A 144,179-nucleotide genomic window follows, 5' to 3' on the forward strand; every position below is an offset into this window, starting at 1 on the left:
CAGAAGAATCCGAAGCAAACCTAAAAAACACACGGCAAACAAACCTCTGCATCACTGATACACGAGACTGACACAGAATGACAGCAGTCAGAATGAAATAAATAGCCTTCATTTAATCAGGTTTCCAGTTTCCAAGACAGAAAAATTATATTTCACCTCATTTTCTTTTGTTTTAGGTTCAACATAAGCTATATAGAATGCTTCATGTGATCCTTTTACTGCTTGGGAACATGTGTGAACCTTTTAGTCACTGGAAAAGTCCACATAGTTACTCCACTAATTAGTCCTGAGAGGTACTATTGTACAGGCTATACATGCAAGAGTAGAAGTCGATTTGTCCAGAGTCTATTCAGTCTTATTTAGTGTTTCACAAAGGACTGTTTGACTTTGCTCCTTCCAATATTAGACATCGAGAGCAAAGGACACCTTATGCATATCTTTGAGTCACCAGGGGCTCATAATGCTGCATTTAGGCACTTTTTGTCTTTCAGCAGTCATCGTTATCAGCTGTTGAAAAGAGCTTCCAGCGTTGTCCTCTGACTGATTCTTGGTCTGAAAGCTATCATATATTTTCAAAACTAAAGGAACAATGATTTTAAAATGCAAATCTGACCGTGCCCAAGCTTTCTATCAGTCATCTAACATCTACCAGCTCTCCCTCTCTCTCCTCTTTCCCTGCATTTCTTATTCTCCATTAAACACAGCAGCAGTCCTAAAATCAGCATGAAACTTGATCTGTGGGGAGACTATTTGTAACTAATGTTCATAACAACCACAGGCACAATAATATGCTTAACCCAGCATCGCTACACAAAAAACACCTCTCATTAGCATCATAACAGGCAGGTTTAATAGACAGGGACTCCTGAGATGATGCTTCATCGTGCACTCTTCATTACCTTTTATTACTATTGTGGTTCCTTTTAAATGCAGCCACCTCATGCTCCACATTCAGCACCAGCAGAGAGGCTGAGGCCATAAAAAGAACACCAAATGTGTCATAATATCTGGCAATGGCGACGTAAGGAGACTCTCAATGGCGCTGGGCTCAAGCCTCCAGCAGATGTGGAGAACAGAGAAGCATTAAAGGGGTAGTAGTTATCTTGAACCAACATGTTTTTCCGATAACCTTGTCCTGGTTTTATTTACCTGACTCCCGTGGCCACACTTGGTATAGCGTTTATTCTACAGCAGAGGGTTACAGTGAAGCGAAGAGATGGCAAGAGGCATCTTAGGGGGGTGGGGGCGAGCAAAGGGTGGAGAAGCAGATGACATGATGAGAGGTGACACAAGGTGAGAAGAGGAGGAAAAAAAGAAGAGATGAGAGACGAGAAGTATCGAGGGAGGACAAGGTGAGTGTATTCCTGACGGTTCAGATGGAGCATTCATGACTCTAGCCTGATGAGCCCTCCTGAGAGGAGCTGACAGATGGATACCTGGGTGGAGTTTCAGAGGAGAGAGATAGCGAAGAGAGACATGGAGTAGAGATGAAATTACCAAAATGAAGATACGCAACTCAGACATCATTTCTCCAGGACTCGTCCAAATAGGCTGAGATGTTCTTTGAGGTTTCGTGTTCAGTTATGAAATATGTTTTTCAGTGATGCCTCACAGGATTTTTAGGACCTACGTCGCTTTATTTTTATTCTGTAACGTGGGAAAAGGTGAAAATCATCGCAGCCCTAAGTAGAGAATTTCAAGGTTATACTCAGCAACAAAAAGGTCAATAACTGGACTCCTATACATGACTGTGCTGCACCAGTGGATGATACTGCATATCCCACTGTGGCACTTAGGGTTAGGTCAGCATCCCACCCTTTTTTCTACATTGTTCTTTTTATATCCAAATGGCAGTATGGTGGTGCATATGCTGGTTAGCACTGTTGGTTGCCATTCTTTCAGTAAAAAGGTCCTGGGTATGAACCTCAGTCCTGTGACTCTTGGACCATCATGCCACTTTGAAGGTGAGGATGACTGTTCCAACACCAAAACACACCGCTGATGATGCACCGATCAGACAATAACGGTGATTTTGCTGAGAATCACTTTTTTCTGTTGGACAAAGTTTTAATGTGTAGCTGATACCTGATTTCCAATTTTTCAGTCTGCCCTTACACGAACCGCCTCTACACGATCCTGCAACCAGAAAAAAACTCATTAAATTTGTCTTTATGCACCACTGAAATAGTCCCACAAATGCAAATCATTCTTATTTGAATTATCTTTTCTAGTATCTACAATGAGCAGCTGTTTTAAGAGATTACATCAATATCTTTTTAAGGATTTCTTCATAGGGAGCCTTCAGGGCTGCAGACTGGATCAGGAGTCAAGCTGAGAGATGGGCTACCAAATGAAAGCTTAAAATTGGGAGAGAATTTGTGAAGCCTAGTTGCAGAATTAAACTGAGACAATAACCCAGGCAGACTGTGAGCAGGGCTTGTTTGTGGGAAAGAGTTTCCTTTGTTTATAATAAAACTGTATTCCAAAAAGGGCTTCAGGAGATATTACTTTACATTAGGGGGCCACATTGCATCCAGCAACCTGCTTTTAAGAGAACAGATAAAACCTTAACATCTTTTGCAGAGGAGATCGATGAGAGGGGTCCTGTGATTGTGTTCATGGTGAAAGGTTCTCCCACTTCAAAGCTGTAGATTTTTCTTACTTTGTGCACAGCAATTTAAATTCAGCGCCTGCAGTGAGTGAAAACCTGTGACGAGTAAAGAAAGGAGAGGTGGGGATTGTGGACCAATAGGGAACAGACTAATGACTGGATGAGGGGAGGTTGGGGGCAGACCTGACCTGTTCAGTTAGTGTGATGTTAACCTGCCCAACTCCCCCCGGATCCATCCCACTTCCCCAGTCACCCCCACTATAAATAAACCAGGGAAGGAGAAGAGATACGCTCCCCTTTCCCTCCCCCCCCGCCCACCCCTTCCTGTCTCCACCCGGCCAGGAGAAAGCGAGCTGGTGATGTCAGCATTGGCTCAGAGGTGATTAATCAGCTAAATTAGCACTTGCTTGGGTTCAACGGTGTATTCGGGTGAGATGTTCGGGACGGAAGAAAACAACACAGTCCGGAGTTAATACAGTCTGAACACAGCAAACAATTACAGCCAGGACTGCTCCATGGACAAATCTAAGAGGCCATTAAGGATTAGTACAAAGGAGAGAAGCTAAAAATAGTGTGCAGGATGATAAAAAGGGAAAAGAAAAGGTTTAAAATGAATATATTTCTCTGAAAATTAATAAACGAGCTACATCAAATTCAGGGCAAAGTGGGTGCTGAATGTTTCTAATGGGCCTGGACAGACATTCAAGTGTTTCTTCATATTCACACTCCTTAATTCACCTCAGTTTTCAGAAACGAGATAAGTGGCCTAAGGTGGAGATGAAGAGCTGGACTAGGGCTACTTTATTTAATGAAGCCCACAGTAGTGCTGGTGCGTAACATGATCCTCAATTCCATTTCATTAAGAGACAAAAGCTTCAGTGGGCTCACAAGCTGCTGTAGTCCTTGTGTCAGTCCCAAGTCCTGAAAAATGGGAGGGTTGTGTAAGGATGGGCATCCAGTGTAAAATCTATGCTAAGTCAAACATGTGGACCCAAGGGCAACCCCCAAGTTGATTTCATCCAAGAGTAAATCCTGTAATAGCAAAAAGCAAAGATGTATTTTCCACAGCAACATCCAGCACAGGTGCAATTAGCCCACTACCTGTTATGTAGCTACACAATCTGTATCTGACACCAAATCAGCTTTGTCGTCATTACTTATGTATACAGTATACATGCTAGTTCTGCTGCTGTGTACATAAATGACATGAAGTACAAACAACAGACCAACATAATGGTGCAGGACATTGTATGTGTTATCATTCCCACACAGTGTGCAAGCAGGAGCTGTGCACAAACTATCAAAACTGCAGTTCCCTTAATGGGTACCATTAGTACCAGCACTTTATGTTGTAAGAAAATGTTCATGCCAGCTTCAGAGCTTGTATTTTTAGTCGTCTATAGGTCAATTATGGATCCTTAATTGTTTTTATGCATTTTATGCAGCCTCCCCAAAAGTATCTTTAAATATGAGACTCAGGCAACCCAGAAAATGTGACTTTCAGTGATGTAGTAAAGACAGGGCTCTAGAGTGCGACCAATTTGGTCGCAAATGCGACCAAATTTTTCAGTGGTGCGACTAAAAATAAATATTTGGTCACACAGGTGCGACCAACTGTTCCGGTAACAAAAAAAAAATCTCTGTAACTCTCCGTGTGGTCAACAACAGACAGACATTATGCACCTATCGTGGACTAAACCAATCAGAGATAGTCAGGGGCGGGACCTCTCTGATTGGCCGTGGTCCAGTTGAAAGTGCAGGTGGAAGAGAGAGGTGAGTAGCTTGAATAAAGCGATATCAATTCATTAACGGATTCCACACAAAGACCTAAACACGGAGCGGACCCAACACATCAGAATCAGCTTCGTCTTTCTCGGCTTTCTCACCCGACGGCCTGAACACGGACACGCTGTCGGAGCTTAGCGATTCTTCGGGTCCGCGCTGTGTTTACGTCTTTTTGCGCTGATTCTGAGCTGCAGGTTTTGCCTCTCTCCAACCAAAATTCACCGAGCCTGCAGCAAAAGAAGCAGCAAACTGCGCTTCACATTTGATCAATGTCGTCATGAATTCCCTCTGACTTTTGCTGTTTTGCTTCCACCACGATAAAAATCACACTTCCTGCACAGCTCTCTCTCTCTCTGTACTTGAGGAACAGTTTCCCGTCTCAAATCTGTTTTCTGCATTATTCATTCGCTTATTACCCACCAGTCTAGCGTTGTTTACAGCGCTTTTTCTTTTTTCACTTAAATGACCTCGGACAAGAAAGCCTAATTTCTGCTGTTCAATACTGAAGAAATTTAAATTTCTTAAAATTATGCAAAATTGCAGAATATTTTTAAGGTTATCTGCTATAAAAAGCCAGACCAGGAAAATCTCCTTCATGTTTTCCTGTGTTTTATTCTCAGATACTTTCACACAAAGGCATCTGCTGTGATTTTCACAATTCTGATGAAGTCTCATGTGTATCAGTACTGATAAATGATCAGAATTATAATATTTCTGACTGTCTGAGGCTAAATTGAATCAAATCAGGACTTTGAGAACCGGAATTGAATGGATTATAGAAATCAGTGATGATACTCAGCCCTAGTGAGCAGCCTAGGCCTGAGAGAAGTGGATGTACTGTAGCTGTGGGTAATAAGAAAAGATGAAAAGAACTATTGATAACTTTTTTGTTAAGTTAAGGCCTGATCTGTCTGAAATTCATAGCCAGTGCTCTGACACGGTGCCATCAATATTTGAATGCTGAAAAAGCACAGTGTATCCAGGAAACACATTATATGCTGCGATAAATGCAGTGCCCAAGTGTCCCCTCTCCCCATGGCCTTTCAGCAGCAGACAGCAGCAAACAGGTCGTCAGAGGAGGCCAAGATGATGATTAAGTTTTTAACATTTTCTACAATATTGACAAAGCACTTTAAGCACAAGTTTGTTAGTTAATAATTTAGAAATTAATATTGTCTGTATGGACTTCCCCCCCCAAAGAAAGTGCACATGTAAAACTGCGGTGTTAAGCGATGCGGTTGAAAAATTTGAGTGCGCCTAACTTTTGTGCCGGTACGCCTAAATTTTTAAAGTTAGGCGTACCGGTGCGCCCATGTCAAAAAGTTAGTCTAGAGCCCTGAAAGACTTTATATTAAATAAAACCATAAGCTTCACTTAGATCCAAACAGAAACCAGAGCAAAAGTATTGTAATGCATGTGGTTCAACCTGTAGTCTGTAAGCCAAACGTCTCCTTCAAACTGTTAGCTCTACGAGTGTTTCCAAAGCTGCCGTGAGGATGCATTGTTGCATGCAGTGTTGCATTGTTCATGACAGAGAGATCAAAGAAAGAGTCACAATTCGATTTTTTCATCTGTTCTTAGTAAATGCCAGCTGGATGTCTAAATGGACATAAATGACATGTTTTGTTTTTTTTTGGGGGGGGGGGGGGTAAAAAACCTCTAAAAATTAATGAATTGGATGCAGTGGGTCATCATGCAGAGCTACTTTCCCATTTCACCTTGTACCTAATTCCACTTTCACCAGGAAAAGCACAATGCTGGTACAGCCAAGATAAAAGGTACGCGAGCAGGACTGGGCCATTGTTACTGCCAGCTGCAACCTTGAGGTCCGTTTTTAGAAAGCCAACCCCAGGCCCTCTACTTTATAAAATTGCAGCTCATCTTAAGAGAAAAGCACAGTCATCTGGCTAAAAGCGGTGCGGGTGAAACTAAATGGAAGTTTAATTTCACTTTATTGCTGGTTTCCCTCTTTTTTCTTTTTATGCAGTGACTCAAATTCTCATTTGGAGGCCAAAAAGGTGATATCTGACTTTTTATTCTGAGTTTTTACTTGTGATACAAACAAATGAATTTGTTGAAGGTCTATTGTTAAGGTTCAGTGATTGTACCTGTTGAGCTCTGCACTTCAGAAGTGCACTAACACTCAAGATTTAATTAAATCTGTAAAAGTAGGAGGGGTGGATTTACTTTTGACATTTCACCAAAAGTTTGAAGCGTTGTGAAAGAGATCAAGAGACACCAAGGACTTCCCAGTGAAGCATTTTACGTGATCTGTCAGCATACTCCAACTTTTATATGAAGACATTAAGTTTAAAAAGATTAAAAGAAAGTTAGCGTCACTAAAAAAAAATCTCCGAGGCTAAACTATTTGATTCTCTCATCTCTCTGAGGGCCTTTCAGTCCACTGAGCATCACACTTTTTCCTCGCCAGCAGCGATCAGCAGATGTTTCTCAGAGGCGATAGTCAAGGCTCCGGCTGTTCTACGAGGCTGGTAATAACCGCTTAACAGTGGAGGGAGCTTCACAGTGATGCACACTACTGCTTTCCCCTTTTCCCATTAAAAAGAGTGTCTGTTGAGATTTCAGCTATGATGAAACATTGATCTTCACACACAAGGCTACAGCCAACAGTGGGGGAAATAATTATTTGAATCCCTGCTGAATTTATAAGTTTGCTCATTTACAAAGAACTAATTTTTATGACAGTTTTATTTTAATAAAGAGAAGCAGAAAACCATTGAAGAAAATCCAGAAAGAAACATATTACATTGATTTGCATGTCAATGATTGTAGTAAATATTTGATCCCCAAGTCTTTACAGAAAGTCTTCAAGTCCTTTAGAGTTCTTGGATGCAGCTTGGCAACTCAAAGCTTCAGGGACTGACGTCTGGAGACTAGCTAGGCCACTCCATGACCTTAATATGCTTCTTCTTTAGCAACTCCTTTGTTGTCTTGGAAGCATGTTTTGCATCATTGTCATGCCTGAAGACTGACCCACAACCCATCTTCAGTTATCTGGCTAAGGGAAGGAGGTTCTCGTCCAAGACTTTATGGTACAGGGCTCCATCCATTGTCCCCTCAAGGTTGTGAAATCATCCTGTCGAGACTGTGATCCCAACTGCCTTCATATCTGTAAGAAGCACCTCTAGCGTAGTTCTAGGCTGATCCACTACCTTTCTCGTAATCATCCTCACCCAATGAGGCAAAATCTTGCAGGGAACTCCAGACCAAGGGCGACTGATGGTCATATATTTCTTCCATTTCTGAATAATCACACCAACCTTTGTCATCTTCTCAACAAGCTTGTTGCTGATGGTCTTGTAGCCCATTTCAGCCTTGTGCACCTCTACAATTTTGTCCTGATGTCCTGTCACAGCTCGTTGGCTTTGCCCATGGTGGTGGAGAGGCTGGAATCCATTAAATTGATTTTTTGAACTGGTGTGCTTTATACACATAGCTATTTGAGATCAGATGTAATGACTGACTGATTGATTGATACTGTTGGAGCTATAAATGTAAAGCTCTATATAAGTTTGCGAGAAAAAGAAAAAAAAACACATCTTCCTTCATGTACTGACTCAGTAGGCATTTTTTCCCCATGATTTTCAAATTTTAATCACTAGTTTTAGGTTTGCTTGAATAAAACGTATGTTTAGATTTCACATTATGGTCCCAACATAGTGAAAAATTATAATAAAATAGGGTTTTTCTTTCTGTGGTGTCCTCTGCTAGTTTAATTTCCTGCCTTTTTCTTCAAAAACAGGATTAGGGTAGGGTTAGCGTACCACCATTCCTTGGACCTTAGTGCTAATAGTGGTTGCCAAGCAACTTACTGCCACGTTCTGGTAATGTACCCTAAATGTAACCTACAGCATTGTGTCCTACCAGGCGTCAGTTAAAACATGGGAAAAAAGTGTATATTTGAAGGGAAAAACTGTACTTGTAAATTGCATTGAATTTTTCACAACACTAGCTTTGCCTGGACTTACTGTTAGAAGCTAAAATCAGTATGGCAATCCAAATACATCTCCACCCAGCTGAAGTTATGACACTTTCACACATAACAATTTTCCTGTACAGTGCAGAAGGTTTGAATTTGTATCAACGAATTAAGAACCAGCAGAACTAGCTTGCCAATAACTGTCACCGTATCATGCTGAGTATCACGAGAGCATATCAAGTAAACAAAGAGGTGCTTTTGAAAAGAGTTGAAAGGAGTCAAACAGAGTCTGAACTTTTGGCCACTGGCTTCGAAAACCCCCAGACAACATAATCCATCAGCATGCACTGTACAGTACAACCCAAGGGCATAACAGAAATACAGTAAACCGCACATTACCTACATAAGGACAATGAAGGAGCTGATAAAGACAAAGGTTCAAGAACTGTATGTCCTGGCAGAGGACAGGGAGGAGTGTCAACATGCTGTAGTCAGAAAACGAAGATCACAGGATCACGTCTACCACTTTATTTTGAAATTTTTCTACTTTGATTATCAGCTATAAAGCCAAAATGCAAGAAAAGACCACATCTTACAAGTAACATCTTTACGTTATGAGTATTTACCTTTTTACCATGTGACTTAATCAAAAGCAAACTGTATGGTTCACTGGTGACCTTGTGGATGTTAAGAGGTTAAGAGCAGTGGAACGTGCTTTAGGAAGGACAAGCAGGCATGTTAAGTCCTACAGGTGTCTGGAGAGGGTGCAGCTGCTGGATAGACCACCACACGCACACACATATATATACACACACACACACAACAGGATGGGATCAGCAGCTAAAGGCCTTTCAGCAAGCTCCTCCATCTCCTCTTTCACAAGCAGAGCTTTCCTGCAGCCGAGTCACGCTCTCCTGACTCCGTCCCCACCACAAAACCCCCTCACCTTCCTGCACCCCCGTCTTATTGGTCTGCAATGGAGCATGGTGGCAGATGAGGTCCTTTGACACACAGACAGAAATACAAGAACAGGCGAATAAGAAAAAAAAAAAAAAAAAAAAAAAACACCACTGAGTGCATTCCTTTTTCTCTGACTCTGTACTGACTCTATCTTGTGGCGCCGTTCACGCGATTTGAGCGCGTGCACTCGGGCACGCCCGTCGCACTGGTGTCTGACCCGATATTTCTTTCCTCTCTCCAGGCTGCACAATATAGTGTCAGTGCTCTCTGTAATGCGATCCCAGCTCCTCTCTTTGTGGTGCTAATGTATTTGGAGCCCCCCACCCTTGGGGCAGCAATTATTTTTTATCAGCCTGTGAAAGTTAGTTAAGTGCTACAGAGTGAGGGTGAGCGGGCAGCACAGGGAGGGCAGCAGGGGGGAGGTTGCATTGACTAAATCATGGCCTCAGAGCCCCTCGGTGCACGAGCTGACAACTACACAAAACATCAAGGAAGCAGGCGCCATTATTGCTCAAATATTTTCCCATAGTTAGAGAGCGACTCGAGGGAGAATTGGACAAATTAAGTCATAACGGAAAAAGGGACAGGCAGGGAGGAGGGACAGGAAGGAGAAGATCGGGTAATTGGGAGAGACGTGATGATAAGATAACAGCCACACTAGCTTCTTTATTTAATTAGCTCTCGTCTGAACTGACGCACCTAGCCGCCCCCCTGCTGTGAGAGTCGTCTGCTGCGGTTGCTGCGAGCACATATGGCTGCGTGTCACTAAACGCTTCATCACTCGTCCCCATTCGCATATTTTAACGAGCTAATTGGTCTAATGTATGCACTTGTAAGCACATTAAGCTAATTAATGTACACTGGACGGTTGAGCTGACATGATATGGTGACCTTTGCTTCTTCCTGCCGTATTTAGTTTTCTTTCTCATACTGTTATTTTAACCATGCAAATTAAAAAGTCAAATACATATTAGAAACACAAACTGTGACATTTCATAACTCAGCAGATGTCTGTTGGGAATTTATTTTTATTTATAACCGTAATACTTCCGAAAGAGAATGTGGCTAGCAGACCAGATGTGCATGATTTGGTACAGCGAAACCATTCATTCAGCTTTGTTAGGGAACCAGATTTTCCTCATGCAGAAACAATTCACAAGATTTATCAACAAAATTTATTTTGGAAATACATCCTAAGTTTACCTTTCACAGTTTTCTTTGCACCGGTTTCAACATCTACAAACTCCATGAGATGAGGAAGCAGAGTTCATGCAGAAGCTGACGTTTACTAGACAATGAAAAACAGAAGAAGCAGGTCACGTCACGCAGGACTCTAATCCTTCCAGACTTCACCACATTCACGGGTTCAATACCAGAAACCATCCTTCATTAGTTTGACTTACTTTGACTCATAAGCAGTGCACCAGCAGCTCTGTGTGGTTCTGTTTTCACACTTAGCTAAATAGCACATATTGCACTCATTCCTTACCATGGTCACAATCTTAGTTTACTAATATATTCAAAGATTAGCAAACATTTGCTGATTAGCAGCAAGTAGAATTCTAAGGCAGTGCAGAAGTGTTAAAAGCAGAAGAAATAAATACGTTAACACCAAATACAAAAACAAGTTTCGGTCTATATAGGGTCATTCTATTTCCAATTACAAATCATCATTCATGTTACTGGTAAGAAAGGGCAATGAAAATTTTAGGCTTTTATCTCTAATGGTTTTTCAGATATTCGTATTCAAATGATTCAGATTAAATGTGCAAAAGAAACAAAAACCCAAAAATGTTTAAAAAATTTGCTAATTTGAGATGAATGACCTTACATCTTTTTTCTTCCAGATATTTTATTTCATAAAGACTTCTCTGACAAACAGGTGGATGGGAACATAGGCAGCTTCACCATATTATAATTAACTAATCAATAATATGGCTGCTGTGTCTTTAAATGTACCGAAAGACTATCCAAGAAGTCTATGCTCTAGTTTTGGAGAGTGAAATTCTAAGATTTTATTTGAATGTTCTGCGTTTAAACTTGCTGACCAAGCTTTCTTGTATTTTTTTTTCACCCCTTCATCAAGCACTGTCACTTTTGACTCCAAAATATAAAACTTCAAAATGCTAACTTCAAACCGATGCGTGACACCATGATGGCTTTTACATACCATGACTGCCGTTAAGATACAGCCTTTTATTAGTTTATTATTAGTACTAAAAATACAAAATACTTAGAGAGGAATTAATAAAATGAATATGAAGGGGAGCTGACCTCTGAATGACCTCATCATGGTATTTTGGAAAATTTCTAAACTAGCTTATTTTGCACTTTGCACTAGAGAAGCTGCAAAGGAGTATTAGTATGGAGGACCAGAAGAGCCACACACATCAAAATAAAGAATTTTGAGCTTCAACAATGAGCTGTGAATAAAATATGCATTAGTAAATGTATTTATTTAATTTATTTAAGAATGCATTTTTTAATTCTGTTATTTATTGAAACATTACTAAAGTAATTTATTATTTAAACTAAAATAAAAACACTTCTAATAAATCAACATTCCTAAAAATTTATAAATACTTTAAATTGAAGACTGAAGAATTAAACTCTCAGTGAAACCTCATTTGAAAACATTTTCAAATTCAAAATTAAAAAATGGATTTTCATAATCTTTTTTTAAAATACAACTTAAAAGTAAAATAAATTACTTTAGTGATGTATAAATATATAAAAGAACTAAAAATTAATAATTAATAATTCACTAATGTATATTTTATTGTACAATTCATTATTGAAGTAATAAATTCTTTATTTTGATGCGCGTGGCTCTTTTGGCCCTCCGTATTTCATAGCCACATTGAGAAAAAAAATTATTATTGATCATTTTTTAGAAAAAGGTTGAAATACTATTTCAAGAAAAGTTGAAATATGGACATTATGGTAGTTGTGGCGCTAATACGTCATAGTAGAGAATCTTAAAAAGCTTAGTCAACAAAGTCTGTAGATATGTCCATATTTAATGTTGTGTTGCAGGCAGCTTATGTGTCTAAATGTGTGTATGCAGCATTGTGGGAAATGTATGTTTTGGTAAAAAGCAGCAAATGTATCCTTTGAACAGAAGTTTGATTAACAATATAAAAGCGGCTGACACAGGGACATGTGAGGTAAATGGAATAGCAATGCAGGTACCATCAAAGCCATGGACCAACTGACCCACGCTGTAACTGTTAAAAGCTGTAAAATGTTTTAAATCCCAAGTAAAAGGCTCCCGAAGTTCATTAAGCTCCATTCAAACAAATATGTCTTCTTTTACGATAATATTGTGACTGTTTAGCTGGCCACCTGCATTAGTATAATTATGGGGGAAAGTATCTGACAGCGAACATCTGAAATGAAATGTGACCTGCACCCAAATGCACACCTGTAGAGTGAAGACCCACCGAGTGTGTGTGTGTGTGTGTGTGTGTGTGTGTGTGTGTGTGTGTGTGTGTGTGTGTGTGTGTGTGTGTGAGAGAGAAAGGGGCAGGTGATAAGAATGCCACTGGAGATGGTGAGAGGGTTGTAACCGAGAGGCACTAAAAGCTCTGAGCTCCTTTGTGTACGAGTGCGTAAAAGTGTGTTTCAGTGTGTGTGTGTGTGTGTGTGTGTGCTCCATTATCGCGCTGTCAGGCTGCACAGGCCTGGCGTCACAGGTCTCGAGGATCACACAAAGACAGTACTGTGAGGACAGGTGAAGCCAACACAAACAGCATTGTGCCTTCCAAGACAAACCGCTGCACTCGCACTGTGAATGAGGAAGGTGAAGAATTACAGAAATTCATCCTTGTTGCTCCTCCATAACATCGTTTTCACAGAAGACACTTGTCGCAGCACAGGTGTTCCTAATACCATGAACAGCGCCTCTGTTTCCTTCTGTATGACAATGAGACAACACGCACAATAACCAGTATGCTCAAGCTGATGCTGCCAAAAATGAATATTGCATTAAATACTTGTAGGATGTCAAAATGCCATCCGTTAAATGGTTCAGATCCATTAAAGCATGCTGATTGCACAATCATGTTTCCAATAAAGTTGGGATGATGTGGAAAGGTCACCAAAAATTTTCAAATAATTTAGAGTCTATTTTTTCTTAATTGAAAACAGTAAAAAGACAGCATATTAACTGTTCAAACTTTGACTGTTTGTCTTTTTTAATTTCTGATCTGTGACCTCAGTGAACACTTTCCTGATGATTTTATGGTCTCAATTACCAATTTAAAGTCTCGTCTAATAAAATGTGATGTTCATTTCGTAAATAACAGTCCTTTATGGTTAAAGTAGAGGATTATTAGGGTAGGGTTTCGACATGAGCTGGCTTTTAACTGAAAAATTGCTTCTTTTTTGAGCTTGCAGTGTCTTTTGATTTTTCAATCAGATCTGTCTCTCGCTCGTGCTCTAAGTAAGAACCTTGAAAACCAGTAAGTGCCATTGTGAAGACTATGTTATAATGTTATAATTAGTACCCAACATTTGCAGTCTATTTTTCCTCTTGTGCTGTCTTCAAAAAAAAATCTAACATGTTGTCTTTGTACTATGTCCATTTGTAATTTATTCAGTGAAAATACAGAACTTACCATCAAAGACCTTATAACTACTGGAGGACTGCTGTTCTCTGGACTTCCTGATTCAAGAGAAGGTCCAGCATGGCCCAAAATATTTGTGATACAGTGGAAACAGTTCAGGAAATCACTACGCCTCTAACATCTCACTAATGCTTGGAAATGGGTGTCCTATTATAAATCCTGACCAATCAGCATGCATTAGCAGAATTTTGCCATTTTATGGGTAAAGTCCGCTTGACTGTAAGAAAAACTTGTGAAGCCTAAAGTGTGCAAAAAATGTTGCACTTTTTTTAGGCCTATGCTCTGCAGCCAGATTCTGTACAGTGAGATCTAAGGCCACCTGTTCAGCTTTATTAAATGTTGCTGGGTTAACATAACAGGTAGCAAATTAGCTACATATCTTGCAAACTGCAATCATTTAGCTTGCTAGCTCCTTAATTCAAAAGTCAACCGTCCCACAGCCCAGGTATCTCATAAGCTCCAGGTTCACTTAATACCAAGATTCTGTTTAATTTGATGTGATGCGCTGTGTCTTTTCCCCCCAAGTACACTGAAATACCACAAATCCAATACAATTCATTTTTTTGAATTTCTAGTCTTTTCTGATTTCGGTCTTCAAACAGGTGGTTGAAAACCCTCCTGTGGCCTCGGTACATTTCACTCACAATATGAATGATCTCTGTTCATCCTCATCTTTGTCCTGTTCTCCCTTTCTTCCTCCAGATCCCTGCCTTCTACCCCGATTCTCACCGACATGCATATCTCTTTCCATCTCTCTCACATTTTTGACCCTCTTACTCTCTGCCTTTGTGCCATCATCCTTCCTTTCTAATCCTGCTAGAGCCGAATCCCCCTTTATCCCTTCGCCAGTCTATCTGCCAAGTCTAACTGTCTATCATTCCTTGGCTCATTGTCTCGTTTCTCTCATCCACCCTGTCCATTCCCCTGTAAATCCCTCTTCTCCTCCTCCTCTGTACTGTACCTCTCCACCTTTCTTTGTGTACCTGACTGTGAGCCTGCTGAAACCAGGGGGCCACGGTGGCTTAACTTTAATTGATGCATCGGATAGAGGAGAGGAAGAGGGATGGCTCTGGGCTGACAAGGTTAATTCTGTTTTTCCAAGCTCCTCGTCACCTGGCGGCAATTAAACTCATGACATCCCTCCTGAGGGGAAGAGACACTAACAGTAAGCGAAAAAGAGGAGGGACTGATTCCACGAAACTTGTTCAAAGACAATGAGAGACAAAAGTAAAGCATGGAAATAAACGGGAAAAAAAAACTTTACATAAACCAGTGTGGCATGGATGCTGTGCTGTAATGAAAATATTGGAATTCAAGAGGATTATGGTTATATTGATATTGACAGTTTCTTCAAGGGATGCCTGCATCAAAAGCTCCCCTGGCATATTGTAATTGGAGATGAAGCTTGACAATGGAGAGATATGAATTAATGAACTTCACCAAGAAAGACGTGAAGGTTTAACGCTAATGGAAAAGTACAGAACAACAGATAATCCGGTATGAAATTCCATTTATTCTACAATAAGCTCTGAGATATTTTTTGAGAAAATAAGCCAGAAGAAGACGCCTCCTGCAAACATTTGTGAGAAAATATTGTGTGGTCACGAGCTCTGTATGGTTATTATCATCCACAAAACATAAATTGATTTGATTCATTTTAATCTCAGGATGAATTATACCACCCTGAAATATCTTAAAATTTCACCCAGGCAGCAGTCATTTGTCTTGATCTATTGTCTGGATCTATTCTGCTTTTTCTTATTCCTTGTCATGTATTTCCTGTTCCACTGATGTAGGTTCAAATTAAACATGTGCAGAGTTTCATATGATGAGGTTAGTGTACATACAAATAAGCCTCATGAGGCTCTTGCTGTCCCAGATGCTCTGTTTTTTCTACTCTTGGATCTTTATGAGGTCATGTAGAGGAGGGGATCGCCTAATATGGTGATCTCAGGCTCAGAAGCTCCACCCACCCATTGTCAAAGTCTCTAACAACAGGAAGCCAATCAGAAGACGCTGAGGCCTAAAAGGGGAAAGGGATAAAATAGATCCTTTCAGGCAGAGGATGAAGTGAAGGTTGCACCAAGGACCAGAATCGGTCCTTTCTTTCTTTTCTTTTCTTTTCTTTTTTTTTAGTAGTAGTAGTAGTTTCATTTTAAGGGAGAGACAAGAATATCAACTAAAAAAAAGACACAAAAAACCCACATTACTAAAAATGTATAAATGTAATTACATATCATCGAGTGAAATAAGTATTTGATCTCCTAGGACCCTGCCAGAATTTAGGCTCCCACAGTTTGCAATCACTCAAACAATCATGTACAAATACTTCTGATCTTCAGTTGTTATGTGTATAAAGGACACATGTCTACAGAATCAGTGTCTTACATTTGCCACTCTTCAGCACCATGGGCAAGACCAACAAGCTTTTAAAGGAAATCAGGGACAAAAACAGACCTCCAGAAGTCTGGAATAGGCTACAAGACCATCAGCAAGAACTTTGATGAGAAAATGACAGCTGTTGGTGGAAAAGATGTAGTGGACAAGTATTGGATTGAAATCTGGTCAACAAGGCACATTTACAGGCCCATCTTGAGTTTGGTAGTGAAAGTCTAAATGATTCACAGAAGCCTTGGGCGAAAGTGCTATGGTCAGATGAAATCAAAACAAGCTCTTTAGCATCAACACAAGTCGCCGTGTTTTTGCAAGACAAATGCTGAGCATGACCCAAAGTTCACTATCCCCCCACGGTGAAACACGGAGGTGGAAACATTTTTCTTTGAAGCTGTTTTTCTGTTAACAGTACAGGACAACTTCAAATTAAAATTCAAATTGTATTTGTCACACACACACACAACCATACACAGTATGACATGGGGGTGAAATGCTGTGCAATGCCCGACCATTAAATGACAGAAAAAAGTTTTACAGTATTTACAATTTATAGGTTACTACAAAATCTACAAATTAACTTCGAAATTTACAGTAAAAAAATGTGCAAATAGCAGAAAGAGATTATAAAGATTATAAATTATAGGAAATGTGTGGTGGTGCATGTGGTGATGTGATATGTGTGAGAGTCCAGTCTTATGAAGACTGGACTCTCGCAATGAAGGCCTAATGGACGGGGCCATCCAGTGTAAAATCTTGGACGAGAACTCTTCTTCCCTCAGCCAGAAAACTGAATATGGGTCGTGGATGAGTCTTCCAGCATGACCTTCCAGCATTCCACTGTACAAGGAATTATTTGCCTGGGTTAGAGTCAGATTACAGTTCAAGATTTTTTGAGTACCACGTCTCTCACTTATAAAGTAAAAGAAACTATTTATGGTTATTTTTGTGATTTTTTTTAAGGCCTGAACATGAGACTGAAGCCTAAGAAAGCAAATATTTTCCGTTGTGTCATTAAAGAGCAACGTCTGATTCATGAGATGATGATTTTGGCTAAGGCCTAACAACTCAGATCCAACCTATCCGCAGCTAGCATTTATCACTCCTTGGCATTTCACTCCATTTCCAGACACAACAAACGATGGCACAGAATTGTGTTGTCCTGTGCCTGAAAACAAAACAGAGCACCACCCATGAACAGCAAGCAGGAGGAGGCGGAGGAGGGAAGGGGGTGTTAGACGAATGTGAGAGAGGCAGGAAGAGAGAGAGAGGGGCTGAGATGTGGTAATGTCAGCGGAGATAAGGAATGATTAAAGAGTGAGCAGTAGAAGCAGACATGCTGAGTTGGTCCAGCTAACTATTCACTCATCAGTCTCCTAATGGTCCACAGGGGGACGCGAGGGAGGACGGACGGGAGGGGGGCATTGTTTCAACACGGGTTCCCAGATGTTACAATATGGCCTGTCTCATGTTTGGCTTTTTTTTTTCTTTTGAAAAGAGAAACCTTAAAAAGTCTTATCACTGCAGCCATCTGGTAGGATGTGTACCCGACCAACATTTCTGCCAGATTAGTTTTGTTTTTTTTTAATTTTCTCTGCTACAAAAAAATATTTCACAGTCCAGAGCTGAAAATCACTTTAGTCAGGTCATATTGATGGTAACTGAGGCAAAGGTAACTGCAAAAAAAAAATAAAATTATGCGCATAGGCAGGTTAAAATGTGATCTATGATAATATATGATAAAATATGATAATATGAGTTTTGGTCTTGCTGGACTTTTCTACTTCATCTTTCACCTGATTTAACTCCCACTGAAATTGTCCAGTCAGAGTTAGAAAACGGGTTGGTTTAGTTAGAAGAATAGTAAGATCAACTATTTACATGGGCTTTCTTTTTCTTCTTCTTCTTCTTTTAAAAAGCCAAAACATGCAGTTCCTCTGATGTCCACTTGAGGCTCCATCAATGAGTCAGTCCCTGTAGAGTTCCATGTTAAAATGTTACAGCTTTAAAATTTTACAGCAGAATTAAATATATTTAAATACAAAAAAAAAAAAAAAAAAAAAAACGGGACTCTATAGCTATAGATTTCCCACATATTTATATGGATGTTACTGAGCATTAATCATGAGGTGTTTGTCTCTGTGTGGACGTTTCATACAGTCTATGGCGACAGCTTGCTGACTGCATTGGATTTATTAGCTGATACCTTCATAGTAATTAAGTGTACTTGTAGAACATTTATTAAAATATCTTTAAAAAATAGCACACAATAAAAGTCATACAAAATGGAATTTAAGGAGAAAAGCCTAAAATAAATTATAAAACACTTTGCAACTCAATTATACAGACCCTGCAAGACTCAAGTGCTAAATAAAATTAAAAAAGCAAACTTCATACTTAATAGTCAATTTGAAATGTAGAGAAATAAAATAGAAGTAGGCGAGGAAAATATAATGAAAAGTAGTAGATGTGTCTACAATAATAATCTTTAACAAAGATTTAAGATACCAATAATTATTATCTAAATATGGTCACTCCTGGCTCTATTAAAGCCACAAATGCAAATCCGTCCAAGAGTCACACATATGCTCCCATCTTCAAATGAGCGCTCATGTCCTCACCTGCACTCACTTCAAGTCATTGGTTTAAATGCGTTAAATTGTTGATGTGCAGGCCGGGAATGGATTTCAGACCAAGAGTTCAATCCAAAGGTGAAACTGATCGGAAGTCCCTCAGTAACAGCTGGCTTGTACCTATTCAATCATCATCAATTTGCCACATGTGGTAATTCAGTTGTGGTGAGCAGGAACAACAGTGAGAGCTTTTCCACGGTTGCAGCTGCGTTCGAGGGATTTTGTTTGCTTCTCTTGTGTTTTCTCTTTTCTTTGCTCCTGCTCCACAGTCTGACCTCATTCATCTCGTGTTCCCACCCTACTCCCACAACATCTGGTTTCCTCTCGTCTCCCCTTCCTTGATCCTACTTACGGCTGCATTTCTCAGATTAATGAATTAACACTAATATGGAGGATTCTGTATTTGTTTCTGATCAATCTAACAGGTGGGCCACACAGATTTCCATCATTCCGTCTGTGTTTTGGAGGAGCTTTGAATTGTGGTTGGTCAAGGCTGACTTAGATATGAAAACAAGTTGGATGTTTGTGTTCATCAAATTAAACGTAAGACTTTTTACACACATTTTTCATACCACACAAATGTTTGCATAATATAATATTCCAGCATATATATGATTAAAAGTTTGCCATGATGGGCATGAAGGTCATGGGAATTCAGAGCTTTTAATGATTTTGTTCTTTTTCCAAGGTGGAAAAATTACGCTCCTGAAATGGCCTTCCCAAAGCTCCGACCTCAACCCTATTTAAAATTTGTGGCCTATGCTTAAAAGCCAGGTCCGTGCAAGTAAACCAACTAATTTAAATGAACTCTCCTAATTCTGCCAAATAAGTCGTCAATATCCAGCTAGAATTACACCAGAAGCTTGCTGATGGCTACCACACGTTTCTGGTTGAGGTGGGGACATTTGACTAAATATTAGTGGGTGTGTTTGTGCACTTTTACATCTGCACATGTAATTTTGACCCTGTGTGGATTAGAGAAAATTAAAAATAATTTCAAACTCATCACCAAATTCTTATTTTTAAGGGTGTTTTCACACCTGTGGTGTTTAGTCCTTTTAAATCGATCTGGGGTTTGTTTTCTCCCTTGCTGTGGTTCGTTTGTGCAGGTGTGAACATAGTGTTTGCAGTTGGGTGTAGACTAAAACAACAGTACTAAGACCCTCTGGAGGAGGTGGTCTTAGTGCACTTCCAAATGAACTCCAGTAAAGTCCATTTTTGGTGTGAATCTGATCCTACCCTGATCTGAACCAACTACCAGGTGTACGTTGTAGGTTTGAGCTAAAAATAATTCCATAGCCACGTAGCTTTGTATTCTGGGATGTGGAAATATATCCAGATGAACCTAAATTCTCATTGTTCTCCATTAGTCCACTACACAGCGCCTTCCTCCTTATTTACTTTTGTTGCTCCGACACCAAAGATACATCTGGCCAATAAGCGGACTGAATATATTAACAGTAACACATTTTGGTTTACTTGGAGCTCACTTGGGTTTTTTTTTCAAGACTCAATCCTAAATAACTCTAAAAGGATAAAAATCAGTCAGTAAAGGCTGGAACGAAACCTTCATTTGCTACAGGCTTAGTATGTCTGCTGTATAGTGCTTAGAGTATAAACACCATGCACTCATGTGGTGTTGAACACTGTATCAGAAGGAAATGGCCAGATGGTCCAAAGTAAAACACAAAAAGCTGCAAATGCCACATTTAGAAATGCAACTCTAATCACAATCCACCAACCATCCTGTGTGTTTTCCTTTGCACTTTTTCCAGTCTGTCCTTTTTTATGTAATTCGTTAGAAGCAGTTAGCATACCTGTTGTAGTTGTAATTACGATCTGTTCCCAACATAGAAGACAAAGAGTCCTCACTAATACTGGATTCATAATAAGAACCTTGGCCTGTAGTTAGGGGTAGGGTGGACATGAGCACATGGCCCTCACCTTCTGAATTCCCCCTAGATGACCATGATTAAAACATAATTATCACTTTTCTCCTCGGCCTTTTCAGCCATTTTGGTTTTAGGTCCATCAATCACGAGAGCTATTGTTCTGTTCCCACCTGACTTCTACAGATAGAGCACTGGGAAGGGAAACCAGCTCGAGAGCATTCCCTAATAGAGACGTTGAGTGAGTTTTCTCTATTGTTGCCAGCTTGTCGGATTAAATGAAGCTAAACGATTGGGACTTGTGCATATTGCTCTCTAATTGTGGCGCATTGTTAAAGCTTTAATTGCCCAATCAGAATCAGCCACCATGTGATTTCAAAGATGAATAACGAAACCAAACAACCGTACAGTTGAGTGTGTTTGTCCTTAAATTATCCTTTTATGGCCGGCCTTAATGATCAGCACCTCTGGCTGTACAGAGGAGACGACATTCAGGTCAGTATTTATGTTGTCCTGCTGCTTTAGAGCTGAAAGATAGAGAAAAAGACAGAGAGTTGACATGCTAGATCTTTCTGATGACAAATCATTAATCTCTTTGCATCCACGCGGGCCACTGGAAACCCACGTAGGGTCTATCTAGGGTTTTACAGAATTCTTGTGCATTTCCACACCCAAATATAAAAGCTTACCAGAAAAATTGTGACACCAAAATGAAGGTTTACGATTTTATTTGAAAGATAACATCTTCTAGTTTCTGAAAGGCCAACCATTTGCCATGTGGTTAAATCATAACTCTACTGTAGCTGTAAACCTAGGTGGTTCACCATCGGCCATGTGGATGTTAAGACAATAAAAAGTTAGAAAGGCCTCCAATAAAATCCTTCTTGAAGTGCTGACAAACATTGTCAGTAGAAAGCCATAATTGACAGCTCATATAATTCTATCCACACTTCTATTAAAGTACCATAAGCCTTTCATTGAGTGTATCTAGATGAGGTGAACATCTGGGAGGAAGAGCAGGAGGATCTATCTAATGATGCAGGGATCAACACTGTTAAGGCAAACCACTTCCAAAGTTTTCCCCTGTTTCCAGCTTCTTCTCATACCTGAAAAATGTGTTTCCCATTAGAGAGAAAGGAATGTAATTTCATGACTTCGAGACATGCTGGACCTCCAGACAAGGAGCAGCAAAGACAGAAAGAGTAAAGAAAGAGCGTGTGGAGTGGTGCGATGCGTCCGTTCCAGGAAAATGTCCAGCTCTAAGTTAAGGTTCGCCGGGAGGCGTGTGTGTGGTTTGAAACCCTGGCACTGATTTGTTTCTAAATCCCAGCTGAAGGTAATTGAACATGATAAATGTCCTCGAATTGCACCCATGAGTGTGTGCAGCATCAGTTGTTGTGTGCTTGCAGTGTGTATAGGTGGGAGTGTTACTCTGAGCGAGTCTACTAGGAGGCAAAAAACCACCAGAGGAATTTTCCTTTTCTCATGTTTTGGTGATGTAGTGTCACAACACGCAGCTACCTCATTTGTTTCCTGCACAGAGCGCCTTTGGCAGATGGAAAGCAATGATTGTTGTTAGCACTGGCTGTTTTCTGGTTGACTGAGTGCTGGCTGGTCTTTGCAGTTTGTCCTGTACAAGTCTTCCTCTGTTGGCTAATTTGGAGGAGAAGAGGTTTCTTGCTCGGTAATAAATCACTGATCAAAATTCAAATTCATGTGTACTCACTCTCACTGCTTAAATACAGATACAGAAACAACTTATTATTTAAGCCGAAGAAATAAAAAGCAGATCTTGCAGTTTGCCCCTGGAAGTGTTTTTACACTTTAATATGCAGAAATGTTTCATGGTCAAGTGTGGCGGAGTCAAGGAGAGAAATGTTAGGGGAAGGAAAAGTGGCACTTAATGAAGAGTCAACAACAAGCCCTTGAATTACTATAACAGGTTAAAAACAAAATTATGAGGAATGCAATTTTCTTTTTTGTTTTGTTAGTTTGCTGATTACCTAGATTTAACATTTAGTCTGAAAATATCAGATAATTTTCAGAACAAATAACTTCCTAGAGCCAAGGGTAACACAATTAAACTTGCTTTAAAAATCAGCCTCAAGCCAGAGTGTTAATGAAAACTTCAGTTTTTTAGTGACTGTTAATTCAGTGCATGTCATTTTAATATGCATCGAGATGTGATCCCAAGTGAATCCAGGTCAAAAATGCAGCTACCAACTACTGCATTGTGAATAAGTACACAGTGTTTTGGCCACCACCATGTTGGATTTCTGGAGCAAGAGAAAATCATACTTAAGGGACGCCCACATTGGCCCAATGACAAGCAATGACGAGGGGTGTTGGTGCAAAGTGGGTGAGTACTGAGTTAAACCTCTCACCTGCGTTGAGCGATAGAAGTGCCTAACCAATGAGGATCCTGATGACTTATTAGGAAGAAGACAAAGGACATCACATAAAGTAGGAACTTACAGACAGAGGATACAGCTAACTAATGTTAGAGCATTACCTAGGCAACCAGAGCCTGGTATGATCAAAGGTGACATCCAAACAGGAAACAGGAAGCTCCATTAGATGACAGGGTGGAGTGTTGAGTTCTCTGCAAAAAGAGTAGGTGGTCTGTTGTGACATTATTCATCAGATAATTATAAGAACATTTCCCAAAAGCACCAATAGAACAATTTTCTCCCTGAAGCCCTTCTGACTGGCTGCCCCTCATAAGGAGATTTGAAAAGGGTGGAGCTTCAGCCAGAGCTGTGTGTGTCTGAGATGACCATATTAGGGATAGCCATGATCTCTGAGCTTTCAGCTCACAAGGATAATTATTTAAACCTTTGACCATGTTTAATATGAAGATCTACAACTGAATCGGGAGATATGTCAGGAAATATGGAAAGGTCCCCACCCTCCAGGTCCAACTAATGGTTTAAGACAGCCAAGGTTTCATTCAGATTAATGTAACTTGCACAGATTAGTCGCCTCATCCACCCGGGCACCTGGAATCAATACAATCAATGCAAAATACAGCAGATACATCCCGGCAGTTAAACTCAGTGAAACTCATCACAAATCTAATCATGAAGTGAAAAGTGCGCTGTGAGTGGTTGCCATGGCAACCGCCGAGTATCATACATGGATATATGGAGTCACTGACTGTGAGAGACAGACAGACACAGATAATCCTGTTTGTCTCCTGACACAGTCTGATAATTCTTTTAGTCTGGGGCACCAGGCTGAACACACACACACACACGCACACACACACACTCCCTTTGTTTCCTTATGCTAACCTCAAGATAAACCTACAATAATAAGCCTTCTTATAAATACCATTTAAAATGTGCTTAGGTCTCATGCTCCTTTTACCTCTCCCATTTTTCTTTGAGATTATATCTATCTATCGATATATATATATATATATATATATATATATATATATATATATATATATATATATATATATATATATATATATATAACACGTTCTCATGATAATTGCTGGTTTCACATAAACCTTTGCTGTAATACTCCAATCAAAGCATTATTAGACTTGGAGAGTTAGCAGATCTATATGTCCACATTAGGCTGTTGGAGGATGGGATTGGTCAGAAGTTTGGCAGTCAGGAAATCACAGCTGGTGTGGCAGAACTGAAAATGTTACTGTTTTAATTGAAAGTGACCAGAATGGACATAACTAGAAAAATTAGAGCATTAGAGGGACAGTTCAAATTGATCAGTCTGAAGACAAAGCTAGAGAGGTAAGTCATAGGTGGTTTGTACATGTGCAGAGGAGGATAGTGGACATATTGGACAAAGGATGGTGAAGATGGAGCTGCCAGACAGGAGGAAAAGAGGAAGACCTCGAGGGAGGTTCATGGATCTAATGAAGGAGGACATGGGGGTTGGTATGACAGAGGGCAATGGTAGGGACAAGGTGAGATGGAGGCAGATGATCCACTATAGTGTATGAGAGCAACAGAAAGAGGAAGAAGACGACCCTCATAAAATGACATGTACCCAATGGTTATGATGTACATACATGATGAAAGAGAACACAGACCCTGTTTGAGCCTTTTGGAGCCTTTTAATGCAGCTATGTGACACCAACACCAAAGGGCTCATAAGGTAAATGCCCATAGCTTTCATACATGCACTTGGCACCCTTAGAATAAGATTGAGATGTTATACCAACTACCTGTTCTTTTTCATTGCTTTCTACATTTTACAGCTCTAATTAAAAAACACCACCCGCCAACAATGAGAATATTTGGAGGTTAGCCACTAATTCATTTATGATTTTTATGTGACTGGCAATTTAGTAGCAGCATTTTATATAATATAATCAAATAATGCAGGAGATCCGTGTTTGATGTGTTGGAGCTGGACGTCTGTCTGTAAACTGTCCCGCAGGAACATTAAAGTTTTACTCTAATCCATTTGCATTTAATAGCATCTATATTGTAAAGTGTGCCAAAAGTTAAAGTTGCATGTTTGCATTTTGATATTAGTCCTTAATTTTAAACACCTCGCTATAAACTTTGAGGAATTGATGAGATATTTAATATTTCTGTTTGTCCCCTATTTTCATGACGCTTAAAACCCTTAACATCCTTGTTCCTTTAAATAGTGAGGAGGAGAAGAGATGTAATAATTTTACTTAAATCTAACCTGCTTCTAATCTGTTCTATTTAAGGGACTTGCTCATAGTCAGGTTAGTAACCACACTGTGACTGTACCCACAGATTTATGTCCCTTTTCCATAATAACCCACTCTGTTCTCACAGGGGTCAACAAGGAGAGTCACACATTATCCCACTTGCACATTAAGATGCATCAGTGTCATAAATCAGCTTAAATACCAACTGTCTGGAAATTTGACTTCACTTAATTAATCCTGACACCTACAAGCCAGAAGCAGAAAGCGAGATTAACCCGCGAGTACAGAGAAACAAAGAGAGGAACCACAGCTAAAAACACCAACCACAAATTCAAAGCAGCATCAGTGTGATGCTGAGAAAAACAGAGGAAGTGTTTCTCAAACATAAACTGTAGTTGGATGGCTCATCGCTATATTAACCATCTTATTTAAGAAAGTATTTTCAGCAAAGAAAAATGCCCTATATCTTTGAAAGTTCAGTCTTTGCTAACCCAGGTCTAATCTCAAAGTTGATTTTTCAACTCCAGCTCTACTGCATTGAACTGCAGTGTTGCTCAATAGAGAATCTACGTTCCCCCAATGCTGCTAGTACTCAAAAAAGATCATTCTGTTGGAAACACTGAGGCTTACTTTGAGAAAATGGAGTGGAGTGGCCCTCAAAGAGTTTCACAACAGCAGCAGCATCTTACTAACGTGGCAGGTCAAGTAAATAGTCAGTAATCTGAGTGTATACAGTCGGGCTATGAACCCTCGTCTCTGTGCTTCATGCTAATGAGAGTCCACCTCTAGACACAGAGTAATTAGAGAATTATGAAAGGCCGAGGTGACACTGACCCCATTATGGAAAGGACGATCGAACTAACGACCCATGACTGATGATGGCCTCCACGTCCGCCCGCCGAGGGGTTCGGGGCTTTTTTACGAATGCACAGACAGAGGCAGAGAAGAGTGGACAAAAAAAGAAACATCAGATCGCCACAAATGGACGCCTACAGATGACATTATCCGTGCTTTATGAATACACTGTGCGTATTTAAAAGCTTAGCATGGTGTAGCCCTGTCAGATCCAAAAGCAACGAATCATTTATGTGTTTGTTCTTGGACTGATTTAGACTGATCAGCGAAAAGCACAAAATGATATACTAAGACTAAAAATACACAGCAGGAAGCTGAAACACAAAAATGGTTTGGTGTTTCTGACACATTTCATGTTGGAACCATGGAAGGAGAAAAAAAAATTATATATATATATATATTTTTTTTTAGCTCAAGAGAAATGACAGGAAATGTCTCTCTGCAAAGCACGGCTGCACACCCACTGCAGAAGTTTCAGGCACTTAAAGCACATACAGTAAAAGATTATTTCAACATAGTGTCATTTTATGCATCTTTACCTCATAATGCCATATTATCTTAACAGAGCACTTCTCTCTCAGACTGCAGGCTTACTTGTGATTCCTAGAGTTTCTAAAAGTAGACTGTGAGGCAGAGCCTTCAGCTGTCGGGCCCCTCTTCTGTGGAACCAGTTTGGATTCAGGGGATAGACACTCTGCTTTTAGGACTGGGCTTCAAACTTTCCTTTTTGATAAAGATAAATTTTCTTAGAAGGTTCAATAATGGTAATTGTTTCATGTCCCAGTGTTATAAGGTTGAAGTATATTTGTCAGGTTAGGCTGCAGTCACAGAGGGGAAAACAGTGGTCGGAGACTGCTGCATGACCAAAATGACTGTGGCCGTGTGCAAAAAAATTTGTGATGAACCATGTCTGCAACAACTCACAGTCAGCCAAAGCAACTTAACATGGCATCAGTCTGGGTCTTTGTAATGTCTGTGTGATAATACAGCGATTAAGTGTGATAAATTACCAAAAATCACACAATTGTTGCTGACTACACATCACAGAAATTCACATTAGATTCTTAGATTCAGAGTCTTTCCAGAGCCTCACAGAAACAGAAAATCTTCCACAAATAGTAATGTAGTCGATGCAGAAATGCAATTTATATGTTTCTTTATCACGTAGACACTCAGCAACATTGTTTTTATATTGAAATATAACTGGAGATTGCTAGAAGATTGTAATCTGTTTGTGTTTATAAATTTCTGTTTCCATTTTTTCACCAGTCTATCTTAAGGTGATTACAGTCACACTACTTGTTTGGAGGCAGGTCATCTCCCACCAGGTGACCTCAGCAATTGAGATTCAGTGGTCACGCAGAGGTTGAGGGTAGGGTGGTGTGCACTCAAACTCTTGCCAACAAGCTGGGCACAGCTATTACCGGTAATCTGTCTAAGCAAAAACAAAATTATGTAATTACAGGATAACCAAAGAATTTTTTTATAGGTTTTTTTATAGTTGCTGTAATTTTTCTCTACTGTGACTGAACAAACTAATAGTTTTTTCCAAGAGGGCAATTTTTCTGATTTCAAGAAGACAGGATTCGACAGGAAACGAGGTTGCAAGAAAAGAAAGAGGAAAATAAAATGCAACAAATGTCTCAGAGCATGGTGCTGCGTGCGTCCTAACCACTTTGGAAACTGTCAAACTCTTTCTGAAATGTCCCATAATATCAATAACAAGGTTTTCCTGTGACAGTTTCGCTGGCATCCAGACGGAAAACAATATTATTTTTGTCAGTTAAGATATTAAACTTTACAGGACGACAACGGGGGAGGACAAGAAACACATTTAAAAAGAGAAAAAGTCAATTTAAGAGTGAGGAAGAGGAATTTAAGATGAAGAAACGAAGGCAGAAAACTTTCTCACAAATGTCAGAGCACAAAACAAGCAGAAACAAATGCATTCAAAAGCAGGCAGCAAAATGGAGGCGGAGACAGAAAAGGTTCCAGGTGGGAAATACTCGACAACACAGAACTCGAAGCACAAAGACTCAGGCAGGAGAACAGGCGATCTGTCAAAAGCAAGCAGAACAGTGGAGGGCTTCCAATCCAAGCAGTAGAAACCTGAGAAACGCGGCACAAAGAACAAGTGATTTCTGGGACTCCAGAGATGATTATGTGAAACACTCACACAGAATCTGGGAGCCAAAAATAGCAGACTGGATTGGAAAAATACTGAAAGTGAAGCACTTACTCCTAATAAGACAATATCCACTTCTCTAAAGTTTGCCGGATGAAGAGAAAGCTGAGCAGAGGATGGTTACCGTCAGCGTGCGTGCCCGTGGTTTCGGTCACTCTTTTGATATTTTTGTATTTCCTTTACCAGTGAACTCCTAAAACACACGATAGCACCGATCCTTTAATTAACCTGCCAACGGGGAATAAAGAGGCTATAAGCAACGTCTGCAACGTGAAGAGTACAAGAGCAACATTTGGTCCTCCTGTGGCTGGAATATTTTAGCTTACTTTGTTATTTCAGCCGGGTTGGAAATGATTTCTGTTGGTTATGGTGAAGCTGTGAGGAAACACTTTTATTTGAAAGTAAAACCAAAAGCTAGAGCAATTAAAGTGATAAATGAAAATAATTGCTAAAGTTGTGATGCTCAGGAAAATTCATGCTGTACATTCAATAATAGCCTTTTATTGTATTTACACTCTGTAATTAACTCTCTCTGTAGTATTTATGTTGTTCATTAGAGTCAGACCATCTTTCAACCACAGGTAAAGCTGTGTTTAACCTCCATCCTACTAATTATGGTTCCTGCAGACACTAAGGGTACCTCATCATACAGGTTCCCAGCACTGTCAGTTTCTGAGAAATTAAATCCCAGGTTTAATTCATAAAATTACCGTAATTGTCGGGCTATAAGCCGCTACTTTTTGCACAAGCTTTGAACCCTGCGGCTTTTAGTCAGGTGCAGCTTTTCTATGGATTTTCCATGATTTTTGTGATATCGTAAGACGATTTGTTTTGTTTGTTCCGCTGTTGTACGGCACTACGTTGCCTGGCGGAAGGATCGGGGTTCAAGAGTGGTATGTTAGTCACATGTCCGTCCGCCAGGCAACGTAGTGCCGTACGAAGTAGCGCGAAAAACAAACTTCAAAGTAGCGCTACGCATTCAGCGGGAGGCGTGGATGACGAGCGGCGATAAACTTGCGAAAAGCAAGTTATGCCCAACTCCACCGGTGGATTCTGACAGCGTGGAAAAGTGCGAAAACATCCACGATCACCAACGGATTTTGAAGGGCTGGACTGCTGCATGATGGAGAGGAGGACACCCCACGGCCCTTCTGAGGGTGTTCGACTCTGACACTGACAACGAGGATTTCTTTGGTTTTGAAAGTGACAACGAAGGAGAGAAGCTGAGAGTGGATGACGAAGCCATCCTGAGCCTGTTCGTTTCCGACATTGGAGAAGAGGACTTTGGTGGTTTTAGAGCGCAGGAAGAAGAGAAAGATGGTGAATGACTGACTTTTCTTCTTGTTAAAGCCGTGTCACTGCACCTGAGCCTAAAAGGTAGTCTGAATCTATTTTTCTGGTGTGCTATAGGTTACTGTTATGTACTACATGTGCAAATATGTACCCATAACTTGTTTTTCAAAATATTAATAAAAGGGGTGTGTCTCCAAACAGCCATCTCTTTCCTGACAATTCCCTTTGTGCATATTCTCTTACATATGATAAGTCAACATTGAAACACCTGTGGCTTTTAGTCAGGTGCGGCTAATGTATGTACAAAACAGGATTTTCCCCTGATTTTAGCTTGTGCGGCTAATATTCAGGTGCGCTTTGTAGTCCGGGAAATACGGTAAACAAGTTCATGTCCTGCTGTTGATGTTCCTTTTAAAGAACTGAGATACTCAACAAATCAGACACTAGTGTCACCCAACGTTCCCCCCACCGTCTCTCCTTGTCATCCCTGTCAGATGTTAGCTGCATTTCTTCAACATCTACCTAGATTGGAACATAAACAGGGTTACTTTTTAAAAAAAAAATGGCAGGTAATTTCAAATGCATCAACTATCAGCCAACTCACAGACTATTTCTGTGCAGTTTAGATCGCAATCTGTCTGAGAAGTAAAGGTACATATGCTGTGTTTCCCGGGGAGGAAAAATGCTGCAGTGTGTGATAACGTCACTCTCAGAGATGGAGGCAGTGTACAGGGTTCGCATTGTATCATAATTCCTGTCACAGCTTGTAGTTAAACTGTTTGGACTGCATATGCTTTTAGATTATAGTTCCAAAAGCAGCTGTTCAAGGAGTATTTCTGAGAATTCTGGGATCTGTAGTCCTAAATGTGCCATTAGATCTGTCAAATGAAACCGAACCTAAGATTTAGTGATTACACTGATAATGGGATCATTTTAATTTCTCACATTCCTCTGGTGGCTTCTTTAACATCTCACCATATCTGGCTTCATGGCTCATAAATGGCTATGTAAACTGGAATTAACATCTAAATTTCAAATAAAAAAGCCCTCCATTAAACATTCACACATATGGACACAATATTTAAAACAAAGTAAAGTCTGAGAAGTGAAGCGACTGTTCCCTAAACCTGATTTTGTTCCCATGGCAATCAGGGCATCCAGCCCTATAGAAGTCTTCTAAAAACCCAACAGCTTCAACTTAAAAAAACAGATAAAAACGTCTTTATTAGGACAGATGTGTTGGCTTCTGACTGGAAAACTAGAGTCCAACCTGGGACCCTTTTTCAGTTCATTGTTCACTTTAATTTTCACACAAAAAATAGCTGAGTTAGGTTTAGGAAAAGGTAGTGATTTAGGTTCAAATGGAGATTTTAACTAAGTTAAAGTCAAGTTAAAATGCTTTTAATTGCAAGTTACTGCAATTCACTTCTGCACACCAGTGCACATTTTACATCCACATGCACTGGAGGTCACTTAACTTCATCACTGTAGGCAATAAAACAGCTTGCACAAGCAAACTATGAAGTTTTCTGGGGGAGGTCAGTCTCCAAAGAGGCTCTGCAGTAGTGTGACATCACTAAGCTAACACTATCTCACACACAAACGCATACAACCTAGTGAAACCACAGGCCAAAGTATGACCCGCTGAGCCATAACTTCTGAAGCGACAGCGGTGAGGTGAGTTGTGAATGTGAACCACGCTCCCATGGCGAGGGCGGCATGTGGCGGAGCACAGTATGATGATGGATGTCTGACCCACATGAATGCAGCTACCCAAGCGGGTTTACTCCGTAGGTGTTTAATTAGCTGCTTGCATTGTTTTCCAGAAAGACCAAAATTGTAGCCTGGGGTGCTCGACGGCACCGCTGCCACAAATAGAGCTCCCTTATTGCACGTTTTCATCCTTTTTTCATATTTTCATGATTTTTTTCCCCTCATCAGCATTTACCGTCTCTCTCTAGACAGCTCCCTGCTCCCACCAGCCTTCCTCCTGATGAGATGTGTGGGGGTGGAGGGTTCACCTGTTGATTCCGATATCACTGACAGGTGGTGGGCTGTGTTCCCTCCCAGTTTCTCACCCTGGTTTTTCCTTTTTGCTGAAACAAGAGTTAAACACAGAAAAGCACAGATTCATCCTGGGGGCTCTCATTGCCTGGTGCAATGAGAAAACTGAGAACGCAATAGAAACTCATCAAAAATAAATGACAAATAGAAACAGCGCTTGTTCTCCAACTGTAAACACAATTATGTCGCGCCGTAACACATTTATCTTCATGGTTAGAGAGGACAAAAGGGCAAAGCAATTTTAATAAAGAACAGGACTGACTTTTGTTTACATTTAAAGGAGATGAAACTGGCTTTGATCGAGAATAATACAGAAGAATCGCTTATTATTATTTCCCTGTTGTATTAATTAGATCCTACAAAAAGGAGTGAATGTTGATTTTCTTGTGTGTGTGTTCAGGCTGTCATTCTTTGAAAAAAAAACAAAACAAGTTTGGATCAAAGTGCGATTTGCTCGAATTAGCTTGAATGCAACCCACGCTGCTTAATTTTAAACAACGCTGACGTTCGGTGGCATTAATTTTTCAACAGGCCCCTGTTTCGCTTTAGTAACACTGCATCTGTGACTTCAGATTTGTTTCCTTACAGATTTTCTTTCCTTTGCTTCCAAGTGGAACTTCTCAGCTGGTTTGGTGTCATGTGATCGTGAGCAGATTATCGCAATCACAGGACCACCTCCTACTCGTGAAGAGCATGAAATTTTCACAGAAAAGTCATTGAACAAGGTGTCTAAGTGCCCGATTCAACATCTATGTTTACTTTTACTACTTACTTATATATCTTATACTGTATTCTAGAGTTGGGCACATTGCCTTTTTCAGAACTTCAGAAACGCATGCTTTGCTTTGTTTTTTTGCACTTTGAACACAGTAAAAATGGTTTTCTATCTGTATATTTAATGTATATTTTTCCAGGCTGTCTCTGTGAGTATGGTCTGGAGTATGGTCTTTCCTGGGTGACTTGTATAACTTGTGACCCTCTATTTTTACACACAGTGCCATCATCAATATTTGATTTTAGGTCCGCTAATAATAAGAGGCCTGCATTACTGTAGTAGATATTAAGACAGGTAGAGAGGTAGTTATTAGCATTAAGACCAAGTGAGACAATTGTAATTTGTACTTTCAGCAATTAAAATCATGTTTTAACAACAGATGTTCATGACTAATTGGGATTTTTTAAGGGCACAGGGGTTAGATGAGGTTTACAGTGTTTAAGTATAGTGACTTTTTTTACATTTACACACAAGTACAGATACATTTTACACTTTGCAGGTACATTTTAAATGTATGCTTCGATGGTTATTACTAATAACCTATGCTAATCTTGCAACAGTGTAAATTAAAACAAAGAAAAATACATAAAAAACCAACCTTTTTATAAATGAACATGTGCTACAAATACTGTAAATATAAAAACAGCAAAAAAGATTTAGTACCTGTAAACTGCACACAAACTGCATAAAGCATTGAAAACATGTTAGTAACTTTGCTAGAAATTAAAGTTAAAATTAATTTTTTCTTTTATGTAATTAAAATGACAGAAAACTGCTGCAAATCTTCAGTTACAGTAAAGTTGTTGTAAATGCATTTTATGGTAATTTACTTGCACATAGCTGCTGCAGAATTTACAGTACATTATATGCTTACTATTACTTATATACGGTAATCTACAGATGGGCACCTTTTTCCTCCTCACGAGATGTAATTACCATGAACACTGCTAATTCATCACTATGGCTCATCTCAAAGCTGCAGACTTCCTGTAAACTCGGGCTGGCATGAGAATCCAGCACTTAAACACTGGCCCGGTGGTTGTTGGTTCTCACTTTGGCATCCGGCTAACATGAACAGATTGACTCTTTTAAGTATGAACTGTAGTTCTTAGAATGTAATTTAAATTGGCTAATTTACCATACTCAATTTAAATTGTAATTTAATTTTTTAACTTAATTTGGGATGCAGTGGTTAGCACCGTCACCCCAGATTTAGAAGTTCCTAGTCAGCTGACATAAAAATGATTTAGTCCCTTGGAAGTCTTAATCCGAACAACAAAGTAGGCCATCTTACACCATGATATTATTTCTTAAGATAAATTAAGGCAACATGCAGAGGTAGTGTTTGAAAAATAATCTGGAGTGTGAAAACTTACACCCAAGCAGTGCAGTGTCTGCATCGTTCCAGTAAACAGCAGCGAGTATCTGTGGTCCCTCGCTTGAATCCTTTTGGCGAACACCATAAAATATCTCACATTACATGACACAAGGTTGGCTGCCGCATCTCTGAGGGTGAGAGCGGGGTGAAGGGGGCTACAGTGATCCGATGGATAAGAGGCAGTGATCCCCACTCTATCCCAGGCAGATAATGATGTGTCATGGGGGTCTGGGAGTGGAATCCAGCAGTTCAACATAAAACCACGAGCTGAATTTAAATTGCTGGACAGAACGAAGGTCATTCACGCTGGCTGCTTTCTGCCCCAGACAGAGAGGGGTCGGCTGGGACCGGAGGGGGAGAGAGGATCTTTGAAGACAGAGAAATATAATATAAAAAAGAAGAATCAGATACAGCCTCTGGGAATGGCTGTGTCTTGCTGCCGTGATGTATTTTCCAGTTAAAACAAGGGATCAGAGTCAGACATGAGATGAGTTTCAGAGCGGGCGTTCACCGTGGTGTGGTGAAATTCTTGATAAAATAGTGAGCTGTAACGTATATTGAACAATGAAAGTGGGGCTATGTGCAAACCTCCATCAATCCTTTTGCTGTCAAGCCTTAAAGACACATCCCTACCGCAAGTATCTCATGTTTCAATAGATTGTTTTTTCTGATTCTACAAGCAGACAAAGAGAATTAAGTCTCCATCGCTGTTGTTTTTGTTTTAGGCATAGCTCTGAAATTAACAGTCATCGTTTAATAATGAAAATCCCTGATCCGGATCACTCCCAAATTCCCAAACAATCGTTCTATAGCCAAAGGCTTTTCTGACCGACAAATTTAATAAAGGATCACTGTAAGTCTTTGAGATTGTTCTAGACAGATAAGCTAACTAATGAATTTCCTTTGCAAATGTAATCAAGTCCAGATACTGTAATCGAAGTCGTGTGTTTTGGGAAAAGAAATCTTTGTTGCCCCTGAACCCTGGAGACTTTGGCCCCATGTAAAAAAAGGCATGATTGAACATTATTTACACTGGTGGCATAACGGCTCGCATTTCAATCGTATGAGTTGCATGTTTTTGATCTGAAATAAAAGCAGCGCTATGCAAATGTTTTTTCCTCATTCTGCATTCCCATTTCAAGTTTCTTTAAACAACCTCCTTGATGTTACGGAATACAGAAACACAGGAGTCTCCTGGAGAATGTAACCATCATAATGGTTTATGTTACGGCCACCAGTTTCATTTTATGAGCTTCATTTCTGTGCAATCACGTTCTGTTTGTCATGTTGGCATGAATGTGGATACCTCTAAGATGCCGTTGCCACAGAGTAGAGATTCAAATCAGAGCAGCAGGATATTCAAAATATCTCATTGCTGCAGGTAAACTCGTAAAGAAGTCAGTTTTCAAACCAATGTAAATCTTAATTTAGTGGCTCAAGCTTATGACGTTGTGATCAGAGGTACTGCATCTTTAAAAAAGGAAAAGAAATGCTTCCTTCACTTTTTGTGTACCCATGTAAAAATATGACCTTTAAAAAGAGCTAGATCTCCTTTCAAACTAATGACTAAACTGGGGGAATTTCCTGTTTGTCAAAGGAGTCTGTTTGCAGAGTATGTCTTCTGTTAGCAAGGTATTATGTTACCCAACCCTTAAACTTTAATGTTTGTGGTTCAAATATCTTTGCATGGCAGCTGCTACATTCACTTTGCGTAAGATAATTTAATTGAGGTATTTTTAGGATATTACCTACAACATTTGAATCTGGATGGAAACAATTTGCTTGAGATTCAAGTGTTAATTGAGGTTTCTGCATCAAAGGACAATACACACATGCATATACAGTATCCACAGACATAACTTGAATATTGATATATATATATATATATATAATTGAATTGAATATATTGAATATGAATTCATTTCCTGAAATACTTTAATGGAATCCTGGATAATACCTGCAACTTGTCTGTGGTGTGAGAAAGAACATAACATTTGCTGACTCCAGCTCAGCCCCCCGTTCTTTTTGTCAGTGCCACCCTTTCCATGGCATACATAATAGCAGGTCTCATTACCATCTTTTAAATCTTCCCTTTTACTCTTTCGATATAATGCAATACTCAGTTTCAACAAGTCTCGACTGACTGTAGTTCCTTTGCTGAATATGAGAAGTGATAAAATGTCTTTTTGCCTGAAGTAATAAGAAATGGCAGAGTCTCGCTTCATAAGAAATTTCTTACTAGTTCACTTAAAAAATTTTAAGGTTGAAGCTCCAGCTGTCACCTGGATATCTCGTTGTATCATTTCAGTTAATAGTACAAATTGTTATGCCTTCCCTGCATACATAAATCGGCCGTCCCCACCTCACACAACTCATCCAATATCTCTAAAATTGTCCCATTGCTTTGTCACCAAGACATTAGCAGTAAGTCTTTGATGTTGTGTAAGCTGGGACAATTATATGTTCCAACATATGTCTAAGACGTCAGCTTTTGGTTCATAGTTTGTCCCTCCCCTCTTTCAGACGACTGCCAGTAGGTCTGTATCAAATGTTTCTAAGATGCTCCTACTCTTTAATAAACTGGTCACAGTCCCCATGTCTTCATACATTCCCATCCAAATCATTAACTATTGGAACCAACGGTTTGCTTATTGCTCAACTCAGTTCATCCGTGACTTCTCTGAATGTCTCTGGGAAAAGGCAAAGGAACACTGTTGCAATAAAAGTCTGGGACCAGAATCAATTCATTAGTACAGTAAAGTGGCCGGAGCTATATTTTACAAACTAAGAAAAGGTGGATTTAGTGCTAACTTGGCCTTTAAAGAGCTTTGAAGATGCAGAATAAATCTTATTGCTTCCTCCTGCAGCTTGTTAGGCCGTTCCCCACAGTCGTCATTCATCGCAGCCGTCTTCACTTGAAGCCGTACAGTTTCTGAGTGCTGACTCAGTCCGCTGAGCAGCATCGATCATCGGAAGCTCAATGAGGCGTAACTTGTTTGAAGATGGTTCTGTAATAGTGTTGCCGTCCAAGGCATGATGGGTCTCTGTACATCTGTATTTGGATTGGCACTGCATTAGCAAACCACCAAAGCCCCACAGTATCCTTCAATTCAAGATGAGAACTGATGGATATTGCAACAGTAATCTCTTTAACCCTTTAAAACCGGCCAGAGCGGACATGCTCCGTTTTGCGTAACTATTTTTAAATCCTGGTAGCACTGCAACCACATGAGCTAGCGCAATAATTTTTTTTGCATATGAAACCAGAGGAGTTGTACTTACATCTTATGCCATCAGCTTGTCCTAGGTCACAGTTTCCTTCCACATATAGTTTTGCAAAAACTGCATAAAAAGCACTTGCAGCAACAAAAACATAATATTCCAGAAACAGGCTTTGCCGATCAGCTGTTCATAACACTTCCTACGTCCATCAGCACGAACTATCGCATGTCCGCCATGACCTGCCGAAACCGGAAGTGACGTCATTTTCGTGGAAATGTAGTTTTTTCCCATCAAGGCCATCAAGGCCTGGTGTTTTTAAAAGTTATGTTTGACTTTATGACTTTCTGTGTCGTTTCTGGGATGCTTAGGACTCATATTGCACTGCTGGAAATAGTTTATTTTGATGCATATGCTGCTTTTTTGCAAATTTGCAGTATAATATTTATTTTCGTTTTTCCTGCAGTGTATAGAAATTGGTGTATTTCAAAAATAAAACTATGAAGACACTCAAAATAAATTTCCTGTGGTGGGAAACTAGTTTGTGCAACTTTTTTGTATTTACAGTTTTGAGGGATAAGCCTCTTAAATTTCTCTAACTAGAAATATATGTTAAAAAAACAAAAACGATTTTCAATTTTTTTATAGTTTATTGCACTTTTTTGCAATTTATGTAATTACTATGCACTTAATGCATGCATATTATTAAAATTTAGGCTGTAATGGTTGTATTGATGTATAGCAACTTGAAATGCTCCCAAAAATGGCTCCACAACATGTAAAAATATAATATAAGCTCTGGCGGACTTGGTTCTATGGTAGGTCTTAAAGGGTTAAAGTCAACAACCAGCCCTTATGCTTTATTCATTGTATTAGTGCGCATTACTAAACATCTCAGCATCTCCAGCTCCAGCAGCAACAGCACTCCACTCCACTCTTCCTGCCAGCTGATCCCTGCTGGCTCAATTATTTCCCGAGAACACTGCATTTGATGCATAACTTGCCAGTTTGCTAGAGGCCTTTTGTTTTTGATTGTGTTGGAAATAGCACCAGAGAGCTCCCATAATGAATGCATAAATAAGATCACAGGGACTGTTGTTTGTTTTTTATAAAGACAGCACCTCTTACAGCCCTAACCTTGGCTTTAAAGGCTTTCAGACATAAGTCTTTTCAGTCCGAAGGTGACTTCTGAATCCAGAATACAAAATGCTTGTATGCAGTGTTTATGGAGTTCAACGCTTCACTGTGGTGTCATTTTTCCATTTGTCACAATTTTATCAGCCTGAATGACCAAACCAGGCTGGAACATCTTCCCTGTTTGCAAACCCATTTGTGCCTTTTACTCAAATGGAAATCTGGCCTTCTTTGAACTTTTGCACACTCAAAGAAAAAGTGTGGGTCTCTTAAAACGTGACAGATTCATATTAAAGGTCAAAGATTTCAAACAACCAAAATGGTTCCACAAGGACACAGTGTGATTTTTGGAGATTTTCTTTCTGTATGCCATGGCCCATTTTCTTCTGATTACATATTCTTTCATTTCTTTAACAATGACAATTAATAAGATAGTGTCTCACAGTTTTTACTCTGTTTATCTTTTAAATTCCCAGTAATATAAAACTTGCCTGAGGTAAGTAATCCATCACTGCTCACTTTCCTTTATTATTTCCTTGCTACAATTAATTGTAATATGCAGCTAACTTTCTTCTTAGATATACTAACTGCTAAAAAGCTCCATAATTCTTTTCTTGAGCTCTTCTACAGCTATACTCTATGATTATCACAATAATACAATCTGTATCTGTGCCTTGCTGCACCTCATTTCCCCCTCTGTCTGAAACAAGCTGTTTTTGAACCTCCCAAACTTCTTCTGGTTGGTTGCCCCTCCTAAACTGAAGACTTTAACAGGAGATGGGTGGGACTTCTGGCCTCAAAGCCTGACCAGTTTGCCTCGAATGACCAAATAAGCACTCTATGACTTCATACAAATCCAAGACTAGAAAAAAAAAAACTTTGATAAACAGAGTTTAGGGCGGCCTGGGATTTGAATATTAGGTGAAAATTTGATCACAATTAATTTGATCATCCACCACTGGACTAGGACACAGGTGTCGAACTCCATTCCTCGAAAGAAAGAAAGAAAGAAAGAAAGAAAGCAGTTGACATCCAGCTGAGTTTTTTAGTGCCTACAGAACTTCTAGTTTGTCTTTGGAGTTCAGTGGTTTGAGCAAACCATTGATTGAAAATGAGTTTGTATGACATCTTACAATCAACACAGTAACCTGGTTAAAATGGTGCAGCTGCTTTGTGAAGTAGAGATGGAGAAGATTGATACTCAGAGTGTCAATTGAGGACAATTTGAGGGAGTCAAAAGCAGAGATTTTTAACAACACCATTAAGTCAGAGTTCAGCCTTGGAAACAAGCCTTTCTCAACACTAACTCAGATAAGGATGGTATGTCTATAAAAAATGATCTCACATCACTGTTTATTCAGTATTTTTAGTTCCTTTTCAAAACCATGTTCCAGACATTCACAAGCTATTACCAAGGTCACTTCATGATGGGAATGCTGTCAACACACTGACAGGATTTTGGTGCTGTTGAAGAGATCCCTGTTGTCTTAATAAAAAGAGAAGTGAAGAGAGAGGCACAAACATTAGAGCAGTGTGATTGACAACAAATTCAGATTTAGTTTTAGCCATAGTCTTTTGACTAAAAAAAATGGCTGTAGTCCTAATTTAGTCATCTAAATTCTCTTAGTTGTAGTCTAGTTTAGTTGACTGAATATCATGAGTATATCGTAGATTAAATCTGAAGTTCATTCAGTTGACTAAAATATAAAGTGTAAAAGTTTGTTGTGTTTTGTCGTTTTTGCCAAACGTCTTATTTTCCTTGAAATCAAATGCGACATATGCCTACATGTCTAATCCTCTCATCCATAAGCATTGATATTTTGTTGCGTTTTCATGAGAAACAACAGCAGATCAAACTGCGTGAGTCTGATTGGATCTCATCTCTCCAGAACATTTTAGTCTCATTTTTATTTGTCGATGAAAGTGTCAGTCCATTTCATCATAGTTTTTGTCCTAGTGCACTAGTTTTTGGTCAATTTCATCTTTTTTTCATCAGAATAAAAAGGTCGTTGACAAAAACTATGACAAAAATTTAGACCACCTCCAACTTGTGATCCAGCATATCGACTGCATTAGCACTTGTGCAGCAATTGTTATTGGTCAGTTTTGTCTATGAACACTGTTTTAAACCACGGTTGTAACAAAGAATCTTGGATCTCACTAACTCACTGAAAGCTCACTAACAGAAGACTGACTGTACTATAGTCTTCTGAAATACACGCAGCCACTTTATTAGGTATTGTCGTCAACAAGTCGCAGTATCTGTGACACTGTCACGTCAATTTGAGCCAAAAAAACCCTCTGAGAAATGTTTCCAGCACATTGTTAAATCAGTGACATGAAGAATTAAAGCAGTTCTGAAACTACTAGCAAGGTGTAACTAATGAATGTGAGTTCGATGTATCTACGTCTGCTTATCCATAACCGCTTTCAAAAGATTTCAAAAGATGTGGTGTTGACCTTCTGTTCAGAAAGTGTTCCACACACCAGATAAATTACTGCAGCTATTGCCAAGAAAGCAAATACCAAGTACTCAGTATATACATTAAAATAAAACTGCCTTCAGTATATCGATTGGAGAAATCATATTTTATATGGCTTCTTAATTTGTTTCCACTTTGGAGGTCTGTGTACTGGGACCATTTTTTGAAGGCAGCCATGTGTTAAACATTCACAAGATGCCCCTGGTATTACTCTAAAATATAATGGGTGGAGCAATACTGTGAGTGATTTCTCCATCAAATTTGATGGAGTTATAACTTATTGCTGCCAGACTGTTATTGATTCTAATTACGAGTTTTGATAGGTAGAAATAAAATTTGTCAGTATTTGCTGGAGTTATTTAATATCTCACTTTGGACGGCTGATAAGAATAAAGGGACTTTGTGTATTTCAAAATTTGTCCAAGTGCCTCTTATCCACAAAGCCCAAGGTTGTTCATTTTGGCCTTGTTAGTGACTAAATTCATAAGTGTTCTGTCAAAGAGAAATGGAACAAAAACAAAGGAGCCTTTCTACAAATGCCCTGCAAGTATTTTCAAGTGGAGCTTTTTCCAAAAAACAAGAGAAAAAGAGAAGAAAACAATATATGGGTGCAGAGCTAGAAAGAACTTTCTTGTAATAAAATCAAACCTTAAACAGGTTCATCTGAATCTTGTAAATTAAACTATACCATCTGTTTTGTCATTATTTTCCCCTATAAATGGATCCTACTTCCAACTGTTCACCACCGAGAGTGTTCACATTTGTATTAATGTGTGATGGATATATCCTTTTTCTTATTATAATAAATCTTAATCACATCTTTCACAGACACAGAGCAGGTCATACAGTCCATGCATGATTGTGCTCATGCACAGGCTTTCACTCTGACATTCTGCCAAGTGTTTCCTTTCTGTGTGTGTGTGCCAGAGTCAATTTGAAGCCACAACACCAAACATTTCCTCAACCTTCTTCTAATCTGATCTTCAAACTGTTGCTCCGCATTAAGCGTCTGCCCTCATCGTTGCTGCATTCCCTTCTAATCCCTCCACATTTGGCTCTCTCACTACAACAACAGGCCCAATCAGCCTCTGGTTTATCCAACGAAGGACTCATTAGCTTTGGGCTTGTTTGAGTGGGCTTCAAACCAAGAGCCCTTACACCGCTTCCAACAGTTTCCAAGCCACAAGGGAGGTGCCTGGTGTTTGCTGACTGCTCTGGTGTTCGTGCTCGTGATCTGTCAGTGGTTCCTGGGTTCTGTTTAGAGTGTGAAAATTTCTGAGGCGCATGTTGGCAAATGCCTGTGGCCTTTTAACCCTGCTCAGTTTGCATGTGAGTATTTATGTTTGTGTTTTTTTTGTTGTTTTTTTAATCTCGGCTAACCCAAAGATGGGCTGTCCAGGACTCATTATCTGAATATTTTCACTGAAAGTACGTAAGCCGCTTCCATTTATATAATTACCACTTTGAAAGCAACACACAGATCCACAAACTTTGTATTTAGCATTCCACACGTCTGGCAAAAAACAGGCACCTGACCTTTTTCAGACAGCCCTGACCCCGAAGCCTCCAACTTCACTGAGGTTCCCCAGTGTGTGTGCGGGAAGGTTCAAAGTATGTGGCTTTGTTCCACTGGGAGTGTGGTCAGATGCCAAATGTGCTAATGTAAGAAAGAAACAAGTCCACCACTCTGCACTCTCGCTTGGCCTCATGATTAAGAAAACACTGCAGGAGATAAATGTCTTATTTGTATGTCACCCTGACACCGTCCCAGCTTTCCGCCACTCGAGCTGCGGTAATGAGTCATGGGATCGAGACTATCAACCCATCAACAGAACCTGCTTTGTTTTCTGCTCTTAGTGTCAGTAGCCTTCTGACTAATTCTTCCCCAGAGCTCCTTGTTCTACCGCTTTTAGAAGACATCTGCATTCACAGAGTTAAGTACAACACCGAATTGAACCGTGCGATGAAAAAGTGGCAGCCCCATCTTCTTTAACCACCAGACCCCTGAAAGCTATCGCGCGAGCACCAAAGAAGGGTGGCTGTAATTGCCAGAGCTGGGCTAAACCATGCAATTAGCTTCGAATGACAAGACAGTCGGCAAGCTGAAATTAGCCAGTTACCAGAGCGTCCCCCAGAGAGAGAGGGTGACGTGTCTCCCAACCTTTTACAGATGAGGAAGAAAAAGCGGCTCAAAGAGACAGGAAACGGGAAAAGATAAAGAAGAGGCCTCGGCTTAAATGCTTTGCATAAAGTGTAATTAAAAAAGGCTGGCATATTCAAGAGAATAATGACATGGAATATGAGGATGAAACAATGGAGCACACGTCAAACCCTACATTTTCCCTGTACATTTACCCCACTGTGGGTCAATCTGAATTGCACTTCCTGTCTGTCCTTTGTTTCACACAGGCGGGATTCACTTTCTAACATGCTTTTATTTGAAAGCTTTCTATTCATATGTACTTGGTAACATTACCTATATTTATCACAGTCATTTGTTTTGTGTGGTATTAATGGGAGTTTGTTTGATGTGCTGTTGGCCCAGCACTGCTGAATGTACACTAATCCAAGCACAAAGACCAGATGTCCATTTATTGCTTGATTTCTTTCAGCCAACTGTCAGCCTGCGCTCTTCAGCTGGCCTGCAATTAAAATTAAGTGTGCGGTTCAGCTGCTTCCCAACTACAGTATCTGTTAACCTCCCCTTTAAAATCCAAGTGCAGAATTATTATGCATTTAAAGGGCAGAGGACACTATGCTAGCGACTTAAAAAAATTGACAAATATCAAAGGCTAGAGCAGCCAAATTGCAGTAATGGGAATAGTTCTCTCAATTTTCATGATTTTGAGGCATTTACCAAAATGTGAACAATCAAGTTTCTGTCTGATTCCCTCTGTTCAAACGGACCTTTCTATGCACCCTCATAGCACTGCTCCACTGTGAAAAGAAGAGGCAAAATCCTAGTAAAAAGCTAATTCATGCAGATACCAAACCAAAATGTAAAGATGTTTCTGTCTCATATTCCCTCTAACATTTCCTTTCATTAACTGCTCAGGATTCTTCTAGTCATTCATTCATTCATTCATTTATTTGTTCATTTCCAGGCACAACAAATACCTATATTGAACATAAAATGCACAAAACAAAAAACAAAAATTGCCTGAAAAAGGAGTGGGACGAAGAAAACTTAGTGACACAAAGGTTTTTCTACCCTTTTACACTAAAGTCACAGCTTAATCTAAAACTGGTTCCAACACTCTCTTAATTTACATGTATATGCTGTAAATGTATTGATTTTTAGGGCAATCTCTGTTCCAACAAGGTCCCAAAACTCTCCCGAACTGTTGGACTATCCAATTAAAACATGAAAATAACTTTATGTTCAGTGAGGCAGGAACAAATATTTCATCTGAGACAAATATTGATAAAAAAAAAATAATCACAGCATATTCTTCACTGTGAGTCAATGTTAAATTAGCAAAAGGCTTGCTGACCATTCATCTCATGAGACGCAAAGCTAAATGCCAAAATGATCAGCTAGTATCACATTGTTTCAAAAAGACAGCGTTTAGATTTACTGACCTCATATTTGAATTCCACAGAGTTACTTTCCTGTCTGTCCAAAACAACTATACTAAATGAAGTGACATAAAAACTGATGACAGATAAAAATGACCTTTTTTTTTCTTTTTTGGCTTGCTCAAAATCTGCATTCTGAGATGCATACCAGCCTTATGTACGCAACAGTCAGCCCAGACAAATAAACCAAGGGAGAACTGTGAAAAAATGTGTCTCTAAGATCCCATAAAAGTACAATAAACAAGATAAAAATTCTCTGAACAATTTCCAAATAGTGTGGTAGGGTACTAAGAGGGCTTTGAGATAAGATGGAACCTGATTATTCAAGGCCTTGTATATGAGGAGAAGGATTTTAAATTCACGTCTGGATTTAACAGGGAGCCAATGAAGGAAGCCAACATGGGAGAAATATGGTCTGTCTTTCTAGTTCCTGTCAGTACTCTTGCTACAACAATTGAAGGCTTTTTAGGGAGTTTTTAGGACATCCTGATAATAATGAATTCCAATAGTCCAGTTCAGAACTAATAAATGCATGAATTGCCTTGAGAAAGCTGCTGATTTGGCACCATATACGTAAATAAGATTAAATTGAATGAACTAGTTTTTCAGCATTACTCTCAGACAAGATGTTTCGAATTTTAGAGATACTGTGTTCAAGCAAGAAAGAATTCCTACATATTTGTTTAACATCCACACGACGAATATATCCTGGTCTCCCAAATTCCTCGCAGTGTTACTGGAGGCCAAGGTAGTGCCATCCAGAGTAGGTATGTGGTCAGATGTCGCTTTTAGGGCACAATGACCTCAGTTTTCTCTTTTAGGAGCAGGAAGGTCATCCAGATCTTTATGTGTTTAAGACGATTCTGCAGTCTAACTAACTGGTCTGTGTTAACTGCCAGTGGTGGGTGTCATCTGCAAAACACTGACAATGTACGTTATGCCTTCTAATGACGCTGCCTAAAGGATGACGTATAATCTATAGTAGAGGAGCCCTGTGGAACTTTGTTAATAACCTTAGTGTGTGATGAAGATTCTATATTTACATCAACAAACTGGAGTCTATTATATAGATTTGATTCAAATCAGTCCAGTGCAGTACCCTTAAGACCTAGAGGCTGTTCTTATCTCTGTAATAAAATATTATTGTTAAGAGTATTTAATGCTGTACTGAGGTCTAACAGGGCAATCAGAGGGATGAGTCCACTGTCAGAGGCCAAGAAAAGATCATGGATGGAAACTTCAAATAAACCAATCCTCTGCAGATGATCTGTTAGCTTTTTGCAACCACTTTTTCAAGAAATACAAGCATTTTATCCACAACATAATACGAATACAGTAACATAGAGAATATGTCCAGTATGCACTATTTAGGGTTCGTTAAAATTGCCTATTCCTCACTAAAACCTCCATTCTCCACTCTCAACATACTACTAGTAAGTACCAGCAAGGGTACAGGCCTTGCTGTACCAATGGCCCACAGTGAAATGACACAAAGAAGACAGATGTCTGCAAAGAGCAAAAAGAAAAAAGAAAATCTATCCATCATCTCTCTGTGGGAATATATTGTTCAGCAAGTTGGCAAATCAGGAGAACCTTCCATATCACGCCCTTTCACTCTTCACTCTCAAATTATCCCACTTTTCTCATCGAATGCACAAACCTCGTAAATCCATCTTACCTGTAACAAAGGGTGACATCATTTCAGATTGGAAAAAATAGTAATGGGGTACTCTGGCAGTGTCTCTCCACACCATTCACTCCACAGTCAAATCATTTTTTTAATACTGTGTTGATCCTGGGACACAGGGTTCGTGGGTAGGTTTAGATATTTCACACGAATTTATGTGATTTTGATGTTGTTACAGTCTGAAAAAGAGATTTGACTGTGTCTTATTGAGCACGTTTAAACCCACATCATAATTACATCCACAGAAAGCAAATGTTAAAGAAAAAAAAACTCTTTTCCACTTCTGCCATTGTCATAAAGCTCAATGTTCTATAATACCCTCTCTGTCCTATTTTATGTCTTCACTCCTCGAGGTGTCTGAGAAATGTACAATTGCCAGTCCAGTGTCTCCTCTGGCCCAGAGACTGCTTATTAGAGGCAGCCTGGAAAGGCTCGGCTTACTTGAATAAGCTAAATGAGGTGGTCATTACACGGCACATCTTTGCAGCTATTATTGCATCAGCCAAAGTGACCATTAAATGAGCTCCCAGCTCCCCCAATCTTTACACATTCTTCCAAGGAACTGAGGACGAGTTACAGTCCTCTGTGCATGTGTTCGGAACATTTTGTTCTTACCAATCTGATACTGTGCTGTTACCACAGAGCAATGGTTCTAAAACTAAGGGCCGTAGATGGTGGTAGAGAACATGGGCACTGCAGGTGGGGCGTGGATGACCATAGGAAAAATATGGAGTGACCCTGAACTGGATTATATGATTTTAAGGGAAAAAAATAGGGTTACTTTCACTGAACTTAATCTTTTAGAGTTATTTATTTTTAGTGGCTAAAATCTGCAGAACTTCTTGGCAGAAAAAGTTTAAGAGCAGCAGGGGGTGACCTGGTTAATTCAAAATGTCAGATTACATAGAAATCTATGAGACAATGCTGCTCACCTGATCTCTGACTCAGTAAACATTTTCCTGATGAGTTTTTGGTGTCTGTTGCAAGTTTCAGGTTTCATTTATTGTAATTGTTAATTAAGAAAATTATCGTCCCCTTACTGTCACAGTGGAAGATAAGTCAGGGGATGATTTTTGATGGGGCTTTGTGACTGATGCACTCAAGCTGAGGCTCGAAGACTGGATTTTACAGACCAGTAAGTGATGTAATCTTTTAAATAAAGTCTTTGGATTTTACCCCATCGTTCAGCGCACATTAAAAATGTTTCAGATTTTTTGGTGACATAACGTGATTGTATTAATATGACGATAGAAACCATTTGCAGCTATTTGGCCTTGAAACTGAGAAAAACATTTTGCCTGTTCACTTTTTTTGCTTCATGAATGGAATTTAGAATTTTTCTTCCTCACAAATGGCAGATAATGCAATGAATTAATGCTAAGACTCAAGTTTTTTGCTCTTTGAATGGAAGCTCTTTAAGTTATTATTGTTAATAATTAGCCTGTTCACCTTGTTGCTCTATTGATGTGAAGTATTGTCGGATTAGCAAACCAGAGCACAGAGTGACCTGAGGTCAGAGCATGAATGCGGCTCGTCTATGGAGGAGAGCTGGATGACTCGCTTTGAAGGTATTTGTGTCATTATACATTCAGAGGTGGAAGCTGTGGAGGTTTGTAAGCTTTAACGCCCAAATGCACTGTGGGGTAGACCTTAAGGCTTCGTTGCCAATGTTTTAATGCATAATGGATGAAAGTGAAGAGGAGAGAAAGAGGAAGAAGTTTATTGAGTTTAAGATAAAGGAGGAGACGGCCATGAGTAAGGAGAGAATAAAGGCAGGGGGTTCGGTCTGAGTTATCCAGCTGCTGCAGCTGTTCCACCTGTCGGCAGATATTTTTAGAATTTGCAGAAGCAGTGGTGATTTTTATATCGATAATTAGCGAGCCATTAGATACGAGCAATTATCCATGCTTCCCTCCATCTCTAATGATGAAGATGAGGGTGTAAATGAGTGCCTAGCATTGGAGCAATTTACTGCAGATTTCTAGCTGTCATTATATCTCATAGATGTCCGGTGATGAGACAAATGGGATTCAATTAAGTGTGTGTACGTGTGCGCTGAGTCCATTGTCTCCTTACTCATCCTCTCCAAGGACAGGATGAGTCCATGTCTGGCACCTCTCAGCAGGTGACAAGATGAATGTAATCCCCGCTGTCAGGCCTCCATGCTGGGAGCGAATCATGACTCGAGTCCCCCGCCTGAGGCCTCTGTGCCTGGGCTAAGACCACTTGAGCTCTGAATTGCTGTTGTTTTCCCGCAAACACCTGAACACCAGAGAAAAACACATTCTGCTCAGGAGTTGGGCAAGAAAAATATTACGGCAGTACCGAGGGCAGAGCAATGAAGGTGCAGCTTTGCTTAAAGGTTGTTTAAGCACATTTTCTCCAAGTAACTTTTCACTGCAGTGCCATTAATCAGAGTTTATTAAACTGTCCCAAATCCAATAAAACACATTGGTAATACAGTGTAAGATATTTGCCAAAGGGGATTCACCGGGTTATGGCTTTATGCTTATATAAAAGCAAGGTTGCTGAGCACCTTTGTCATCTTGAATTTCTGAATTTTCAAAATTATGAGAGTGCTGTTTTATGGCCATCTTAATGCATTAGAGTCATTGTAAGTGGTTGCAGACCTGCTGCTTGTCCTCGAAACAACATTTTAAATGCAATGAGTTTTCAAGTTAATTGTTGCGCCGTGGTCTCCAATCGTTTTCCAATTTGTGACTGGAGCATGAACCTTTTTACATTTAATAGGACCGTCCTGAGTCTGTGACCCAGTGAAAGATGTATTTGTACATTTTGTCTTTAAGTTGTTTAACTTTTGTCTCTGTGTTCGGTATTCCCTTTCTGTCTCCTCACTTAGTTATGTTCCCACATTTATTTCTTCCCCTGTCTCAGTCTCAAGCCCATGTGTCTTAGTCTTGGTCTCCGTTGTTATTGTACTTCCTGTTTTATTTTGAAGGTCTCTTGTCCTGTGTCCTGTGTGCGTTCAATTTTGCTTCGCCCATCTCGTTATGTCTGATCTGTTCCTCCTGTGTTCCCACCTGTTGCCCATCCTCTCGTTATGGGTGTGTAATTAAATCATCAGTCTCCCTTTGGTCATTGCTGTGTCATCCATGTTTGCTGTAGGTCCCAGTGGTCTGTGTCTCCCTTGGTCCTCATTCTTAGTTTCAGTTTTCAGTTCTTAGTGTTTGAGTTTTGTATGATTGTATTGCCACAGATTTTGTTACAGCAATAAAGCTGCCTCCTTGAGTTTATTTCCCACGTCTTTGAGTCCTACCTTGACTGCCAAACAGCACCACCATGACAAGGACACCAGCAGCAGAGCGTATGAAGTCATTCCACATGACTAGATTTCACAAATTGAGTTCCTGCCAGCTCATAATCAGCAAGTTCCTTTAAAAGCCAAAGTTCCTATTGTATTTCAGGCTAAGTGAAGTATACAGCATATGTTTGCAAAGCAAGAGGCACTTAAAGTGCAGAAGATGCCACTAAAGAGTGAATGTGACAGCTGCAGGCCAAAAGAGTATCCCTCCTTAATGCAATCTAAATAAAAGATTGGCCGGTGGTGGAATTTTAGCATTAATCTTATATATTGTATGCACCATTTCACAGGGGAAATGTATAACAAGCTTTCCTAAGTTTGCTAAAAACCCACAGCATATGGCTCTTTCAAAGTGCTCGGGCCAAAACACGATAAACACTGTTGTTTTCACACCAGCTGCAGTGATCACATGTAATTTAATGAAACAACACAGTTTTGCAGGAACAAAGCCAGCTTAGTTCAGGACAGGAGGGGTCTTTTGATTTCCCTTGCTCTGGCTGTTAGTGTTACCCACACCATTTGATGAACGGATGTATCCAAATTACTGTATAGTAGAAAGAAAAACATTATTTGAGTGTGTCATGTTCGGCCAACTTGGCTAACGGGGCACGTCAAAGTAACGCTGCTCTAAGAAACCCATTCACCCAAAACTCATTTAGTATTACTGAGCTCAATTTGCTGCTTATTTAGACTTTAGTTGGATGAATGCCACTGAAGATTTGCTATTTGTGGGTAAATGAGGCTTTTAAAACAAAACATTGATTGGTTTACACCTGCATAAATCTGACTGCAAATAAAGTAGTTTGAATTGTTAATAGACTGACCTACTCACCAGGGACTTGTTCAAGGTTAGGGGTAGGAATTAGGGTCCCATCCACTTATTTGGGACACTCAAATGGGAACACCTGATGGAAAAGGTGATGGATTTGTGGATGGTAACCTTAACCCTAAGTGGTTCACTGGTCACCTGGTGCATATTTAAAAAGTTAAGACAGATAACATCACACATCAGGCTTTATGTTATCACATTTAAATCATTGCCTGGAGGATGTGACCTTCAGCAGGGCCTGTGGGAATGTTCTGACTAAGTCTGTCCATTAGTGTGACCATGGCCGCAATTATAATCTTTCTGCAATCTGCCAGTTCAGCTGTCTGTCTCACTGACTGAGACACCTGTCTATAATCAGAGGCAGCACATCTCCTTTGGCAGGCAGAGAAACAGTCTGGTCACCATCTAATCATATAAGTGACAGATTGGTTTGGATACTGAGCTGTTCCCCCTGCAAAACTGTTGAAAACAGACACACTGTGCAGTCAAGATTTGGCCTTATTAACTCAATTTCATTGTCCTCAGGCCTAACATGAAGCTATTCATGGATTCCTTCTACATGATGGTTATTTTTTGTTTTTGTTTTTGTAACATATAAGACACCTTCTACCATTAAAGGGAGACTTTACTGGTCGTATGGTTATTTCTGTTATACATGGTCAAAGCTCCTCTTCAGGAAAATCTGTGTTACTGTTCAGGCTTCAGTTTGCTTCAAAAATTAACTGAAATGTTCTACCTCTACATCTTTATTGAACTGTTTTATCATATTAAGGTTTTGTCAGTGAAATGTTGGTGTTTTGGCTTAAACATGCACATGTTTTATAAATTGTGGTAAAATAGAACTAATGTGTAGCCTGCAGTGACAGCAGAAGTTCCCATGTCTCAAATAACATGAATCTGAATCTGCAAACAAGGAAGACGAGCTAAGACCTCAACAACAAAGCCCTAGAGACCTGTCGAGGACTTGCTGGCAACCTCCAGTTACCAGGAAAAAAAACGTGTATTCCCCAACAAATTGTAAAGCATTGTCCCGTACCCAAAACTTCCTTGTGATTGCTCTGACTTCAGGCAGACTGCTGCGGTTGCCATAATCTGCATGGCAAATACCAACTTATCAGCAAACATATCCTAACTAATCACAGTACAATTGTGGAAATTAAAATAAGTAAAAAGGAAAAACTGGAAATGGAGACAATTTCCCCTTTAAAGTAAAAGTTATGTCTTGCTGCTGAAACCAGTGCATTTCAAAAGATGTCACCATCTTTAAAATGACTTTAATTTGATTATCTGTAGATCACATATAGTGTGTATGTTAATTAAAAATAATAAATCGTCATTATAAGAATGCAAACATAAACCCAGCAAGAAAACAGATAAAAAAACGTGATGTTTTTACCTTTAACTCAAAAGCTTCTACAATTAATTGGGGTACTGGTGCAACAAGGAGGAGGAAAACATGTTTGGTGCAGTTCTATGTGTGCATATTAAGCCTGTTTTTGTTTAAAACTGAATAAATAGGAGAGCAGATCAATATTTGGAATGCACGTTTTATTTCCTGAACCTTTAGAGCTTGGCGTATTTTCTGTCATTTGATTCTATGCAGCCTCAAACAATGACACCCTCACCCAAACGGAAGCCCTAAGCCTAACCTTCTCATGTGTCATCTGAACACCTCAAAAACACACGCAAAAAGTTACAAATTCACAGACATGGGGCAAAAAAGTGGTTTGCCATTTAAATGCCATGCTATGACAGCACATTGGTCTTTGAGGATTTATACTCCTAGACCTTTTTATATCCTTAAACGCTTCAAAAGCTTCAAAAGTTAATTCTCAACCTTAGAAACAAACCCATTTTTGGATTGTTTTAGAGTTTCAACCTTTTTGACAGCCTTAGCCTTTTTTCATGTTGAAATATTGTCACATTAAGTCAAAAAACTGCTCTTTTATACTTTTCTTGCAAGACTATTATGAAATGTCACATAATGCCAGAATTCCCTCTCTCTGAAACCCAAGTCTAAAAACACATCTTGTTCTTCTTTGACATCTTATTCAGGCTATTATAGCTTTAATTTATATTTCTGCTTCGAACCAATGTGGATCCAACGCTGTAGGCTACGCAACTGTGCAAAGCCAAGATGTATCTTCTGTGTACTGAACTTGTGTTTCTATGCTCCATGAAACGCTAGCTGGTAGATGGACTGGTTCTTATATAGCGCTTTTCTACTCTGAGCACTCAAAGCACTTTATACAACTTTTTCATTCATCCATTCACATAAGCACTTTTCCAGGTTTTTAGTCTAACTAACATTCATACACAGACCAACATGGGGTTAGCATTTTGCCCAAGGATATTTGGCATGCAGACTGGAGTAGACTGGGATCGAACCAACAACCTTCCGGTTAGTAGGTGACCCACCCCCACCTGAGCTACACCCGGAAGTGAGGGTTTCCTCTTTGTCCTGACCAGGTTTCTTCCAGCTTGTTCACATGGTAGAAGGAAAAAGTAGCTGGACATGAATGAGCAGAAACGGTGGTACCAATCAAACATGTCAGAGGTTGTTTTGACAACAGCATCGGATACAACTTAGGGTTTCAAAAGGGTTTGTGATTACGACATGTCATTGGTGTACATCATTAATTATTTGTTATCAATCAGAATATTGAATTTACTGTTTTATTAACTTTTTTATTTATATTTTATTAATAATCAGAAAACAAAGACAATATTCTGACACACATAAAAAAACTATTAATTTTTTTCCAAACAAACCTTGGTAAATTATTTCCCTGAAAACATAGAATTAGGGCTGGGTTAGGGTTAGCACCTATGGTGGCTTAGACTTCAAAGCGTTATGCTTCTCGTGTAAATCTGATAAGCTGCTAAACCATCTTTGATTGAGATCTTGTTCTTTGATAAAAACTGATGTTCATCAATGCAGACAATCTCTATTACACCCTAGGTGTCTCCTACCAAAGCAGCTCTCATGAGTTCTCAGCTTTTCCAATCCATCAAAAAAATACAGGGTATATAGTATTTCATGTAGGTCAGTTTACAAGCAGGTTTCACTTTCAATATTCCTTAAATGACCATCCTTCAAAGGTGCATGCACTGCTCAGCTGGTCTTGGATCCGAGGTCCTGTGTTGCGGACTATCCTTCAACAGTGTTTTGTATGTGAGGCTGAACTGTAAGTTGAACCTTTCAAAGAGAATAAGCTCAGAGAGAGCAATGAAAATGAATAAATTATTGTCTCTCACATTTATTCACTACAGATCAGTGTGTTTCTTTTATTCTCCTTTCAGAGAGAAGAATTTGTGCAGGTTCAAATGAATAATGAATAATCAGGGGAAAGTTTATTATTGGCTGAAGAAAAAAACTGTTAAAGTGAGATACAGAAAAACCAAGTATCTATGTAAAAGCATGGCATTGATTATCACAGAGCTCATTAGCTCATGTGTCTTATTGAGTTATAATACCGGATTCCTGTCTTGTGTATAAGCACGACCTGAATTAGTCATCCTCACTGTGAGTAAATATCCGCAGTGTGCATAGAATGGTAACAAGAAACAAATGATTTTCTAATCAATAAGAAAGAAACAAATAGAAAGCAAACCTTAAGTGTGTTTCTGAGAAAGATGTGGGAAAGAAGGTCTTGGAGATAACCTGACCAGATTTTCGTTCACTGTGCAGGAGGTCCTGAGTTTGAGAATAGGGGAGTTAAACCTGAATTAATTTTTAAAAAGGACTAAAATATACAACATTGCAGGAAGGACCACTGAACAACATACAGCTCGAGGAAGGCTGTAAAGCTCTTTGTATGAGCAGGCTCATGTATATCTGCTGGTTGGGTTAGTATAACGTTTTGTGCCATAGCCCTAGGGATGGGTATCGAAAACCGGTTCTTGTTGAGAACCGGTTCCCACTGTTTCAATTCCTTGGAATCGCTTGCCACTTTTAAAAACGATTCCCTTATCGATTCCAGTCGCCCCGAATGACGTCATCACGTTGAGTAGCGTCTTTTACCCAGTAGGAAACACGGCGCCTGAGCGGCACAAACGCTCAAAAGTTTGGTTACACTTTATGAGAAAGGATGACAACAGGGCAACGTGCAATACTTGCAAAGTAGAGATTTCATCAAAGGGAGGAAACACTACGAATATGCAAAAGCATTTGCTCAAAAAACACGCGATTGCTTTCAACGAATGTCGTGTTTTTGATCCGCTCCGGACTAGTCCTCTCCCGTTAATACTGCAGGTAACTAATCAATTAGCATTGCATATTATGTTAGCGCGACTTACCTTATTACAAAACCTGCTATTACTGTGCGTTGCATTTAGATAACCATGATGAGAGAGACAGAGGCTGGCTCAGATGCTGGCAGTTCTCGCTGCAGTCTACCGGTAGCGTCTCCTTTCAGGCCAGGATAGACGAATGTCACCCAGCAGTGTCTAAGTTTGTGGTCAAAGGCTTGCACCCATTTGCCACAGCAGATGCCCCCGATTACACTTTGGTAAGTGAATGTGTTTAATTGTAGGCAGGACATTACTGGATATTCTTGTGTAATTGCTACAGAATAATTTATGTTAAACTTTGTTATTGCTACAGGAGAATATTTATTTTATTATTTTACATATACATTTTTTTTCCTGGGGACCCTGTGACACCCCATTGAAGAGCCGAAGGCTGTGGATCTCTTAAGATCTCACTGTTGGATTAGATCTGCCTAATTTTCACCAATACTTCTTAGCCAAAAGGCTTCAGTTCATCTCAGAATGGTCAAAACATACCTTCCTAGATGAACCTTGGCTAGATGTTGAACAGGCACTATGCAAGGATCTAGAGATTTCAGACCTACCATTTATTAGCTCAAACATCAAAAAACATGAATGCTTTAAAAGTATCAACATCAGCTTCTCTCTGACAGCATGGTGGGAGTATCTAAAAATAACGGAGTCTTCACTAATCCCATGCAAACGTACTCCTATCTGGAATAACCCTGACATATTACAAAACAATAATATGATTAACTTCCCAGAATGGAGTTGTAAAGGAATTAAATACTTAGAACATATATTGGAGGGAACAGAATTGATCCCATTCGACAGACTAGTTGCACAATATGGGATCAACAAGAAAAATTTTTTAGAATATCAACAAATTAAATCCATAATAAAAAAGAAATTTAACCTCAGTCAAGTTGAATTACAAATACCACCAAGTGCGGCACATTTCCTTACTCTTAAATCCCCCAAATTATTATCTAAAATATATAGAACATTCTCTAAATTAGATGAATCAATATCCCTTCCTATTGCAAAGTGGGAAGCAGATTTATCAGTCAGTTTAGACCAAAACTTCTGGTCTCAGGTATGCTTAAAAACTTTTAAATTGATTAAAAATCCCAGTCTGCAATTAATACAATACAAAATACTACATAGAGTGCACTATACAGGTCATCGGATGTTCAAGATGGGCTTTACATCTTCCAACAACTGCTCACACTGTCAAAACAATACACCAGACAATTACATTCACGCTCTTTGGTTCTGTCCACCAGTGCAGAAGTTTTGGCGCGAGATATGTGAAGACTTATCAAAGTGTCTGAAATGTAACATTCCAACTTCCCCCTTAGTGTGTTTGTTGGGCAGCTTAGATAATGTCACCTCAGAAAACAATTTAGCCCATATGGTTTTCACTGCCCTATGCATAGCCAAGAAAACTGTCCTCATGAACTGGAAAAATAAAAACAATCTTAATTCTAACCAATATAGAAATTATCTATTAGATTACATTAGTTTTGATACAGCCTCGGCCACCACATCAGATCAATTGCTCTGGGCTCCTTTGATCGGCTCCATCACCTAGTGGGGGTGGGGGGTCATAGTTTGGTCCCGCCTTCAATGTTGTGATTGGTGTGGGGGCAGGGACAGGCTTAGGGCGTCGGGGGGGTTCCCCGGAGGCATCTTCCTTAGGGGGCTCAACCCGGGGTAGCGGTCATGTCCGGTTGGGGGCCTTTTTCTGACCATTTCCTCGTGGCTGCGTGCAGCGGGGCTAGGGGAGGGTCTGTGGTGATGGACGTGGGTTACTGACCTGGTAGCCTGTCTGCCCCTGGGTGGGTCCGGGATGGGCGTGAGGGTCTGGGGGCGCTCCATCTCTGGGCCGGGGCCCTGGCTGGGCCTCGGGGCCTTGGGTCCTGGTTTGTGTGTTGCCGGGGTTGTGGGCGGGTGGGTGCATGGGAGCCCATCCCTGGCGCAGGGTGCCGCCGGTGTGTCGAGTCGCCTGTGGGGCTCTTCAACCGGTGGGGGAGATTGTTACACCTTGCAGGAGCTTTCTTCCCCTCAGGAACTCTCTGCAGGAGGGGGAGATACAGGAGAGGTGGAGGAAGATCTCAGCCTGGGCGTCTATTGTCTCATGTAGTCTGGAAGACGAGTGGATGGTGGGGTGGGTGCAGTTTTCTCTGTGGTGGGGTTGGGTGGACTGTCCCGGGCTCTGTGGGGCCGGGGGGCGCTGCTGCGCTGGGCCCCGGTCTGGATGGGCCTGGGCCCCCCTTTCCCTGGCGGGTCGCGGAGTGTGGGAGTGCCTACTGGGGTCAGCGGGGGAGCTGGCCCCAGGGAGGGGTCACCTGCCCCTCCCTTCCTTCCCTCCCCATCTCCAGCTGCCTCCCTCCTCCTGCTCCACCACAACCACCCACACATGCAGGGCCTTGGAGTAGGGGTATGTCACCAGGATGCAGAGGAGGCTACCCCCCCCCCCCCGTCCCCTTCTGGCTGCCTCTGCCTCAATTTTATCCCACAACTTAGACATTCACATTACTCACACCCTCATTACACATACATATAGGATCTTGGGAGTGGGCACGATACACGGAGTCCAAGTTACCATCAGGGTGTACGCCTCACCCCTGGCGTCGTTGCCCACCTCTCAATTTTAAATACATGTAGACATTGAGGGCTAGCAGGAGGGACTATGTGCTTACCTGCTGCTCTCTGGCAGGTAGCTCTATGCCCTCCTGGGTTTTAATTGCACCTTAGAACACACATGCATCAACACTACAATGAGCGGGTGGAGGGAGGCTTGGAGTCTTCTCTCACCCCCATTCTCTGCGGCCTACTGGAGCGGGGGGGCTAGGAGGAGTGGGCCGTCCGACTGCGGTCTGGGGCCTCCCTGCTGCTGCGGAGTCGGGGCGGTCTGCCTCTCCCCACCGCAGGGAAAAGGGTAACACCACCTGGGTCTGGGTGCAGTTCCCCCCTCCAGGGGCAAGGGTACCTAGACCCGGTTAGTAGAGTACGCTTGGGGAGTGTGATCGTGTATACAGCGTCCCTTTATGTCTGTCTCCACGTCGGTTGAGTGTGAAGTACATATGAGAGCATGAGGGTGGGAATGGATGTTTGTGTCTGTGTGTGCCTGTATGTCTGTGTCTATATGTCAGGTTGGGTATCAGACGCCACCTCTCTGGGGACATCTCGGGCCCTCCAAGGTTTGGAGGCCTATCTCCACCCACCACCACTTCCCCTGCCAGTGGCGGACTCCCTCAGGTATCGGTGCGTTGGTGGTTCTTTGTATCTGGGGGTGGGCGTCCGGGTACACACCGGCTCACTCCTTGGCGGCCGCTTATTGGGGCTCGCTCGGGCCACTTTGGAGGTGGGGTGCCCCCGGCCTCTCGGCCTGGGGCTCGGTCACTCAGGCACAGCTGGCTGCCGGCGGAGCTCACGGGCGCGTCACTGCAACTCCCCTGGCTTCTGCTCCGCGGCTGATGAATGAACTCTCATCTGGGACTCTCCTTAGCTCTTACTGGGACAGTGGCGCGGCTGCCCCTCTGTGGGTCTTCCTTGGTCTCTTGTGTTCTGGGGGCCTCTGGATGTCTGGAGTTTTGATCTCCTCCATACCTGCTTGATACCATAGAGGACAGGGCTGTGGCTCCCCACACTCTCTAGCAGATCATTACATGGAGAAACCTTTGGAATGCAAGCACGCTGATCCACACAGGTATGCACACAGGTGTACACATGGGTATTCACAGATGCGGACTACAGCTTTCTTGGCTGCTGCCTCAAAGCACACTGTGCGCTGTCTATCTTGCGTGCTGCACAATATCGTTTATTATTTAGTAACTATTGATATCTATGACTAGCTAGTTTATTGTGATGGTGCTTTTTTTATTATTATTATTATGTTGCTCTTTGTTGTTTGCTGTCTCCCCTGTTTTTTTTTTTGGTTTTTTTTCTTTTTCTTTCTCTCCATACAGGTGACCCAGGAGTTTTTTTTTTTTTTTCTCTCTTCCCCCCTTCTCACCGTCTCTTCTCCCCTTTGGTTTTCTTTCTTCCTCTCCCCCTCTTTCTTTCATTCTTTCCCCCTGTCCTATTATTAAAAAAAAAAAAAAAAGGATGACAAAGGATGAACTGAAGCTCCGCCATCACATGATGTCACATGCTGCTGTTTCTGATGTCACTTCAAAAAAAAAAAAAAAAAAAAAAGATCTCACTGTTGGGTTTGTAAGGCCATGTTATTCCTAAATTTCTATCTTGTTCAAAGAGAAGATATGAAACAAAGTTCTAAGCTAATCGACTTTAGTGTTCTCCTTTTAAAAAAAAAAAAGAATCGATAAGGAATCGAATCGTTAAACAGAATCGAAAATGGAATCGGAATCGTTAAAATCCTATCAATACCCATCCCTACATAGCCCCCATTTTATCTCTCACAGATGCATAAAATGCTCCTACTTGGCAAGCAATGTTTCTGATGCCTTTCTTCTGATAGCATACTAATTTTCCAATGTGCACTAAACCATACAATTTATGTAACAGGTGAATGAATTCAATGAAGCACAAACTATTAGTGAATCTTGTTTCAAAACTTTATCTTTTTTTATTCTGATGTTTCTGAAGATTAAGACAAACACAAGACAAACAAAGAAATTCCAATTAATTATTATATTTCTAACTGTTTCCTTTCAAAGTCCAGTCGGAACCTCAACAATCTGAAAGAGAAATTTAGAAATAGCGCTGTAGTTGTTGCAGGACAGAGATTGAAGTGCAAAATGACAGGAAGATATAACCAGAACACAACCAGTTGGTAAAACAGTTGTACACCGCAGAAGAACTCTGACTGCAATGCATTGCAGTCAATCTGAGAGTGATTACAGTCCTACTGAGTTGGACCAGAATTGTTTGGAGACAGGTTTCCTTCCACCAAACAACCAGATGGTTGCTACAACTACTTACAATTGGGCTCTAACAGCAAAAAATATCCAGTGCAATCACTAAATAACCAGCGATTATTCCTAGTCACATGGAGGCTGGTGTCCTATTTTTAGACTAGTTTGGCTGAGCGATTAATATTGCTGTTATTAGAGTGTATGCAGTCATTCATTCATCCGTGTTCAGTTTGTTCAAATAATAGATACTGGGATGAGAAGTGGATTATTATACAGTTTTCTTTCATGTTTCTTCCTTTTTCTGAAAATCTAATGTTTCTAGTAGTAGAAAAACTTTAGAACATCTTTAAAGCCTGAAAATGTAGCACAGGAATGTGTGTGAGTGAAGTGTGACTGAATCCCTCGTCTAATATATTGCTGCTTAGCACGTTTCTCTTTCACACCTCCGGGCTCGAGTGACACATGACAAGAATTCCTCACACACGCACTAACACGTAAGCTCATTGTCTGTTCTGAAACACACGCGTGTTAAAAAAAAAAAGCTCTTTGCTGTCAAATCTGGCTCTGATTCCAGCTAAAAATACTTTTACACCTGTATGCACCCTTTCCTCCTTACCCTCGTCTTTCTCTCTCCCGTTCCTCCCCACTGGTTCCCTCTCTGATCAGGAAGAAAAGATGGCCACTGGTGCCGTTAGCCAAACAAATCTCGATGGAGTGGGCTTTTGAACCCCCCCCCCCCCCCCCCCCGCGGGACTCTAACACTCACAACGAATAGGTGTCTTCAAGATCCCTCCCCAGACCCAAAGCTCTGCTTTCCATTTCCACGTATTTATTCAAAATCGACAGAGCGAAGGGAAGGTCTCAGCACTATTTCCCACATGCTCAAGGCATGTAGCTGGTTCTAGGAGCTGATGTAATGTATAAATAGAACATATGCTGAAAATCCTAAGCTATAGGTGGAGCAGTAGAAGTGGTATGCCAGCGACAAAGACCCATTTACTTACCTTGAGAAGCTGCTGGGTTCTTAAAAGTTCATGGTCAGACTGTGCACGTTTCAGCAGAAAAACGGCAGGTTAGAACAATCAGCTCCTACTGACGTGCTTTGGGAGTGCCACCAACAATGGTGAACGTTGGTTTAATTTATCCATGGACTAGATTCACCATGTAGTACACTGATCTGGTTAAAGTTAGCTTTGTCTAGGTTCTGCTAAGTATTTTCTACAAGTTCCTGTTTGCACCTGGTAACAAAGGTTTGAGGTATTATAGTTACATTTGGTATTAAAGTGTGAAGTGTGGTGTCTTTTTAACGTGTATGATTGACTTTTTTCTCCTTTAGTGTGGTTGAGATGTCAGATGATGCAATCCTATTCTCATCTACATAGTTCCACAAAAGTCCTTCTGCGAGACAATCTAAAGCCATCTTCTCAATGCATTTGGTCAGTTATTTTGAAGCCCCTTTCTAAACAAGCTCCAGTAGTTATCAGCACATAAAAAAAGACTTTAAAGGTTTGGTGACTTCTCCAAAAATAAAGTTAACGACGCATTTTTATACATATTATCTAAAGTTACTCAAAGTTACAAAACATCATGACTTCATTGCTTGTTTAACCACAGCGCTGAACCAGTGCCATGCTAATTCATGTTAATACAACAGACAATAAATATTGTTACCTTTATTAGTTAGCTTTACTAAGCTAGCATATTCATATATGCTCCCCAGTTTCCAGTTTATTAGCGCTTTGAGGGCAGGGACATGATATCTACCATCTTTACTGTTACTGAATTTTCCCATGGACTTTAGAACCAGACATTTAATAGCGGACCATGCTAACACTTTCATGGCGAGAATCTATGTACATTTTTCTCTTTTCCATAGTATGTGCATATATTAATTAATATCAGCGGTTAAGTTGTCTCCCCACTTTTACATATTAAGTGTACATGTTACGTGAATTCCAAAAAAAAACAAAAAACCACTCCTTAATAAATTTAATTAGGTAGAACTGAACCTCTCAACTTGGTAATAACTTGCTGTGACATTGAAAAATAGCTTTCCTGTAGTTGCACAAACCAAGAAATCATTGGGGGTATTAATTAGTCTCTTACCATCAGACTTGTTTATCCGTCTTGCAGCACTGCTCTTATTGTGGTCTTCATTGTATTCTGCAATGTTCTAACTTCCACAACTGTTTCACAATTAATCAATATGAGTGTTTACACTGAGAGTAATATTGAGTGTTTGGTTAATACGATTCTTCCCCTGGATGCTGAACTGTTGACTCAAGATGACATGGATAGTAAATTTACAGCTCTTATGACTGTTCACTCTCTCTACTTTTAAGTTTATCTTTGGATGCTCTACAATATAAAGTACATTTACTTCACAAAGTTTACCTTCTATCTACTTCAGCATCAGTACCATGATAGTAAGAAAGCTCTGTGATAAACTTCCGTATGGTTATTTGTTCCTGGAAAACTCTCTTTGGACTTGTGAGGGTGTATTTGTGATTGTGTGAAAAATTCCTACATTCTCAGGCAGCTTAAATGTTTTGGACCCATAATGATCCAAATCCAGCAGGCCCAATAAACCAGCCAGTGAAACAAGAATAACGAGCAAAAACAAAGTTCAAGACATAAAGCTCCCTAATGAAACAGAAACCAATGTCTCATGGTTGATAAACATGATAAACATGTAACTTATTCTCTTCTGTCCTTATTCAACAGAGGACAATTATCCAAAGCCAAAAACATCTCTCCAACCTCAGAAACATCTGAGAAAACATCCGCATTTGATGCTGTGGGATGAGAACTCAGAGACATAAAAACAGACCGGGACAGTTGTTAGAACAGGCAAGATTCTTTGTAATGTTAACAACCAGAACATCCCACCTACTACTTTTTTTCTTGTTGTATGGATGCAGTTTTTATATATTAGTGGCCTCTTCTGTTCATTTTCAGCTCCATAATTATAATCCTTGAACTTTACTTGTGCAGCTTTGTATGAGTCATACTGCAAAATAATCCTTATTTATTCACAAAAGCATCTCCTCAGTCCGTCCCCTGTTTGAAAGAACTAATTTTAAGCCCCTCCCCTTTTAAGACTATCCTTCCTTTAAGCTTTGTCTGATTGGTTGCCCCTCACAGATATAGGGCTAGGCTTGAACAGGAAGTGGGTGGGGCTCCTGTACCTGCGGTCACCTCTCTGTGACATTACAAAGATTAGAGTAGAAATACTGTGTTAAAGCAAGCATTTAGAGCAGTCTGCAGCCTAAGCTTTTAGCTCACAGGAATCACTGTACCTACCATCAGCCAGGAGAACAGGAGACACATGAAAGGAAGTCATGTAATATACTGCAGGCTACTGTAGCACTGAGGTTGTTGCACAGACAAAGTAAAACAAAAAGTACTTGGAGTCATTTGGTTTAAATATCCACATGTTCTGATGTTTCTTGGATAAGTGGTGCCACTAAATGAGAAAAGAAAATGCAGAGAGAGAAACAAGCCCAGCTCTGACTGGAAGAAATTAGATTTAAAGTCGCATTGACTGTCACAAAAAACCAAAAAACTAATGGATTTCATGACTTCACCAGGCTGCATTTACAGTGTTCAAAGTGCGAGGGAATCTGTTCCATCTGCTCTCTGCGCAGTCTGACCTGCAGTAATTTATAGGAATAGATTTAGAGCATTTTCAGAAAAAGAACAATTATAAACTTGCTGTGAGAGAAAATGAACAACAACACTATAATGTTGTGATTCTTCTGCAAAGTCATTTTCTGCTGTTGCATTTATGGATGAGTTTCTTTAATGAAGCCGAAGATGAAGAAGCAAGTAATGTGCAGCAATGTGGAATGATGAAATATCCAGCCAGTGGAAAACCTAAACACTCATACGCAGACAAATATATAGTGTGGTCTTTCCTTCACACGTCATTTTCTATTCTCTCACAGGCATTCACACAGAAGTTAATTCCTCTGATTACTGATTTACACAAGAAACAACACAACCGCACAGGTGGCCCGCCCTGGGCTCTTTTACCCCCTCTCCTCTTGCTAAACCAGAGAGCGAAAAATGGAGAAGCAGAAAAGAGAGGATGAAAGTGCTAACGTGTGAAAACATAATGGAAGTCAGCCTGAAGGTAAAGACTGGGATTACAAAGTGAATCCAGGCTTGGCAACCAGCTGGAACACTTTTATTTTGCATACACACGCTCGATACGCTACCATATTGTGGTTTGTGTTCCCATTCGGGGGAAGCTCGGAGGAACGTGGGAAATGTGGCGAGTGAGATGTGTTAACTCAGACCGGGCTCGGCCGCTGAAATACACGAATGTGCAAATTTTTTAGGGTGATGACAAGGATGAAGGTGTCAGAGATAAAATAATATTTGCATGGAAGCTGTACACTGTATATAAATATGTAATCATCTTTCAATTGTGTAATCATTGATGATATTGATAATGATGATGATGATGATGATCTTTTCAACAACTGGCAATAAATATACTCCAAATTTACAGTAGGCAAAAGTATATGTTAAGACATCGTGGGCGGTTTGGCTGAAAGTGTACTGAAGGTCACCTAACTGGGGTGTGTTTCCATCCAAATTCATACTGGGTGCAAAAATAAATAAAAAATAAAAATAAAATACTGTGACTGTATTTAGTAAGTGTTCCCTTATTAGAGATCTACACAGTCTACCTCAGAGAGCTGAAGGACTCTAAGATGCTTTGTCCTCCAGTGTACTTTCATTGTTCCCATAGCTAAAAGGCTAAAGGGGTTATTCAAAGAAAAGGGACATGAATTCATGCCTTTCTTTGGAGGAGATTAAATACGATTTGGACTATAGACAATAATGTTGCCTGAAAATGTATTTGCAGGACTGCAGAGAACCTTTTTATATTTTTCATTATGAAAAGTCTTTGGATATATGAGAGTAGGATACAGAGAAAAGTTCGCTGTTTTAAACTTTTAGAACTCTTAAGATGAGCAAAAATACAAAGTTTTTGGTACTTTGGGCCAAACACAACAAAGCTGCCATGGGTAGTTTGTTGTGTGCATTGTGCCTGATAAGTGCTAACAGGGTACATACACAATGCAATGAGTGTGGGAGGAAGGAGGTCAGTAGGAGCCCTCAGCAGATTTTGTTTTTTTGTTTTTTATTTTTTCTAGGGGCCACTTTGCCCAGACTAGAAACTATTCTATGACTCTTAATAATTGTATTACAGAACTACAGTGTTTTATGAGGATAGTGTTTCATATGTTATTTTTACGCAGCCATCATCACAAACAGAATCCCTTTACCTTCAGTTAAAGTAAAAAAAGAAAGGAAAAAAGAAACCTGGAACAATCATGTAATCAGTTTATATGACTGCAGTTTCTGGTAACCAACAGAGGTAGGCTAAGGAAGAAAGTGCTTCTTGGCAAATACTGTTTTAGTATGATATAAATATAAATGATCTAGATCAGAACATGTTGGGAAAACTATGATGTCATTAACTTTTTATCACAAAATGATGAAATGTTCTAAGACGGACGTAGCAACCATGACAACAACCATAGTTAGCCTCATCTTGAAGCATCTGACTTAGAAACTGAGACACTGCATGTAACTTGTATCTGGACTTTTCGTTTTGGCAGTAATGGTACTCACCATCAATCCATCCATTCATCCAGTCATCAATCCATCCACTACCATTTCCTGGTCCAAGCTGAGGTGTCTTGGCCTCTCTTTTTTTGGTCACCACTAGATTGACAAAGCTCTTCTTGGAGTTGGACGGATATTTTGGAGACATTTCCACCTCCTGTGGCTTTGAGGTGGCTGTGGCTTAGAAGTTAGAGCAGGTCATCTACAAATCAGAAGGTCAATGGTTCAATGTTCCAATCAAAGAATCCTTGGGTAAATTGCTCTGTGATGCGTTCATTGGCATGTGCATGAATGCTTTGAGAACTAGTCCACTTATAATTTTCTCTGGGTTGGCCACATTTGCAACGCTACCTAGGATACACACGAGGTATCCACGAGGCAGATGCCTCCAGAGTTCCTCACCCTCTCTTTAAGCTTCAGCTCAGACAACTTTCAGTCAAAGCCCTTTTGTAGCCTTGATCTTATTCTTTGGGTTACCACCCACAAGTCTTACTCACAGGTAAGGTTAGAAATAAAGATCTGTAAATTCCAGTAAATCAAAATCTTTGCTTTCAGATAGAGGCACCATATCCCTCAGTGAAGGCATGATCATGACCCACCAAGAATGTGGGTCACCCTCCTATTCTGGCTAAGAAGTTCTGCTCATAAAAGTTACGAACAGAATCAGTGGAGAATCAACCTGATGGAGTCCAGTGCTAATTAGGAACGAGTCTGACTTTTTGCTTGCAATGTGGACCGAGCTCATACTCTTGAATGTCACATCATGTTTTATACAACTTAAAACTAGTGACTGAGACCATAAACTCATCGCGAAAGTGTTTGTTGCGGTCACAGATGGAGTGGCCTCTCTGCAGCCAGTGTACTTCCTGTTTCTCCTGCTGGTCATTAGAAAGAAATCAGGTTAAAGTCCCTTCACTTTTTCTGACCTGGAAGCTCCATGCATCTTACATACGCAGACAATAAAATTCAATAAATAAATGCAGTAAAGAGTAATTAGATTATTTTATAATTTACTCTGTGAATTCTTCTAAAAATCACCAAACACAAGATGAATAAAGAACAAACATATGACCTTGTCTTTCACTCTGGTTCATTTCTGATTAAATGAGATGTTAAATTTTCACAAGTGGCACACTATCTTAATGTCTATCATCTCACGCTGCCACGTGAGAGTTATGACCCTAAGTAGCTGACAACTTTCACAAAAACAATAACACAGCCTCCCACCTCCCTCCCACCATAACACTCTGTCTCCCATGAAGAGCCATAATATCCCTTTCTAAACAGGAAACAGACACAAAGAGAACACATGCCCTTGTGTATGCTTGGATGTATATCCCTGCGCCCCTGTGTTTGTGCACAATATGAAATGCATTACTGCTAGATTTCTGCCCGCACGGGGCATCTGCAGTCAGTGTGTCATCGCAGAAATATCCAGTTTATTGAGTTGAAAATCGACCATGAGTGAGTGCACTTAGCCTTTGTGGAGAGATGGGGGGAGGAAATGGTCAAATGCACATTTCCCTCCATGGTTTATTTATCCTTTGGTTGCCTCTGGTGTGCTCTGCTACATTGCTAGAAGCATATATGTTAAAAACTCACGAACAAATAAACAGTCCAAGTAAACAGACCACGGCTGACCACAAATGCACAAACAATTCGTATACATGAGGACAAAGAAGAAACCACCAGGGAGCACATACTATAGGACCCACACATAAAGCCTTTGATACAGCAGCTTCAACAAATCAATGACCACATGATCTTGATTATTGATTGATTGTATTATGGCTCCAAAGTTGTTGTGTTTGTTATATTAAAACCACAAATAGGCGCTCTGACCCAAGTATTGATGCATTCAAGAGGCATTTCTAAATGCCACTTAATGAAGCTGTAATTTCTGTCTTTAATCAGACGAGTAATTGCGACCTCAAGACTCATTTTAAAAATAGGAAAAGAAAGGGGGGAAAAAAGGGTTTAAATTGTGTATTTCTCCATTATTGTGTAGTTAATTCAGCCAATATTCAGAATGATTGCGCAGGCCGGAAGGAAGGAGACAGAGAATGTACAAACGCACGAAAGGGATGATGGATGAGGCGTGCAGAGCGACTAATTTGTGACCGGCTGTTCACACCTCTCGGCAGAGGAGGCGGCCCCGCTGTGTGAGCCGTGTAAGGTTCTGATTGCACTGATGTTATTGAAGTGACGCTCTCTAACTCACAACACCTGGACCCCTCTGCACCGGCTGGCCTCCAAGCCTCGGCGCAGGCCAAGAGGACACAGCAGGGGTGGAGGCGATGGCGTCCTGGCAGGGCAGGGCTGGGCTGATATCTTGGCCAGGTCATGAACCCGCTTGCAGTTTGACATCCTCTGTTCATACTTAGAGATTTTATGAAAGGGTGCACGATGGGTAAGAATGTAGAAACTCCTCCTCGTCAATGTTATTGTTCTAACTAAATGGCTGTTCCTGAGGCTGAAAAAGTATCAGAAGCATGAAAAACTGCCATCCCTCTAACGTCCACTAGAGGCTCCAACAGTAAATCATTCACCATAGGCTCCCATTTTAAAATGTCCAACTTTAAAGCCGAATTAAACATGTTTACAGCTTGATACAAAAAGACTGATTTCCCCTGCATAACAACTGTATGGGAGTAAAAGTTTAACTTTTTTAGAATGAAGTTAAGGTCTATAGTTAGGGTTGCAGCCTCTTTGACTGACACTTGGATGGTGGCACAGACGGCTGTAGCTGCTAGATGTCTTCTAGTCTTCACCTCAGCTAACTGGACCATGTTTGTGCTGCTAGTGCATTTTGGAGCATTTAAATTGTACTAAAAGGTGGTAAACATTAGACAACATACAGTTTTCAGCATTTTCAGCACTGGCGAGGTCAAAACTCCAGCAACAATTATAAAGAACTTGGCCACAAGTACAACATGTTTAGTTTTTGGCTTTATTGAAGCATCATGAGCCTCCTGTAGAGAGAAGTGATTCGAGAAGGAGTGAGTGTTTTGTTTTTTTCCTTGGTTGACGCATACATTTAGGTACAACTACTCAAAGAAATCTCCCTAAAACTCGTCTGACATTTTTGACCTTATTCCAAAGTCAGGAAAAATCTGAAGTCGCACAAAGAGATGAAAGTGACAAATGACTGAAATGATAAACTGATTAAAATTAATTATGTCAATTAAACTTTAATTTGCTTGCCAGTGAAGCTAAGCTCTGGTTTCTTTCATTCGATGACGTGTAAGCAATGCAGTTTATCTTGATTCAGGTCCATGTGAAGCGTCCTGATGCAATAAATCAAAATGTGTTTTTTTTATGCGGCTGAAAACAGTTAATGAGGATGCCTGTGCTGGTGACTTAGGACAATAAAAATTTACAGGACCCAACAGGCTTTGAGCTTCAAGTCGGGTAGGGGAAATTAATGTTGTCCGTTGTGTGAAGTTTGTTATGAGGAAGAAAATAATGCCTAGGTACAGCCTGATTATTTAAGATAAAAGTGAGAACACCAGTGAAATTAAATGTTATTGGTCTGCCAAAATATTTTCAGAAAAACTGACAGTTCCTTAAAAAATATACAGAGAGTTTCTGCCAAACACATTGACTCACCCATCCAAATCACTGAGTCCAGTCGTTCCAATGACTTGTGTGGTCATAGGTATTGTAACGATGGTTAAGTGTTACTGGACAGTGACATGTTGGTTTTCTCTGCACACTGTTGTTGTTCCTTTAAGATTCATGTTTGGTTGGGCTGCAGGAAGTAGTGAGGGTGGTGTACAGGAAGGGGTGGGGGGACCTGGTTGTTCTGTGTGTGTGCCAGGCTGAAGAGAGGTGTAGTTCGAGAGCGCTTCCCCCTGAGTTAACAACCCGCTGGCTTATGTGCCGAATAAACGGACAAACTGAGACCCCAACCGTCTGGTTCTTGTGAACGTTACATTGGTGTCAGAAGTGAAGAAAGAAAAAAGAACCCCAGAACGCCCGAGACCCTGTTGCCGGCGACGCTTGCCGTTACGAGACGAGGATGTTGCCGGGCAGGATTAAGAAGGAGACGGAGGAGAGGGAGGTTCGTCCGCGCTCGCCCGCCCATGGAGTGAGGGAAACGGCGCTGCGGCTGTCTGCCGAGGCTGGATTTTCTCCAGGTTTGACTAGGCTCGGGAACTGTTCGCACAGCGGCCGCGATTCCGGCGGGAAGGAGTCGACCTCGCTTGGCGCGCCGTCACGTGATGTAAACAAACATGGCGGCGCCCAGCAAGCTGCAGCGAATATAAAAACGCCTAAGTTCAGCGGCAAGACGCCATGGGAAGTGTTTATCGCACAGTTCGAGCTGTTAGCTGTTGCAGCTGGCTGGTCTGAGGAACATAAAGCTCTCCAATTGGCTTTGTGCCTGTGTGAGGATGCAGCTGCATGCCTGCTGCTGCTGACCGAGGAGCAGAGGGGAGATTATAATGCTCTGGTCGGAGCACTTCAGAGGCGCTTCGGGCAGTATAACCAACCAGTGCTGCTGAGGTCGGAGTTCCACAACAGACGCAGATTGCCAGGTAAGCCCCTCCGCATTTTGGCCCATGAAGTCGAGTGCCTTTGCCGGAGGGCGTATGACAGCATGCCACCATCAGTGCAGGCGGAGTTAGCTCGGGACCAGTTCCTGCAGGCCCTGAGCCCTAAAGAGCTCCGCATGCAAACTCAGCTTGCTCGGCCGGCCACACTCAGTGCAGCCCTGGAGCTAGCGTTGGAGAGGGAGATGCTTGCAGGATCCTCTGGGGGCGCTGACGACGCACACGTGGTGAGGGCTGTGTCAGCACCTGTGGAACAAATGGAGACGCCAGCGGGCCTGTGCAGTTTGGTGCAGACAGCTTCGCTGCAGTCGCCTTCCCCTCGGGCTGGCCCACACCGCCGACCTCAGAGCTGCTGGGGATGTGGACAAGTCGGACACCTCATCAGGCAGTGCCCCAAGCTTGCAGCGGTTCAGGGAAACGCCCACGGGCCCGTGTAGGCGGGAGTACACGGGCCTGGGAGAACGACATCCCCACACCACCTCCACCCGGTGCGGCCATCACTGTGGGCTGGACCCAGGTTGGCGGCTTTTGCCATGTTCCAGTGACGATTGCGGGGGTGTCCTGTACGGCCCTGCTGGACACGGGATCCAATGCAACGCTGGTCCGACCCGATATTGTCCCAACCGGAGCTGCTGTACAACCGACTAACGTGCAACTTAAGACTGTGACCGGTGATCTGGCCCCAATGAGAGGGAAGGGAGTGTTCCAGTTCAAGGTGGGGGACCTCGGTGTGTCTTATGCTGCCTGGGTGGCTGACGTGCAGGACGCCTGCATCCTTGGGCTGGATTTTTTACGAGCCATTGGTGGTGTACTGGACTTAGGCAAAGGCCTCCTCGTACTCCCTGATGGGAAGAAGGTGCCGCTTATTCCTCCCCCGGTCTGCACAGCATCTGCCGCGGCGTCCACCTCCACCGCAGAGACCCCTGCAGACCCGCCAGCAGAACAGCGAGCGGAGGAGGAGAGGCTCTCAGCAGTGAGGAGTATCTGGTCAAAGAACTGTGAGGGGCTGACTCCACAGCAGCAAGAGAGTCTATGGCAGGTACTAAAAGAGTTTAGTGACATTTTTGCCCTGAAAGAAAGTGATGTTGGCTTGACACACTTGGTAGAGCACGTCATTGAGACCGGGGATGCCCAGCCTATTAAAGTGCTCCCCCGCTGCCTGCCCCTGGCTCATCAGGAGGCTGCAGACAGGGAGCTGTGTGAAATGATGAAGGCGGGCATCATAGAACCATCTGATAGCCCGTGGGCCTCCGCGGTGGTGATGGTGCCTAAGAAAAAAAGTCCTAGGATGCGTTTCTGTGTGGACTACAGACCACTCAACAAAGTGACGAAGAAAGACTCTTACCCCCTTCCCAGGATTGATGAGTCCCTCGACTTAGTAGCCGGGTCCTCCTGGTTTTCCACCCTGGACCTGCGGAGTGGCTACTGGCAGGTGCCACTGTCCCCGGAATCCAGACCGAAGACAGCCTTCTGCACTAACAGGGGACTATGGCAGTTCAAAGTCCTGAGTTTTGGCCTTTGCAACGCTCCTGCGACCTTCGAGAGGCTCATGGACAGTGTGCTGGCTGGCGTCCCACGGCAACGGTGTCTGGTTTACCTGGATGATCTTCTAGTGCACGGGAGCTCCTTTGATGCTGCCCTGGATGCCCTGAGACAAGTGTTGGAGAGGGTGGAGGCTGCAGGCCTGAAGCTGCATCCCGACAAGTGCCACTTCATGAGGAGGGAGGTGGAGTTTCTGGGCCACAAGCTGGGTCGTGAGGGCATCAGCACTTTGGAGGAAAAAATTCACACCATTACCGAGTGGCCCACACCAGCAGACCAGAAACAGCTCAAAAGCTTCCTAGGACTGGCGTCTTATTACAGGAGGTTTGTGAAGGGCTTTTCCTCCATAGCCGCACCACTCTTCCACCTGCTGCAGAAGGACCGTGACTTCATCTGGACCCAGGACTGTCAGCAGGCGTTCGACACCCTCCGCAGATCGCTGACAGAGTCCCCAGTCCTTGCCCCCCCTGACCCCGCCCTGCCTTTTGTCCTGGACACTGACGCAAGTAATGTGGGGCTGGGAGCGGTGTTGTCGCAGGTTGGACCGGAAGGGGAGAAGGTGGTGGCGTACTTCAGCCGGGTCCTGAACAGGAGCGAGTGGCGCTACTGTGTCACACGACGAGAGCTGTTGGCTGTGGTGGCGGGGGTGAGACACTTTAAATACTACCTGTGCGGCACAGCATTTGTTGTCAGAACTGATCATGCTGCCCTTCAGTGGCTGATGTCTTTCAGGGAGCCAGAGGGACAGGTGGCTCGCTGGCTGGAGGAGCTCCAAGCCTTCAATTTCACCGTGGAGCACAGAGCAGGGACGCACCATTCTAACGCAGACGCCCTCTCTCGCCGCCCATGTGCTGCAGCTGGCTGCCGTTACTGTGAGAAGCGAGAGGAAATAGAGCGGGAACTCACGACAATAGACGGAGCAGCACAGCTCGCCTGCAGGGTTCTTCTGGTGGTGGATGCAGCGGAGTGGAGGGCACGGCAGGAACAAGACACAGACCTGCTGCCGGTCCTGCAGTGGCTGGAGAAGGGGGAGCAACCCCTTTGGGATGAGGTCACTGGGTTTTCCATCTGTACCAGGGGGCTGTGGGCCAAGTTTGCAGCTCTCAGGCTGAAGGAGGGGGTGTTGGAGCGTGCCTGGAAGGATCCTGCCATGGGGGAGGAGAGGTGGCAGGTTGTGGTGCCAAGGTCGCTGAGGTCAGCTGTGCTGGGAGCCTGCCATGGGAGCACTGGCTCTGGCCACTTTGGGGTCTCCAAGACTCTTCGCCGCCTCCGCCAGGGCTATTACTGGGGTCAACAGCGGAGGGATGTGGAGGACTTTTGCCGCAGCTGTGATGCATGTTCCTCACACAAAGGGCCACAAGACCAGTCCCGGGCTCAGCTTCAGCAGCAACCAGCAGGAGCCCCAATGGAGCGAGTAGCTGTGGACGTCATGGGCCCATTTCCTCGCACAGACAGAGGAAACCGCTATGTTCTTGTGGCCATGGACTATTTTACCAAGTGGCCGGAAGCATACGCCATCCCAGATCAGGAGGCTGAGACGGTCGCTGATGTATTAGTGGAGGGGATGTTCAGCCGCTTTGGAACAGCAGAGACCCTCCACAGTGACCAGGGGCGTAACTTTGAGTCCAAGGTATTTGCTGCCATGTGTGAACGCCTTGGGACTAAGAAAACCCGCACCACCCCACTTCACCCCCAAAGCGATGGGCTGGTGGAAAGGTTTAACAGGACGCTGGCCCAGCAGCTAGCCATCCTTACCTCAGAACACCAACGGGACTGGGATTACCATCTTCCCCTTACCCTCATGGCCTACAGGTCGGCAGTGCAGGACTCCACCCAATGTACGCCTGCCCTGCTCATGTTAGGGAGAGAGCTGAGAACTCCTGCAGAGTTGGCTTTTGGGAAACCCCCGGACGCGCCAGAGGCATCACCGGGCCGGGACTACGCAAGGAAGCTGCAGGACCGGCTGGATTCTGCACATTCCTACGCCCGAGAGCAGCTGGCGAAGGCAGGCCTGCGCCAAAAGAGGAATTACGACATCACCACTAAAGGGAGGCACTTCCGTGCTGGGGAGCTGGTGTGGGTCTACAGCCCAAAGAGGAAGAAGGGACGGTGTCCTAAACTGGATAGCAGCTGGGTGGGGCCTTGCAGCGTCCTAGAGCGAGTGGGGGAGGTTGTTTACAGGGTGCAGTTGCCTCCTAGGGGGAGGATAGTAGCGCTGCACAGAGTGGGATTTTTTGGATGTTTTTTAAGAGTTGCACCCTTATGCTGAATCATTAAAAGTTCCGTTCAAGGTTCTTTATTTGTCACATGCATAGTTATACAAGTATAACACACAGTGAAATGTAGCCTGACACGCTCCTCGACATGTGCAAAAATGGGGGGGGGAGAACAGAGGAAGAACATTTTCTTTATTTATATTGGGTGAATGTGCAGTAGTAGCAGGAGGCAGGTGAATTCTGTACATTAATATGAATAGACATCTGACTATTTTACAGGATAGACAATATAAACATATTTAAAATTAAAGGAATTTGGAATGTACATTGTGCCTTGGTTTAGAGTGTTTGGAAGAGTCCTGTCTCAGTCAATTATAGATGATGTGAGAGGGCGGGTGTGTGTGTTTAGGGCCCAGATGGCTTGCGGAAGCTCCTCTTGAGTCTCTCTGTCCTTGCCCGGATGATGCGGAACCTTCTACCAGATTGCAGAAGTTGGAACAGTTTGTTGCCAGGATGGGACGGGTCCTTCAGTATCTGCGCTGCTCTAGTCTGGCATCTCCTGGTGTAGGTGTCCTGAAGCAGGGGGAGAGCAATCCTGCAGCAGCGTTCTGCTGTACGGATCACTCTCTGGAGAGCTTTTTGGTCCTTCACACAGCTGTTCCCAAACCACGATGTCATGCTCTGTGTGAGGATGCTCTCCACAGCGCCTGTAGTTCCAGTGAAACGTCTTAGTTTCACTGGAGCTAAGACATTTTGGGCAATTTGGTGCTCCCAACTTTGCAGGAACAGTTTGTGCATTGGTGCACTTTCATGTTGGAACAGAAAGAGGTCATATTAAACCCAACAGATTAGGGATGGATGTCACTCTGTCTTCTTATGAAGCTGACTAGTGAATATTTTTGGCAATATAAATGATCTAAACAATGTACTTTTTTTCTCAGAAACAAAATTAGGACAAGTTTTGATAAAGTTCAACTCCTTTATACAACCAAAAAGGAAAAAAAACCTTTGACCTTCATGACTGTTTGGACTGTACATGTGCCAGTAGCCACAGCCACCTGTGTCACCATCCACCTGTCAGTGAAAAGAAGCTGCATGTCTAAAAATGCAAACTTTAAATCATATTAGCGCTTAAACAGGTAACGTTTTTTTTTTAATACAGTTGTTAGGAAGGAGGAAAGTGTTAGACCAAAACAGTTTGGGGGGGGGGGGGGGTTCAAGTAACCATGTTTATTTCTGCTATAACATTGGGCATGTTAACATGGGAGACTCCTGGGACTGACTCACTGCTGGAGCTTCAAGTGCATGTTAGAAACTGTAGGGTTTAACTTCATATATCAGCACCAGGAGTTGCTCAAATGAGACTATTGTTTGCTAGCTTACAGGAAAAGGCGGTGGTTAAGGGTGAGATTAAAACACATTTAAATGTAATTATATAAAGAGTAGAGCTTTTCAGGTTTGTGGATATTTCTGTGCATTTAATTTGCAGTGTAGTATGCACTGCATTAAAAACACTATCTAGGGAAACACTGAGTGTTTTAACTGGGGAAATATAAATGAATTAAAAGATGAATTACACCATCAGAGCAGAGCTGGTTAATTGAACACATACTGTACACACTGCAAATTACATGTTCACTCGTGCTTCGGGGCATCCATAAAATCATAAACTAATATATGCAGTAATTAAAAACCAGGGCAAAGTATAAAGGCTAAGATTATATAATCTGACATTAAAAAAAAGTAAAGTGACATTCACACTCTACTTTTTTTTTTTTTTTTTTTTTTTTTACACACTGACGTATGGGTGGGTTATTGCCTAACGAAATATCCACCAGGCTTGATATCGAAGTTTCAAACTGGGCACACACTCCGTCTGGCAGGAAGGAATGAAACTCCGTTCGCTTACATGTTCTGACCCGCTTCAATATAACACCACGCTGCACATTTAGCTGACCCTCTCGCACCTTTACTGAGCTATCCGTGTCATATGAAAGACAGGCCAGACCTTTCATATGTCCATAAAGTTTTAACAAGCCTCACACACAGGTGGGGGGAAAGGGGAGTAGAGACATTCTTGTCTGATGAACACGTCCACATTTAAACACCAGGAGGACATCTTGGTTAATGCCACAGGGTCAAACACGGGGGATCTTATACTGGGGATGATATATGATATCTGCGTGCACTGCCAGCACAACTGCAAACACAATCTGGTTTTATCAGCTGTCTAACACCATCAATTCTCACAGAGTGGACTTTTATTTAGCGTGAACACGGAAAAACAAGGCCTTTTTATTTCTGATGCTGTATATCAGCAGGAAGCCTTCATGATTCTTTTCCTAGTTCATTCCCACTTATCTTTGATCATTTGTTGTTGTTGTTGATTCCTAATCTTTCTTTCCTTTCCACAGTTCAGTGTGTTAGCACCAAATAAATCTCTTAAGTTTTACAGATATTATGAACATTTATATGAATATGAAAATGTCATGATAGACTAGACTCATTTTTCAGACATTTTTAAGATGTCTGAACGGTGACTAAGGTCACAGGTCACTGCTTTCTAAGCATCCCAAAATTAAGTTTTATTAATACATTTCACACTGCCAGCAATCTCCTACAATCACTTGCCAACTAGTTGGGACATAAGTATAATTTTGCTGCAAGTTTTAAACTCACAGGTAAACTTTATGTATACTTACTTGTGAACTTTAGTCTACTACAGGAAAATGTATTAAGGGAAGTAGTTGAATTGAGACACAGTAACAGTATCTTCATTAAAAAGTTTTTTTTTTTAAATACAGGTTTTCACAGGACTCTATCTAGTCCTCTGAAAAAAATAACTGCACTCTTACTGCATCGATAGGAAGTACAAGGCCATTTCCAAACTATTTGAGGTCCATCATGCTACAGTAAAAAATGTAACTAAGTGGAAAACATTCAAGAGAAGTGCCAGTCTTACCAGGAGTAGACATGCCAGCAAATTCACTCCAAGGTCAGGCCATGCAATGCTCAGAGAAACTGCGAAAAAACAAACAAACGACAACCCCAAAAAACCCCAAGAGCTACATCTCAGACTCTGCAGGCCTCACATAGCATTTTAAAAGTTAAAGTTGATGAAGGCAAAATTAAAAGACCAAACACGTATGGGTTGGTTGGAAGGGCTAAAAAACAACATGGCGGCTTGACTTAGGTTTGGTACAAAGAGGAGTCTGACTGACTCAGTGACTGCAAGCAAAGTATTCTAGAAAAAAATCTTTTGTAGCATCTAAGCCACTCTTCTTTTTTCTAACTGGACAATGTTTCTGATCTGGGACCTCAGTGCACATATGAACATTTGGCATACGAACAATAACAGTATGCTTTTTCCATCTGTCCTTGTTCTTGTTAAACTGCCTCTAAAACACAATATTCAGTCGCATTCCTGTGAAGGTCTGGTTGCTTTTATCTACAATTTCTTTCTGTGGACAAATGTAGCAAATAAGATAAAGATGAAAAAGGACAAAAATCACACGACAATGAGGTTCACCTTAAGGGCCAAATGTAGGATTTGGTAAGAGTGGCTTGTCTAAAACATAGAAGAGTGTGGCAGAGGTGAAGAAATAATGGTTTGACCTTAAAATGATGGTGAATTGAAGTGCACAAAGGAGACACCGGCCACAGTGCAACTTTGTCATTCAGAGATGATGAAACGGAATAATAGTTATTAATGCTCTCAAAAGAATATTGCCTGATGGTAATGATGAAGCTTGATAACAATTTCAGCTTGAGTGTACGAGGAAGAATACCTGACTTAATTAACCCAAATACAAGGGAAGATAGGCAGCTAAAATTTAACACTTCATTATTAATGCAGACTAATTACAACTGAATTTAATTAACTCCAGATCTGCAGTGCGACAGGTGTTCAGTGAAGCAAATTAAACACCAAGGAGAAAGAAAAATTTACTCCTAAATTATCCCCATTTTCAAACATAATAAATACATCTGATTTTATGTGTGGAAAAGAAGGTGCTTATCATACTTAACTATGCTTTGTCCAACACGTTCTCACTCCCAAAGCGTAACATTTTACGCTAGGTGCCAAATCGTCAACATATTACGTTTTCGGCTATCCACCACGTTCCTAAATGACGACCTCGGAAAAGTGAGGAAATATGACAACCGTATGGACTCAATCTACACATGTTTGCTCTTTTTCTTTAAATCGCTGAGAAACACGCTATTTAACATCATTAAAGTCCTGGTTAAGATCAGGAAAAAGGTTATGGGCTAGGGATAAGGTTAGGTTTAGGGCTGGAATACAGGGCTGGAACGTCTATTACTGCGGGAGCGCCATTGCACTGGATTTCAGCCATAACCCGCCACGTACCATAAGAATGCCGAAGGTCTCCTTTCGCGTTCCTCAGGAACGCCGCGGGACGTGACAAAACGTCGGCATGTTACGCCTCGGGAGTGAGAACGGGCTGGCTTTGTCCAGTAGTAACAAAAGCTGCTCACCAGCCCCTTATTAATATTATTCTTAACGCATTATATTGTATTTAATTTGGGCTGCTTACTGACCAGCTGTTTTTTTTTTTTTTTTGTATAAATCAAATCAACAACACTACAAATCTTAGCTAGTCTCAGTTGTTAGCGCTGTTTCTACTTTTTTTTTTTTTTTTAAATGACATCAGAAACAGCAGTATGCGACATTACGTGATGGCAGAGCTTCAGTTCATCCTTTGTCTTTTTTTTTTTTTTTTTTTTTAAATAAATAGGACAGGGGGAATGAATGAGAGAAAGAGGGGGAGAGAAAGAAAGAAAACCAAAGGGGAGAAGAGACGGTGAGAAGGGGGGGGAAGAGAGAGAAAAAAAAAAAAGAACTCCTGGGTCACCTGTATGGAGAAGAAAAAAAAAAAAACAAACAAAAAAAACAAACAGAGGAGACAGCAAACAACAAAGAGCAACATAATAATAGAGAAAACAAAGCACCATCACAATAAACTAGCTAGTCATAGATATCAATATTTACTAAATAATAAACGATATTGTGCAGCACGCAAGATAGACAGCGCACAGTGTGCTTTGAGGTAGCAGCCAAGAAAGCTTTAGTCCGCATCTGTGAATACCCATGTGTGCATACCTGTGTGGATCAGCATGCTTGCATTCCAAAGGTTTCTCCATGTAATGATCTGCTAGGGAGTGTGGGGGGGCCACAGCCCCGTCCTCCAGGGTGTGAAGCGGGTATGGAGGAGATCAAAACTCCAGACATCCAGAGGCCCCCAGAACACAAGAGACCTGTTTCTACTTTTTATCCTAAGGTAGTTCCGGCAATTTATCATTTAGAGTTCTAACTTTCAAAAACAAAGCTAATGAATTAATTTACTTTATGAAATCTTTAGTAGGGTTTTTGATTTTAAACTCTAGTAAACATTCAGGTTTTGCACTGTGCTGCATCGCGCTGGGCCAATGTAGCATCTTAGCTAAAATGCAATCATGTTAGTTTCTTATCATTTTTGTCCTTTTACAATAAGCAGCTACTTTATTAGAATATTAAACGAATTAAAGTAATGTAAGGATAAGCTACATAGATCAACTACATCATGAATTTAAGCATCTGCTCTTTGAAGATAGTGTAGTTTGATTTTTGCTCATTAGCAGACAAAGCTAAAAGCATAATGGAGAAAGCACCAATCAGTGTCTTTCTGACCTGTAATTTTGCAATTTTGAACATTTTTACAATATAACACAACTTCATACAATATAAACAATTTAAATATTTGCACATTGTGAATATCTTAACATTGTGACAGTGATGCATAACTACTTGCACTTTAAAAATTTAAATACCAAGGGTACATCCTACCCTTGTGTACATAGCACTGGTTTTACTTCATTTATTATTTTCTATGCTAATAGTTAGTTAGTTGTATATTTAGTTGTGTGAAGGGAACTTGCAAAGTAAGAATTTCATTGCTCAGGTGGACCATTTGTATTTTGTGGTGTATATGACAATAAACGTCTTGAATCTTGAAAGCTGTTCTCAGACAATAATTTGAAGCACACAAATTATTTTTGATCCCACAACAAGAAAAAACAGGTAACATTCATTTTTGCCAAAGCTCCCTTAAGCTAGCCTTAATTAGCCACAGTCCCTGCAGGCAGCTTGCACAGTGAAGTCTTGAAAACAAAAAATAAAAAAAGCACACATTCAAAAACTGACGGCAGCAAGATGGCTAAAACTGAACGGAAGCTGGTGTTGTTTAGTCAGAATGTCAACTACACTGGTTACGAAAGAGTTGTGAACAGATGCCCAGAAAACTTTCTCACTCACAAAGACTAGTGGTATTATCACCTGCTTTTTAAAATAAAAACCAATTCAAGTTGCTTATGTTGGTGTACATGTGACTTCTATCTCAGTCATTACATGGTGTGTGTCAGCATTTACAAACCCTGTGATGTAACTGATTATGATAAGTGCGCAGTCAGTTAGCTTGGTAGGCTAAGAAGTAGGACCCAGAGAAAGTTACAAAAAGTTTTTGTAACTCTTGTGGTGCAACAAGGATGCTTAGGCGGTGTTCAACAAGTACTATTAGCTGGTGTCGAGCCAACTTGGAACCATTTTACAATCACAACTAGAGTTTAAGAAAAGACCACCAGATTGCAGTTATTCAGCAATGAAATGTTTGCTGGTATTTTTGATGGTTTAAGGCTGCGTTGTGAGGAGCTCGTCTCGTCTTTGTGTGTTTGTGCGTGTGTTCAGGTCATTATTTTGTTCTTGTCATGTTATTTGTCTCTGTGAAGGCTAGATTGTAGCGTCACAAGTTTTTGTGGTCCCCAGAAAGAATAACTGGTTGACTGCTGTAGCTAATGGGGAGCTTAATAAACTAAACTAAACTTATTGTCTGGCCAGAGCACACAAACACTGGTGTCCTTGTTGCTCTCTCTCACTCTGACACAAACACATACCAAGAGTTGAGCGTCTGTTTCTCGTTGTGAGAGTTTTTCCTCCTTCTAGAGCTTCCTAGCCAATGCTGATGAGCCCTGATGCCATTAGTGTTGATTTCATGTGACAGCGATGAAACCGGATAATGAAAATCAATAAGGCAAGCTTCTCTAACCCTGCAATTGTCAACTTTTATAAATCCCTCTCTTGGCCGGGACAGACCTTCCTCGGCTGCATACAAACACAAACAGATTGTGCATGCATGCAGACAACAAAAATCCACTCAAACGCATGCACACACAGAGATATGCATGCTCACTGCAAGCATTTCCTGCTGCACAGAGGTCAGAATTAATGGATTCTAAAATCAGTGGATACCGCATTAACCATGCAACATTTAAATGAATAAGTGGAGAGTCATAATTTTAATAAGTTACTCATTACGCCTGTTAAAGGTCAAACATTTTTGTTGTCTGTTTATATGCTTTTCTTTTCTCTTAAATATGTGTTGCAGTCCCTTCTCAGGCAAAACCGCTAATCAAATGTAATTTCGGCACATTCCATTAAACCACATTTCCATGGGCTGACCTCCCTCCCTCCCCAAGGCCCTTTTGTTTCCCTGTATTTTCCAACTCTCTCTGTATTACATTCACAGACACAGATCGATTCTCGGTCTCTGCAGCCTCCAAGTTAGACAAATTGCATTTACCTGCTCCACAAATGCTTCAAATAGAGAGAACAGCGGATAATGAGAAAACTGGCAAACAAGACGCAGGAAGGCGTTAGGAAACTAGAACAACGACAAGCCTCACTGCCATTCCATCACGCTGATGCAGAGTGTGCTGTGTTGATTGTTTGCGGATTGGAGAAATGGGTGGATGCTCTCTGAGCACAATAGGCCTTGATTCGTTGGCTGAATATTCTGTCTCTCACTCACACACACACACACACACATAAACAAAAAGAGCGAATTGACAAACTTTCTTCCAAAGATTCAGCTTTTGATCGTGAATCACGCTTCACCTTATTTCTTTTGTTTCTTTCTGTGAACCTTCAGTCAGATGCTGCAGCTCTGAGAGGTGCACATCTGTAGCTTTCCTTCCAGCTTACCTCTTTCCTACTCACACGACTTCTGGCAGACGCTGCTGCTCTAGGGAACCGAAGGACAAGAAAATGGCTAATGTTTGTTCATCCCACAGCGAGAAGATGTGTGTGCAATCACAGCGAGGGACTGATGATAGCCTGTGTTTTCAGCAGAGGGCCTTACGTCCTTTTGAGGGTGGGGAGGGGAGCACAGACTCATGAATATCTGGCACCGCAGCTGACAGTGATTGGCTATTGTTGCGAGCCGTGCGGCCTTGTCTGTGCTCATTGCCCGTGCATCCGACAACAAACAGCAGCAGCCTCTCATCCCACCTCTGACGGCGGACTCGACAGTTTTAAAACCACATGGAACAAAAAGCAGTGTGGCTGTAATTGTGCGCAGTGAGCTCATATTAGTTTAATTGGGAGATGATAGCTCGCCCATCAATTTTGTCCTTGGAAAAAGGAAATCCATTCCCCGCAAGGTTCAAACAACAATAGTTCTCATGAGGTTTTGGTTGAAGGAATATTGTGTTAACCTTTAAATGCATGGGTCATTTTTCAAACACTATTACATTCCTTGGCGACTTGACTAAGGCAAATGAAGCTCATATTTTAATCATATTCTTTCTAACCTTTTCAGAGTGTATTATAACAACAAAACACTAAATATAAAATATATGCTTTTGCTATTAATAAAATCGTTCATAGATCATCGATTGAGGTCAGGAACATGTTTGTTTTTTTCATCAATCTTGTCATCTTAAACTTTGTGCTCATGCTGTGTCTTACATTGCACACAACAGCTAACGACCTTAATAAGTAATAAAGAATGATGTCACCTGTTGATCGCTATTTTTATGGTCAAGAAAGGATGGACAACAACTTTTATGTGTTTTTTCACCTTTTAACATCAACCTTTTAACCAGCAACACTACAGTTAGGCTTTGCTTAGGACCCAAAGAGTTTTTTAATCCTGAGACATCAAAGTGATCATCAGCGATGAACCAATACGAGCCACGAACCCCAAGGAACAGCTGAGGTGGTTATAACTGTGGACAAACTAAAATGGACGACATGTACAGATTCTTCAGGTCATGTTTGGCTTTGACTGGTGAAGCTGATTCAAGTTGATTACAGCTATCTCACCTCACCTCATCACATCTGCCTGAGGTAGTACTTTCTGAAATCCATGTCATGCCCAGTTTGGGACTTTTGTCCTGTGTCTGGCACTATCCTTCCCAGTGAACCTCAGGACACGCCACTGCATTTATATTCTTTTTTTTAATTTCCAGCTAAAAAAACATCCACACCGAACCTGCTTCACAGCAGGGGAGGCCAAGCAGAACCTCAGGCTGTGTAGGTAAGGGTCAACTAGATTGGATGCAGCAGAAATAAGATGCAATACTAGAGCTACTTTAGTAGTATTAGGCAGCATCTCTGACTTTAATCTGACAGTCTTGGCAACCTTCCTAAAAGTTTGCACTGACTCCCAATAACAGATAAGGCCTGCTACAGGAACAGGAATATTTAGAAAAAAGGGTTAAGTCGAAGTTAAAAAAGCATCATCAGTGGTATCAAAAAGTCACCCACTAAATAGTCGTTATCAGTGTAAGCTGCCCTGTAAATATAAGCAGTAGGACACCTCCTATACAAGACCAGAATCCATCATTATCATTTATTCTGCTCACTGAAGTAAAACTAACCAACAGTACAGAGACTACTTCTTGCCATTGTGTGAAGAAATTAATGTTTGATGTGACCACAGAAAAGGCTGTGCAGATTAAAATAACCTTACTGTAAATATGAGAAAAGCAGCGCAGAGTACATTAGAAACTGTACATCAGAATCTAGTGAGAGGTCAGGGTCTGAATCCAGAACTTGGTTTACCTGTTGCTGACTTAAAGTATACATATTTACACTTTAACCAAAAAGAGGAACTAGAGGGTTAACCCTCACATGTTCAATGAGGCAAAACCCATTAACAGAGTGTACAAATTGGTGGAGGATGCTGTTTCCTGACGAGGAGCATTAACAGCTGATATCAACCTTTTCTTGAAAGGATAACATTGAAAACACATGCAGTAAAGACCATGGTTACAGATCATGGATTCATTTTCTGGGTTTAATGGGTTTATGTCTTGCTTACAGGAAAACAGTGTAAATCTGAGCCACGATGTTACGACGAAACACATGGAAATGGGTTGCAGCTTCGTGTGTCCTGATGAGTGGGGCATCTGTGTTGACTTGAGATTGAGCAGATAGAAGCTGAGAGAGGAACACAGTAAAACGCTTCAGGAAATCCACAAATGAAATGCCAGACCTCCTTCCTTGTCCAATCTATTTCCTATGTAATCTCAGCTCTGCCTGTTTTCCTGATTACTACACAGTAACAAGCCCAGCCACCATACTATGGTCCGACTCTCATCAATCAGTCATTATCACCTTCCTGCTTGGATCTAGAAACTAAATGAAAAAGACACTAATAATTGGAGGATTAGACAGCATCTGAAAATCTTTCTTCTTGCAAATAATCTTCAGTCATAGTTTTAGATGTTGGCACAGATATTTCCCTCTTTCCTCAAACTTTTCTTTGTTTTTGGCAGTTGACCTCTCTTGCTGTGACTTCCAGCAACCGGAGGCATGTTCTCCTTTTGCATGCTAATGAAATATTAGTCATCTAAGCTCATCTTGCTGAGAGCATTTTGACTAGCGTGTGTAAAAAAGAAAAAGTTGGAGGCGTATGTTCTGCGTGCCAAGCTCATTAGACATGGTTGCAGAGTCTGACACTGTAAAACTTTGGGTGAAATTGCTTAAAAGCCTCTGTGTAAAAAGATATTACTTTTCCTTGTCAAATGGCAAATAAAGTCCAGTTAATCTCGGTAAAGCCTATGCTGGCCAAAGGGAAACATGTACAAACAAATCTGTGAAAAATGAACTATATGTTTCTAGGAAATTAAATTTTAGACCGCAAATGCTCTTCCTTGCCAGCCCAGCCTCTTCTACCCTCCAGACACAAACCCTAAGGCAGCTGACATCAACGGTCTGTCCCATTTCTCTCCATCATCATCTATGTGATGTATTGGACTATAAATATTTATGCGAGATCAATCTGGTCCCATGACATTTATAGGACACAAAAAATATTAAAGCAAATATGCAGTATTATTCTCCAGAAACAGTGCCAGCCTACGAGGAAAGAAATGTTTGGCTCAAACTGTGCTGGCTCAGGATGATTTACAGTGTGAAGACGACAGATACAGTCATGCTACTTGCTCTAGGCAGTGCTTATTCTTTGAGCTCAGTGCTAACACATTTTTAGCATGATAAACATTATTTTGTGTAGTACTTCTAGCTGGTATTTTTAGCCATGTGAACAGTTGTAGGAATGCTAATGTTGGACAATGCACCGCTTGCTGCATATAGAAATGTCTATCTGATGGCTTTCTTTGGCATTCAGGCTAACAGTAGGCTAGACCCCACTCACTTAATTTATTTTTATTCTATTCTATTTCAGTGTCATTCAGAACATACACAGGTTGGCGCACATTAGAACATAATTTTGGTGCATATCTTGACTTAAGTATTGGACTGAACTAAAATAATTTTGATTTCCAGACCAGACTGTGTAATATATATATATATATATATATATATATATATATATATATATATATATATATATATATACACATACCACTGTGAGATCACTCACTGATTTTAAACTGAACATTTTGGAGCATAAGTGTTATTGGTTGGGCTTCCATCATGTTGGTTTTTTAACCTAGGAGTTACCTTATACAGATAAAAAGTGGATTTATCAGCTAAAGCTAGCAGGCTTGCTTAGCAAGCTGTGTCTGTGAATTGTGCATGAAGCACAAACTCCTGGGACACCTACAGCAGGCCATAATAAACATCAATATAATCCACACATGGCCATGCATCTAACTCGATTATCCAGGTGATGGGCCAGGTTGGGAGCCAGCTTCAAGTGGCATCAAGAGAAAATGCAGCTGTGACACAAGCCGATCCAAAATGTGCTTTTAGAGAATTGTTAATTTTATCCAAAAGTATTTTTTATCAGTAAAGTATAGTCCTTAACAAATTGAAAATACCACCTGTCATACAAAAACACCACTATTTTAGAAATCTGTCAAAAATGTGTTTAAACCAAAATTATTTTGTTATCTTTTAGTCATAGAAAAATTCTCTGAAAAGTCAGAAATGAATTAAGCATCATACAAAACCACTAAAATTATTTTTTCTGTTAAATAATGAAAGTAAATAACTGTAATTTGTTATCTTAATAAAATAAAGTGATAATAATTTGAAGATTGTGCTTTAATATTTTTTTAGCTTTTCTCTAAATCAGAAAAAAATTCATGGACACCAACAATAACTATATTTTAGCATTAACTATTAAAGAGCTTGGTCATATTGGTGGATTAACCATTACAGAAACGTAAATATAATAATCAGTGCTGTTAATGTAGAGCTAGTGTGACAGATGTCTTTTGGCTGGTGGTGTAATGCATTTGTGAAGCACTGTGTGTCTCTCCTCTGTGTACTTCAACTTTTGCACTATTCATGGAAAATTATAAATGCAATGAGATGTGGAAACAAACAGTCACATTTTGATAGGCATTGTTTAAATTCGAGCGCATTTTTATATCATATTTATTGATTATTTCACTGTTTGTGTCATCCTTCACATTACAGTGAACTGACCCGAAGGGACAATAACATTGAGCTTTAGCATTAAACTTGAGGATTTGAAGATATTGATTTTAACCTTATTTTATTGTTTTCTGTTTATCATATCAGTTTTATCATATTTGCTGCCCATGTGGTCAACATATTTAAAAAATTATGATAATAGTCCTAACATAATCCTCTCATGTCCAGTTGAGCTGATTTCTAGTATCAAGTAAGCCAAAATAAGAAAAATGCTTACATTTACTCAGAGATTAGAATAAAGACCTATAGAGACATGTGTGTACCATTAGTATTTCCTGTAGTTACATTTTATCTTCAGAGGGTGAGAAGAAAATTTGAGTCAGAGCTGAAATCTTCAGCTTTTCAGACTACAAAAACCTCATTTCAACCTCCTATCACCCACTCTGCTCTCATCTTAACCTCAGAGTTTAGAACCTTTTGAGGAGATGTTGACCACACCGCCTGCAGCCGAAAGCCTCTGGTCAAAAAGAACCTCTGGTGTGGCAGCCTCCCCCTCCACTACACCGAACTCCAATATGAGCACAGAAAGACCACAGCAGGAAATCACTCAGTCGACTGCTTCACTCAATGCGGAACACAAAGAGAGACCAACCGCGGGAAGATTTTTCTATCTCAACCTTGAACTTGGATGTTAAAGCAGCAAGAAGACCTGGAAAAGATTTTTTTTTCTGAAAGTTATTTTGCAGAAATGTTGCCACTTGTAAAAACTGTGTAAAGGTGAACAAGCCAGCAATGAGGGAACTTTGCCAGGAAGGGAGAAGAGTTAGATTTAGGTCCACTTATATCCCTTTTTATGGAATTTTAACCATCTGACAAATTCAAATTCAAATTCAAATTTTATTTGTCACGTACACAGTCATATGTAGTGAAATGCTTGGACAACTGCTCGTGACCTAAAGAAAACAAAAAAGGAAAGGCTATGAATAAGATAGGAAATAAATATGAAAAATTAAAAAGGGTAAATTTAGCTGGAGATTGTATAACAGAAGGATTATAAGGTAGCATAGTCTAGTTTACGAATCTTGTTTACTTCGGGTAAAATAAACCTTAACCTTGCCTTTAATTGGGGACTTGGTGGAAGTTGAGAGGTTAACAGGGATGTTACAATTTTTACAAAAAAATTCTAAATGTTAGTTTAGAACCCTGAACTCTAAATTCATGTTGGGATACTTAACTTCTAAATGTGCTATTCCATCACAATCCACATCTGCATAAAAAGCATCCACACATGTATGTGGATATGAAGCCACACCCCAATGTTTTACCTTTCTAGGTAATTCTAGGTGCACAATTATGCCTAATGCGGATGGAGCAGTAAAAAGCCAGTCTGTCCATTATTGTCTTTGAGTGCCATTTACAACATTAGCAGGTTGCATGTCACCAGATGAAAGCTATTATTGATTCAAGCCCAACACTATAATTTGGCTCTTTTTTCATTTAAATGTTGCTTCCTTCATTTTTGGTGTAAACAGAGAGCGGCAGCTTTCAGGCCGAGCAGTAAAACAACATTTATATGTGCCGTTAACGACTAAGAACAAGAAGCCAAAAGTCAGACTGGTGATTATTTGACGCATGAAGCTTTTACCTGTGCCGGTGGCAGAGCTCGAGGGATGACCTGATGCTTTGGTCTAGACCAGAACATCTCATCAAAGACTCCACCAAGTGGACGGATACTCCGACCTATTTAACATTCATTCTCTGGGGAAACGATCATTTGTTATTTGTTATCAGTTGAAAATTCTGAACATACCTTCTCGCAATGTTAATAAAGTGTGACACAAATGTGCATCATTAACAGGTTAAAGTATTATGCATTCAGGGGCATCTTGTGTCTGAGGTACACAATGTGTCCTCATGCTGGAGCTTCTGGATTATTTGTTCTTTTAGTGTTTTCTTCAAAGGATCTGAACACTACAACAGTCCAGTCGCTGCCACGCTTTCTCTGCCAACCAATCAGAGCCTATATCAGACTGTGGGTGGGGCTCATACTCCAATTGGCCTGAAACCTACATATGTGGTTAACATCATGTCAGGCATTTAGTGCTTTTGAACTCTTTATACGGTAAATGAACTGTGAAAACGAATAAAGTTCTTTGTGTTAGAGTTTTGACTTGCTCATTTCCCTTTATCATTCTTAATTCATGTAATATTATTATATTTTAGTTTCTGATGTTCCAATATTATCCCTCTGTGTCATGTTTGACGTGAGTTTCTGTGTTTAGTTGGTATCTTTTATACTGTTTCTCGTTTCTAGGTTTTTTTTTTCTTGTTTCTTGTTTTTGTTCTTGTTTGTCTGATTCTCTTGACTGCTTTCACCTCCGTCCAATTAATTTACCGTTTACAAATAGCACTGTCCTTACTGTCATTTTATCACCTGTTCAGTGTCTGCTCCTGCTTTTTACGTTTGTGACTTTGAAATTGTTTTGCCCGTGGTTTTTTTAATTGGATGTGAATATCTTCTCGCCTTTTGTTAGATTACTGCTGGTCTTGCGTCTTGGGTTCCCCACATCTCGACACACAGCATTTTGTGACAGTCGGGGTATATTTGAACCCAAACTGTGGCCTTTTCTCAAACTAACCCGGTAGTTTTGGTACCTAAACTGAATGAAAAACTGGGTAAAAATGAAGCTAATTAGTAAAATAATGGCCTCACATGGGGTGTAACCTCAGTCAGCTTGGATGAAAGAATTGTGGGTTATGCCTCCACCAATGCTTGTTATGCTGCTGTTTTAAACTTCAAGGCTGGGGAGAGAAAAATAACACTAATTGAGTGTTTTTCTTTTGTTTTATAAAAACATAATTTTTGGAAAAAGGCTTGGCATTCTGAAAAATGATGTTCTGCTTCAATCGGAGAAGAAACTTCCCACATATATTCTGCACAATGAACTGCTTTTCTGCTATTCTGTGCAATTTATTCTTATTGTAATTCCAGAAGTAATGCAGATGAAAAAGCCTACCTTCTGCTGCTGCTGCCTCACTCACACTCTGGAACTGCTTTGTGTTTGCATGCATTTACTGTAGCCCTCAGCAGCCTGCCCAAAGCTAAAAATAAAATCTGACAAGTTTTTCTTTCTCTGACTGAAAATATTTCTCACAGTGTGATCTTATCGAGCTACATGATTAAGGCTTTTGTTGCCAGTTACAGAGCAAATAATCTCTTTGAAGCAATAACAGCAATAACAAGCCTCCACCGTAAATTGGACTTCAAATAGCAAACACAAGAAATTAGCTACTCAGGGAAAAATGTCTTGGTTTGGAAATGTGTAAAAGTCATCACAAATTTATGTTCTTGATTTGTTAGATTATTTGTGCCTACTGATTGTTTTCTCCTCTGAAGCTTCCAGAGAGAAAAGACGACGCTGCTGCTTTTAAAGATGTGGTGAGAAAATACTTCATGAATGAATATTCAGTGCCCACACAGCAATATCTGAAGATGTTTTTCTTTTACTATATAATCTCTCACTGTCATCAGTGCTCTGTGTCTCCTTGGTTTTGACTTCTGTACCTTGTTGTCCTTCACCTTTGTTAGCTGAGTTTCCATCTTCATATTCTTTACTCTGGTGTCACAAGGGCAGCATGATTGAGTTATAACAAGTTGCATTTCTTGTGCACAATATATATATTTTTTTTTAATGAAATTGTAATTGTAGTAGTTTTAATGTTAAGATGCAGTATTTAAAACACTTGCCTGATCAGTTTAGGTTCTTGGATCATTCATTTTGTAAAGTGTGGTCTGATTACAGTTGGAGGGTTAAAGGTGTGCCACAGATGCTCGAGGCAGGAATCGGGTCTAACAACAAAGCAAAGCATTAATTGAAAGCCAAAACAAACATGAGAAACAATGGCAAAATAACACGGAGATAAGCCAACAAAAAACCTAAACTGGGGAAAAACTGAACAAAGATCTAAGAGCAGGGAGCGTGGGAAAACTACAGACCATGAACACAGAGGTGAGCAGACATGGGTAGACGAACAGACGACCTGACAATGAACAAAGGGAGACAGAGGATTTAAATACACGGAAGGGCAATGAGGGAAGTAGAAACACAGCTGACACAAATGAAAATGAGGTCACAGGGGAAACAAAACTAGACACACAGAACACGAAACACGAGACTATCAAAATAAAACAAGAAACTCTGAGATGTAGACTGACACATGAGATTGACACAAAGGCGAATGAGAGAGGGAGTGAGGGAATACGAGACAGAGCGATGACGGGCTGGGGAACCATGGAATAAACATGGGAGAAAGGGGAGATGAGACATATTTACGTTTTCATGTTGTCTTGTCGAGATAACTAAACATAGCAGCCAAAAAGATACTCAAAAATAGAAAAAAAAACCCAAAATATTACACACAAAGAAATCACAAAACACCATTAATTCCAAAAGGCTGGGTCAAATGACCCGAGACCATGACAACAGGAGGGTCTCCTTTAGGCCAGAGCTATGTTGTATATATGTATGCAGTGTTCTTCAATGCATTGTCAGATTTGTGCCTCGCTTGTTGGGTCTGGTTTCAAAACACAGAGATGGTGAAACTTCAAAATAGAAATCCATGAATCATGCAACATAGTTCTTGGACTCCTAGCCATGTTTATCAATTCAATTCAGTTTTGTTTATATAGCACCAAATCACAACAACAGTTGCCTCAAGGAGTTTTATATGGTAAAGTAAAGACCCTGCAATAATACAGAGAAAAGAGAGAAAACCCCAACACATGACCCGTCTGAACAAGCGCTTTGAGCTCCTGAGAGCGACTCTCACAAATGTTTGCAAAAGCAGCCCGCATGCATATGTGCTTGATTTTAAACATCTGCGGCCATGGAAAGGATTGGCCAACTGAATTCAATGATTTGGATGGGTAAGTTAATACTTTTGAGAAACATTATATCAGTTTCTTACTCAGAATCAAGCCTCAGTCATTACATCCAGTTTGAAAACATGATGATGGAAATCATTTAGCTCGACACTTGAAGACTGCACATGAATAAACACTGAGTGATGTCACTGTAGCAACATTGTGTTCTGTGCAACATCATCAGCATCTTATAGAAATACAGTATTTTGATGCCTTGGAATAATACTATGCAGGGTGAGCCGAGTATAGGCACTGCAGTGGCACAAATAATGCCAGGCTGTAATCAACAGGAAGATTTTAAGAAAAAAAAATGGCCTGCAGTTTTGTTGCCTTTGTGTTTAAATGTCAGCCTGTCTCTTGAATCCTTTTCTGACCTCCTTGCACTCTAATGTAACATGCCTAAAGACTCCTCAGTGTTTGAATTTCTTGACTCCTTTGTCTGCGTCTGGCAAGCTTTGCAATAAAGTCAGCAGAGACACAGAGCGAGAGGTCAGTTCCCATCGATTTCACACAGAAAAACTCTTGTCCTTGCCCTGTGCTTTCCTGCCGATAAAGCAACTGCAGTACGGACTCAATTTGGAGCTTCATGTTGTGAGCATGGCAACTGCAACCATACAACACACAGCCCGCTGGGCTGAAACATCAGAGCAGCGACAGACCCGACAGGCTTTCAGGTTTCTGATCCACTGCTGCTCTGTGGACTCAACTTTAACCGGTTGTTTTTCATCCTTCTTTGCTCCTCTTATCCCTGTAATTAACCACTGAGCTCACGTTAGGCTCGACAGGTTCGATGTATGAGTCAGTAAAAAATGACATTTTTAACTTTCTCCTGGGCCAAGGCAGACAAACAAGCTGTAAATAGTGAGGATTGTGGTTGTTTTGGGGCCTTCAATAAGCCGCTGTATGAGGAGAAGATGGCCGCTCTGCTCAGTGGACTGTGGCTGTCGTGAAGGCTCTCCAGTGAGGAAGTCCCTATTCTCTTTAGTGTCATTGCACGACTTTCTCTGTGTCTTTCACTCGCTCGCCGTTTTTATGTTTCTCGCCCTCCCTCCCTCTCCTTAGTGGGCGCACTTATGCTTGATGATAGTGTCTCCTGGGCCCTCTCTGTTGAACCCTGTGCTCCCTCCGCCTTTCGCTCTCCTTCAGTCTCTTTCACAGTCTGTATCTCCGTCTCCTTCGAGGACCACTTTTACCCCACTTACTTTTTATTACACGCTCACAAACCTCCCACCCCGCAGACCTTTCAATTGTTCTCCCTATCCTTTCCTTTTTTCTCTCTCCGTCTGCTCTCTCTATGTCCTTCGGTTGCATTTACTTGTCCTTTGATGCCCAAACGTCCTCATTCCTCACTCAGCCTGGCTTTCTAAGAAGAACCATACAGGGCATGCCACCCACCAACTCATTGACAATGTCCTGCAGTTTTTGGAATACACCAAAAACTCCAATGTCTGCTTGAGGATCCAAAAGTCCAAGATGGTGACAGGTGTAAAGCTACAGCTGACAGTGGTGTCACCTGCCAAAAAATGCATATAATGCTTAAAAATATATAGAATACAATGATAGGCCAGTCAATTTGATCAGTCCCAAGCATTTCCATGGTAACTAGTGGAGGTCTGTTCAAAACATAAAACGTTTATTGCAAATTTACTCCAAAGGTCCAAGATATCGCCCCGTTTTAGCATGCCAAGTCAAATGTCTCAGTCATAAGTGTACCAGTCAACCTAAAGAAAGCCTTTAAAACTGGAAATGTAGACTGTACTGTAGACCTAAAAGTGCCAAAGTGTACAACCTCCCCTACCTTACTACTAGTGATTACTTACCAGAAACATGATTAAACCATTAAGACTGCCTTGTTACAGATTAGTGAGGACTTTAGATACAAGCAGTACATTGGTCTGTAGTTATTGGTAAAGCATAATCACTCTTCCCTATAGCAGTTGTCCACTGTGCTGTTTTATTTGCATTAAAATATACTCTGCATTGTCACGGTTAACCAGACATAAATCTTCCTGATACTGAGCGGCTGTCAGTCTCACCATTATAAGTACTGAGACTCGACAGATAGAAATCAGATATTCTGTATGAACTGGTCTTTGTTTAATGGAAGACACTGTGACCTGTCAAAGCAGGAAAGCACAGGGTACACTGGGACACTTTAACAAAACACAGCACACACTGTGTGCTAATGATCACCATTAGTGTTTGTCAGTGATATGCGCCAGTACAGCCTTTTCTCTAGCAGGACCTCACATTTCAAATCTGTAAACCTGACTCTGCGAAAATAATTGGAATCATCTTTATGAGAGGTAGCAAGCTGCTATGACTAAACATCATGAAACTACATACTGAAGCACAGAATTTTAGGATACATTTTATGGAAATGTTATATTTAATGAGCAACGGATAATCTATGAAATTGGATCTAGTAGGTAACATTATCTTGTTTCTTAATATTTGTTTTTTTAGGATGTGGCTAGAGCAAAACCTTGCCTTAACTCTATGTCAGTGATCTGGTGGACATTAATTGATTTGAAAGCATGCAAAATTTTGAAGAGACATCAATTCATTCAGATTCGGTTTAATTTGGACTGTTTTGAGGTTCTGATAACTGAAAAGAAAATTAACATCCCTAGTGCACAAAGAGCTAATTTTCATTAAGCGAGGAGTTTAACATGATGGGCAAGCTGCTTATTTTTCCACATATTTAAGTCACTTATGTCCATGACAGTGACCAGCTTTGGCTCTGCCTGCATGCAGGTGCGGGGCACGTTGTGGTTGTTTCATTTAGAGATTGAGTCCGGTCCAAAGAGGATTTAGACTGCTGTTTGGTTCTGATACTGAGCTTTGGACAGTGATGTGATGTGGCACAGGTGTAGGTTTGCAAAACTGGATGCACTGCAGAAGTCTGCCTTCGAAAACAAACGCACCCCTCCTCTGAGAGGAGCTGTGGGCACATTCACATCACCAATGAGTTTTTTGATAACCACTTGAGTTTCTCACAGCTGCCACTCACAAAACCTCTTGACATCTAAGAAAAGCCTTCCAGCAGCCATGGCAGAATGAAAATATGGCATTAGAGAGATGAAACAGATGCTACTGACTGGTTTATTCTGTTCAGCTCCGAGACTGGTCCAACAGAGCCGATGCTGTTCTTTATCAGGCCAGAAAGCCAAAGAAGATGGTGTGTGAGCCTGCATGTGTTGGTGATCCAGCCTCCCTTCATCGCCCTCCCAGTTGAATGAAATGCTTGTCGACTCAGACAATATGATGGATAATATGATGGATGTGTTTGAGGCTGCCTTGTGTCCAATTGAAACTGGGGGAAATATTAGCTGAGTCTCATTAAAATGAAATGAAGGGAGCACTGTTCCCCAGAGTCAGTGCATCCTACAATTTAATCAAAATAGGAGGCAGCACACAGAAGCTGTTGAGAAGCAACTGGTTTTAGAGATCACAACAGAGCCAACCATCACCTTCTGTTTTATTACAGCTGCCCTTTGAAACAGGGACTATTCAGTATACCTACTGTCATCATAGTTTAGATTGTACCACTTGTGCTGTGCTGTAAGAGATCCTGAGATGTGGTTCTTAATTTGGAATGCAATCTGAGATCTGCAAACACAATATCTGATGCATGCTGTACTCTGGTTTCATTTAATATTTCCATTGTCTCACTCAAATCAATTCTTATTAAAGCCTTTACACATTATTTATGGTTTATACTGAACCCTTGTTTCATTTAAATGTGCACTTAATGAATTTAATTGTCTCTGGGGATCGCTGTGTTGGTCAGTCAAGAGGTACTCGTAGGTCTGTTTAGACCCCATTTCATATCAAACTACCATAAATCTTATATAATGGTTTTTGGGTGTTGAATGAGGTCATGGACCCAAGACTGGTGACTGTGGTCTAGTTTCCTGTCTAACGTCTCCTGTGTCTCCTCTTTCTCTGTCTCCTTGTCTAGTCTGTCTTTGTGAATTGTCTTGTGCTTCCTGTTTTACTTTGATAGTCTGTGTCCTATGTCAGTGTATCTTGCTTTGCTTCCCGTGTCTCATTATGTCGGATTAGCTCCCTCCTTTTTTCCATTCCCTTATTACTCCCTGGTGTATTTTAGCCCTGTGTTTTCCTCTGTCCATTGTCACGTTGTACCCTCACTACACTGTGTGTTTCTTCCCTCTGTGTTCCAAATCAACTCCTAGTTTTCAGTTGCTGGTTTATTTTCTAGTGTTTTAGTTAGAGTTTCTTGTTTCTAGTTTTGCTTTGTATTTGGATGTGAAGTTTTCCTGCATTAAAGCTGCCGTTTTAAGTTTACTCCTCAGCTTATGAGTCCTGTATTTGGGTCCTACATTCTGCCTGCTACACACCACACCTTGCAGCTGACCTGTTTTGAATATTATCAGCTGAATTGATAAGCACTTTTAACTTTGGTTAGTTCTATAGATACTTCATATTTCTACTTTACCAACTAACAGGCTCTACTAATACTACAGATATTAGCTTCTTAACTCCTGGTTGAGCCTCCTTGATGAACAAAAACATTTTGCTCAGCAAGGAGGCATTTTAAGTCCAGAAACAGGTGTTAAAATAAGTTTCATGGGTGAAATATTTTTTTGACTTCTTAATTTTAATCTTCATGCACTGTTTTCTAAGACTCTTGTACTAAGACTACTTAGTTAGGGTTAGCGGGGGTTAAAACACATAATTGATAAATCAGATTTTTAAAAATGTGATTAATGGGTTTGGGCATCCTGGTCATGACTCTGTAGAGGTGAGAGTGACACTGTAACCACTTGTACATTTTCATAATAAACTACGGTATTTTTCCTCTTATTGAATAAACCCTGTAATTAGTGAAATCATAGTAATTACTTTTAGACTTAAAACTTGTTCTTGACCTTTACTGGACTGACTGATCTTTAAGTACGGTCACACTGTGATGAAACTGACTCTTATGAGTACCACCTGTTGAAAAGACAGATTTAGGTTTCATATTTAGGTATTTTAAAAACATTTTGGTTTTCTGCCTTATCATGTAGAGAAAGATTTAACCAAAGTCCTAGCTTGAAACCTCGAGCCCGATTTTACACCATCACCAAACATGACGAGTGAGGAGTGGACTGAGAGACACAGAGACGGCGCTACAGAGTCAAAGCAGCTACTTGTCAATCACCTGACCTGCCCTAAATCATCGCCTATTTTATCATGGTTTGTGCGTCTAATAGGGTGATAATTTACAAAATAAACATCATGTTGTTCCCAATAAGACTTGAAACCAGCGCTTGAAATCATAAGTTCAAAACTTGAGTGAGCAGTAGGTGAGTTTACCTATCAGACTTCTTGCTGCAATCGCCAAAGTTGCCCCCTGCTGGACATCAGAAAGAACGCAAGTTGAAGGTGTTTCTGCACTGGTTCCAGTTTTCACACCATCTTTTATATACAGGTTATGATTATTACTTAATTCCATGTGTTATTTTATAGATTTAAAGTCTCAAATATAGTATATTTGTGTATAGTTATGAAAAAGCAGAAACACTGTATATGTGCAGGTACTGTATATGTAAGACTTTCACACTGGTTGCATATCTGTAAATATTAGCATAGCTGCACAGTATAGTCTTGTTATCTTGCTCATCTTTATTCTTTAAACGCTCTCTCCTTGAGGCTCTGACTCCTAATCCATCACCACTCTCCTCCACATATCCCACATCCTGCTGTGCACAACCTACTGTCTTTCAGAACTCTGTCTGATAAATGACTACGCCCGTGTCTGCTCACAAACAAAGTGAGGAAGGATGGGCAGACAGAGAGACAGAGGAAAAGAGTAGGAGGAGAAATATGGATGAGACGCTCAACTTTTTGACAGTTTGAACAATGGCCTGGAGGCCTCACTGGAAAAACACGTTGACTAAAACACTCCCGTTTAGGTTTTCATTTTCACACTCTAAGTCTGCTGCTGACCCCTTCACAAACAAAGTGGGAGACCTCTGGTCTGCTTCCAAGACCAAAAGCTGTCAAAGCACGTCTCACATTTGGACAATAGGCCACAGCTTCCTTGCACAGAGGAAAGGAATCCACATCTCTGGGTTCTGTGGCACCTCGCTCACTCGATGCCTGCCTGACCACTCATCCTGGTTCACAGGCAAAGGCGAAGATATAATTCTCTGTTGTTTGGCCAGATCTCCGGCCCTAAATGCAGTCTGTGATGGAGGAAGCAGCTGCTGGTGAAAGAAATACGCCAAACCTCCATTTAAATGTATGTAATTTTGTCTGTCCTCTTGCCTATAGCTCACCACCTCCTCCTGTTTAACACCAAGCATTAGCACGGCAGCTCTTGGATGTGAACTCTGTGTTTTAGAGTTGACAAATTGATGATAGTTGATTTGCACCTAGAGGCGAAGCGGGGCGGCACAAAGAGATAAAGAGGGGGAAATTTCATGAGCGGAAGCAGAGAGTGGCGGACAAGGTCATAACTCATTGGTTATTCCTCCGAGAGAGCCGCCAGCAAACAATCAAGCACTGCAACAATAGGTGGATTGTTGCAGCGATTCCGATCTGAACCCATCCCAAGGGACAAAGGACACATTAAAAAAAAAGTAATGGGTTTGTAAACCTCTGTTTAGATGTGTATACTCACAGGGAAAGAAAAAAACAACACAATCACATTTCTATCAAGTTAGCGGAGTCAGAGGGGACCTGACGGCAGCCGCTCCTTCACCCTCAGAGTAACTGGAAGTGAGGATGATTGAATTATCTGCAGGCAGGGAGGAACATATTGGTACGTGTATCTTCAGACACTGAGGGGCCCGAGACACTGGAAACATAAACTCCATTCTCCAGCTCAATTGATCTCATGTTGCTCTGTAATTGTATTGGGAGAGCTGGAAAGGGAAGCAGAGGGAAATTACTACAGGCTGTATCGGGGAATAGTGGAGGTTCTGTTATGTACTCACAGTTAGTTATCTGGCATCACACAGACTGGGTTTGGTGTGGTGACTTCAGGCAAAAATTGCATTTAAACTGTGATCAAGCAAAGTGGAATAATTCTGCTTTTTCTTACTTTCTCCCATATTTCCAGTGCATGATAACATTAAATGTAAGCAAAACTTCAGATCAGTTGTTTTTCTGCTCCTGGCTCTGTGTAATGTCACATCTGGCCATCTCAGGAACAGTCCCACTCCCCTTCTGTTCACATTCTTTGTTCATGATGGGCAGCCAGTCAGCTGAAATTTCTTTTAAGCCTTAGATTTCATCCGGTTGGCTGAAGCTTGTTTTAGACAGGATGAACTGAGTAGCTCTGTTAAGGCATTCAGCAAATAAGCCTTTTTTAAGCTCAGGAATGCAAATATTGAGCTGAAAATAGGCATCACTGATGTTAAAGTGCACCATTTGTGCTCAATGGTTACATAAATAGAGGAACTTTTTCTCATTGTATCTTCATTATGAAAATGAAAATGATTGACTGCTCAAAAAAACAGAGAGAAACTCTGAAATCTGACAGGCAAATGTATCATACATATGCTTTTGTGTAGTCATGGGAACTCTTCTGCACTCTGTCTGTATAGTTGTCTGGTCTCCCTGTTTGTCAAGTGAGTCAAAGTCTGAGTCTCTGTCTCAGTGTTACATTTCCTGTTCCACTTTGATAGTTTCTCGTATCATTTCAGTTATATCCAGTTTGCTTCCCCTTGTCTCATTCATTAGATTCTGTTCAGCTCTGTTTCCAGGTGTCTCCAGTCTGCCATTACCTCGTATGTGTATTTGTTTGTGTTTGCTGCGGACGACTGTGGACTTATAAAGCCCTGCTTTGTCCTGAGTCCTGCAAATAGGGTCCAAAACCCACCTGTGACATCACTTCACTAGATAATATTTGTAAATAATATATTTAATATAATAGTTTGCACTCTCCATTCACTCTGTGCTATAACGAAAAACGAAAATTTTCACCACAAACCCAAAATAGAAAATGTTCCCCTTCAAAATAAAAAAAGTATCTTTTACTTTGAAGGTAAACATTTGCTTTTTTTGTCATGCTCTTTCCACATTTTCACTACTGCTTCGTCAGTGTTTGCAGACAAGCCTGCATCCTCCATACATAATTCAGGTGACTGTGGCAATCTGCTAATGAAGAGCCACAACTTCCCACAACCACTCACTAACTGGTCACAAAATACTTTTCCATAGTAACCATGTTTCCAGGAACTCGCTGACTGGTCTCTTAACCTGTGTGAATGGGGCTTTAGCAAGCACCTGCCAGCAGTCTCCATTTTTTCACTCGTGACCGCTGGTGCCCAAATCAGCAACTGGCCTCTAAGCCTGTCTGTTTAAAAGTGATACTTTTAACACTCTTTTGTTAAAGCAAAAAGACTTAACTAACCTTTAAATGGAGTACCACGTCTGGCTGGTTGTTCAAGACACAATCGGGTAAGAGCAGTTTTCCTTTTAGCTAGCCAAGCCCTGAAACATAGACACCATGCTAATAGTGCTGACTGAGATCTTCTGGGTGAACTGGCAGGAGAGAAATTGTACTGAATTGATATTCATTGTCTTTAGCCTCAATCTGACACACACTGAGCTCTAAAGAAAGATCCCATTACTGCAAGTTTCTTGAAATGTCTCCAGCCACTTCAAAGTGCTGTGTATATAGCTTGCATTCACTTTTGTAACACATCTCTTTGCATTGCTCTTTATGTGAATACTGGCTCTTTACACCCACTTATTACAGATCACAACTAAAGCCTGAATGTTCCCGTCTGATTATAGAGATACTTGTTTGGATGTGTGTATGATAAAGACTGAAATAAACTGTAACCGTAGCCTTTTTGTGCTCAAGAATTTCTATTCACTGTAGGAATTCAAATCAATATTGGGTACAAAGGTCAGAGTGGCACCTCAACACAGTTGAATCTTTAAAGAAATTATATCAATATTCTGATAAATGTGTTTGAATTTATTAAGAGATGAGCTTCTCCCTGCTGACCATACAATAAAATAATTATTCAGCTCACAAAAGACTTTCTGTCTGAGCTTGTTAATGCGATGCAGCGTTCCTGATATGGCTAAACTCCAACTGGATTTAAGAGAAAACAATGAAAGGACCTGAAATGACCTTTTTGTCAGCCAGATTGTGTTAGAGAAAGATTTCTGCCGTTGGTGATGTTTCCAACAGGCAGTGTTCGACATCCTCAATGTGTGATGGCCCCCAGGCTTCTACATCCACCTGCTGGTTTTTATGGCTGCTTGGATCAGGACAGTGGCTCAGATATATATGAGCCTGAGCACTCAGCTGTTCTCAGTCTCCTACGGGATGTAATGGTGTTATTGAACTTTGGTTGCTTTATTTTTCTTTTGGTTTACATACCACACACATTAAGTATCATCTCACTCGATAAGGTAATTTTTTGCCCTTAAATAAATGTATTTTTCTTATTTTCTTATTTGTGGTGAAAAGTGGAAAATGACAGTGTGTTTTCATCCTGTAATTTTAAGTCAAATTATATGTGTTAAATTATAGCAGTGTTTCCCACCATCAAAAAAACCTGTAAGAGCTTTAAATTGACTGGGATGATGGAAAGTGGCACTGCCATTCAGACATGGTTTTCACTTGCTGGTTATATTCTGGTTATATTCAGGAAAAAAATGGTGCTTTCGGATAAAATGTGTCACAACTCTTCTTATGGAAAAGTGCTGAGTAATCAGCATTTCCACCATTTCCGCCCTACTAATGAAAACCAAATGCTCAGGTCACACATGATGATTTATACAAAAGGTTTGGGTGTTTTGTGACCTCTAATCACTATTTAGATGATTATTTGATGGATTATTGAAATCAAAAGCTTAGACATAAACAATGCATGTATAAAAATCTATCAAATCTGATTTTAAGGAGAAGAAAGGAGAAGCTTCCGTAATTTGTGACTTTGGAACAGAAAAGAAAGCAGAACTAAAGCATTGAGGGGTAAAAAGCTTTTATAAACCTTATTTTCTTCATTTCTCTCAAATTAAATTTAGGCTTCTTTGAGTTCATGTCTTTCTTTTAATGTCTCTGGGTAAACTTAGGGGGAAAAAAACAGTTATTGGTATGCAGTCATTAAGACCTCCTAATACCTCAAAAGCTTACTCCTGGGTGGGCTTTATGTTCTTAATGGACGCTTTTTTTCCTAATGAGGCTTTACAACTAAGATGTGAGGATTTATTTATTTAGTGCACGTGAATCTGTGTATAGTTACTGTGCATGTGTATAAGGTACAGAAAGGTCAAGGGGAGTCAGTGTTATTGATCAGTGCTGGTTCAGGGTCAGGGCTGAAGGTTCAGGGCTTAATGCCACAGGAAGGGAAATGTAATCATAAGAACGTCCTAATAATGATACCCTCAGGTTGTGTATGTGCAGGTCAGTCAGCCATGCGACACTGGACTGATACTGACCCCACACAGAGACCCCCCCCACCCCCCAAACGAGCAGGGAAGGCAGATTTACTGAGGCTTTAACAGCCGCTATGTCCGGTCACACTTTCCTTCAGAAATAAGACTGAACTAAGACTATTTTTTCCCCTTCATCTCAGCAAATATTCAAGTTTCTTTTTATCATAACCCACTTTAATCCTAGTTTAACACTTGAGAAAATATTAGACATCCTTAGATATTAAGGAGATACATTTATGAGAAATAAACAGTGTTCTCCAACATTAAAGTAGTAAATTCAAGAGAAGAAACTGAGTTAGTTCCCAAATATTTTGATGGAAATGGGAAAAATGTGGATATTCACTCAAATCAATTTTCCATTTAACTTTTGATAATTAACTCCTTTAACACCTTGTTGATTTTCCTAGCATGGGCCTAATAAACTTTTTAAAAGTGCATTGGTATGATTTCACAAGTATAAAAGTCTTTAAACTATATTTGCCCCACTGAAGAACTTTTAAGAGGAAGAAAAAAATTATTTGCTAAAAAAATGTATCCTTTAAATGAAGCCACCTGTGGTCAACACCTGCCTGACACTGAAGACAACAAAGGGCTCGCAGACACTATCAGGGTTTGTGTCTCACTGCAGTAATCACCTCTTTAATCTGCTGCCTTGCAGCAGTACACACAGGGACAGCAGATTTAGGAGCAGCTTCTTCCTCAGGGCCAGCGCTCTAATTGAGAGCTATGCACATAAACTGCATCCCTCTGCTTCCTCCCATCACATCCCATTCTTCTGGCTTACTCTGCATGCACTCTGAACAAACACACCTCTCAGGGAGTGAAATGTATCTGTGCACACGGAGATTAAAAGGCACAGAGATCAAATGCACTTCCATACCTACTAGGAACATACTTTTGGTAGAGGTCCCTTTATTTTTTTAAGTACATTTTAATGAAAAACTTTCATTATATTTACAGTATATGTCAGTGGTATTATACTCTGATTATTTAACTCTTCCTGTGCTGGGCTGTATCATGTATGGGCCTCTACAGAGCTCTTTATTAGTCTATAATGAAGGAAATATTACAACATTACAAACACGAATGCCACTAGCTTTAAAACAAATTAATGTACTTTTTCTGAAATTAAAAAGTAAAAAGTGAAGCTAGTCAACTTTTTAGAATCTAATCAATAGCTAGTTGTTGTCAGGCTGTGATCCACACTTTAATCAGAGGAGATGCTGCCACATCTTCTTTATTAACATTTTGTAATTTAGCTCAATAGCTACACAACTGTTGTTAGTTCAGTTTCTTTTTGATAAACCACCATATCACAGCACTCTGTAATGTCAGGCACAAACTTGACAACATTATAGACACCCAAACATTTAATGATTCTGTGAGCCTCACAGGGCCACAGTGGGCAGAACAGCAAGAAATACCCCGCAGATCCACGCCCAGAGAGGAGAAACCATTATGAAGAGGGGGAGAGGAAAAGAACAGTGATGGGTATATCATAACTGGTACATTTATTCATCATTTAGTGGGTGGGCGCTTGAAGGCAAACCAAAGATGCAGAACCTGACATTAAATAAAAGATAACGTCTGAATGTTTGAAAAGGAAGGAGTTTTATAACACATCAGCTATATTTTCTTTAAAGTTCTTCTTTTAACTAAAGTACCTGAAGTATGCAAGTCCAGTAGTCACAGTGTTTTAGCTCAGTGTTTGGGCTCCACCGTCTTCTGCAGGGAAATATCTGCTTTCTTATAGTTGTGACGTACTTCACCTTAGAAGGGCAAGTTTAGGTGACAGATTACACCATAACCAGGTTTACAGCATATAGACATTTTATATATTAACAGAAAGTCCTTTAATTCAATTGAACTTTATTTGAATGTCACCAAATTACAGCAGCAGTCAAAACGAAAACAACAACAAAACAAAACAGAAAAGAGGGACAGAACAAACAAATAAGCAGGTTATTTAAAGTGTTACCAGCTGGATTTTTTTCTTTGACATTTGGCCGGATGGTGTAGCTTTCAGAGGTGACAAACACGCCTTTACAATCACCAGTGTCAGCAGTTCAAAAAAAAATAATACATAAAAGTCAAACTCAGTAGCTGGGTATATTTATCCCTCTGTAAGCCGCCGTAGGCAATAAGTGCCAGAGCTAATTTGAAATATGTACCGATATATTTTTGTCAGCTCGCTTTATGGTCACCAGGCTCGGTCTGGTCACTGGAACAAAGTAAAAGTGTGAACAACTTCCAACAAAACGTCAGCCTGTTTTCCAGCTCCTTCTAATTTAAAGCGAACGGCAGCATCTGGGTTTGGAGCAGAGAGACAGAGTGAAGGGCAGGAATGAGTAATGCCTCCTCCCTGCACCAGAACCACTCAGCCACCATTTTACTGCCCCTCACGGCTGCCCCGTTAGAGCCTGGCACCGTCACATGGTATTAGCATCTCATGCTGTAACTCCCTGTTCTGTACTTATTATCACTGTGGGGAAAGCAGCGAACACACACACACACACACACACTCCAAGGGAAGCAAATAACTTTGACCGTTTAGGTCATTCTTTGGCTGGGCGGGTGCAGCTGAGCTGCGGACACAATGCTGCAAGGAATGAGTGCGTTAGGAAGTATGACATTGGTGGTTTAATGTTGGTTTTATAATCTGATCATAAAATCTAATCTGCAGGCCTAATTCCAATAACCACAGCAGTCCTAACAGATTAGAGTGTGGCTCGGACTTTCTTTTTCCAGAACAACCAAGGTCATTCAGCTTTGAACAATCACAGGGCAGGAAGCAACTCTTTGCAGGGAGTCCTGCCACTGCTGACGGCACCTCAGTGAATTTTAATACAGCTATAACCTGAAACCAGACCAAAGAAGAAAAGCTGTTTTTCACCAAAAGGAGAAAGAAAATCCCCATTTTGGCCAATGGAGACATTTAGGCGTACAGGACTCGAGGTGGAATAACTCTGCTGTACAGATAAGCTGCAAGGGGCTCCGTTTGCCTTCAGAGATTGCTCCAGCTTCAGTACACCTTCCTGTGCTGTGTGCTCAGACAGCCGCTTTAACAGAATGAGATTTTGCCCGCGGCCGGAGCTGCATGTCACAGCAGCACTATCTCTGCGCACCAGGCTGTTCGGGACTTTCAATCTTGTACCTCGTGCCGCTTTTAAGTGGACTCTGTCATTCAGAGCTGTCATGATGAGATCATCTGGTGGAAAGTTTACTCGCACGGCCTTGCTCTTTCTCTGGCCTCTTTCCTCTGAGCTGCTGAGGAATTATTGTGTATAACTGTAAAATGAGAACATGATTGGAAAATGAAGTTCACTACATCAAATTTACACAAAAGTCAGATTATGTCATTGGAGTTACAGTAACCTAAATCAGGCTAAATAAATCTGCTCTAGTAAGCTGAGCGTACTTCCATCTCAAGCAGTGAAAAACAAACCAAATAACAGAGGCTGCAGGTCCTCTAATGTCCACTAGAGGCCCCAGCAGTTAGTCAGTCCCCAAAAACACCCATGTTAAAATATCACACTTTACACATGTAATACACATGTTCACAACCTTGATACAAAAACTGTTTTGGTGTCTGTAGCCTATTCCTACTCTAAATTATTTTAAGGTTTAACGTTTATGCTATTAGGGGCATCTTTGACAGAAGGTGGATGGCATCACAGGCGGCTATAGCTACTAGCTATCTGCTAGCCTTCACCTCAGCTAACTGGAGTCCCTGAATTGGCCCTCTGGAATGTATTTGTACTGCTGGAGGCTTTTGGAGCTTTTTAATGTAATTATCTGACCAATAAAATGGCTACTGGGCAATTATTTGTCAGACCATCCAAGAAGTCTTAGCTCCAGTTATTTGAATGTTATTTGGTGCTAATTTGCAGGTATCTGTCTCTGTATACTGTTTAAACTAATAGTTTATACATTTAGTAACTGACTAAAGATTTCTCATTAATATTGTGATACTGACAGAGGACATCTGACAAGAAACTGAATGGGTTCACTTTGGGTTATTTTGTGTTTTTATATTATATTAAATCTCAACGATAGGCACAATAAAATATACCTTTGAGCATTTTAAGTGCTCCTTGTTCTTTGTTGATAAGTGGCACTTTTTTCTTCCCTGAACATTTTGCTCCCCGACTCCGCGACACTTCAGGATGACTGACACAGGAAAAGCTCTGCATGTAAAACTGCAAATACGCCTCTGGGGATGCACTCCGAGATCTGCAGCTTATATTCTTTGGCTTAAATTATAATGAGTTGTTATCAGTATTTAAAGTGAAAACTGACTTTGTGCAAGACAAGGGAAAAAAATCAGTTATCACCAAAAAGATATGATACAGGAAGAGTTCTGCTGCTAGAAAACTGCTAACAAAGCCTCATTATCAGGTTTGATTTAATGTCTGACTTAAGCAGAAAGCAGTTTGAGTTCTTTATAAAAACGTATAAAACTTATAAAAAGAAAATATTAGAGTCACCGTGTGTAATTTGAATAAATAGAGAATGCAATTATTTGCAAATCTTTTAAATCCATATCTTATTCACAATAAAACATAGAAAACACATTAAATGTGTAAAACGAGACATTTTACTATTTCATGAAAATATTAGCTCATTTTGAATTTGATGGTAAGCACATCCTAAAAAAATTGGGACTGGGCTGGAGGAACATTTTGCAGCTGATCATGATAACCGGCAAGAGATCAGTAACATGACCAGGTCATAACAAAGAGAATCCTATAGAGGCAGAGTTCCTCACAAGTAAAGATGAGCAAAGGTTCATCAATCTGCAAAAGGTCGTTTTTTACATCATCAAATATCATCAAAAAATTCAGAGAGTCTTAAATCTCTGCACGCAAAGGACAAGACTGTAAATCATTATTGGATGTTTGAGATCTTCTGTATGCTGCCAACCACCTGACGTGTTCTTCAGGGAAGACCTTGCCCTGTGTTTTTCAAAATTCCTTCTAAAACTTGTAACTTTTACAGACTTCCTTATTTTCTCTTGTGGTCACTGGCTGCTCTTGACTAAATCCTCTTTGTGCTGTTTATATAAGAGTATATTTTGAGGCACATACCCCCACTTTCTTTGTTCTTTGTCTAACTTAAGTCCTTCATAAACATTCATGTAACAGGAATGATGCACAGTGGTGGGATACAGCCAGCAGTGCCATCTAAATGCCTACAAAGGCATCCGAGCTAGTGAGAGGAGTAATGGATGTTTTTGGCATCCTCAGCAGTGACACCGCTAATGTGCTCCGCTACAACAAAAAAATAAAAAGCAACACATAGATGGAGAGATGGATACAAGAGCAGATAAACAGACGCAGCGGTGTATTTTTAATGCTGGAGCCTCCTCCATAGTATCACCCACCCACCCCCACCATCCACACCCCGGCTCCAGCCTCCTCGTCACCCTGAAACTGCGCCTGAACTCGTACTGCTGCTTTGCTTCTGATCCTTTTAGTGCTGTAATCCGCTTCAGCAAACAACCCCTTACTGTTCGCTCACCGTAAGCTGTTTTCCCTCTGATGGCTTGATAACAGCAGTAAATTGGAAACTAATCCTAAAAAGGTTTTTAGTTTTCTGCCATGTTCTTTTTGCTCTCACTTTCTTTCACCTTCGGCCCTCCGTTTCCCTCTGGCCTTCCCACCGCAGGGCACCGACAGAGCCCCGCTTCATTCATGTTTTAAGATTGGAAACTTTTTTTAGTCTTCTTCAGAACTCAAACATAGTCACAGACAAAAGAAAGTAGCTTCTCATATTTACAGTTTCTCTGTTATTTCATCCAGTCTGCCCCTTTCTTTCATACTGCATGTGGTTTTGTGATTGCATGTAGTTCAGTTTAGGATTTGGCTTTCTGAAAGCATGCGATTGCCCACAATGCATTCAGAGCCAACTCGCTTCACAATATTTACATTGTGATGCATTTGGATGCACTTTTTGGACATTTTGCATGTGATGCATTCCACGTATGTAACTTGGCTCAATAATGTGCAAAATCGGGAGTCTACAAAAGGGATTTACTAAAAATTCAAGTACTTTAACCTCTTAACATCCACCAGGGTGAATTACGTTGTTCCCTAAATGCTAAACAAGCACAGACTCAGAAACTAGAAGATGTTTCTTTTCAAATCAAGTGTCTTTGAACCATTTCGGAGCATTTTTTATTGCAATCATCTGACCAATGAAGACCATCTAAGATGCCTGTGTTTCTGTTCTGATGAGTGAATTTTAGGATTTTATTTAAATGTTACTGAACACTAATTTGCATAATCCCCCCAGAACCAACATTTTGGCCAGAATGCTAATGCTGTGGTCTAAACCCTGAGGCTGACGTCACGCTATTGACAGAAAAACAACAAATACAAACGTCAGTTGGTGAACTTAGTGATATTTAGTGTTTCATGCTGCTTTTACAAAAGTAGTCTCCTCATGAAACAATTCAGCTGCAAATCTGGCAAGGTGGAGGTGGAAAATTACACCTTCAGTGTCTTTGCTGACTAATTTATCCCTTTCCTCACTCTGTTGCTCTTTCCTCCTTTTTTTGCTTGCTAAGACATTTTTTTTTCATCCATTCACTCCCACACGAACACACCCACAGGAGGAACAAGACACACTCACAGGTGCACATACACACACACACTGTGTGCGTACTGTCTCAGCTCATGAAGCAGTTAGTGAGGTGTCCCATGTGCTGGACAGATGGGTCATTACCCGTCCACTGGATCGCCCCAAATCGCCGGGCACATTCTTCAGCCGCCATGATTGTTTTAATGGATGGTGATAATATACAGTCTGCGGTGGAGAGCAGCCGGACACGGGTGGATGGATGTATTTGTCTTTGGTGGACAGGAGATGCCTGTGTTTTTATTTTGACTCTCGTCTGCGTGTGTTCGCGTTTCGCCCCAGACTTCAGCTTCAACACAACAGCATCACACAGGCAGCCGTTTGAATTTATTAATCCACAGATTAGAAATGTTTACGTGTGCCCAACGGGGTTAAGTATAACTGACTGTTTTCATTTTATGTTTTTAATAAACATTGTGTTTTTTTGCTTTGATTTTATGGTTTTTACATAGCACTTTTCTACTCTACCTGAGCACCCAGTCTAATTTATACGATCCAAATGGAGACATTTAATGAAGTGATGAAGAGACTCCGGGCTTTGGAAAGATTCTGAGACTGCACCTATGTAAAGCAAAAACTGTATCCTATTTACATTTTAATGCCATCCCTGTCAGAGTGTGACCTTGTGCAGAGGTACACTGCTCTCAGTGGTTTTAGACAATACATAAATGCTTGAAAAACATAAGCCTAATTCTCAAAACATCCAAAATGGGACCAGTCCTTTTTTTGTGGTGCATCCCATTACCTTTGGGCTGAATCTTGTCCCTGAGTTGCTCTAGAGACTCTTAGTGTCAAGATTAACATTAAAGTCCTGCTACTGGGGGGGATGAGTTAATGGTTCAGAACAAATCAAAGGAAGCAAGTAGCTTCTACCTGCTCACGCTCTTGATCCAATTGACCTTTGTGCTTGGATACTGGGTTCATTTAAACCTGCAGTTTGGTCTCTGGGTCATAGCCAACGAGCTGGCTCTAGTCAAAAATAGGTCTTGGGTAGCTTGTTGATGAAGATCGGAAGTACAAGATTGATCAGCAACTATCTGAAAAGTTGTGGTCATGTTCACGAACAGGCCCGTGAGTGGTTGCTGAAGGACAGTTGTGGCCACTGGGTGAAATTAGTTGACAAGAGGGTGCTGCAGTGGCTTGTGATTACTTTGATCACTTGCAGAACGCCACGGTCACCTGCAGTTTGAGTGTAAGGCATCTACTCGCCTGGAAACACCCATTAACCACCAGCAAATTAATTGATGATGATTGATGCATTCAAATTCATCATGGGCCGGCTATGTCCCGCAGGCCTTGAATGTCTCCCACTGTGTGTCCTAACATGCACTTCATAGGTGTCTAAAATAAGAAAGGGAGCTCTCCACAGCCAACATTTCTACTGCAGACCACAAAAGACCTTATCGTGTAAAAGTGAGAAGCAGGCAGCACCTGACGCCCAGGATGAGAGTGTGTGGGCATGAACTCATTCGTGTGGAACAAGAAGAGTCTCTAAACTCGTTAATCACCCTTTGTGTTTACTCGAAAATGGATTCCTGACAAAGGATACTTCTGCAGTTGCCAGGGTTACCTGAGAAGATAGTAGAGGAAATTAACTCACTGGAAAAAGACTTGAATTAAAAATATAAAAACATGAACACTGACTGCACGTGTAGATTACAGGTGGGAGTGTAAATCAAGCTTTAGAGGGAAACACAAAGGGCAGGAAATATTTAAATAGGAACTGGCAGATTTAAAAAATAATAATAATAAAATATGATCACCAGTTTTATTCTTTAAAAGCAGGGGGAAAAAATCATCTGCACTTACACACCTGTCAGTGAAATGTCTTTGATTTGTTAAATTTGTCTTGTTTCCAGCAACTCTGTTGTCTGCTGTCTACACACAACAGATGCAGCACAGAAACACACGTACACACACACGTCGCTCACAATCAAAGCACCACACACGGCTGCATGCACATCCTCACATTTTGACACACTTACACACACACCGCAGATGCACGCAGAGCCAAGGCTGTGACTTTAATTATCACCTTGTCTCAGCCTAAATGAGGGTGCGAGGTTGAGCTCATCTCCACATGGACTCTGTGTGAGGGAGAGAAAAAATCCCTCATTAAATCACTTCAACACTTCGACTCTCTCACGTTTTTTTTCTTCTTTCGTTCTTGTGTGACAGAATTTCTTTGTCACTGTTGATTGCAGAGCGGTCATCCGCCGCCATTCACCACCTGACCTGAAACCTCAGTCACAAACAGAATTAATCATTCTTTTCTTAAAACTAACTGCTATCCCGAGAAAACCCTCAACTCTTTTTTATCATTCACAAAGTTGTAGCTCAAAAACAGATGCATGCATACTGGAAAGGAATCGAAGGAGGGATGTGAAAAGTTATTTTTTCTTGGGTTTTTACTTTTTTTATGCAAATGCATTCCATTTCCCACCCAAATCTGTCTACAAATGAAAAAAAGACTGTAGCATCGGGATGAGTAGATCTGTCACGTCCCTTAAAGTGACATTTCAGTACCCTGTGATGTATGATTTGATTACTATCACACATCTATGACATTTCACTAAGCTGGAAATCAATGGGGCTCAATGGAGAGGTTGTATCAGACATAAATCATCCGAGTCTCTCTTATCTCCCCCTCTGTGTGACATTAGATGTAAAGAGGAGCACAGATAGCGCCAATGGAGGGTATAAAAGAGAGGAAAAGAAAAAGGGGATATGAGTGGATTGTGATAAGGATAACATATGCACAAAGCGAGAGAGAAGCGAGCGAAGAGATGGGAGGAGATAAGCACGGACAAAGATCACAATGGGATGATAGAAAAGAGGGGAAAATGTGAGATTAAGTTGCAGTTTGAATAAAATGATGAAATAATGAGGACAATAAAGACAGATGATGGTTGTAAAATGACAGCTCAGCCTTAGACATATTGGAGCTTTGAGCCAGCTGCTTCCTCTGGAAGATGAAAGGGCTCGAATACTGTCACTGGTGTTTGGAGCCTTGCAAATAAAAAAAAAATTAAAAACAATACCTGCACATATGCTGCAGAAGCAAGGCATCTGTGTTTAAACCTGGGACTCCACGGTGAAGCCAGCCATGCTCTTAACAGGCTGCTGGAACCGCGGGGAAAGCATCGTTGTGCAGGCATGGAGCTCATTCCAGCTGCAGCAGCTGGCTGAGGCGCTCTGCTGGGAACGGCCACAGCGACTGATTCAGCTCCTGTCGCCTGTCAAGCACAACCAGGGGCAGTCAATGTGCAGCGAGATCCAGGGGGAAACATGCATTTATAATTCATGTATAAGCTGCATTCAGGTCATTTTAATCAAATTAAATACAAAGCAATTGAAACTATGATAAGAGAAATAAAAGGTTAAGCCTAAAATTCAAAACTCAGTTCCTTAACAAGCCGAGATGACATTATTCATGCATTAATTCAACTACCTATTGCTCTTAAAACAACTAAGATTGGGATAGATATGAATGAAGCTTTGTAAAAAAAAAAAAAAAAAAAAGGTCATAAACTGTGGATAAAAGATGGATATAACCACAACAATTGGTTTCTTGGTATCTTGAAGCCAATATGTTAGCATTTTAGCCACAACTATATTGGGTTTTAGGACTCAGAAGAGACCATATTGAGACAAGAAGATGGAGAATTACATTTAGCAAGTTGCATCCTTAAGCTGTATGGCTGCATCACACAGACAGTCTGTTCAGTATCCTCCATGAATGTTGTCTGAAGACCTGGACTCTATCCGAAAAGAAACCTATTTAAAAAAAAATAATCTGGATAATGTCCTTTTATCCAGCAAAAAAAATGAATTAAAGATCATGCAGAAAGACCAGAGAAAAAGAACGATGGGTGTAGATTAGCTTTGCATTATTCAGGGTTCATAATAATCCTTCTTTATCTGATACTGGGCTCAGTGCAGTGGTCCAGTCATCCTCAGTCTGAAATAAGACATTGTAGCTCCTACACCTTTAAGGCCACACTCCCCTTTAGAAGGCTTTCTTCTGACGGGCTGCTGGTTAACAGCAGGTGGGCGGGGCTTCTGTGCCAGAAATGACTATATTAAGGATAGCCCCTCTCAATGATATCATACAGATCCAACGGTGAAACTGAGCGTTTAGAACAGTCTGAGATTTTGACTTTTGGGGATTACTTGTACATACACTGAGCTCATTATTAGAAACATATTTAATGCTATTTCATATGAACATCCACCTTTGGAACAGGAGATGACAGGGAATGAAAGAAACCGGAGTAGATTTGCTTTAAGGTCATAAAAAGAGGGATGGAAATACAAGAGAGATTGAGGCAGCAGTATAGAGTAAATTATTTTGCAGTGTTCTTCCCTGGAAGCTTTTTTACTCAAACTACAAATAAAAGTTTGCCCAGATCAGTTAATAATAAAAAACAATGTCTGAATAAATGAATATGTTGAGCTGAAAGAAGAATCCATTTAGATGTTTTAAATGTCAATCACATACTGTGAGTTTCTTCTTGGTATTTTCTGGTTTTACTTCTAACTCTTCTCTGGCTAAAGTCTGAGTAGTATATTCTACAGTGGAGTTGTCAGGCAGTCACAGTGCGGGAGGAAACTTATTCAGTCTCCAAACTGCTGCGACAACAACAATGAAAAGAGTGAATCATTCAGACACTTCAACTTGGCCGTCTTTTGAAAGCTGAGTGATTCGTTTTGAGAAGTACATGATCGCACTTTTCTGTACGTTTCAAGAAGAAGTGACTTTTGATATTTTACAAAGTGTGCAGGACAGCACAATTTAAAGCTGACTTTACCTCTTTGTTTTCTTTACTGACTACTCTGTTTCCCTCTCTCAAACGCACACACTGACACATTGACGGTGGAAAATAACCTCCCATATACAACAGGCTGTTCTTGAGGGCTTGTGTACATGCGAACACAAAGGTCATCTGTAATTTGCACAGCTGTGATATCTCCTCAATTAGCCGCAGATCTTAATAATGAGTCCCCTCACCAAACTCTCTAAACACACACACACACATGCAGGAGCTACTCCCAGATAACCAATGAAGCAGCAAAGCTGTGCCCCCTGCTGAACCTGCTCGCGGTGGAGATGGCCCGAGAGCACGTTGTTTCCTCATCCTTTAATACAATCCAAGAAATACTGATAATATCATTGCAGTGTCTTTCTTTTGGACTTTCCCTTTAGGGGTTGCCGCAGCAGTTCACCTGACAACATCTCTATCCCTAGCATCCTCCCCTGTCACAGCAACCCTCTGCATATCCATATTCACCCACTCCACGAACCTCCACTGTGATCTTCCTCTTTTCCTAATGCTGGCTGCAACATATTCAGCATGCTTTGTCCAGTATATTTACTATCTCTCTTATGCACATGTCCAAACCATCTGAGCCTCACCTTCAAATATTTAACCTGAGCTACTCCTCATTTCTGTTCCTGGTCATGCCCAATGAAAACCTCAACATCTTCAACTCTGACAGCTTCAGCTCGGCCTCCTGTATTTTTTGCCGGTATCCACTGTCTCCAAATCATACATCGTAGCAGATCTCTCTACTATCTTGTAAACCTTCTTTTGCTCTATTGATGGTATCCTTCTGTCATAAATCACCCCTGACACTTGTCTCTGCTGTCTGTTGACTTGGATGGTAGATTCGAGGTATCCATCTCATCTACTTTCCCTACATCTACTCCTTGCATCCTCACGTTTCTATCTGTTTTTCTCTAATTCACTGACACGTTTTCTGTCTTTCATCCCTCTTCTCTTCAGAGAATACCTCCACTTCTCCAACTTCTTTCTACCTGCTCCCTACTCTCACTACAGATCACTATGTCATTTACAGACATCATTGTCATTGCCAAAATGTTCATCACCACTTGCAAAGAAGAAGGGACTCAGAGTTGATCCTGTTCAGGGATTACAGCTGAGCTCTGTGATGTATACCCTGACTGGGTTACCAACAAGGTTTACTATTATTACAGGGGTTTGTGCATTTGTGGGTTTTTCTTTGTTAATTTTACTAAGTCTATCTCCCAACTGTTTTCAGGTGAGAATATCTGTATGATGTCAGTATCAATCAAAATATTGAACTTTGAAAAAGTACTTGGACCAAACAGATGAACCAGCATACTGGATATCTTGAATCTGAATGGGATTAGGTGGCTATGAGGTGGTTTATTGATATTTCTTCACCAGGAACCCTTCAATCAATTAAATAATCACAATTCCTCTCACATTTTGCTAGACTCGGTGCTAAGAGAGGCATCGTGTGCAAATTGTTGAAGACACCTGTGACCAAAAAAGGGGGTAAGGGTAATAAAAAAAAACTGCTCGGATGATTTCGTCAGTGAAAGATATTCACTCCTGATCTGTTTCCTTGCAGAAATCAATGTATAATAAAAAAAAAAATGTGAAGAGCTCAGGCACAAAGGTTCTGGGGATCAGTCTGAAGCCCAGAGAAAGAGTTCAATCAAGGAGCTGCGTAGGCAGATACAGGAAGGTCAGGGCATAGAGCAGATGAGCAGAAAGCTATGCTTAAAACAGCAAATACAAGTGAACCATAATGTTTGAGGATTAAAATAAACTTGGTTCTTCTGAGAGTCTCGACAAACAGAAGATTAGGTCTACTAATCAATTGGTCTTGGTTTTGTGATTTTTGTGAGGCCATTCTGAAGTGCTTTGGTATAGCACTTCAACACAGGACACAACACATTTCTGAATGTGTATAAGTCAATGGCGCAACTATTTAGAATGAATGTGAAATACAAGGAACGGCACTCTGATGGTCCTGTTAGAGAAGAAAACAGCTGTTTTAGTGAGCTTTTCCCCATACTGCATGAAGTATGACCTGATTCATCTAACTGAGCTTTTAAAAACTGAAGAATTAACGGGGAATATGTCACAGGAGCTGAACACAGCAAAACAAAAGTGATTAGGGTTTATGATTGGAATAAAACAGAACTGAAACATGATATTAAACGATGAGTTACAAGTGCTATTTTAGCAATGAAACAAAGTGACAACCTAGAAGTAGAGGCTTTTTGCTTCTCCTTTGATCAACCCTGTCTGTTAGGGTGCCTGGGTCCTCGACCCAGTGTTTTGTGTTTTTGGTTCTTTAATTTTGTTAATTTCATTACATTCTAGCTTTGCCTTATGGGTTATAGGATTATTCTTAGTTTAGGTTCTCTGTGTGGGTTTTGTTAGAGTTTTAGTGTTCTGGTTTTCTGTTTGTGATTCATAGTTGCTGTCTCCCCTGTCTGCTTTATCCCCGTGTCAAGTCTGTGTCTCTGTGTTATGTTTCCTGTTTTACTTTGAAAGTCCATGTCTCATGTTAATGTGTCTGGTTTTGCTTCCTTTGTCTCGTTAGGCCTGATTTGCCCCAGCTGTGTTTCTCATTCCCTGATTGCCCCCTCTGTGTATATAAGCCCTGTGTTTTCATCTGTCCGTGTTGTGATCTACCATCATATAGGCTGTGTGTTCTGTATGTTTGTGTAAGTTATTTGGATTCTTAGTTTTGTTCTGTTTGAGTTCACGTTTATCTCCGGAGTCTGCACTTTGAGTCTGTTTCCTGCCTGCATACAGCCTTCACACTGTCATCCATCCATCCATCTTCTCAGATCTACTCAGCCTAGGGTCACCTAGAGTAGGGCAACCAACCGCCCTCTTTTCCCCAGACATGTCCACTTTCCACGTTCTGTCCGGGGTGTCCGAGGGGATTTTCGAGATTAGGAAAACCCGAACATTTTTATCATAGAGCGACAGAGTACCCATGTGTGTGACATCATCCCCAAACTGCTGCCTTGTGAGCACTTGCTCTGCACTCACAGCCGGGACAGACAGCGTGCAGCAATGCGCCTAATGATGTTTAAAAGATCCCAAAGCGCAAGTGCATCTTTCAGACGAACAGCAAAAGAAATTTCCTTCGTACCCACCCAATACTGGACTGGCCATCCCGGTATGCCCGATGCTGATTTTTCATTTTTATGGGCCGATGGGTTTCTTTTTTTTGTAACGGTATAAACAATTAAAGGTCGTGGATTGGCCAGATGTTGGCCGATGTGTAAAAATAACTCAGTTATTTGGACTGGTGGCTGTGGCAGAGTTTCCACAGAGGCCAGCAGGTGGATGAGGGAAAGGGGAGGCAGGAGGAGGAGAGACTCGAGGCGGCCGGCGACCTGCAGTCTTTCTGGGTCAGATATAAACCAAGTTTAGGTGTAGTTTATTTTCGTTGTGCTAACTTTTTACAATCAGTTACAATAACTCGTACTGCGTACTAGCTAGCATGATTGAGTTTCTATACAGCTGGGTGGGTGCTATGATGTTACTGATAGTGAACTTTATTTTATTGATAAGGTTAGTTAGTAGAGTTGCCAACCGTCCTGTAAAAAAATGGAATCGTCCCTCATTCAGAGAAAAATATTATGCGTTTCGTATTGAGCTGAAAAGGAACACAGTTTGTCAGCTTCAATGGAAAAAGCTGGAGTTGTTCTGTGTCTTTACGCTGCACAGCTGTTTCTTCTTCTCTCATTCTCTCCCCCTCCCTCTCCTGTTTCTACTTCAATCATGAAATTAATCAGTGATCAGCTGATCAGTATTTCTGACGCAAGTCCTGTCTCTCTTGTTTATCGCCCACTTTGCGCCAGAAAGAGGAAACCAGCGGATGTTGCGCTAAACAACAGCAGCACATTTAAGCTTGATCAGCTGTTGTTAGAATGTATTTAATATTACTTTTTAGTATCAGCTGATGTTTGTTGGAGCCACAGCTGTAAAGCTGCTGGTCATGATATCGGTTTGGATATGTGGCGAGAGGGAAACATGAAGATGAAACCAGGAGATGTCCTTACTGAATCATCAGAGCTGAACAGGTGATGGAGAAACAGGTTTACCTTTTAGGTGACATGCATAGCTGGACTGGCCATCGGGCATACCGGGCATTTGCCCGGTGGGCCGCTGGTGATTTTTTGTTTTTATGGGCCGATCGATCGATTGATTTTTTTTTTTTTTTTTTGGAAGGGTATAAATAATGAAAGGTGTTGGATTGGCCAATTGGTAATGATCGACTCTGGGCTGGACCAATTACAGCCGAGGAGGTCGGATGCACCCTCCCCCTTGTTTAGCAATCTTAAAGAAGAACTAAAGAAAATGGAGAACAAAAAAAGGACAGGAGGTGCAGAAAAAATTAGGGCCAAAAAGAAACAAGCCCTTCAGGCAGACGCTGCCAAATGTGTAAAAATAACTGAACTGTTTGGCGGTAGCTATGGCATAGCTTCCACAGATTTAGCAACATCAGCAAGTGGTGGAGGCCAGCAGGTGGATAAGGGAAAGGGGAGGCAAGAGGAGGAGGAGGAGGCGGCCGGCGGTCATAGTGGCAGAGGAACTGAACTTCAGGTAAGAAGTTATGACCTGCTGTCTATCTGTGTCAGATATAAACCAAGTTTAGTTGTAGTTTGTTTTCGTTGTGCTGACTTTTTACAGTCGCTTAGAATAACTGGTACTGCGTACTAGCTAGCATGACGGAGTTTATATACTGCTGGGCGGGTGCTATGAAGTTACTGATAGTAAATTTTATTTTATGCTTAAGGTTAGTTTCTCAAACTCCTCAAAATCTTAACAAATTCTGCCAATCCTTACATGTTGCACCAGGCTGATCTATCATCAAAAGTGGAGAAGTCTGTGACAGAGGAGACAGAAGAGCAGCAGAGAGAGATGGAGCAAGAGAGAGAAATAAAAGAGCAGGAGATGGAGATGGAGAGATGACTTTATGTCATCCATGAGGGATGCATTTGACATATGTTTCACATATTATAGCCCAACAAGTTACTTATAGCAATTTAAATACGAGCAATCAGTTTTTGGCAGACAATCACCTTTTGGCACAACACCGGCTATTGCAGTTAATAATACAACAGCTTCTTGCCATTTTTTGTGTTTCTTTTTATCGCTGTGTAACTGAGTTCAATTGAAAGCCTGCATGCGCTAGTACCTCTTGCCACAAGTTCCCAGAATCCTTTGCGGTTTTACCCCTGAATGACGTCACATTTTTGGTGGGCCGGTCTCTAGTCAAAATGCCCGGGCCGATTTTTTGTCCCAGTCCAGCCCTGGTGACATGAATGAGTTGAAGGGAAGTTAAGAACTGTTTGTGAGAGACAAATGACACCAAGATCCTTTTGTAAGTAAGCTGGTAACTGTGCAGGGGCGGGTCTAGCAAAGCTTTGCCAGGGGGGCAGGTAGGGCATTAACAGGGAAAGGGGGGCACAAAGAAATACTTTCCTTTCTTATTCTCATTTAAAATGTCTGTCTGTAAATTATCTGAATCTTACAACCAAAGTTTTTATCTGATGTAAAATTTATAGAAATCATACCTATACCAACAAGACTGTGTACATCACTGTCACAACAGCGTTTGTTTTCATTCAAAGGCTTTATGGCTTTTCCTATAATATCTGGTGGGCCGATTTTTCAGAACTGGTACCGACCCAGTACTGGTAATTTTTCTTATGCAGATGAGGCATTATTTCTGTATGAGGCATTATTTCTGTACCATCATTTAATTCCAGAGGCTTTTAAGTTATTTTTTTGCACTTGTTGACTTGTAAAAGCCAATATGACATATTTTATTTCACAATTCATTAACCGCCCAGAGAAGGCATTGTTTAAATATATTAAATATGTTTCTTTAAGCAAGTTCTTCATGACTGAGCCAAGTGTCCTCTTTTTTGGAAATCAAAATATGATCCACCCTAACCTAGAGCCTATTTGACTGACGGAAGGTGAAAAGCATGGTACCTACAAGTCCACCACACATTCTCACATTTGCACGCACAAAACACATTTCGGAATTGCAGATTAACCTAACAAGATCATTTTCTACAGAAGGAAACTGGCATATCTAGAGTAAACCTCTACATGGGAAGATAAAAACACTAAAACACTGTTTCTGAGATTTTTCAGTATCAATATAGTAACCTCTGCCTCTTTCTTCTCCTTCACCTGCTCTGCTTCTCTTTATTAGAGCAGAAAGAAAAGCGAGGCACCTTCCAAGATTCCTGCAGAGCGTTGCGCCTAAATGAGTCTGCCTTCTGTTTCACATAGACTCTCATTTCAGACTGAAAAACAAACTGTTCGAGATAAAGATGTGCAAGCTGTCTGCAGAATTGAGTGCTTTTCTTGGGCATCATTTCCTGTTTTTTTTCTCAAAAAACACATTTTCTAAAAACATTTATAATTTTATAGCAGTACATTCTAAAGTAAGAAGACTATTCGTCATTCATTACCGTACATTATGCAGCTTTTTAGGTTTTAAATCTACCATCTGCCATCAAACAGCAAAACTCCATTTGTTTAAGACTATTTTGAGTAGGCTAGATTGTTCCTCTCTTGTTCAGCTCTTTCTTCTTTTTGCATTACTCTACTCCATTATTCTCCATTCCTAATAAGATTAGATTATGGTCATAAGAGCCCAACAAGCGAGCACCACATGATAAAAGTGATTTACATGCCTAGCCTCCAATAAAACAAGTGGATACCCACTATCTGTCAGACTGCACAGATTCTTTTTTTTATTGACTTGTTTTCGCTTTTCTTAGCCTACACTTCATAATATATATATGGACATCAGTAAGGGGATGGTTAAGTGGCTGAGTGACCCTCTTGTAATGGCCTTTATCTGACTGAATTAACTACAAGCCATTACGGTACACCGTATCAGATATAGGATTAGGTTCTCGTAGTGCATATAGATGTGTATCACAGAAACCTGATAGGCATGCAGTTCCTGCTGGTATGTGTTTGGTCTGAATTTACTCTCATACACACATAGTTTCTGTCCAACAAAGTTAAGCGTGCAGCAGCAGATCTATAGAAAATTATTTTGAGCTTCCATATGTGCATAAGTGACACCTTTTTCAATAAGCTGTTGATTATTACCAACTGGTGAGTTTGAAGCATATTCTGCCCATCACTCATTGCATGCTGAGATAAATCATGCACAAGGTACAAGGGCTAAAAGAAATTAAACCAGTGCAGAAGTACCAAAACCTGCAGTTTCTGTAATCTTCACCAAGTGGTGCTAACTTTTTGATGCTTTTCTTGAATTCTGTTATCTTAATGAATTGCTTTTTTTGTGAGACACTTGTTAATGTGACCTTTTGCACACTTGTACTGTTTTGGCATGTAAAGCGCTTTTCAATTTTAACAGCCTTTGGTTGCAAAAATAACATCTGTAGTAAATCCATCTGACAATCCATCTGGAAATAAGTCCATGTTTTTTATATAAGTCTAAGAATGAGGTCATGTTCACCAAACGTATACAATGCACCTGTGTAATTGTATAATTTGGAAGTATAAAGATGATTGGCCAAGTAAAATGATATCATCACAGTTTGTATGGTAGTCCTAAATTTCTCATCTATAACAGTGTCTTGATGCATGTTCAATCATCCAGGTAAGAAAATCTCAAAAAGTTGATTCTGTTCATCTGGACGTAGTGTCCAGAAGAACAGAATCAACTTTTTTGGACATCCATAACAGTATTCTTCAAATAATATACTCGCTCTTACTTTTGCATGATCGTTGAGCTCCTCTGCTTCTACCACTGCTTTCAGCGTGTGTCATTGGCTCTTGGGGAATGAAGGGTTCATCTCTTTTTCTGACATTGAATTACCCTATACGTGATTTATAAGAAATGTGAGCACAGGCAGCCCTGATGGAGACATAATGGAGTGGAGCGCACTGACACACAAGTTCCAGGAAGAGCAGACTGTCACATTCACAGTCTGTTTCTCTCTTCTTAACAGCCCACTCAGTCCACTTCACATGAATGCAGGACACAGTCTATCCAAAGTACTTTGAAAAGAACAGCCCAGAAACTCAAACATCAAGCAAAGGCACCTTTTGTGTTTCCACTGGTGTCATACACAGTTGGCTATACTGACTTCATCCCTGAGCCTCACTATGCAGCAGTTTGATAACTTCTGCGTTGGACTTCTGCACTCTGCCTCTGCACAAAAGGTTTGATGTATTACTATCCCTGACACTAAAGTGCAACCTGAATGTCAGGACTGCAGTCGCTAACTCTGTCCATATATAAGAAATCCACCTATAAATCCAGTCATGATTAATGTTTCTCAGTGAATATATCATTGGATAGGTTTCTAATATTTTTCAATGTATACATTTGTAGTCTGTGACAGTGATTAGCTAAAATCTTTTCCTTGTTCTCTTTGGGTACTCTGACTTCTTCCCACAGTCCAAAAACATGCATGTCAGGCTGGTGATTCTAAATTGTACCAACATGTGAATGTAAACACAAATGGTTGCACGTCTCTGTGTTAGCCCTGCAAAAGACTGGCAACCTGGCCAGGGTGTACCCCACCTCTCAGCCGATGACAGATAGGATTGACTACAGCCTTCCCTGAATTGGAAAAGTAGATGGATGGATATACCAAAAGAAGAACTCGTTAGAGTCGAATCCTATGACCAATTTGTGTCCCTCCACCATCCAGCAGTGACACAATTACCGCTGTAGCAAGTCACAACAACAGTGGATTGTTTATAGTACATACAGTATATGTATAGTACTGCTGGCAGTGACAACTACATGGAAAACTGGATTACTAATGTTATACAGCACCCCCAGCTACTCTTTTTGATGCTAACATTAGTCTTTTATATAATGTCATTAGGTTTCCCTTAGACAGCATATAAAAAACTGACCTAGTCAACAGGACATCACCCATCAGTCACATTTTGATGCCTATTAGAAGCATATTAGCTGCTGCCATCTTGGTGTTCCTACTATAAAGAACAAAAGAGAGCAATCCTAAGTTATGCTAGCTCAGCTAATGCTAGCAAACTGCCTCCATAAACAAAGTGCATCACACAGACATGGATATCTGTTAACCGGTGGCAAAAAAGAAACTAATACAATCCTAATACAATTTCACTAATCAAAACTAGAGAATAAAATTAACTACACAGCAGCTATAACATGTGTCAGATATATGCTTTAAAAGGCTCCAATACAACAAACAGAGGTCCAGTTCACGGACTCCAGTTAACTGAGTTGAAGCCTATCCGATACCTAGCTATAGCTAGCTACAGTCGCCTGTATTGTCATCTCCTCCAACAACAATTGGGCTTATATTTGCTATAAAATTCAACATTTTAACATGAGTCTACGGGGATTGACTCGCTTTAGGAGCCCCGTGTGGTCATTAGAGGGACTAATTTGATGATTCATTTTTCACCGGCAGAGGTTTCCACTTGAAATTTAACTGCACTCTCTATGAGTGAGTGGGCTGTAAACATCCGGTAACAGCCAGTGTCATTACAATGAATCCTCTGGAGACCATGAAAAAGTGTTGTCGAGATGTCTCTTCAGCCTGACAGACACACACTGCATTTAGTGCCGTACCATCTTCAGGCCATAATTATCCAATGTTTAAGTGCTTTTCCATCAGCCTCAGCCCCACTTTTAGTGCTAATTAGCTAATGTTAGCATGCTGACTACAGTAAACATTACACAAGATTGCTGAGCATACTATTTGGCCCTTCACCTTAAATCACAATCACTGTACCATAACTGAGGCTTTATTGGAACTTTGTGACAAATGAAAGCAACAATAGCAAGAGCAACAATGCATCACTTACATTGTTCAGAATGAAAACTAGAACAGCAGCTTTGGCCTGTAAAGCCAGGTGACCTTACCATAGTGAAGATGCCATTCAACAAAAAGCCGTATCAAGCAATTAAATGGGAGCCACTTAGGGCTTTAATAACAGGGAAGCAAAATGTATTGTTGCAGCATCCATTTTCTATATTGACATTACTCAACTCAATACACCATGTCTAATGCCACTGCTGCTCTCTGAAACTATATCACATTACTGGTGGCTAATTATCAAAGCTGTATGACTGTATGCTTTAAATGATATTTGGCCCTGGGTCTTTCTGCTGCTAAGATGTACCATTATAAAAGAAAAAGAAAAAATGCATTCAAGGTTGTTGGCATGGTTACTGCTGACTATACTCTTATCAGAGATCTTATGATTAGTCACGTCTTCCATTAGCTTTCTGCACCAGCCTCTTCTTTTCCATCTCTCTCTCTCTGGGAAGGATGTTATGGGCAAGGCTGACTCGATAAGGGCAGCATGTCCCCGAGCCTAAAAGAAAAAAAAAGTCCTGTCATGTTATGTACCATCTGTCCTTTTCTGGGCCAGAACCAATACCCCCTCTACCCCCCTCCACATCCATCCTCTTCCTCTCACTGGTCTTGATGAATTTCGCTGCTCCCCTTCCAACCTTCTGGTCCCTGGAGGTCCTCTGCCCCCCCCACTGTTGTCTCATTCCCATGCCTCCCTCCCTCCTCCTCCTCATGCTTACTGCCCCCATCTCCCACATTTCCCCTTGCTCTGTCCCCTCCTGCCCACCACCTCCCTCCTCCTCTCCCTAGGGCGCTGCAGGGTTGGCATGCACCCAGAGTCCCTCCATTTCCTTCACATTAGATATAATCAGGACAGAAAAGAGCTGAGAACATTCTTTTCCCATGATTCTTAAGTGGCACCAGGGGCACTCTGGGCCGGCGGACTGGCTGGTTGGTTGGTTGGCCCACTGGCTGGTTGGATGACTTGCTGGCCCTGAAAACAGAGACCTGAAGCACATAACTTAGCTGGATTAGCCATTGGCCTCTCTTCTCTGCTTGCACCAAAACACTTATCTGTGATTTTAACATTTGGGCCTTTGTAAAAAGTCATCTGCAAGGAATAATGGCAGAAAAAAAGCTTAATGTAACGCATCTTTCTTCTGATTTTGTAGTCTGCATTATCCACACAAAAATCAATGTCTGCTATTCATTTCTGTTCTATTTTTCTGCTCTTATTTCAGCGGATACATGCTGTGACCATTGAGCCATTATTCACGGGATGCGGCATCTACTGCTTTACACTATATATTGGATTACTGCTAAGGCTATGTAGCAGTGTCCTTCACTAATTCATATTTTAATTCAAGGAGCTTCATCATATCTTTCACATTTCTATTGATGAAATTTTGAACATCTTCAGTTCAAGATATTCAACTCAACTCAAACGGCTACTAAAAATAATTTAACCAACTAATTCAGAAGACATTCAGAGACAGGTGAACACGGGTTACAGTTTTGTATCTAAGGTTTACAAGTACCAATGGGGCAGTCATAAAGTGATTGTTTTAAAAGAGGACAGATATCTGCTTTTTAACTCTGATGTTATTAGTCATGGCTGGATAAACCGTCAGTAAAATGATCATTTTGGCTATTTTTTGAAGCTACGACAAAGTCCATGAAAAGAGTGATTTACAAGTTTTAGAAAACTTAGATGTTTGTAGGGTGTTAGCTAGCAAATTTCGGGATAATATAATATAAGATAATATACCATGTTCTGACTCAACATGGTGTATAATACAATACGGATTCACTTTGAACATAACATTTGGAGAATTTTTGAAGTTAGCACTTATCATGTGCTACCAGGTGGTCAGTTCCAGATCTTTGGTTAGGTTCCTGGTATTTTCTTAATGAAAGTTCATGTTGAGGATCCCTAATGGACAGAGACAGACACCCAAGAGATGACCCATCCACAACTAACAAGAGGTTAGTCGTTAGTATGTTGCTATATTAACGACTAATATAGCAACATGCTACAAAAAGTCCTGATACTGAGCTTAATGGTCACACTGAAATCTCAACTACAGAGTGATCTTTTTATGAAGTGTTCAAATATTTGGTCTCAGCTGCAGTTAGACTGTGATTTTTTTAAAAACTTAAAAAGAGGTGCTGCACATTTTAATAAAACCCCAGAGAGACTAAGGGTTTTATCTGAATAGTTCTTAGAGCTTTTAGTTTATTCAAAAAGTCACTAACATACCAGTTTTGCCAAAATATGAGACACGTTAATCCATGCTCTGCACTGCCCCAGCTCAGATCCCCAACAACACATTGAGCAAGTTTAAAGTTGATTACAAGAAGTAGTTTTAAAGATAGGTGGAAAATAAGCTGACTGCAGCACTTAAGGCCTAATTCAGAATGAATAATAAACATGACAAAACATAAACTCTGGGAGAGAGTAGACAAAAGTTAATGACATGCAATGGCATATAAACCTAAAAGTCCCATTTATCTGATGAAGGATACCTTGGGAGCTCTAAGCTTGGGTCATCTACTCCACTTTATTGCACATCTGCTGTTTTAACAGCGACATCATGATGACACAAACTCCAGTGCTTAAACAACCAATTTCTGTGCCAAGTCACATAGTGATGTTAAGTCAGGACCTGCATGCATCACATTGCAGCATTTTTGTGTCATTGTTCAATGTGCAAATCAGTCTGTCACCATGACTTAAACTTTTCTGTAGTCTTCTCCATTTAACTTTAGGCAAAGGTTTAACACACAAAGGGAGACGGCAAACGCAAGCATAAGCAAGAAAGGGGTGAAGCAAAGGGCAGAGACCTAAACTATTCAGAAAAAGCAGAACATGCAGGAACAATAATCTGGTAGTCAGAAACAGCTGGAAAACTTTGCTGAAAGTCCTAATGCACACTCAAGTCAATGTTTGCTGTGATTAAGAACAATAAAAAACAACAATAATAATTTATTAAATAAACAATAGTGTAAAAATGTAAAATGATAATAGAAAATATTTCAAAAAGAAAAATAATAATAAAAAAAGATACAATGGTAAAAATGACACAGTCATTACTCTGAAACTAATCTGTCTAAGCTCTAATGAGAGTCTAAAGAGAATGTTAATGAGATAAAGAAGAAGACTGTTAGTAAAGAAGATGACCTAATCTGAAGAGGGAAATAAATCCTGAGTTTTGAGGTGAATATACCAGTTTTTAGTCACCTGTAAAAGCCAATAACAAATTTGAAGTCACTAGAAGCTGCTGATCAGTGGATCTAAGTGAGAAAATATCTGATACATAATCTTAAGTGATCCCATGCAAGCATTTATATGTGAACAACAGCATTTTGAAATTGATCCTGTACTTAACAGGAAGCCAGTACAATGATTTAACAGCAGATGAAATATGATCACACTTAAGTGTAACTATGAGAAGTCAGGAGCAGCAGCCTTTTAAACCAGCTGTAAAAGAAATATTCATGTTTTACTCAGTCATACATACAACAAATTGCAGTAATACAGTCTAGATGTGATGACATTCTCTAGGTTGTTGATAGAAAGAAATGGTTTAACTTCAGTTGAAAGTCTTAATTGGAGAAGATTTGTTTTAACAACTGATTTGATCTGAAAGTCAAATTAATATATATATATATATATAAAATGTATTTATTTATTTATTTATAGTGGCAAGATCCAGTAATACAAATATAGCAGAGTCACCCACATCAATGAAACAAAAAACAATAATTTCTTAAAAGAACAGATTCTGTTCTGTGAAGAAGTTTAAAGTTTAAACGCGGAATGCTGTGTTTTAACCAGAACTTGGGAAACAAATAGAAAAAACAAAAATCCACCTTTATTTAAAAATCCAATAGAAAGGAAAGGAAGGAACAAAACCAGGAAGTAAAACCAAAGTGAGAAGGTTAGGTTTTACTCTGAAAACCTAACCTTCAGAGTAAAACAGGAAGTAAGATTAAATGTGTTGAACACAGGAATAACACAAAAAATGTCCAAAAACTTTCTGGAAACAACAGGAATCATCACGCCTACAGCTTAAAGCTCAGGTTGGTGAATTAAAAAAAAAAAGGATTCATTTGATCTGTTAATATTGCAAAGCTACTGTTAAAATGAGATCAAGAAGTCACTGTAATGCTCTCAGTAACCGCCCCCAATGATGCTGGTGATGATTGAGAGTTTAAATCTGTGTCACGCTGAGCTGTTGTGCTGTTGGGTTCCTGTCGTGTGCTGCCTTTTATTTTTTTAGCTGTTTTTTTTTTTTTTTTTTTTGGCACCAGGTCGTCCTGCTGCACTCGACTCTCACCCTCCTTCCTCACACTTGTCTGTCTGACACTTTTGTTGGACTCGGAGCATTGGATGGCGAGCTACGCTCCCATGACAACACGATACTGTTAGCGTCAGGCAGAATCAGAGTCAGGCCGGGATCTGAAAACGACCTCCTCCACTGCTGTTTCCACACCATCCCCTAATGTTTGCCGCCCCGGGGGAGCTTTCTGCTTCCCTCTGTCCCTTCTCCCTCTCAGCCTGTCTCATCTCCTTGCCGCTGACAGAACCTGTTCACAGAGAGGAGCCTTTCGGACTTCTCCTTTCCCACAATTATGCATGCATACAGCAGCCTGTCATGGTGGAAACACTTTGAAGCCAAATCTTTCAGCGCCCTGTGCAAGATGGACAAAGAGACAGAGGAAGAAAAGGAATGAGGGACAGAGAGAAGTAGAGGAAGATCGAAGAGGAGGGAGGTGATGCAAGGGCTGGGTTTGAGGTGGCATTGGCCCAGGACATCAGCCTTGGTGACAGCAGGGACAGAAGAGGTGCCAGCCTCTGACAGAAAAAAAGCAACCCAGGTCCTATTCAAAGCCGCACCGCCTGGTGTTTGGCAGGGAGTGGGGGCACCGTCACATCGGGGGGGGGAGGGTGACGTATTCCGATTTCTGTGTAGAGACATGGGACGAAAAGAGGTTGAAGAGAGAGAGTGAGTGGATGAGCGTGTGTGTGTGTGTGTGTCTCTGAGGAGGATGGAGATGAGCCACTGACTTCCTGGGCTCGAGGCCAGGATGAAACCATTCAGCTCTGATGTACACAGACTGTACAACAGAGGGGATTAGCACAGCCAGCGCCTGCAATAGAAATATAATGGATAATATTTCCACCCTTTTCCTTTTTTTTTTGCAAAGGTATGAGGAGGATTATGCTATTGTCTGAAATGATTCTGGCAGGGAACAATATTTGTAGAATATTACTTTGCATTGTCTTGGAAACAAAAGGTACCAAGAGCGGAAGGAAAAATAAATTTCATAGTAATTCACTTTATCGGAAATTGGAAAATTTAGGCATCCACAAAGCCCAGATGCAACTTTCTAATCCCCGTTCTTCCGACAATCAGCAGAGAACTGAAGGAGAGTTTTGATTAAGTGAATTAAGACGAGGCACAGCTCTGGCACACGGCACAGACGTTTAGTCGGGGAGAAAGGGACTTCCTGGCACCAACAACGGCAAAAACAACAACAGTTCTCTGCTGCTGCTCATGCAGCGTTTGATTCCAGATCAGCTGCAGGTTGGTGGTCTGGAGCATTTACATATATCTTCCTTTTAATTAAAACCATCGAATAAGAAACACACTTGCTCCCAAAGTGGGGATGTGATCGCTCATTTAGTGGATTTTGAGCGAGCAGACCGACAGCACGCTGAGAGGACATTTGTGATCCTCTCCTTACAGGCCCTGATAGATGGGCGCGCTCCCAGCGCATCGTCCCAGGAGGGGACATTTGTTATCTTTCATTCAAACATGCTTCCTTATTAAACAGGAAAGTGGCAAGACATCATGTATAAGCTGAATCATGCTGCAGTGCTTGGAGCTCCACTAAAGGCCTCGCTCAAAACTCTGGAATTAAAATCGAGGAAGATAAGGTCCACACATGTTTAATTTCCAAAAGATTTTCTGTAGCTTCTCAATGTGTTTAAGACTTGTATAAAAAAAGAAATAAAATAAAAGTCTTGAGATGTAAAGGGTTTCCAGCTTCATGGATTTGTTCCCTGGAACTGGAAGCTAAATACCTGGGGACTCAATTCACAGGAACAGGGGGTAAAATTTCAAGGATCTTTGCCATTAAAGTAGTAACCTTACAAGAGCTTACACAAGTTTGAATACAATACCTTCATCTTGCGTCTCTAAGGACTGACACAAGTCTGTTAAGTTTTATTGTCTTAGACTGAATGAAGACTTGACTGTGACTGCTAAATTCTGAGTGCTGTTTTGGCTTTCTTTCATTTTAAATGTCATGACTCTGGAGCTTCGCCTAAGAGTGGGTATTTCACAGTCCCTGTGGCAGAATCGGCACTTCAGAAAACCACTTTCTTTGCTCCATTTCCTACGTTAATATTTAATGTGAAAGTAAACCTGTTTATGAGAGACGTTAATGACTGAGGCAAGACAGTACTTAACGAGTAATAAAGAGCATTTTCTTCCCTCATTGCCATTTGTTTGTGTCAAACGCAGGAGTGGGACTGTAAACACAACCCGTCTTCAGCTCATGAATGATTCAGCCTCAACGTAAAAGATGCAAATAGCTGGATGCCTGTGACAGAGATGCAGACGGGAAGAGCTTGGTAAGTTGGTGGCTGGGTCTGTTTGTGGCAGTGTGGATTTTTAAGTGGACCTCACAGGAGCTGCAGTGCTGCAGGAGTGACAGCAGGTGTTAATATTTTATGGGTGGGTGGTAGGCAGGCAGCGTATGGACTGAATGGGTGGTGAAGTGCTGGATCGTGTGCAGCGCAGCATTATGTCAGCCTGTGAGGACTTTTAATGCGGTACAAAGCTTAATTGGTGGGCTGCCGTGCAGAGGCTCGTAAAAAAAACCTGCTATAAAAGTGATAATGGCTTAGAGGAGGGCAAATTAACAAAGAAGGTGAATCGATGAGACAACACAATATTCTGTTGCTGCTCAAAGTATAAAATAAGCAGATTTACACCGAATAGATTAGCTGCATTTAAAATGCAAACCCCAAAATGTATCAAAACCTCAGCTGTGGTCTCAAAAATGATAAAAGCTTTACGGACGCTTTGCTTGGTAAGTCTGCATGAATGGAAATGAACACAGGTGCCTGTCCTTCAGCAATGAATGAACCCACAGGTGGTTTGCGCAAGCCCTTACTACAACTTCTGTTAATGCCACAGTGTGACAGCTACAGAGAAAAGACTGATTCAGCCACTGTGATGTCACCCACAATAAAGTCCTGTTTTGAACCCCTGACTTTAGCATTTTTGCAATTGCTATGTTGAATTTTTGAGCCAGGAGTGACTATATTTGGACCAAAGGATGGAGTAATAAGTCACCAGCATGCTCTTCCCACAGACTGTATGGGTTAAACACACAGACAAACACCTGCTTTCATCCCACTACCCGCAGCCATGTCGAGCTACAGGTTCTGACAGCCACAATTTGTGGAAATGAGTTTCCTCTGAAGGGTGTCTGGGCTCAGCCTTAGAGGAGCTTGGTCATTCAAGAAGAGCTCAGTATAGAGTTGGCGATTCACCATCTGACTTGGACACTTTCTGAGTGCTGAGTTGAGGTGAGCTGTTTTGGGCATATCTAACACTGAATGTCTCAGTGTCCTGCTGGAAGAGCTGGATTAGGTGGCCTGGGAGAGGAAGATTTGGGCATTGGGTCATGAAGATGGCAGTTAAATAGCAAATATTAATAACTGGTAGAAAATGGACGGATTGCATCAAAAACGCTCCAGAAAACTACACCAGAACAAACATTGTTCAGAGGATGTCCCTAATAATGCAAATGCACATTTAACCCTTGTGTGGTGTTCATATTTTTGTTACTCAGCCAGTGTTCATGGGTCTGGTGGACCCGCTTTGGCTTTCCAAGTTTTGGCTTTCCAAATTAACACTATCAAACAATTTTATGTTAAATTACTCAACAGATGTTCACTTCATCCCAATTACAAGCCATATGAACAGCAAACATGGTTAAATTTTTCCCTTTACCTTTGTTAGATCACATTTATGAATTAATGTGCTTCTCGTTTTTTTTTTGTTTTTTTTTTATAAAATGTTATAAAAAAATAAATCCGTTATAATCAAGTGGAGTGAGTGGAAAGACACAACACATTTACACGTGAAGCAATATGTTTCACAACTAAATGGGATCAGCTGCTCATCAATGGTGACATTAGGCCCAGGGTTGTAAAACAGGGGGAGGTGGTGCACACACTTATCCCACACTGTCCTGATGGCAGCTAGCTTGTCTCTCTGCCGTCGAGCTGGTCTGTCGTCTCGGTTATCAAAACGGATAATCCTGGAAATTTTGTGAAAGTTTTCCAGAGACATTGATGCACGGAAAGGTTGTTGCCGGTTTCTGCATCCCACAGGGATTCTGTGGATTCCCCTTTGGACCTGAAAACTCCTGCAAGAATAAGAACCCCAAAGTAGGCCTTTGGGGTTCTTAGATGAATTTGGTCCATCTCCTTCCACCTCTCTCCAAAAACACACCTTCCTTCTAGATTACTGGAATCTAGAATAATTTTCTGGATGGAATCTGGGATGAAAAGCTCAAAGACTTGATGTCCTGCACATGAGTAACTGCCAGCCGTGTTGGCCCTGGTTTATCACAGTAACAGCTCTGCAGGGTGGCTCATTTCTTGGGCAAGAAGACCATTCAATTTCACCAGTTATTGACATCCATATTTCTTCACTTGCTGTCTGGTGGGCTTGTTCTGGTCCTGGAGCTGGCTGCAGAGGGGGTACTCGTCTTTGTTTTGTTACTAAATGGTGCTCAACCTCATCCTCTTCTTCAAAGTCACTGTCAGACTCTGAATTTTCAGAAATGTGAAATATTCTGAAACCTCTTTGTCAACATCATCATCCGAAGCTCCTCTCTCTTCCAAAATCAATTGGATGGCCCTCGCAGCAGATAATCTTTTGCCATCTTTATCAGTTGTGATAAAGAACCACACCGGCAAAGTCTTATTTATAGTATTATGCCCCTAATTTGCAGGTGGGACAAGGTATGAGAAAATAAAATTTGGATCCCTCAAGAAAGAGGGTAAAATGTGCGGGAATGTCAGAGCAGACGGTGTTGATAGTTGAATTTTCAACAATGTTGCAACTTTGTGCGGAGCAGGAGGGGAAGAAAACACCATCAGCAGCACCAGAAAGGAGGAAGACAGAGTGTGGGAACACAGGACCTACACTTTCAACACTTTTATTAGACCTGGGTCCAGTGGACCCGAACACCTTGTATGTAATGTAAATGCGTGGGGGGAGGTACAGTATGAGGTCATTGAAAATTAGTTCGGATTTATGTTCCTCACAGAAAATAAGCCAAAGCCAATGAATTTCAGGTTGAAAAAATAATTAATTGTTGAATTTTTCTTTTGAGAAAAACTGAAAACGGGTCTCACAGACCCGAACACCATACAAGGGTTAAATAAGTGGCTTGTAAATAAAAATAATCGTGTACACATGTTTATTTGTGCTGTAAAGTAAAAGGATTTATTAACATAGGAGATTGACTCACTGTTGGAGCCCCAAGTGGCTACTAGAGGAACTGCAGCGTTGTTGCGTTGTTGTCCAGGACTGAAAGTTGATGCTTGATATTAATTAGTAGATGCTATAGAGATGCTTTCAGTAAGAGGTACAGCTCAGTCTTACGGAGCCCCTCTGATGACATGGTCCAAAAAATAAATAAATTGTGGCCACAAAATACTACTTCGTGGGCACAAAATAGGTATAACGTGACAACGATTACGCATTTGTGGCCACGAAATAGATAGCATGCGCACATCATATTGATACAATTCCTGGACAGCTGCGTAGAGACATAAGCATAAGAGTAGGCTAAACCTATACACCATGGACAGAGACAGTATGATTGAGTTTTATTTTAGGCTGGGAATGAGCTACAAATGCATTTTGAAAAGCCTGGAAATGCAAGGAACCATTATTACGGAGAGACATTTAAACAGGATATTGAGAGCCAAGTTGCTTTACAGACCTAAGTACGACCTGGATGCCGGGGTAGATTTTATTGTCAACCAACTGCAAGGGCTGATAACGGTTATCGGTCAAGTGTTTCGTGGCTACAAATCAGCATTTCGTGCGCACGTTATACCTATTTCGTGCCCTCGAAATAGTATTTCGTGGGCACGTAATACCAATTTTGTGCCTCCAAAGTAGTATTTTGTGGCCACAATTTATTTATTTTTTGGACCATGTCATCAGAGGGTCTCCGTACAGTCTAACTTGGATGGGCTTGCTTTAAAAAAGTCTTCTATTATGGGTATAAACATTGTAAGTGGCTTTTAGATATTAATTATCTCTTTTATATTTACTCAGAAGCCATGATTTCATTGGATGTCATCACTTTTGCTGAAGTGCTCTGAGCGACCCCAGGCGAGCACAGTAAAACCACATTGTGTGCAGACACAAAAAGAGGAAATTAAATTTCTTTTTAATTTAATTTCTTTTTTTGTCAACTCCACAGCCAACTAAACAAACAGGTTGGGGTGTGTGGTTGTGAACACGTATAAAACACAGTGTGAACGTTAGTTTCAGAGAAAAACCCGAGCGGTGTCAGCCACCCCTGCGTCTCTCGCCGATGCTGGAAGAGCTCTCTGACGTTTCCGACACTTTTCTCAGACATGTTGAAAATTTGGTGTTAGAATACATCAAACTCCCAATTATCAAACTCACGCAGACAAGCCAAGGAAACGTGGGGGTCGGCGCGACTGACAGTTAATTGGTGGGATTACAGTGTTTGCTCATTATCACATCCGAACACAGCTGATGAAAAGCAGAGCTGAAGTAAAGCTGTGCAGGGGAACTTGTTGTCTCTCAAACTGACTGTGATAGAATGTCAATGGCGTCTTTCAAGTTGGCTCCGTCAGCCTCATCGCTCTCAAGCATCACGTTCAACGCATCTTTTCGGTCACGCTTCATTCAGACTGGATCTGCTTACTCTTGCTGGTAACTTTTCCCTCTTTTTACATCATTGTGTCCACGCTGAGGTGTTTCATATCGTCTGCTCTCACTGAGTAACTTCTCATTTTACTATTTCATCAAGTACAGCATGCTTTATTCACCATACAATTTCAGCTTACACTCGTCTTCTGCTGTTGACCCACCAGAGCTGAGGGGCTCAGAGGAAAGATTGTCCAGTAAGCCTCTATCCCAAGCTCTATATCTCAGGTTTTTACTATGTACAATATGCTGTTAAGGAACAACAAACAAATTGATTTGAAGCATTACTAATGTAAGCAGAGTCTTAAATCTAATAAGTGGTTGTAATTTCAGTGTTAGACCTTCTAATAGAAACAGATTTTTTTAAGTCTCATGTGAATGTGAATTCAAATGAACAAGTCAAACCTGAATAATTTCAGCCTCTCAGAGTTTCGAGCCTGCCTCTTTTTCACATAATTGAATAATTTTTGTCTCTTTCAAACTTTTACTTTGTGTCACCTCAGCTCTTCATCCATCCTCTGGGTGTTTTACAGCAACATTCAAACTTTAAAATAGCTTAAACTAGCTTTACTTGTAGCAAACAAGTTAGCATAACTCGCCTCTCTTACACAGAAGTTAATTTATTTTTTGAGCTTGTTGCATCATTCTTTTCATTATTTTTAAGGAGGATAAGTCATACACAGGTAACAGCAAAATCAAAGAAAAACAGCTTTAAATACACTTTTTTAGAAATTTCAAAAAAGAGAGATCATTTGGAAGAACTTAGCATGAATTATTATAACACAGAAATTAGTTCATCTTTTTGGTGATAAAACTTAGATGACCCATTATGTCAGATCGGAATTTCGGCTGTGATAGGATTTAGTAAAGGACTGCCCGGTCTTTTGTCCTTTGTATTGACTTTGACTTCCCTTGTCTTGTTATTACTGATTTGTTCCTGCTGTGTTTCCCAACTGTTTCCTCTCCGCTCTGATGTGTACTTGTTTTCCCATCTTCATAGTTATATCCTCCCTAACAGATGTGCATTTCCCCGCTCCATGTTTTCAAGTTTTCTGCTTTCCTTCTTCTTTCTCTTCTCCTGCCTCCAAAGTCCTGCATTTGGATCTACACTCTGTCTGCTATACAGACGTTTTATAACACTTGATAACAGTGGAAAGAAAAAAAAAACCTTTTGACAGGAAAAAACTGGAAGTCTTAGGTTTTTAAAAACAGACAGACCACTGTTTTCAGAAGTCAAGATTCAGTTCACATTGGTAGTAATTAATGATGTCTATCTACTGCTTAGCTATCCTTCAGCCTTTTTACCATGTTTAATAATCTAAAGAATCCACAGACTCATTTGTGCCCCCAGGACTGCAAGACAGACTCAACACTAAAAGAATGCTTATTTTCCAGCCAAGACAGTGAAGTGTAACTTCTAAGGAGGAAAAAAACCCCGTTATAAACTCTCTTAAACTTTATTTTGAAGCAAATCAAGTCAAGCTTTGAAGTAGCTGTTAGTCAGATTGTTGATACTATATGTAGTCCCATCGAAATTTATTTAGATAATGTTTCAAAATAACTTTACAAATAAGTGCATGGGGATGTTTCAAGATGGCTGCAGAGTGGCAAGACGTACTTCTAGAAGGATAGTTGGTACAGACTGATGTGGAGATGAAGTCACCTGTAATTGATAGCTGCCAGGTTGCCGGAGATTTGAGGAAAACATCATTTCCCAGAGTCTCTACAAGAGAAAGGTGACAAGTGCAAAACGAGGATGATACTCAAACTGCCAGTTCATCACCACTCAGAAGTATTTCTGGGGGAATTATTGCCTCTACCATTCGATATAGTGTAAAACAAGTTATCTACAGTCATTGTAAAAGGCAGATGTGACTGCTATAACTCAGCAGCACAGAGGAGGAGTAAGCCTGTCAGACTGAAATAATGCTTATATCAGTGGAAATATCTCATGTGAAAGTAATGCCATTACCACTAAGATGAGCATACTGTTGTTTAAAATGGAAAAAACAAGCTGTAAACTCAGGAAAGCAGAGCTAGCTTTGAAGGCTGGATTTGTTTACATTTGTAGTACAAAAAGTACACCAATTATTAATTATTTCATTTCCTGTGGATGCAAATACATATCTGTTGATTGTTTTAATGAAACTTAAAAACCTGATGACTCTGAAGCAAGTTCTTTCTTTTATCTGTCATTTCTAAGCATGTTTAGGGACATGTTAGATATCCTCAGAAAAAGCTTGTCAGACTGAATTCTAAAGATAATAGTTTTCCTGTCTGTGTACAATATGACTGAGTTAGGACTCAGAGCTAATGTGCAGGGGTGTCATTTTGACGCAAAGCGCTCCATGAACTATTTTTTAAGAGCTGTAGCTACACCCAGCAGAGGCAAATTAATCTACATGCCAGAAAAACAAGCAACTCAACTGAGTTCATTGCGAAAGACGTGACCTCTCATAGGCAAACCATAAAGTCCCCTAACACTGACCCTACAGCTGACCTTCCTGCAGTTACAAGAACTCTGGAAGTTTTTAAAAAGAACACTGTGATTAAAAACTCCAAGGAGTTCAGGGGTTTTATCCCCAAAACTATGTTTATTACAGTGTGAGGCTGTTGCAGTGAGGAGCGCTGAAGAGTGTGCAGAGAGACGAGGTTCCCCGAACGAGGGTTTGTGCACTACAGTATGAGGAGCAGGGAAGTGCAACGCAACAAAGTGATCTGAACCATTACTAATGTAAACAGGCTGGAAACAATTAATAAATGGTTGTTATGCAGCATTGGTCCATCTGCTAAAGGCACTGTAATATTTCTTTTTCTTTTTAGGCCTAGAAGTCAAACCTGAACACACACTCAGCTTTCAGATCTTCCAGCCCGCCCTTTATCAGACCACTGAATTTGTCTCTTTTACCTCCTTCATCTCTGTTTTTTAAAGTCTTAAATCATTTGCAGCTCTCCGTACTTCATGGTTTACTCTCACATCTTGAGCTGCTTCTTCTGTTCCATCTCCTCATCCTTTCATCCACCTGCTGGGAATATTAAAGTCTTACTGCAACATTCAGATTCAGTGCCAGAGTAGATTAGAGCAGATAAATTGGCTTTACTTAAAAGAAACAAGTTAGTATAACTTGACTCTCTTAAGTTGAGGTTAATTTATTTGTTTTGAGGGAACTTGTTGCATCATGTGAGTTTTAAATGGGATCGTTCACATTAACACCAGACCAAACAAACATAACTTTAAATATGTGTTTAGTTTAGCAGTTTTTCTTCTAGCTAAATATGGAATATAAGAACCAAATATTTATTTTACATGTTAGTAGACTGATCTCACTTTTTGCAGAGTTACAGCCTTTAAAGGACCACATTGAACTTCTGAAAGCACATATTATTGATTTTGGATTTTTAGTCAGTTTGTAATTTTAACAGCTAAATCTTCAGACTTTTGCCCACACAAACACTGGAAACGACACTATGCATCTGCAAGAATCAAAGTCTAAACACAAGGATTTGCAAAACTGAGGAGCTGATGAGCTCGTCTTTATATACAGTACTGCAGGTGAGATGTTAGGTTATCCAGCTTGAACCAATGAGTGGACACACTTCTGAGGGCACCTCAAACATAAAACAAACTAATTTTATTAACCCTTTGAGACCTACCATAGAACCAAGTCCGCCAGAGCTTATATTATATTTTTACAAGCTGTAGTGCCATTTTTGGGAGCATTTCAAGTTGCTATACATCAATACAACCATTATAGCCCAAATTTTAATAATATGTATGCATTAAGTGCATAGTAATTACATAAAATGCAAAAAAGTGCAATAAACTACAAAAAAATTGAAAATCATTTTTGTTTTTTTAACATATATTTCTAGTTTGAGAAATTTAAGACGCTTATCCCTCAAAACTGTAAATACAAAAAAGTTGCACAAAATAGTTTCCTACCACAAGAAATTTATTTTGAGTGTCTTCATAGTTTTATTTTTGAAATACACCAATTTTTATATACTGCAGGAAAAATGAAAATAAGTCTTATAATGCAAATTTGCAAAACAGCATATGCATCAAAATAAACTATTTCCAGCAGTGCAATTTGAGTTCTAAGCATCCCAAAAACAATACCGAAAGTCATAAAGTCAAACATAACTTATAGCTTATAAGGCCCTGAAGGTAAAAAAAACCCAGACATTTCTGCGAAAATGACGTCACAAGGCGATAGTTCGAGTTGATGTCTATTCCAACGTAGGAAGTGTTACGAACAATGAATGCGATGGTGTTGTGTTTAGTATGTTGCTTTGTTTTTTTTTTGCTTGTTTTCTATTCTTTCTCTCTCAACAGGTGATCCAGGAGTTTTTTTTTCCCCTTTCTCACTGTCCCTCTCCCCTTCTGTTTTTCTTTTCCTTCCTCTTTCTTTCTCCCTTTCCTATCCCTCACTCATGTCTGTCCCGTCTGTAACAACTGAAAATAAAATAAAATAAATAATAAATACAAAGGTCGATCAAATGGACCAATACGGCAATGCCATGATGATCCATTTGGCAAAATAAATCCATTGGGTATCCTTGTTGGTCTTCAGACAACAATTCTGACGGCCAAAGAACCAAGTGGGACAAGCAAAAAAAAAAGAAAAATCGGATCGGCAAAGCGTGTTTCTGGAATATTATGTTTTTGTTGCTGCAAGTGGTTTTTATGCAATCTTTGCAAAGCTATATGTGGAAAGAAACTGACCTAGGACAAGCTGATGGCATAAGATGTAAGTACAACTCCTCCGGTTTCATATGCAAAAAAAATTATTGCGCTAGCTTACGTGGTTGCAGTGCTACCGGGATTTAAAAATAGCTACGCAAAACAGAGCGTGCCCGCTCCGACCGGCTTTAAAGGGTTAATAAAGATATTGCACAAAATATCCACAATAGTATGAATACCATAATAGTTCCATGATTTTTGGATTTAGAGTTTAGTTTATGTAACTTCCACAAGTTTTTAAGCAAACAGACAAACTGAATCAATCAAATGACCAGCTTGAAGGAGACAATAATGACGAAAGAAGGAATTAATTGATTGGTTTCACCTGACCGTGTCATTAGCTTCTTAATCCGTTTGTATTACAGATTAGTTTGTTGCACAAAGTTTTAATTAAATGTCAGTTGTTTGTCAGTCGTTTCCTGGCATCAGTCTGTCCTGCACTACTGCTAACCATCGTCCAGCCCAGCTGAATGGTGTGCAATGCTTTTCTTTTCTAACAGGACACAACAGGAGGAACTATTATGCTTTTTGAAACTTAAATGCCTTAAACGATTAAATGAATTTAAATGAATATTACAGAGGTGTAATCTAATTCAGCAGTGGCAGCCTAATCGGCAACAATAATGTGTCCTTTCAGCAGCGCACAATCGGCGGCTGCAAAGACTTTGCACATGAATGAAAACTCGGATCAAACCCATTCATATCAGAGGTCATCGGCATCGGACTGAAACAATGTAGAGAATTAATATTAATGATCTCAGGTCAGCACCCGTGTAACAATTACACTCTGCACATTAGACCACACTTTGCCCGTGCTCCCACTTGAAACCTATTTGCATGCATAATGAGGGGATTTGAATACCAGGTCATCATTTATTAATGCTGTCATTTATATTTATGATCAGTGTGCTTTTGGAGTACAGGCATGCTGTCAAAGAGCTCAGGATGAGCACTGGGTGTCTGATCGGGTCTTCGACGCGCCCGAGCAAGGAGCAGTGCGTCTTCCTTTTGCATGGACCGACTGCAAAATAGGTGCTCACTGCACCAATGGAAGCATTTTACAATAAGACTATGTTTGTGTACAATAGTATTGATTTTAAAACATCAGAGTAAAGGGATTTGTAAATGCAGTGTGCTCATAAATGTATTTAAACTTGTTCTGCAAAAAAGCCTCTGAACTTGCAGCATCGTGATGTAGATCTGGAGTGTCCAACTCCAGTCCTCGCGAGCTACTGTCCTGCAGCTTTTAAATGCATCCTTGTTCCATGTTACCAGGCCTTTACCAAACTTGATGGCATGCTGAAGAGGTAAGCCAATCATTTGATTCAGCTGTGTTGGAGTAGGGATGCATGTAAAAGCTGCAGAACAATATAAATTATTCTCATTTCTTATACTTTGTAAACTTTTTAAAATATTGTGTTATTTAATTTAGTTCAGTCTGTTACAGTTAGTGTCTTGGAGCAACTGTAGCCACATAATTTCGTCAGGGATTATTAAAGCATTCTGATTCTGGATCTGCAGCTCGTATTGCTTCATCTCAGCTGGGTATGTCTGCAGCTTTCAGCCCAAGTGCTAAACAGCCTTGAGAAGGACTTTGAAACCAAACGGCCCTAACCAACAATAACATAGCCAAGGTCTCAGAAGTATCCAGGAGCTGGGGCCTGTTCTTCGTACCTCGCTAAGTAAGTTAGCTGGATTAGATTGTTGACGATTTCGCGTGATCCCGGATCGTTCGGTTCCCCGAAGCTCATCCGGGACTTGCTGTCATAGCAACAGAGCCGTAAGCGTAAACCTGCTCGGGAGCAGGTTTACTTTATGTAAACAGGATTAGATCGCGGCCACGCAGGTATGTCCGCTTCATTTATACGAAAGCAACAGCGATATTCCACCACTGTTTCACCATAAATAAATAACATCAATGTAACTAAAGATAATGCAGCACTTGATCCTTTTATTGATGTCACACAGATACATACAGGTCATTTCCTAAAAAAGGGAAATGTACTATTAACATTCTATTACATGTATGTGATTATTACAGATGTAATTCATATTTCAGAGTAGTAATTGTAAATTACTTCGTGTAATCAAGATGAGAGACCACGGCTATAAAAGCGAAGGTGGATTTGGGAAGCCTGTCGCAGCCATGTCCTGTCCGTATACGCGAGCCACCCATTGCGGAAGGTGCAAGATTGATAAGGAGAGTCCTCAGAATTCAGCGTATATTGCGGGATAGACAGGATCCTTTAGCTCAGCGCGACAGTGTGCTCATAGAGAGATATCGATATTCCCGTGAGGGTATTATTTACTTAACCAACTTGTTGACGAGGGGGTGCAGGACCACCACCTGTCTTTTTTTCCTCTGCCCTTTTCTTGGTTGCTGTTATGAACAAACTAACAGAGTATTACAGGCCAGTATTACCTTGCCAAGAGACGAAAAGCAATCTAAGTGATAAATATTACCATTCTGTAGAATACTCCTGTATTCCACTTTTACTTGTTCCCATGTTCTTGTGGGTCCTGTTGTGGCTCTAATGTGAAAGGGGATATAATATAACATATTATAATATAATATAATGCCATATGATATTGGACAATATAGTGTCATATGATAGATCTACCCTACCGCCTACTGGTGTTGGCCAGAGGGGCCGATGGCGCGATATGGCAGCCTGGCTACAACCGTAGCTGCCTCCACCAGTGTGTGAATGTGGGAGTGAATGAATAGTGGTATCGTACAGCGCTTTGGGTGCCTTGGAAAGCGCTATATGAACCCAATCCATTATTATTAGTATTATTATTAAATTACCTACGAGTTTGATTTGTCAGCAACTTTCTGCCAGCCCTCTCTCCTTGCTTCTGCAGCCTTTGCAGTGTTATCTTGCGTTTTAATTAAACTCTGAAACTCCTGAAATCCCTCACTCATGAGTTCTTGCTCTGCTGCCGGAAAATACCGAGCACGCCCCTTCGACATTTTCGCCGACCAATCAGCGGGTTGCCGATCAATGTTTCTACTATCGATGCGTAGCCCCTTTTACGACACCCAGTGATGTCACATTACTGCGTCCAGCTGTACTAATCGTCAACAGCAGGCGTGTTCGGGGAACCGGATTAGCGAGCTCACGGTTAGCGCGATGGTTTGGTCTTGGATGTGTCATTTGATCTTGGATGTAGTAAGCGACGTACGAAGAACAGGCCCCTGGACTACTGCTCAACATATTCGATGCATGCTGCTTTTAGTTCAATGTTCTCAGACGAACAGCACAGGAAAATATGAAAATAGCAAAGAAACACGGGAAAAGCTTTGTTTTTTCTTAATTTTGTCCATTTTACAAACTCCATACTGACTTCAGTTTATTAACAAATAAGTCAAACTGTTAAATGACAGAAACTGCTGTTGTTGTGGAGCAGTTCACTCTGTCTGAAACAAGCTCTTTTAGCTCCTCCTCCTTCAAAACAACTTTCTTCTGATTGGCTGCTCCTAGTAAAAAAAAATTTAATCAACAGATGGGAAAAGTTTCTGCGGTGACCATATAAGGATATCCAGATCTAAACGTTGAAAAAAAAAAAACTGTGTGAAACTGAGTGTTCAGAGCAGTTTGAGAGTTTGTCTCTGAGGGATTACTTGTACATACACGGACTTCATTATTTGAACCATGTTTACTGTGAACATCCACCAGAAGATATATGACAGAAAATAAGGAGAACGTGAATAAATCTTATCCATCACATTCACCAAGACTGCAAGCCTCAGCTTGCAAAATAACAGTGAGTTGATTTAGTATTTTTTAAGTTGTTTTAATAAAGTGACGGATTTAGTCTCGCTTAATTATATCACTGGAGCTGTTATAAATTACTGACTGATGGCTGGTAATAAATGTTTGGCACTGTCTGGTGAGGAAATGAAGCCGAAGATGATGTAGCTCTGAAATAGTTGGAAATAATGACATCTCATATTCACAGCCCTCGCAGCGCCTGAGGAACTCACTGGTGGGATGAAATATTGGGCAAAGGATTGAGACACAAAGCCATCTGCTTTGACTGTATTTCTGTCATGCTCTGTCTTACTTCATTCATCACAAAAAAATACAGACACCCGAAAGAGGATCGGGGAAAGAGAGAGCCAGCGATATCATGCTGAGTTAAAGTTTGTTTATTTATCATGGCCTGTCAGAAAGAAAATAAATAAATAAAACAAAGTCTTGTTTTAACCGAGAGGCGGTTTTCCACCATCGACTGTCATCAACACCCGCGGCGAGTTTCTGCACTGAATCGCACAGGTGGAGCTCGCTGAAGCAAATGCATTCACGTTCTGCCACCACGGCGTGCCTGATGGAGTTATCGGGCACCGACAGAAATCACAGTCTGAAGGAGAACCTGAAGTGTTTGAAATCCAGCACTCTTGGTGTTTGACTGATATCGAGTCCTTCCCCGGGACAAAGGTCTGCAGGAAAGAAGGGATTCATTGTGCAGTCTGGAACTAAATCCATACAGTTCAGGAGGCACACAAGTATTACATACATCCAGACCCTTTTGAAAGTCTCTCACTGTTCACTTTTTTAACACCTGCTGGATATTTGGTCTATTTAAAGCCTTGTTCGAAATATCACACGGTAAGTGCTTCACTTGCTTAAGTGCTTTGCTGCTCTGCAATCTTCTCTGCTGCAGAGAAAAATGTGCTTTTCTTAATACAGAAGTGGTTCATTGTCATTATGTTGCTGCCATCTGTCTGCTTGCAGACGAGAAGAAAGGGCTCATTAACGCCGGCTGGAGACGGCGGCACCGTCTGAGCTGACCCCGTGTCAGGAGGGAACATTGAAAAAGTGAAATGACGAGTTTGGACACAGTCGAATGCACCGGTGAGGACGGGTCGAAGAGGAGGCGAGGGAAGGAGAGACGGGAAGAAGTGGAGGCTGTTCGGAGCGTGAGTGGGAGAAGTGTGACTTTCCTCCGGCCGATGGCAACTCAGCCGCCCACGCTCTCCGGCCGTCGCGGCGTCTCTGCTGCTGGTAACAGAGGGCTCGACATGATCTTGTCCTCCTCGCGGCTCCAGAGCTGCGGATTCGTCTCACATACAGCATGTTCCTGGCAGCACTGGCCTTTAGCAGATTTGGCTTTTGTGCAGTCTTAGCCAAGATGGACATGCACTCATGCATACCCTTTTGTAAACCCAAGTATGATATCCAAATCCACCTTAGATACTAGTTTCCTTTCACACTGAGCATGCTCGGTTTGATGAAAACCTTTTGGGGAGGTGATCTGGGTGGATCGTTGCTCAACCTTACCTGTCCTGTAAGTGTCAGTATCATCATACTATTTTATATAATCACTGTGTTTTGCTGTGATTTTTTCTTGAAGATGATGACTCCTCCCAGGAAACATAAGTACCCCAGGAAAAAGGAACTGAGCCTCAGGCATGAGGGCTAAGAGCCCACTAACATTTGCCATACACATCTATAAATATCAAAAGATTGCACTGATAGACGCTGTTAGCCTTTGAAATAGCAGTTTACTTTATTCCATGTTTATCTGAGATTACCTCAAATTAGCAACTGACATGAAATCATATCTTGGCGGTCGTGTATTGGGCGGTAGAGCAACTGAGTAGTAAGTGCAGGGTGGCTGGCCTTGCTTGCGTTTTGGCACCTCTTCGCTTGTGACAGTCTTCTGGCGCCACTGGTGTTGGGAGGATGT

This window comes from Copadichromis virginalis, linkage group LG16, assembly GCF_057382275.1.
Source record: "Copadichromis virginalis isolate Kocher_CV1m ecotype Utaka linkage group LG16, C_Virginalis_male_GT1.1, whole genome shotgun sequence".
Taxonomy (NCBI): domain Eukaryota; kingdom Metazoa; phylum Chordata; class Actinopteri; order Cichliformes; family Cichlidae; genus Copadichromis; species Copadichromis virginalis.